The following is a 144,179-nucleotide window of genomic DNA, read 5'->3' on the forward strand; positions in this document are numbered from 1 at the left end:
ATCTAGATGTCATTATGCTAGTCAAGTGAATTTTACTTATGTGATCTCCGGAGACTCCTTGCCCCACGTGTGTAAAGGTGACAGTGTGTGCACCGTGTGGGTCTCTTAGGCTATATTTCACAGAATACTTATTCACTGTTATGAATGGCATAGTGAAGTGCTTATTTATATCTCTTTATGATTGCAATGTGTTTTGTATCACAATTTATCTGTGTGCTACTCTAGTGGTGTTATTAAAGTAGTTTATTCCTCCTGCACGGTGTAATGGTGACAGTGTGTGCATCGTGTAGTACTTGGCGTAGGCTATGATTGTGATCTCTTGTAGATTATGAAGTTAACTATTGCTATGATGGTATTGATGTGATCTATGCCTCCTTTCGTAGCGTGAAGGTGACAGTGTGCATGCTATGTTAGTACTTTGTTTGGTTATGTTGATCTATCTTGCACTCTAAGGTTATTTAAATATGAATATCGAATATTGTGGAGCTTGTTAACTCCGGCATTGAGGGTTCGTGTAATCCTACACAATTAGTGGTGTTCATCATCCAACAAGAGAGTGTAGAGTCTAGCATCTATCTATTTATTTTGTTATGTGATCAATGTTGAGAGTGTCCACTAGTGAAAGTATGATCCCTAGGCCTTGTTTCCAATACTGCTATCGCTGCTTGTTTACTGTTCTACTGCATCTGTACTGCCTGCAATATTACCACCATCATCCACACGCCAGTCCTGGGCAGCAAAGCACTTTTCTGGCGCCATTACTACTGCTCATATTTATTCATACCACCTGTATTTCACTATCTCTTCGCCGAACTAGTGCACCTATTAGGTGTGTTGGGGACACAAGAGACTTCTTGCTTTGTGGTTGCAGGGTTGCATGAGAGGGATATCTTTGACCTCTTCCTCCCTGAGTTCGATAAACCTTGGGTGATCCACTTAAGGGAAACTTGCTGCTGTTCTACAAACCTCTGCTCTTGGAGGCCCAACACTCTCTACAAGAATAGAAGCTCCCGTAGACATCAAGCACTTTTCTGGCGCCGTTGCCGGGGAACTGAAGAAAAGAAGATTTCTAACTCCCACGTCAACTACACGCCGGTAAGTACTTTTCTGGCGCCGTTGCCGGGGAGGAAAGGTAAAAGGCACTCATACTCCGGTTCCAGGTAACTAAGTACTTTTCTTGCGCCATTGTGTGTGTGCTCGAAGTTATTTCCTTTAGATCCTGCAATTGCATCTTTTTGTTTCTTGTTTACACTAGTAAGGCATAATGGACAACAATGAGCTTCTTATTCTATTTCCTGAGTTAAGACATGGATGGTTTGATCCGAAAATTAAAAAACCCATGGAACATATTAGTATGAACACTTTGAACACCATTGTTGCTAATGATATGGAAAATTCTAAGCTTGGGGAAGCTGGCTTTGATAAGCATGATATTTTTAGTCCCCCAAGCATTGAGGAGAAAATTTACTTTGATGATACTTTACCTCCTATTTATGATGATTATAATGATAGTAGTCTTTTGGTGCCACCTGTTATGGAGGATAAATTTGATTATGAATACAATATGCCTCCTATATTTGATGATGAGAATAATAATAGCTACTTTGTTGAATTTGCTCCCACTATTACTAATAAAATTGACTATGCTTATGTTGGGAGTAGTAATAATTTTATGCATGAGACTCATGATAAGAATGCTTTATGTGATAGTTATATTGTTGAGTTTGCTCATGATGCTACTGGACATTATTATGAGGGAGGAAAATATGGTTGTAGAAATTTTCATGTTACTAAAACACCTCTCTTTTTGCTGAAAATCTTGAAGCTGCACTTGTTTTATCTTTCTATGCTTGTTGCATTATGCTTCTTGAATTTGTTTATTTACAAGATTCCTTTTCATAGGAAGCATGTTAGACTTAAATGTGTTTTGGATTTGCTTCTTGATGCTCTCTTTTGCTTCAACTACTATTTCTTGCGAGTGCATCATTAAAACTGCTGAGCCCATCTTAATGGCTATAAAGAAAGCACTTCTTGGGAGATAACCCATGTGTTTATTTTACTACAGTACTTTGTTTTATATTTGTGTCTTGGAAGTTTTTACTGCTGTAGCAACCTCTCCTTATCTTAATTTTGTTGCATTGTTGTGCCAAGTAAAGTCTTTGATAGAAAGGTTGATACTAGATTTGGATTACTGCGCAGAAACAGATTTCTTGCTGTCACGAATCTGGGTCTAATTCTCTGTAGGTAACTCAGAAAATTATGCCAATTTACGTGAGTGATCCTCAGATATGTACGCAACTTTCATTCAATTTGAGCATTTCATTTGAGCAAGTCTGGTGCCTCTTAGAAATTCGTCTTTACGGACTGTTCTGTTTTGACAGATTCTGCCTTTTATTTCGCATTGCCTTTTTTTGCTATGTTGGATGGATTTCTTTGTTCCATTAACTTTCAGAAGCTTTGTGCAAAGTCCAGAAGTGTTAAGAATGATTGTGTCACCTCTGAACATGTGAGTTTTTGATTATGCACTAACCCTCTAATGAGTTTGTTTCGAGTTTGGTGTGGAGGAAGTTTTCAAGGGTCAAGAGAGGAGGATGATACAATATGATCAAGAAGAGTGAAAGCTCTAAGCTTGGGGATGCCCCGGTGGTTCACCCCTACATATTTCAAGAAGACTCAAGCGTCTAAGCTTGGGGATGCCTTGGGCATCCCCTTCTTCATCGACAAATTATCAGGTTCCTAACTTGAAACTATATTTTTATTCCGTCACATCTTATGTGCTTTACTTGGAGCGTCTGTTTATTTTTATTTTTGTTTTTGTTTGAATAAATGCATGCTTGTGTGGGAGAGAGACACGCTCCGCTGGTTCATATGAACACATGTGTTCTTAGCTTTTAGTTTTCATGGCGAAGGTTGAAATTGCTTCGTTAATTGTTATATGGTTGGAAACGGAAAATGCTACATGTGGTAATTGGTATGATGTCTTGAATAATTTGATACTTGGCAATTGTTGTGCTCATGTTTAAGCTCTTGCATCATATACTTTGCACCTATTAATGAAGAAATACATAGAGCTTGCTAAAATTTGGTTTGCATAATTGGTCTCTCTAAGGTCTAGATAATTTCTAGGGATTTCTATTTTCGTGCCCCTCGTTCCTTAGTTGTGCTCAGTTTTCCCCAGCCTCTTAACTTTTCCTCAGTTTTCTCCTTCCTCTAGTTTGAAACCCCTCGGACGGGAGGGTTGCAGTCAGGTCAGAGGCCTTACCGTTACCGTTCTGACGGGTGGGGCTGCACAGATCGAGGTGGGGCTGCACAGAGGGCAGTTCCTCTCTGACCGTCTCGTGCTGACGGGTAGCCATCCATTTGTCGCTGACGCGTGGGCCGTTTTATTTCCTGATTGTATACGCGGTGCTGCCAATAACAAATGGGGCCGCTCTATAGGGCTGCCGCAGCCAATGATCAGTGGGGTCGTCTATTTTTCAAGAAAATACATATATAACCGCTACGTGTGCTGCGCAGCCAATGACTTGATGGGGTCGTCTATTTTTCAGGAAAAGACATATATTACCGCTCTGTGGGGCTGCCGCAGCCAATGACCAGTGGGGTCTTCTATTTATTTAGAGAAAATTAAATATTCCCGATCTGTGGGGCCTCCGCAGCCAATAACCGCTGGGGTCGTCTATTTATTTAGAGAATATCATATAGAGCCGCTCTGTGGGGCCGCCTCAGCCAATGGCAGGTGACTATTTTCACAGCTTAATCTAAAGTGAATCTTAGGCTAAACATGGTGCTTCCCGACGGTGACCTAGCAGTGGCGGCTATCATAGCCGTTCTGACCATGCCGATATCGGCATCGTTTGGAGGCTGTGGTGCTCGAATCATGGTGGAAATTGTGATATAATTTTTTAAATGCATAATATATAGCTAGATCTCTAAATCGATGCATATGAAGCTACATATATATTCTTGGTCATAATTCCCTTATCTAAAGGGGATGGATGCATGGCTTCACGTCGTCGTCGCTTTCATCGTCAGTATCTTCGTCGTCCGAGTAGTAGTACATGTAATATTAATAGAGTCCATTTATTGCCTAATTCTTTCATGGAAAAATTTAGGTGGAATTTTCATGCAAGATGTCTAAGGCTATCATAGTGTACGGTATTATGCCTTTGGCAGATTAGATGCAAGTGCAACCTGCAGGGTGGTAATTTTTGTTTTATTTGCAAAATAGCAAATTTTCACCATATGTGTTGGCACCATGGTTATTAGTTATTAGCTCCACCACTGATATTATGCAATAGTAACATAGTCTGGAAACGAAACGGAGGGCGAAATACATGTAGCCCCCATAATTAATCACATGCATCATATATGTCGGAACGCGGATGTACCTTCTTGACCAAAGGATCTTCATAGACGACGATGAAGAACTCCTCTATGATCAATGGCAGTGTTGAGGGTGGTGGTGGCAATGATGATAATCCACGTGGAAGCCATGGCAATGGATCAAGTGTATGTGAACGAAGAAGAGAGAGGCAGAACCTACTGACACAAGGGATGGCCGTTGTGGGTGTTTATAAGGGAGAGATGACCGTTGTAGGGGTTTACACAATAAATTAAGGAGGAGGTGACCGTTGTGGCCTTGTGGGCGTTTACACAATAAATTAAGGCTAGTCATAGTGCATAGTATCATATTGTTGTATCATGCATATGGTATTTGCCTCCCATGATACTATCACTATAGTGGGTGGTATTATAGGGTAATATCATAATCTTCTAAATTTATTGTTTTGTAGAATCTCAATACAAAATGTGTGTACAAGATCTATTTAGATACTAGCACTATGGCCAGCCTAAGGAGGACATGATCGTTGTGGGGGTAGTCATCTAGGTTTTGTGTTTCGTCAAACTTCCCTTTAAACTTTGACCACATATATAGGAAAAAGTAGTAGCATTTATGACACTAATTTAGTATCCCGAGATCCCTTCAAATGGTAATTCATGATAGTTTATCATTTTGCCGTAATGGCTACAAGAAATGGGTGATTGTTCATCATTTTACCGTGAAAAGTAATGCCTAAAAGAAATGGTAATTCATGATAGTTTATCATTTTACCGTAATGGCTACAAGAAATGGGTGATTGTTCATCATTTTACCGTGGAAAGTAATGGCTACAATAAATTGGTGATGGTGTATCATTTTTTGCGTGAAAAGTAATGGCTACAACAAATGGGTGATGGTGTATCATTTTTTGCGTGAAAAGTACAAATCGGTGATGGTTTATCATTTTTTGCGTGAAAAATAATACCTAAAAGAGTTTATAATTTATCTTGTAAAAAATAATGCAGAAAACCAAACTTTAGCGTACTGGGTAACCGCCCTTTAGCATACATAGAGGGTGGAAGCTAACCGCCGACAGAGAGAGAGAGAGAGGATGGTGGCCCCGACTAGAGAGAGATAGGGGTTATCCTGCCCGTTAAATCATACGATCAACGGTCGGCGGGCACGATCCGCCTGACATGGGCTAGACCAATTAGGGCAATGTTGGGCGTCTGTGAGAATTTGTGAAGGGAGAGGGCAAAACTGAGTAGTATCAAGAAACCAAGGGCAAGTGAGTAGTAAACAGACTAAGGAATTCAAATATGAGATTTAAAAAATGAAAAATGCGTGTTTTGTACAATGAAACCCATCTTGGCCTACCTCAAACTATTTGCAATACAAATATACATGAGTGTGAAAATTATGGCCTCATTCAGACAAAGTATGTTTTGGGGAAAGCTGTTTTGGGTAGGGCTTATTGTGGAAAACCATGCACCTTCATAGCTACTAGGTGATTTGAGAAGTGGTAATTTGTGGTAAAACATGATTTATCTATGATTTATCTATGATTTGAGAAGTGGCAACTTGTGGTAAAGACTCCATGAGTAAGTGCCACTCTTTTTCGTAATTTTTTGCACATTAAATAACTCATTTAACTGGTTAATCTCATTTGTTGACTCTCTATTGACCAGCCACTTGAGGGTAAAACTGAGTATATTGCACTAGCCAGTATTAGCACCCAAGGGGAAAACTGAGCACACAAAAAATGCTAATATATGACTCGAGGGTATACCTGAGTATATCTAAATTTCCAAGGTTAGACTCGAGGACGTGTTGCGGTGCAGAAGTGGAAGACGTGCCATTGTTGACGCGTGTCGCGGTGCAAACGTGCACTAGTGGACGCGGGTCGCATTTAGGACGCGTAAGCCCCTCTCTCCCTCCCTCTGCACACAGTACGTCTCATTCTCGCTCACGCACGAAACCACGCCTCTCACGTCCCATCAACTTCTCCAAATCGAAGGAAAAACCCCAACCGCCGTACGAGCCCTGCCGGCGATGGAGAAGAAGAATGCGCTGCGGCCATCGCCCGAGCCCGTCGCCTCCGAGCCCGTCGCATCCGAGCCCGTCGCCGCCGAGCCCGTCGCATCTGAGCCCGTCGCATCCGAGCCCGTCGCCGCCGAGCCCGTCGCCGCCGAGCCCGTCGCCTCCGAGCCCGTCGCCGCCGAGCCCGTCGCCTCCAAAGCCCGTTGCCGCCGAGCCCGTCGCCACCGAGCCCGGCGCCTCAGAGCCCGTCGCCGCCGAGCCCGTCGCCTCCGAGGGCGGCGCATCCAAGCGCGGCGCCTCCGTGAGCTGGGCCTCTCTCGTGGGTGACGGACCACTTCACAAGATCGGCGAATGCTTACTGGCGAATGAGGAGTACGTGGACGCCTACTCTGCTATGAGGCAAGTCTGTAGAAATTGGCGCTCAGGTTTACCTGAGCCCGACGTGCACCTGCACGAATGGATCATGGTAGACCACGCCCTTCCACGCGCCGCTGAGTTCACCTTCCTCCAACTCGGCACATCCCGCTACGTCACCATAGATCTATCGGAAGTTCATGCAAGGTTCAAATTCCTCCAAATTCCTCCATATCTATAGGGTTAATATATTCTTATTTTCAATCTTAGTGTTGAATGTTATCTTCATCAATATATTTTAGATACTACTTCGTCGGCCTTTGCCGTGGTGTCATCGTGCTTGCCCAGAAGAACCCGCCGCACAAGATACGGCTTCTGAACCCACTCACAAAGGCATCGAACACTATGTTTGAAGCGCAGATGCCATCTGTTTTTGTGAATTCAGTCGCTGTGATCAAATCCCCGACTATGGTCTTAGTTTGCTCACATTACCTGAACGAAATTAGTTGGGTCGATGAGAGCACTCCAACTAAGGATATATATGAAGATTGAGGAGATGGTAGTTTTTCGATGGAGAACCATAGTTTGCGTTGCATTACCCCGTTCAATGGTGAACTGTATGCAATAGCTGTGGATAATTTTGAGTCCGGAAGAATAGTGTGCACCAATGTACAGTTGCAGCAGCGTACGAGCGAAACCTTGTCATCAAGATGGAGACACTAATTTCATTTCCACAACTTGGAAATGACAAGTTCTATCTTGTGAAGTCGGATGGTGATCTGCTGCTTGTGTTGTTGGACAACATGCTTTTGGAGGACCAACCATTGGTGTACCGTGTGGACACTCAGAGCCGCTCTCTCCATCCGGTCAGTAACATTGGCAGTCATGCCTTCTTCGTGTATTATATCCGGTGTATCTCCATCGACACCACAGTGCACCCGACACTTCTACCTGGCTGCATCTACTATGCCGATTTGGGTTATATCAGAGAGTACATTCATGATACAAAGGCCTGGGATGAGTGGCCACGATATGTGAATAGAATGGGAAACTACGGTCTGAGAAATGAACACAGGCCATACCATCTGGAGGATGTATTGGCCGCATACTGCAGACGGAAGGAGTTCAATGAATATTTCCTTGGGATAATGCACGGATGGGACGACGAAGAAATATATGAGCAATGAGGAATCTTCTAGCTGGCCATACATTGCGTGCGTCTTGTATTTTTTTTCATCTTAGTTTGTCGTGAACATTAACAATGTTATTGGCTGCTTTTGGCTGCTGTATGCAGTTTATGTATTATACGTTTTACGATTATGCTTGCTGTGAATTTATCATATACTAGCTTCTAGATTTGCTGCCATATTGGGCAAAAAACGAGGGTCAAAAGGCAGAAATAGAGAAGCTTCTCTAGATTTGATACTAATTTGGTGAAAAAGACAGAGAGAGAAAGAGGGGAAAATGTGCTCTTAAAAGGGAAAATGCCAATTTGGGCCGAGAGAGACAAAACTGAGCTCCTGCTCACGTGCAACCAAACGCTATCTCGTCCTGTCCCACGCGGTCCATTTCTACCAGCTCCACGCGACGAGGGCCCACACGACGCGGCCCCACACGTTAGCACATCACGGAACGGTCAACTTAACGGGAATCCTGCCGTCTGAGCTGCTTCTGCGGGTTTCAAACAAGGACTTGGGGAAAACTGAGGAAAAACTAAGGGGCTGGGGAAAACTGAGCACAACTAAGGAACCGAGGGCACGAAAATAGAAATCCCTAATTTCTAGTAAAGAGTTTGAACAACAGGGAAGACGGTGTAGAGTCTTATAATATTTACAATATGTCTTTTATGTGAGTTTTGCTGCACCGGTTCATCCTTGTGTTTGTTTCAAATAGCCTTGCTAGCCTAAACCTTGTATCGAGAGGGAATACTTCTCATGCATCCAAATACTTGAGCCAACCACTATGCCATTTGTGTCCACCATACCTACCTACTACATGGTATTTCTCCGCCATTCCAAAGTAAATTGCTTGAGTGCTACCTTTAAACAATTCAAAATTTATCACCTCTGATTTGTGTCAATGTTTTATAGCTCATGAGGAAGTATGTGGTGTTTATCTTTCAATCTTGTTGGGCAACTTTCACCAATGGACTAGTGGCTTCATCCGCTTATCCAATAATTTTGCAAAAAGAGCTGGCAATGGGATTCCCGGTCCCAAATTAATTAACAAAAATAGACACTCCTCCATGGTATGTGATTGATTGGACGGCACCCGAAGGATTCGGTTAGCCATGGCTTGAGAAAGCAAAGGTGGGGAGGAGTGTCATCATAATAAAACTAAAATAAAAAGGCACTCCTTCATGGTATGAGATTGTTGGCAGGCACCCGAGGATTCGGTTAGCCATGGTTTGTGAAAGAAAGGTTGGAAGGAGTGCCACCCAAAAATAAAATAAAATGGGAGCCGCTCTTTGAAGGTTTGTCTGGCAAGCGGGTTAGAGTTCCCACTACCATTCGTTGACAACAACAAACACCTCTCAAAACTTTACTTTTATACTCTCTTGATGTTTTCAAAATCAAAGCTCTAGCACAAATATAGCAATCGATGCTTCCCTCTGCGAAGGGCCATTCTTTTACTTTTATGTTGAGTCAGTTCACCTATTTCTCTCCATCTTAAGAAGCAAACACTTGTGTGAACTGTGAATTGATTCCTACATACTTGCATATTGCACTTGTTATATTACTTTACATTGACAATATCCATGAGATATACATGTTATAAGTTGAAAGCAACCGCTGAAACTTAATCTTCCTTTGTGTTGCTTCAATACCTTTACTTTGAATTATTGCTTTATGAGTTAACTCTTATGCAAGACTTATTGATGCTTGTCTTGAAAGTACTATTCATGAAAAGTCTTTGCTATATGATTCATTTGTTTACTCATGTCATTTACCATTGTTTGGATCGCTGCATTCATTACATATGCTTACAATAGTATGATCAAGGTTATGATGGCATGTCACTCCAGAAATTATCATTGTTATCGTTTACCTGCTCGGGACGAGCAGAAACTAAGCTTGGGGATGCTGATACGTCTCCGACGTATCGATAATTTCTTATGTTCCATGCCACATTATTGATGATATCTACATGTTTTATGCATACTTTATGTCGTTTTTATGCGTTTTCCGGAACTAACCTATTGACGAGATGCCGAAGGGCCAGTTCCTGTTTTCTGCTGTTTTTGGTTTCAGAAATCCTAGTAAGGAAATATTCTCGGAATCGGACGAAATCAACGCCCAGCATTTTAGGATCACGCGAAGCTTCCAGAACACCCGAGAGAGGCCAGAGGGGGGGCCACAGGCCCACCAGACACCACCCTGGCGCAGCCAAGGGGGGGCCGCGCCCCCCTGTTGTGTCGTCGCCTCGTTGACCTTCTGACGCCGCCTCTTCGCCTATATAAAGGTCCCTGACCTAAATCTTCGATACGAAAAAGCCACGGTACGAGAAACCATCCAGAGCCACCGCCATCGCGAAGCCAAGATCTGGGGGACAGGAGTCTCTGTTCCGGCACGCCGCCGGGACGGGGAAGTGCCCCCAGAAGGCTTCTCCATCGACACCACCGCCATCTTCATCAACGCTGCTGTCTCCCATGAGGAGGGAGTAGTTCTCCATCGAGGCTAAGGGCTGTACCGGTAGCTATGTGGTTCATCTCTCTCCTATGTACTTCAATACAATAATCTCATGAGCTGCCTTACATGATTGAGATTCATATGATGATGCTTGTAATCTAGATGTCATTATGCTAGTCAAGTGAATTTTACTTATGTGATCTCCGGAGACTCCTTGTCCCACGTGTGTAAAGGTGACAGTGTGTGCACCGTGTGGGTCTCTTAGGCTATATTTCACAGAATACTTATTCACTGTTATGAATGGCATAGTGAAGTGCTTATTTATATCTCTTTATGATTGCAATGTGTTTTGTATCACAATTTATCTGTGTGCTACTCTAGTGATGTTATTAAAGTAGTTTATTCCTCCTGCACGGTGTAATGGTGACAGTGTGTGCATCGTGTAGTACTTGGCGTAGGCTATGATTGTGATCTCTTGTAGATTATGAAGTTAACTATTGCTATGATGGTATTGATGTGATCTATGCCTCCTTTTGTAGCGTGAAGGTGACAGTGTGCATGCTATGTTAGTACTTGGTTTGGTTATGTTGATCTATCTTGCACTCTAAGGTTATTTAAATATGAATATCGAATATTGTGGAGCTTGTTAACTCCGGCATTGAGAGTTCGTGTAATCCTACACAATTAGTGGTGTTCATCATCCAACAAGAGAGTGTAGAGTCTAGCATCTATCTATTTATTCTGTTATGTGATCAATGTTGAGAGTGTCCACTAGTGAAAGTATGATCCCTAGGCCTTGTTTCCAATACTGCTATCGCTGCTTGTTTCTTTTTCTCTGTATCTGCATCATCTACTCTGCAATATTACCACCATCATACTCACGCCAGTCCTGGGCAGCAAAGCACTTTTCTGGCGCCGTTACTACTGCTCATACTTATTCATACCACCTGTATTTCACTATCTCTTCGCCGAACTAGTGCACCTATTAGGTGTGTTGGGGACACAAGAGACTTCTTGCTTTGTGGTTGCAGGGTTGCATGAGAGGGATATCTTTGACCTCTTCCTCCCTGAGTTCGATAAACCTTGGGTGATCCACTTAAGGGAAACTTGCTGCTGTTCTACAAACCTCTGCTCTCGGAGGCACAACACTGTCTACAAGAATAGAAGCTCCCGTAGACATCAAGCACTCACAGATATTTGAGACAATTCATCATGCAACAATAAATACTAAGCATATTATAAAAATAACGTCCAACATGACATGTCAAAGTCTATGCCACAGTCTAGACAATCTTCCTTTTGCATCACTATTAGTATGAAATATTTTACTCGTCTCCAACACCAATCAATTTATTTGAAACAACTCTCATATATAAAAATCAATATGGACCAAAGAGATAATCATACATGAATAAAGAAAACTATCAAGCTCTGACCAAAATTGAAAACTGGAGAACTAGAGCTAAACGAAGTATTAAAAAACTAGAACACTCGCAGAACAGTAAGAGTGAAAGCTAGAGTGTTCTATGCAATTAAAACGAAGCGTTTCATTCTCCAAAAAAATATGTTGGGATCCAACCTTATTGTACAACAAACAAAACAAAACAAAAACTGAAAACAAAAATAAAGATGCTCCAAGAATAACACATATCATATGAAGCAATAAAAATATAGCGCACAGAAAGATGACCTGTTGCTTTATTGATGAAGAAGGGGATGCCTTGGGCATCCGCAAGTTTTGACGCTTGTACCTCTTGCATATTTCTTGGGGTGGCAGGGGCATCCTCAAGCTTGAGATTTTGTCCATTCTTTATATCATATGAAGCAATAAAAATATAGCGCACAGAAAGATGACCTGTTGCTTTATTGATGAAGAAGGGGATGCCTTGGACATTGTAACATCCCAAGAGTAATACATAGACCCCTTTGTTCTTTTCTTGCATTGTTATCATGTCATCATGTTGCATTCATGCATATCACCACCTTTGGCTTTTATAAAATTGCATTTGGTTTTGGTTTTGTTTTTGTTTGCTTGCTTGGTCTTCTTCTACCTCTCTCTTGGTTCATCCTCTCCCTCTTGTGATGTTCCAAGAAAAGCTAACAAGCCAAACCTATCTCTCTACTTGATCTATATTTCAAATAGGTCATGCCAAAATTCTTATATGGTTACTATAAACCTATCTCCACTCTCTTTCTATTTTGCAATGCTAATAAGATGATCTTGAGTTGGGTTTCTTCCTTCTCCAATTATTTTGGTTTCTACTAAATCTCTTTATCTCCCTCTTATTCTTTTCTTCTTTTAATCTCAACCACCATAGTTGGTATACAAGGTTGAGTTTTCTCTGATTTCAACTTCCTTTCAAATATTCAAATATTCTCTCCTCCAATTTTCAGAAAAAGGTTTGGAAAGGAGAAAGAAATAAAAACTGAAAACTGAAAAGAAATAAAAGAAAAAGGATAACTAATCTAACCCAGCCCATCTAACCTAACCCACGTAACTAGCCTAGCTAATCCAAACCAGCAGCCCAGCCCAGCCCAGCTCACGTGAGAAGTTCCTGTAGGTCGTCTTCCTCCTGTACGAACCAGGCAAGGACCGCATGATCTTCTCTCCCTCTCCCGATGCTTGCCACCTGCCCCTCTTCCTCTTCTTAATGCACCAGGGCCGACCAACCCTAGCCGCACTTCCTCGCTCGCGCCGCTCCGCACCATCCCCTCCTTTTTCTTCCACCTCTCTGTATGTGTCCGAGAGGGTTTTTCCACGAGCCGCCATCGACCGCTGCCGTCGCCATGGACTGCCGCGCGCCTAGCTGAGTAGCAGAAAAGAACCGCCGCGTCTTCGTCGTCGTCCTCATCTACTTCACGGAGCGGGGGACGCCAAGTTCTGCTCGGAATCATCCGTGCCGTCGCCGTCTTCTTCCCGGTGTCCAACGACCGCCGTTTCGCTGCCTCCTCTTCGCCGCCGAATCCTTCGTCCGGCAGCAGCACAGTGAGCAGCCGCATCTCCTCGTCTTTATCCCCACACGTTTTCCGTCCCTAGAGGCGCAGCTAGAACGACGCAGCCGTCGAACCTTTCACCGTCGGCAGCTGTGTCTGTCGCGGACGTATGGCTGGAGTTTTTCTTCAGTCATTCTATAGAGGTTTCAGTTAAACTGACTACTGGTTATATTAACTGAAGTTTGCAAACCTTTCGAACACGAAATCGTAGCGCTGTGGTGTTTGTCACGATCTACATCTGGGCGACCGAAGTTCAAATCCTTGATCGGGCGAATAGAACGTCCTTTCTTTTCTTTTTGCATGTCTGTTTCATATCTGGGTTTCATATCTGGTGCAGGAACGTCCAGAGTCATCTTCAGTTATCAAGTGTCACGTTTTTCAGAGAACGCACAGTACACGCGTTCGTTCTCCTCACTTCTCCGGTGTCTCTCCGGGGAACGAGTCCACGGTAGTGTGACCCTTTAGTACCTACAGATGCAAACCACCACCAGCTCCATCTTTGCTTTTGGTTCGCGCAAAACCGTGCCCAATCTTTGACGTGACCGAAGCTTTAAAATTCGTGCAGAAATCCATCTACAGGAACCAGCGCTGTCCTTTGCTCCAGTCTCAGTTAAAACTGTTTCAGCCCAGTTTCAAAATTCCATTCAGTTTTGTTCCCTGGTTCATATCCAAATGTTTTAAAACTACACCTAAACAATTCCAATTTTGACAAACTTGATATCCACGTTGCTCAGTTTTTCATGTACTTTCCAAATATAAAGTTTGTATCAACATTTGAACAACTAAAATTTGGCAAGTTTCAAATCTGGGTTTAAATACTTAAGTCCTGCATAATTCATAACTTATTTTCTATAATTCCAAATCTGATAAATTTTATATCTGTTTTAATCAGAAAAACATGAGGAGTTCAAATATAGCATTGTCACGCATCATTGGCCGCATCCCTGGTTCGTCCAAATAAAAATTGCAATAACAACTAAATGTGATGTGAGGGTGTTCCATTATTTCTATGCTACTTTGAGCACCCCACTTAATTTTGCTATACATGAAATCTTGCACAAATCATCTTGCCATGTCATCATGCATCATATTGCGCATTGCACTTGTATTGATTTGTGCTATTATTTTCTTGTATGTGCTATTTGGTTCTTCTCGAGTAGACGCCGACGCAGAGCAGTACGAGCAGGAGTACGAGTTCCCCCTGGAGGATCGTGTCGGTGCTTCTACCTCTGATCTGACAGGCGAGCCCACCCCTTCACCTATTTTACTTTTACATGCTCTTTTGATCTATTGCTATCCTTATGTTGCGATTCTGTTGTGTCACGTGTCCTATCCACCTGTTACCTATATGTCCGAGATACACCTCCTCGCCCTACCTTTTGTTTGTTGGTTGCCAGCTTCGCGAGTCGTAGGCGAGTTTAGGGTTTTTGTTGATATCTCGAATTGTTCGGGATATCTTGTTGGGATGTTGACACATGTACTACCTTTTCGAAGATGAAGTGGATAACTTTTGCTACAACTAAAATTTGCTAAGGGATAATAATATTGCAGAGGCATCTGTGAGCCCCTTTGCGAAAGCATCGGAACTTTGACTTGCTAATGTCCCCTAGGACCCGAGTTCTTGTTATCTGTTTCTAAGACTGAGCGCGCTAACCACACGTGGGAGGTTTTATCGGGACCCCCCATCACCCATTACCATTTCTCAAGTCTGTTGAAAAGGGGGCCACAACCTTGGTCTTATTTGGTGCACGCATATTTATTACTGTTGCCTCCGGGTGTTTACTTCCTGTTGCCTTCGGGTGGTTTATTTCTGTACTGCATTGCATAATTGCTAGACGACTTATCTAGTGCTTGGCCGTTAGTGCCCGCCTAGACGCCTACGCAACCTCTGGGTCCGTCTCGGAGTACGGCCGAACTTCGTCACGGGTAGCTTAGTTGGGTGGCCCCCCTAGGCATTCTTGCAGATCTGGGAACGGTCTTGTTGTGAGACTCCGCCGTAATTAAGCGGGTTCGAGCATGCGTGTATGGTAACATTGGTGCACCCCTGCAGGGTAAATCTTATCGATAAGCCGTGTCCGCGGTTATGGACGACTTGGAGCTGTTTAACTCGATCATAGAACAACTTACACCTAATGTTGTCGCTAATAATTTGCTAATTACTTGTGTAGAAAGTTAGCCCTATTATAATGGAATGATATAAAATTGTCAACTGTGTGAGTGCCTTGTTAGTACCTCTTGGCTAAGGGGGATAGTACTGGCAGGGTTGTTGTTTGCAGAGTATAGAACTGCTAGAATATGCGCTCTCTTACCTCCTCTATTAGACGGATGTTGTAGCGTGTCTCTAATGGATAGTGCTTTGCTGCCGCTAAACTCCACATATAGCCGGGCGAAGTTTACACCGCCCACCGGCAAGCATAGCTGGTCTTGTCTCGCAAGTACGTGCCAACGGTACTTACCCTCGTTTTTCTCCCTCTTTTTCCGGAACCCGCTTTTCGACAAACAGGTACGACAGATGATGATCAGTACGCAGGTGGCTACTTTGTCGAGTTCACGGACGACGACTTCGTTGCGTAGCAGGATCGTTCCTAAGGCAGCAGCCTGTGGCATGTTGGTTATGGGAACACCGCTTGATTATCTTCAGGACTCTTAGTCCAATTTGGATCTTGTCTGTACCCAGACTATTTGGCTATCTTATGTATGATGTACTGATGGGATATGTTTCCCCGTTGAGTGTCATTTGGATCTTGCTCATTAGAGCGTTGATATATATATGAACCTTATTTCCATCTTTTGTGTCATACATAGTCATGTTGTGATATTCAAGCTGTATTCTACCCTCGTATCCTGTGCACAGTGTGTGTATGTGTGAAGTGCACAGGAAGGTGAAGCACTCAGGCCTGGAAAGCCTAACGTGAGCCTATGAGGTGGGTGTTGTGCGCATGGGCGTGTCGAGCTTTGCTTGGCCTACCCATAAGCTTGGGAATGCGAGGCGACCTCACGGTCCTTTGTAGTGACCTCATGCACATAAACCCCTCGTACCTGCGCGCTCTGGGTTTTCCTACTCCTGGGGCTTACAGACTTGGTATCAGAGCAGGACTGCCTTTAGGAGCCCCTTGCAGCGGACGAAGTTGAGTCTAGAAACTAATATTTTAGTAGCTACATAGGAAAAATTGTGCGTGAGAGTAGGAATTCTGCTTTTATTTCTTACCCTACCCACCCTCCCTCTGGTAAGGACGTGCAACGGTTTTACTCTATTCTTATCTTGTTTCATCTAGGCTTGGACGTGTTTGGGGGAAACCATAGTGCCATAGGGAAAAGTGTTTTGAAAATTTTCTGTACTATGGTTGCTTCATTATCATCTTTTGTCAATCTCCACATATAATCTCTTCCTTTGACATGTTGGTATGTTCATGCTAATGTGATTCCTTTCTGTTGATCGTTGATATCTTGACCACTTCCTTGTTCCGGCGCCTGACGTCTTCCCAATATCCTCATGCAGATGGCGTATTCACAGGTTGTCCGCATGACCCAGTGCGAGAACACCACTGGTTTCCCAGCACTGCTACGCGAGATGCTCAGCTACTTGGGTTTCGTCTGGTACCCTGAGTACCGGGTGACTGAGTTTCCTCGGGATGACCAGCAGCACCGCTACAGAGCTGAGGTCCACGTGCCTGCTGATGACCTCCGCTGCTACCCGGAGCACTTTGTTGAGGCTACAGCGAGCTCTGTGGAGATGGCTGTGCAGAGAGCTGCGTACTGCTTGGTCATTACGCTACGCTCCACTTACACTTGCTTCGAGAGGTCTCCGTACCGCTACGTTCCGTCTGGAGTCCGTGTTACGCAGGCCAGATTCCACACTGGAGGGTACTCTGACCCGGAGCAGGAGAACAGCCGCCTGTTCATGACAGCTCAGTTCGTGCAGTGTCAGGACCGTTTTACTCAGGCTCTCCTCCACGAGCTGGACTTCGTCACTGAGCAGCTTTGGAGTACACGTCAGCACCTGCGGGCCTACACTCTTCAGCCGTCACACTCCTGCTACCCGCAGCTACCTCCCACTTGTGCTCCTTCAGATGTTGGAGGGTACGTCCCTGACCGTGGGCAGCTTCTCTCCGACCCGCACACCCGAGGGCCACTTCTGTACGGAGAGCAGGGTCCTGAGGCTCACGCATTGTACGCTCCGAGGCTTCGCCTCCCCGTGGACCAGCAGAGTCGTGGTCGTCGCCGTACCAACAGGCACCGTGGCGACTACCAGCCCATGTTCTGAGTGGTTGCGTTGAGTTCTATCTTTGTATCCATGTGAGAGTTGTAGTTGTTCCATCCTTGTATCCGGTTGTATGGATCTCATGTGTACTTGAACCTTGTATGGTGTACCTTGATGAATTCTATGGAGTGATGTGTTATGTGATCTTAAATCCTTGTTCTAAGTTTTGTTCTTATCTGTTGTCTCAATCGTCTTATGTTTTCCTCAACAGGATGGTTAGACCTCCGCCACCTCCTCCGCTGGGACCAGCCCTGTTGCAAATGACTCAATTGTTGAGCCAGATGCAGCAAACCCAGCACAACTTCGATCAAGCTCGTCATGACAATGGTCGAGTCATGATCCGGGACTTCTTGCAGTTGAACCCGCGATCGTTCGACTCTACTCCTGAACCGCTGGATGCAGATGATTGGGTGCGCGATGTCAACCGCATGCTCAACACAGCGGGGGTCGCTCCAGAAGACAAAGTGCGGTTTGCGACTCACCTACTGAAAGGAGGGTCCGCCGCATGGTGGGAGAACTTTCTCGAGATGCGACCCGCCAATGCTCCTGATGTCACTTGGGAAGAATTCAGGGAAGCTTTCAGAAGCCACCACATTCCTGAAGGGCTAATGGACAGGATGAAGGAGAGATTCCTCAGTCTTGTTCAGGGCAACAAAGACGTGATGGCATACAGCATCGAGTTCTCAAGGCTAGCTCGCTATGGTGGTGAAGAAGTGTCTACTGATGCCAAGAAGCAGAAGAGGTTCCGTAATGGCCTCAAGCCGGCACTCAAGTACGCGCTCACTCATGTCTCGATGGACACCTTTGACAAGCTGGTCAACACTGCTATCAAGGAAGAGTCGGGTAGGCTTGCGTTCGATGAGTCACGCAAGCATACTCGAGAGGTTGGTGCTCCTTCTTCAGCGCCGCCTCAGAAGCGCAGGTTGTGGGTTCCTTATCCCGCACTGCCAGGACAAGCTACACAAGCTGGGTATGCTCCCCGCGCAGCACACGCTGGGTATGCTCCCCGCCCTCCCACCCCACAGCTTCAGCAGAGGACCTACCAAGCTCCGCCAAGGCCTGCTTATGGTGGACCAAGGCCGATGGGTCCACGTGCCGACCCCACATGCTACAAGTGTGGTCAGGTTGGTCACATCTCTACCTTCTGCCCTCAGAAGCTACCTCCACCACCACCTCGCTCTACTGCAACAAATGCGATGGTTCGTGCACCAGCTCAGGGCCGTGCCTTCAACAACAACAATAGGCAAGGTCCGAGGGCTGCTCGCGTCAACAACCTCAATATTGAGCAAGCTGAACAAGCTACCGACGTCGTGCTTGGTACTTTGCTTGTTAACTCTATCCCTGCAAAAGTTCTGTTTGATACGGGAGCTTCACTTTCCTTTGTGTCGCTTCCGTTCTCTCAAAAGCATGAGTTACCGGTTGAGTACTTGTCCAAATCTTTCACGGTTGTTTCTCCCGGAGGAATGTTGGAAGCGTTAAGAATAAGTCATGGCAACCAAATTCAGATTGGAAACCATGTGTTCCTTGCGTCCCTCATCGAGCTAAGATCTTCTGGTATCGATGTCATCCTTGGCATGGATTGGTTGAAGGCCAACAAAGTTGTCATTGATTGCGCCAAGCATTCAGTTTCTCTTCCTACTTCAACAGGAACCTTGACCTATACACCTTCCCAAACACCTTCCGTTCAGCTCTTTGCTTTGAATCCTAGTTCTCTTCCGGAGCTTGAGTCTATACCGGTGGTTTGCGACTTTCCTGATGTCTTTCCTGAAGAACTTCCAGGTATGCCACAGTGAGGGCTGTTGAGTTCGTCATTGAACTAGAGCCTGGAACAGCTCCTATCTCAAAGCGGCCGTACAAAATGGGTCCCAATGAGTTGGCTGAACTCAAGAAGCAGCTTGATGAGTTGCAAAAACTTGGTTTCATTCAGCCAAGCACTTCTCCATGGGGATGTCCTACCATCTTCGTGAAGAAAAAGGATAAAACTGATCGATTGGTGGTTGACTACCGTCCTCTCAATGAGAAAACGATCAAGAATACATATCCTCTTCCTCGCATCAATGAGCTCTTTGATCAGCTTGCGGGTGCAACTGTGTTCTCTAAGATGGATTTGAGAAGTGGTTATCACCAAATCAAAATCCGCAAGGAGGATGTACCCAAGACAGCCTTCAAAACTCGTTATGGTCTCTACGAATACACCGTCATGTCCTTTGGCCTCACTAATGCTCCTGCCACTTTCTCTCGGTTGATGAACTACATTTTCATGGAGTACCTCGACAAGTTTGTGGTAGTCTATCTTGATGATATCCTTGTCTACTCCAAGTCCAATGAGGAGCATGAAGAGCATCTTCGCCTCATCCTCATGAAGCTTCGTGAGCACCGTCTCTATGCCAAGTTCTCCAAATGTGAATTTTGGCTTCCTCAAGTCGTCTATCTTGGTCATGTCATTTCGGGAAAAGGCATTGCTGTCAATCCTGAAACCGTCAAGGCGATCGTTGAATGGCTTCCTCCGAAGAATGTCAAGCAAGTGAGAAGTTTCCTCGGTTTGGCAAGTTACTGCCGCCGCTTTGTTGAGAATTTCTCCAAGATCGCCAAGCCTCTTACCGATCTCCTGAAGAAAGACAAGAAGTTCCTTTGGTCTCCTCAATGCCAAGAAAGCTTTGACCTCCTCAAGCAGAAGCTCACTTCCACACCTGTCCTTGTCCTTCCAGATACTTCTAAGCCTTTCCAGATATTCTGTGATGCCTCTCTTCATGGACTAGGTGCTGTCCTCATGCAAGAACGTCAAGTTGTGGCGTATGCTTCTCGTCAGTTGAAAAAGCATGAACTCAACTATCCCACACATGATCTTGAGCTTGCAGCCGTGTTACATGCTTTAATAACATGGCGCCAATACTTGTTGGGCAACAAATGTGAGATCTTCACCGACCACAAGAGTCTCAAATACATCTTCACACAACCCAACTTGAACCTCCGTCAAACGAGATGGATGGAAACCATCAAGGACTTTGATCTCTCTATCAGCTACACTCCAGGCAAAGCTAATGTCATGGCTGACGCCCTTAGTCGCAAGTCATATTGCAACAACCTCATGATTCAAGAAAGTCAACCTACTCTTTATGAAGAATTCAGGAAATTGAATCTTGAGCTGGTTCCCCAAGGCTACCTTGCAAACTTGGTGATCATGCAAACTCTTGAAGATAAGATCCGAAAAGGACAGTTGCGAGATATTTGCAGCAAGAATATCAAAGAGAATATGCACAAGCCCAAGTACAAGTCTTTCTCTCTCGACGATCAAGGAACTCTCTTCTTCCAAGGTCGTTTTGTTGTTCCGAATGATCCAGACCTGAGAAACCTCATTCTCAAAGAAGCTCACGACACTCCTCTTTCTATCCATCCTGGCAGCACAAAGATGTATCTCGATATCAAGTCTACCTATTGGTGGACTAGGATGAAAAGGGATGTTGCTCGCTATGTCTCAGAATGTGATGTCTGTCGCCGTGTCAAAGCAGAACATCAGAGACCTGCCGGTGTCCTCCAACCCCTAAAGATTCCTGAGTGGAAATGGGATAAGATTGAGATGGACTTCATAACTGGTTTTCCAAAGTCTCGGAAAGGCAATGATGCTATCTTCGTGGTGATCGACCGTCTTTCTAAGGTTGCTCACTTCCTTCCTGTCAAAGAAACAATATCTGCTAGTCAGTTGGCTGAGCTCTACACTGCAAAGATTGTTTCTCTTCATGGTGTTCCCTTGGAAATAAGCTCTGATCGCGGAAGCATCTTCACTTCCAAGTTTTGGGCAAGCTTTCAGAAAGCTATGGGAACTAATCTGCTCTTCAGCACAGCTTACCATCCGCAAACGAGTGGGCAAGTCGAAAGAGTCAATCAGATTCTCGAGGACATGCTCCGTGCCTGTGTTATCTCCTTCGGCATGAAATGGGAAGAATGCCTTCCATTCGCTGAGTTCTCTTACAACAACAGCTATCAAGCCAGCTTGGGCATGGCACCCTTCGAAGCTCTCTATGGTCGCAAATGCAGAACACCTCTGAACTGGTCTGAAACTGGTGAAAGGCAAATCTTCGGCCCCGATGTCATCAACGAGGCTGAAGAAAAGGTGAGAATCATTCGTGACAATCTGAAGATAGCACAATCTCGGCAGAAAAGCTATTATGATAGCAAGCACCGTGATATGTTATATCATCCTGGTGATCAAGCCTACCTTCGTGTTACTCCTATGAGGGGCACTCATCGCTTCGGTATCAAAGGCAAACTGGCGCCAAGATACATTGGTCCTTTCAAAGTTCTAGCAAAGCGTGGTGAAGTCGCTTACCTCCTTGAACTCCCTGAGAAGCTCTCCAAAGTGCACGATGTCTTCCACGTGTCACAGCTCAAGAAGTGCTTCAAAGATCCGGGGCGTGCAGTTGATCACGAGTCCATCGACCTACAAGAAGACCTCTCCTACAAAGAGCATCCCGTTCGGATTCTTGATGAAGCTGAACGCCGAACTCGCAACAACTCTGTCAAGTTCCTCAAGGTGCAGTGGTCGCACCATTCTGATAAAGAAGCAACTTGGGAGCGGGAAGATCAACTCCGTTCCGAGTACCCGGCCTTTTTCTCTTCTTCCTGAGAATCTCGGGGCGCGATTCCTTCAAGGGGGGGCGTTTGTAACATCCCAAGAGTAATACATAGACCCCTTTGTTCTTTTCTTGCATTGTTATCATGTCATCATGTTGCATTCATGCATATCACCACCTTTGGCTTTTATAAAATTGCATTTGGTTTTGGTTTTGTTTTTGTTTGCTTGCTTGGTCTTCTTCTACCTCTCTCTTGGTTCATCCTCTCCCTCTTGTGATGTTCCAAGAAAAGCTAACAAGCCAAACCTATCTCTCTACTTGATCTATATTTCAAATAGGTCATGCCAAAATTCTTATATGGTTACTATAAACCTATCTCCACTCTCTTTCTATTTTGCAATGCTAATAAGATGATCTTGAGTTGGGTTTCTTCCTTCTCCAATTATTTTGGTTTCTACTAAATCTCTTTATCTCCCTCTTATTCTTTTCTTCTTTTAATCTCAACCACCATAGTTGGTATACAAGGTTGAGTTTTCTCTGATTTCAACTTCCTTTCAAATATTCAAATATTCTCTCCTCCAATTTTCAGAAAAAGGTTTGGAAAGGAGAAAGAAATAAAAACTGAAAACTGAAAAGAAATAAAAGAAAAAGGATAACTAATCTAACCCAGCCCATCTAACCTAACCCACGTAACTAGCCTAGCTAATCCAAACCAGCAGCCCAGCCCAGCCCAGCTCACGTGAGAAGTTCCTGTAGGTCGTCTTCCTCCTGTACGAACCAGGCAAGGACCGCATGATCTTCTCTCCCTCTCCCGATGCTTGCCACCTGCCCCTCTTCCTCTTCTTAATGCACCAGGGCCGACCAACCCTAGCCGCACTTCCTCGCTCGCGCCGCTCCGCACCATCCCCTCCTTTTTCTTCCACCTCTCTGTATGTGTCCGAGAGGGTTTTTCCACGAGCCGCCATCGACCGCTGCCGTCGCCATGGACTGCCGCGCGCCTAGCTGAGTAGCAGAAAAGAACCGCCGCGTCTTCGTCGTCGTCCTCATCTACTTCACGGAGCGGGGGACGCCAAGTTCTGCTCGGAATCATCCGTGCCGTCGCCGTCTTCTTCCCGGTGTCCAACGACCGCCGTTTCGCTGCCTCCTCTTCGCCGCCGAATCCTTCGTCCGGCAGCAGCACGATGAGCAGCCGCATCTCCTCGTCTTTATCCCCACACGTTTTCCGTCCCTAGAGGCGCAGCTAGAGCAGCGCAGCCGTCGAACCTTTCACCGTCGGCAGGTATGTGTCTATCGCGGACGATATGGCTGGAGTTTTTCTTCAGTCATTCTATAGAGGTTTCAGTTAAGCTGACTCTGGTTATATTAACTGAAGTTTGCAAACCTTTCGAACACGAAATCGTAGCGCTGTGGTGTTTGTCACGATCTACATCTGGGCGACCGAAGTTCAAATCCTTGATCGGGCGAATAGAACGTCCTTTCTTTTCTTTTTGCATGTCTGTTTCATATCTGGGTTTCATATCTGGTGCAGGAACGTCCAGAGTCATCTTCAGTTATCAAGTGTCACGTTTTTCAGAGAACGCACAGTACACGCGTTCGTTCTCCTCACTTCTCCGGTGTCTCTCCGGGGAACGAGTCCACGGTAGTGTGACCCTTTAGTACCTACAGATGCAAACCACCACCAGCTCCATCTTTGCTTTTGGTTCGCGCAAAACCGTGCCCAATCTTTGACGTGACCGAAGCTTTAAAATTCGTGCAGAAATCCATCTACAGGAACCAGCGCTGTCCTTTGCTCCAGTCTCGATTAAAACTGTTTCAGCCCGGTTTCAAAATTCCATTCAGTTTTGTTCCCTGGTTCATATCCAAATGTTTTAAAACTACACCTAAACAATTCCAATTTTGACAAACTTGATATCCACGTTGCTCAGTTTTTCATGTACTTTCCAAATATAAAGTTTGTATCAACATTTGAACAACTAAAATTTGGCAAGTTTCAAATCTGGGTTTAAATACTTAAGTCCTGCATAATTCATAACTTATTTTCTATAATTCCAAATCTGATAAATTTTATATCTGTTTTAATCAGAAAAACATGAGGAGTTCAAATATAGCATTGTCACGCATCATTGGCCGCATCCCTGGTTCGTCCAAATAAAAATTGCAATAACAACTAAATGTGATGTGAGGGTGTTCCATTATTTCTATGCTACTTTGAGCACCCCACTTAATTTTGCTATACATGAAATCTTGCACAAATCATCTTGCCATGTCATCATGCATCATATTGCGCATTGCACTTGTATTGATTTGTGCTATTATTTTCTTGTATGTGCTATTTGGTTCTTCTCGAGTAGACGCCGGCCTTGAGCGAGTACGAGCAGGAGTACGAGTTCCCCTGGAGGATCGTGTCGGTGCTTCTACCTGCGATCTGACAGGCGAGCCCACCCCTTCACCTATTTTACTTTTACATGCTCTTTTGATCTATTGCTATCCTTATGTTGCGATTCTGTTGTGTCACGTGTCCTATCCACCTGTTACCTATATGTCCGAGATACACCTCCTCGCCCTACCTTTTGTTTGTTGGTTGCCAGCTTCGCGAGTCGTAGGCGAGTTTAGGGTTTTTGTTGATATCTCGAATTGTTCGGGATATCTTGTTGGGATGTTGACACATGTACTACCTTTTCGAAGATGAAGTGGATAACTTTTGCTACAACTAAAATTTGCTAAGGGATAATAATATTGCAGAGGCATGGTGAGCCCCTTTGCGAAAGCATCGGAACTTTGACTTGCTAATGTCCCCTAGGACCCGAGTTCTTGTTATCTGTTTCTAAAGTGACGCGCTAACCACACGTGGGAGGTTTTATCGGGACCCCCCATCACCCATTACCATTTCTCAAGTCTGTTGAAAAGGGGGCCACAACCTTGGTTTTATTTGGTGCACGCATATTTATTACTGTTGCCTCCGGGTGTTTACTTCCTGTTGCCTTCGGGTGGTTTATTTCTGTACTGCATTGCATAATTGCTAGACGACTTATCTAGTGCTTGGCCGTTAGTGCCCGCCTAGACGCCTACGCAACCTCTGGGTCCGTCTCGGAGTACGGCCGAACTTCGTCACGGGTAGCTTAGTTGGGTGGCCCCCCTAGGCATTCTTGCAGATCTGGGAACGGTCTTGTTGTGAGACTCCGCCGTAATTAAGCGGGTTCGAGCATGCGTGTATGGTAACATTGGTGCACCCCTGCAGGGTAAATCTTATCGATAAGCCGTGTCCGCGGTTATGGACGACTTGGAGCTGTTTAACTCGATCATAGAACAACTTACACCTAATGTTGTCGCTAATAATTTGCTAATTACTTGTGTAGAAAGTTAGCCCTATTATAATGGAATGATATAAAATTGTCAACTGTGTGAGTGCCTTGTTAGTACCTCTTGGCTAAGGGGGATAGTACTGGCAGGGTTGTTGTTTGCAGAGTATAGAACTGCTAGAATATGCGCTCTCTTACCTCCTCTATTAGACGGATGTTGTAGCGTGTCTCTATTGGATAGTGCTTTGCTGCCGCTAAACTCCACATATAGCCGGGCGAAGTTTACACCGCCCACCAGCAAGCATAGCTGGTCTTGTCTCGCAAGTACGTGCCAACGGTACTTACCCTCGTTTTTCTCCCTCTTTTTCCGGAACCCGCTTTTCGACAAACAGGTACGACAGATGATGATCAGTACGCAGGTGGCTACTTTGTCGAGTTCACGGACGACGACTTCGTTGCGTAGCAGGATCGTTCCTAAGGCAGCAGCCTGTGGCATGTTGGTTATGGGAACACCGCTTGATTATCTTCAGGACTCTTAGTCCAATTTGGATCTTGTCTGTACCCAGACTATTTGGCTATCTTATGTATGATGTACTGATGGGATATGTTTCCCCGTTGAGTGTCATTTGGATCTTGCTCATTAGAGCGTTGATATATATATGAACCTTATTTCCATCTTTTGTGTCATACATAGTCATGTTGTGATATTCAAGCTGTATTCTACCCTCGTATCCTGTGCACAGTGTGTGTATGTGTGAAGTGCACAGGAAGGTGAAGCACTCAGGCCTGGAAAGCCTAACGTGAGCCTATGAGGTGGGTGTTGTGCGCATGGGCGTGTCGAGCTTTGCTTGGCCTACCCATAAGCTTGGGAATGCGAGGCGACCTCACGGTCCTTTGTAGTGACCTCATGCACATAAACCCCTCGTACCTGCGCGCTCTGGGTTTTCCTACTCCTGGGGCTTACAGACATCCGCAAGCTTTGACGCTTGTACCTCTTGGATATTTCTTGGGGTGGCAGGGGCATCCTCAAGCTTGAGATTTTGTCCATTCTTCATTTTATTACATCATTCTTCTCTCCCTACACTTGAAAAATTCCTTCATACAAAACTTCATACAATTCTTTATTAGCAATGTTAGTGCAATCAAAATAACAAATCCACTTGGGTCCAGTCCTAACATATATCAAACATCAATCAAAACATTAGCTACTGTATAAACTATTTCAAAAAGCTCTTTCTCTCAAAAGAACTCAAAAAGAAAGAGAATAAGAGGCAAATGCAAATAGTGAAGGAGATATGCCCTAGAGGCAATAATAAAGTGGTTATTATTTATATCTTTATGTTTATGATAAATGTTTATATATCATGCTATAATTGTATTAACCGAAACATTAGTACATGTGTGATATGTAGACAACAAGAAGTCCCTAGTATGCCTCTTAAACTAGCTTGTTGATTAATGGATGATTAGTTTCATAATCATGAACATTGGATGTTATTAATAACAAGGTTATATCATTATATGAATGATGTAATGGACACACCCAATTAAGCGTAGCATAAGATCTCGTCATTAAGTTATTTGCTATAAGCTTTCGATACATAGTTATCTAGTCCTTATGACCATGAGATCATGTAAATCACTTATACCGGAAAGGTACTTTGATTACACCAAACGCCACTGCGTAAATGGGTGGTTATAAAGGTGGGATTAAATATCCGGAAAGTATGAGTTGAGGCATATGGATCAACAGTGGGATTTGTCCATCCCGATGACGGATAGATATACTCTGGGCCCTCTCGGTGGAATGTCGTCTAATGTCTTGCAAGCATATGAATAAGTTCATAAGAGACCACATACCACGGTACGAGTAAAGAGTACTTGTCAGGAGACGAGGTTGAACAAGGTATAGAGTGATACCGAAGATCAAACCTCGGACAAGTAAAATATCGCGTGACAAAGGGAATTGGTATTGTATGTGAATGGTTCATTCGATCACTAAAGTCATCGTTGAATATGTGGGAGCCATTATGGATCTCCAAATCCCGCTATTGGTTATTGGTCGGAGTGAGTACTCAACCATGTCCGCATAGTTCGCGAACCGTAGGGTGACACACTTAAAGTTGGATGTTGAAATGGTAGAACTTGAATATGGAATGGAGTTCGAATATTTGTTCGGAGTCCCGGATGAGATCCCGGACATCACGAGGAGTTCCGGAATGGTCCAGAGAATAAGATTCATATATAGGATGTCATTTTATGTGAATTAAAATGATGCGGAAGGTTCTATGGAAGGTTCTAGAAGGTTCTAGAAAAGTCTGGAAGAAACCACCAAGGAAGGTGGAGTCCCGGAGGGACTCCACCTCCATGGCCGGCCAACCCTAGTGGGGGAGGAGTCCCAAGTGGACTCCCCCTATGGGGGCCGGCCACCCCCCCATATGGAAGGTGGAACTCCCACCTCTAGTGGGAGTCCTAGCTTGGGTAGGTTTCCCTATCATATGGAAGGTTTTGGGTTCGGGTCTTATTCGGAGATTTGTAGTCCAACCCTTGGGGCTTCCACCTATATAATGAGGGACAAGGGGAGGGGGCCGGCCACCTCAAGAACCACCAAGGTGGCCGCACCCCTTAGTGGCCGGCGCCCCCCTCTCCCCAAACCCTAGCCGCCCCGCTCCTCTACTTCCCGCACGCTTAGCGAAGCTCCGCCGGACTTCTCCATCACCACCGACACCACGCCGTCGTGCTGTTGGATTCAAGAGGAGCTACTACTTCCGCTGCCCGCTGGAACGGGGAGGTGGAGGTCATCTTCATCAACAACCGAACGTGTGACCGAGTACGGAGGTGCTGCCCGTTCGTGGCGCCGGAGGGATCGTGATCAAGATCTTCTACGCGCTTTTGCAAGCGGCAAGTGAACGTCTACCGCAGCAACAAGAGCCTCCTCTTGTAGGCTTTGGAATCTCTACAAGGGTGAGACTCGATAAACCCCTCGTTGCTACCGTCTTCTAGATTGCATCTTGGCTTGGATTGCGTGTTCGCGGTAGGAAATTTTTTGTTTTCTATGCAACGTTATCCTACAGTGGTATCAGAGCCGTGTCTATGCATAGATGGTTGCACGAGTAGAACACAATGGTTTTGTGGGCATTGATGCTCTTGTTATCTTTAGTTTGAGTACTTTGCATCTTTGTGGCGTAGTGGGATGAAGCGGCTCGGACTAACTTTACATGACCGCGTTCATGAGACTTGTTCCTCGTTCGACATGCAACTTGTATTGCATAAGAGGCTTTGCGGGTGTCTGTCTCTCCTACTATAGTGAAGATTCAATTTACTCTTCTATTGAAAACATTAGTATCAACGTTGTGGTTCATGTTCGTAGGTAGATTAGATCTCTCTCGAAAACCCTAAACCACGTAAAATATGCAAACCAAATTAGAGACGTCTAACTTGTTTTTGCAGGGTTTGGTGATGTGATATGGCCATAATGTGATGATGAATATGTATGAGATGATCATTATTGTATTGTGGCAACCGGCAGGAGCCTTATGGTTGTCTTTAATTTTCATGATGAGTAGTATTTCAAAGTAGTTGTGATAGTTGCTACATGGAGGACAATCATGAAGACGGCGCCATTGACCTTGACGCTACGCCGACGATGATGGAGATCATGCCCGAAGATGATGGAGATCATGTCCGTGCTTTGGAGATGAAGATCAAAGGCGCAAAGACAAAAGGGCCATATCATATCACATATGAACTGCATGTGATGTTAATCCTTTTATGCATCTTATTTTGCTTAGATCGCGACGGTAGCATTATAAGATGATCCCTCACTAAAATCTCAAGATAATAAAGTGTTCATCCTTAGTAGCACCGTTACCAAGTCTTGTCGGTTCGAAGAATCTCGTGATGATCGGGTGTGATAGAATCAACAAGTACATACAACGGGTGCAAGACAGTTTTGCACATGCGGATACTAAGGTGGCCTTGACGAGCCTAGCATGTACAGACATGGTCTCGGAACACGTGATACCGAAAGGTAGAGCATGAATCATATGGTTGATATGATGAACACTTTGAGTGTTCGCCATTGAAATCACACCTTGTCTCGTGATGATCGGACTTAGGTGCGGTGGATTTGGTTCGTGTAATCACTAAGACAATGCGAGGGATATTGTTTTGAGTGGGAGTTCACCTAGTTTTTTAATTATGTTGAATTAAAATTTGAACTCAATTTGTCATAAACTTAGTCTAAACTTTTGCAAATATATGTTGTAGAGATGGCGTCCCCAATCAATTTTAACAAGTTCCTAGAGAAAGAAAAACTTAAGAGCAACGGTAGCAACTTCACCGACTGGTTCCGTCATGTGAGGATCTTCCTCTCTGGCGGAAATCTGCAATATGTGCTTGATGCACCGCTAGGTGACCCTCTGCTATGGCTGAAACCGATGAAGTAAAAGCTGTTTACGAGACTCGGAAAATTCGGTACTCTCAAGTTCAGTGTGCCATCCTGTGCAGTCTGGAATGCGATCTTCAAAAACGTTTTGAGCACCACGATCCTCATGAGTTGATGAAAGAGCTGAAAGCTATTTTTGAGACTCATGCGGCCGTGGAGTGCTATGAAGCATCAAAACAATTCTTCATCTGTATGATGGAAGAAGGCAGCTCCGTTAGTGAGCACATGCTCGCCATGACCGGGCATGCGAAGAAACTCAGTGACTTGGGAATAGTGATTCCTAACAGACTGGGGATTAATCGTGTCCTTCAATCACTACCACCAAGTTACAAGAACTTTGTGATGAACTACAATATGCAGAACATGAACAAGGAGTTGCCTGAACTCTTTGGCATGCTAAAAGCTGCTGAGATTGAGATCAAGAAAGAGCACCAAGTGTTGATGGTCAACAAGACCACCAGTTTCAAGAAACAGGGCAAGTCTAAGGGAAAATTCAAGAAGGGTGGCAAGAAAGCTGCCACGCCTCATGTGAAACCTAAGAACGGCCCTAAGCCTGATGCTGAGTGCTATTACTGCAAGGAGAAGGGACACTGGAAGCGTAATTGCTCCAAGTATCTGGCTGATCTGAAGAGCGGCCTTGTCAAGAAGAAGAAAGAAGGTATATCTGATATACATGTTATAGATGTTTATCTCACTGGTTCTCGTTCTAGTACCTGGGTATTTGATACTGGTCCGGTTGCTCATATTTGTAACTCGAACAGGAACTAAAGATTAAACGACAACTGCTAAAAGATGAAGTGACGATGCGCGTTGGAAACAGATCCAAGGTCAATGTGATCGCAGTCGGCACACTTCCTCTACATCTACCTTCGGGATTAGTTTTAAGCCTAAATAATTGTTATTATGTACCTGCGTTGAGCATGAACATTATATCTGGATCTTGTTTAATGCAAGACGGTTATTCATTCAAGTCTGAGAATAATGGTTGTTCTATTTTTATGAATAATATCTTTTATGGTCGAGCACCACAAAAGAATGGCTTATTTCTGTTAGATCTCGATAGTAGTGATACGCATATACATAACGTTGATGCTAAGCGAATTAAATTGAATGATAATTCTAATTATATGTGGCACTGTCGTCTTGGTCATATTGGAGTGAAACGCATGAAGAAACTCCATACTGATGGATTACTTGAATCACTTGACTTTGAGTCACTTGATAGATGTGAAGCATGTCTAATGGGTAAAATGACTAAGACTCCATTTTCTGGTATGATGGAGCGAGCTACTGACTTATTGGAAATCATACATACCGATGTGTGCGGACCAATGAGCGTAGCATCGCGCGGTGGTTATCGTTATGTTCTAACCTTCACAGATGATCTGAGTAGATATGGGTATATCTATTTCATGAAACATAAATCCGAAACTTTCGAGAAGTTTAAGGAATTTCAAAGTGAAGTAGAAAATCAACGTAACAAGAAGATTAAATTTCTACAATCTGATCGTGGAGGTGAATATCTGAGTTATGAGTTTGGCATGCATTTAAAGAAATGCGGAATACTTTCACAATTGACACCGCCGGGAACACCTCAACGAAACGGTGTGTCCGAACGTAAATGTCGAACTCTCTTAGATATGGTTCGTTCTATGATGTCTCTTACTGATTTGCCGTTATCATTTTGGAGTTATGCATTAGAGACAGCCGCATTCACTTTAAATAGAGCACCATCAAAATCCGTAGAAACGACACCGTATGAATTATGGTTTAATAAGAAACCTAAGCTATCGTTCCTGAAAGTTTGGGGTTGCGAAGCCTATGTAAAGAAGTTACAACCGGACAAGCTAGAACCCAAAGCGGAGAAATGCGTCTTCATAGGATACCCTAAGGAAACTATAGGGTACACTTTCTATCACAGATCCGAAGGCAAAATCTTTGTTGCTAAGAACAGAACCTTTCTTGAGAAAGAATTTCTCACTAAAGAAGTGACTGGAAGAAAAGTAGAACTTCGATGAGATTGATGAATCTATACTCGTTGATCAGAGTAGCGCAGTAACGGAAGTTGTACCTGTACCGCCTACACCGGCAACAGAGGAAGCTAATGATAATGATCATGAAACTTCGAACGAGGAAACTACTGAACCTCGCAGATCGACAAGGGAACGTTCCACTCCTGATTGGTATGATCCTTGTCTAAATGTCATGATTGTGGATAACAATGATGAGGACCCTGTGACGTATGAAGAAGCGATGATGAGCCCAGATTCCAACAAATGGCAAGAAGCCATGAAATCCGAAATGGGATCCATGTATGATAACAAAGTATGGACTTTGGTAGACTTACGATAGCCGAAAGGCTGTCGAGAATAAATGGATCTTCAAGAGAAAAACATATGCTGATGGTAATATTACTGTCTATAAAGCTCGACTTCTCGCAAAGGGTTTTCGACAAATTCAAGGAGTTGACTACGATGAGACTTTCTCACCTGTAGCGAAGCTAAAATCTGTGAGGATTTTGTTAGCAATAGCTGCATTTTTCGATTATGAGATTTGGCAGATGGATGTCAAAACGGCGTTCCTTAATGGAGACATTGAGGAAGAGTTGTATATGGTACAACCCAAAGGTTTTGTCGATCCTAAAAATGCTGACAAAGTATGCAAACTTCAGCGTTCAATCTATGGACTGAAGCAAGCATCAAGAAGTTGGAACCGACGCTTTGATAAGGTTATCAAAGACTTCGGGTTTATACAGTGTCATGGAGAGGCCTGTATTTACAAGAAAGTGAGTGGGAGCTCTGTAGCATTCCTGATATTATATGTTGATGACATATTATTGATCGGGAATGATATAGAACTATTAAGCAGTGTTAAAGGTTATTTGAATAATAGTTTTTCAATGAAAGACCTTGGTGAAGCATCGTATATATTAGGCATCAAGATTTATAGAGATAGATCAAGACGCCTAATAGGGCTATCACAGAGTACATATCTGGACAAGATTCTAAAGAAGTTTAGAATGGACGAAAGTAAGAAAGGGTTCTTACCTATGTTACTAGGCAAGGTCTTGAGTAAGACTCAAGGACCGGCTACGGCAGAAGAAAGAGAAAGGATGAGTAATATCCCCTATGCCTCGGCAGTAGGATCTATCATGTATGCCATGCTATGTACTAGACCAGATATTGCACATGCTGTTAGTTTGACTAGCAGATATCAAAGTGATCCAGGAATGGAACACTGGACAGCGGTCAAGAATATCCTGAAGTACTTGAAAAGAACTAAGGATATGTTTCTTTGTTATGGAGGTGACCAAGAGCTCGTTGTAAGTGGTTACACCGATGCAAGTTGGAACACTAATCCTGATGACTCTAAGTCACAATGCGGGTACGTGTTTATATTGAATGGTCTTTGCGATGGTGGGCAAGCTCGAAGCAGTGCACGGTGGCGAAGTCTTCAACAAAATCAGAGTACATAGCGGCTTCAGAGGCTTCATCAGAAGCGGTATGGATGAAGAGGTTCATTGTAGAGCTCGGTGTGGTTCCTAGTGCATTGGACCCATTAATCATATACTGTGATAACATGGGTGCCATCGCCAATGCACAAGAGCCAAGGTCACACAAGAGGCTGAAGCATATCAAGCTGCGTTACCACTCGATTCGCGAGTACATCGAAGATGGAGAAGTAAAGATTTGCAAAGTACACACTGATCTGAATGTAGCAGATCCGTTGACTAAAGCTCTCCCTAGGGCAAAGCATGACCAACACCAGAATGCCATGGGTGTTAGGTATATTACAATGTAATCTAGATTATTGACTCTAGTGCAAGTGGGAGACTGAAGGAGATATGCCCTAGAGGCAATAATAAAGTGGTTATTATTTATATCTTTATGTTTATGATAAATGTTTATATATCATGCTATAATTGTATTAACCGAAACATTAGTACATGTGTGATATGTAGACAACAAGAAGTCCCTAGTATGCCTCTTAAACTAGCTTGTTGATTAATGGATGATTAGTTTCATAATCATGAACATTGGATGTTATTAATAACAAGGTTATATAATTATATGAATGATGTAATGGACACACCCAATTAAGCGTAGCATAAGATCTCGTCATTAAGTTATTTGCTATAAGCTTTCGATACATAGTTACCTAGTCCTTATGACCATGAGATCATGTAAATCACTTATACCGGAAAGGTACTTTGATTACACCAAACGCCACTGCATAAATGGGTGGTTATAAAGGTGGGATTAAGTATCCGGAAAGTATGAGTTGAGGCATATGGATCAACAGTGGGATTTGTCCATCCCGATGACGGATAGATATACTCTGGGCCCTCTCGGTGGAATGTCATCTAATGTCTTGCAAGCATATGAATAAGTTCATAAGAGACCACATACCACGGTACGAGTAAAGAGTACTTGTCAGGAGACGAGGTTGAACAAGGTATAGAGTGATACCGAAGATCAAACCTCGGACAAGTAAAATATCGCGTGACAAAGGGAATTGGTATTGTATGTGAATGGTTCATTCGATCACTAAAGTCATCGTTGAATATGTGGGAGCCATTATGGATCTCCAGATCCCGCTATTGGTTATTGGTCGGAGTGAGTACTCAACCATGTCCGCATAGTTCGCGAACCGTAGGGTGGCACACTTAAAGTTGGATGTTGAAATGGTAGAACTTGAATATGGAATGGAGTTTGAATATTTGTTCGGAGTCCCGGATGAGATCCTGGACATCACGAGGAGTTCCGGAATGGTCCGGAGAATAAGATTCATATATAGGATGTCATTTTATGTGAATTAAAATGATGCGGAAGGTTCTAGAAGGTTCTAGAAAAGTCCGGAAGAAACCACCAAGGAAGGTGGAGTCCCGGAGGGACTCCACCTCCATGGCCGGCCAACCCTAGTGGGGGGGGAGTCCCAAGTGGACTCCCCCTATGGGGGCCGGCCACCCCCCCATATGGAAGGTGGAACTCCCACCTCTAGTGGGAGTCCTAGCTTGGGTAGGTTTCCCTATCATATGGAAGGTTTTGGGTTTGGGTCTTATTCAGAGACTTGTAGTCCAACCCTTGGGGCTTCCACCTATATAATGAGGGACAAGGGGAGGGGGCCGGCCACCTCAAGAACCACCAAGGTGGCCGCACCCCTTAGTGGCCGGTGCCCCCCTCTCCCCAAACCCTAGCCGCCCCGCTCCTCTACTTCCCGCACGCTTAGCGAAGCTCCGCCGGACTTCTCCATCACCACCGACACCACGCCGTCGTGCTGTCGGATTCAAGAGGAGCTACTACTTCCGCTGCCCGCTGGAACGGGGAGGTGGACGTCGTCTTCATCAACAACCGAACGTGTGACCGAGTACGGAGGTGCTGCCCGTTCGTGGCGCCGGAGGGATCGTGATCAAGATCTTCTACGCGCTTTTGCAAGCGGCAAGTGAACGTCTGCCGCAGCAACAAGAGCCTCCTCTTGTAGGCTTTGGAATCTCTTCAAGGGTGAGACTCGATAAACCCCTCGTTGCTACCGTCTTCTAGATTGCATCTTGGCTTGGATTGCGTGTTCACGGTAGGAAAATTTTTGTTTTCTATGCAACGTTATCCTACAAATAGTGGCAGAAATCTATCAAAACAGAGCAGAAGATAAAGATCGATTTTGTCGAAAATCCTCTGTTGCTCAGATCGAAAAGTGCAAAATAATAAAAGTTAGATAATAACCCGGGGCATATGCTCAAAAATTGGCAGCTCAAAATTACGTACTGGCTGGGAGTACAAATTTTTATGGTAACAACACATAATCTGTTTCTAGACAACAACTTTTCCAAATCTCACTTTCTTCCTATTAGAGGCTTGCTGGCGCAAAGTTGACGTGGGAGTTAGAAATCTCTGTGGTGTAATTTTCCTTCACGTCCCCGGCAACGGCGCCAGAAAATCTGCTTGATACGCGTACAGCACGCGTCCGTTGGGAACCCCAAGAGGAAGGTGTGATGCGTACAGCGGCAAGTTTTCCCTCAGTAAGAAACCAAGGTTTATCGAACCAATAGGAGCCAAGAAGCATGTTGAAGGTTGATGGCGGCGAGATGTAGTGCGGCGCAACACCAGGCATTCCGGCGCCAACGTGGAACCTACACAACACAACCAAAGTACTTTGCCCCAACGAAACAGTGAGGTTGTCAATCTCACCGGCTTGCTGTAACAAAGGATTAGATGTATAGTGTGGATGATGATGTTTGCAGAAAATAGTAGAACAAGTATTGCAGTAGATTGTATTCGATTAAAAGAATGGACCGGGGTCCACAGTTCACTAGAGGTGTCTCTCCCATAAGATAAATAGCATGTTGGGTGAACAAATTACAGTTGGGCAATTGACAAATAGAGAGGGCATGACCATGCACATACATGATATGATGAGTATTGTGAGATTTAATTGGGCATTATGACAAAGTACATAGACCGCTATCCAGCATGCATCTATGCCTAAAAAGTCCACCTTCAGGTTATCATCCGAACCCCTTCCAGTATTAAGTTGCAAACAACAGACAATTGCATTAAGTATGGTGCGTAATGTAATCAATAACTACATCCTCGGACATAGCATCGATGTTTTATCCCTAGTGGCAACAGCACATCCACAACCTTAGAGGTTTCTGTCACTCCCCCAGATTTAATGGAGACATGAACCCACTATCGAGCATAAATACTCCCTCTTGGAGTTACAAGTATCAACTTGGCCAGAGCCTCTACTAGTAACGGAGAGCATGCAAGATCATAAACAACACATAGATATAAATTGATAATCAACATAACATAGTATTCTCTATCCATCGGATCCCAACAAACACAACATATAGCATTACAGATAGATGATCTTGATCATGTTAGGCAGCTCACAAGATCCATCAATGAAGCATAATTAGGAGAAGACGACCATCTAGCAACTGCTATGGACCCATAGTCCAGGGGTGAACTACTCACTCATCACTCCGGAGGCGACCATGGCGGTGAAGAGTCCTCCAGGAGATGATTCCCCTCTCCGGCAGGGTGCCGGAGGCGATCTCCTGAATCCCCCGAGATGGGATTGGCGGCGGCGGCGTCTCTGGAAGGTTTTCCGTATCGTGGCTCTTGGTACTGGGGGTTTTGCGACGAAGGCTATAAGTAGGCGGAGGAGATAGGTCAGGGGGCCACACGAGGGCCCCACACAGTAGGCCGGCGCGGCCAGGGCTTGGGCCGCGCCGCCCTATTGTTTGGCCACCTCGTGGCCCCACTTCGTATCATCTTCGGTCTTCTGGAAGATTCGTGTGAAAATAGGCCCCTGGGCGTTGATTTCGTCCAATTCCGAGAATATTTCCTTACTAGGATTTCTGAAACCAAAAACAACAGAAAACAACAACTGGCTCTTCGGCATCTCGTTAATAGGTTAGTGCCGGAAAATGCATAAATATGACATAAAGTATGCATAAAACATGTAGATATCATCAATAATGTGGCATGGAACATAAGAAATTATCGATACGTCGGAGACGTATCAGCATCCCCAAGCTTAGTTTCTGCTCGTCCCGAGCAGGTAAACGATAACAAAGATAATTTCTGGATTGACATGCCATCATAACCTTGATCATACTATTGTAAGCACATGTAATGAATGCAGCGATCCAAAACAATGGTAAATGACATGGGTAAACAAATGAATCATATAGCAAAGACTTTTCATGAATAGTACTTCAAGACAAGCATCAATAAGTCTTGCATAAGAGTTAACTCATAAAGCAATAATTCAAAGTAGAGGTATCAAAGCAACACAAAGGAAGATTAAGTTTCAGCGGTTGCTTTCAACTTGTAACATGTATATCTCATGGATATTGTCAACATAGAGTAATATAACAAGTGCAATATGCAAGTATGTAGGAATCAATGCACAGTTCACACAAGTGTTTGCTTCTTGAGATGGAGAGAAATAGGTGAACTGACTCAACATAAAAGTAAAAGAATGGCCCTTCGCAGAGGGAAGCATTGATTGCTATATTTGTGCTAGAGCTTTGGTTTTGAAAACAAGAAACAATTTTGTCAACGGTAGTAATAAAGCATATGTGTCATGTAAATTATATCCTACAAGTTGCAAGCCTCATGCATAGTATACTAATAGTGCCCGCACCTTGTCCTAATTAGCTCGGATTACCTGGATTATCATCGCAATACATATGTTTTAACCAAGTGTCACAAAGGGGTACCTCTATGCCGCCTGTACAAAAGTCTAAGGAGAAAGCTCGCATTGGATTTCTCGCTTTTGATTATTCTCAACTTAGACATCCATACCGGGACAACATAGACAACAGATAATGGACTCCTCTTTAATGCTTAAGCATTCAACAACAATTAATTTTCTCATATGAGATTGAGGATATTTATCCAAAACTGAAACTTCCACCATGGATCATGGCTTTAGTTAGCGGCCCAATGTTCTTCTCTAACATTATGCATGCTCTAACCATTCTAGCGGTAAATCTCCCTTACTTCAGACAAGACGGACATGCATAGCAACTCACATGATATTCAACAAAGAGTAGTTGATGGCGTCCCCAGGAACATGGTTATCGCACAACAAGCAACTTAATAAGAGATATAGTGCATAAGTACATATTCAATACCACAATAGTTTTTAGGCTATTTGTCCCATGAGCTATATATTGCAAAGGTAGAGGATAGAAATTTAAAGGTAGCACTCAAGCAATTTACTTTGGAATGGCGAAGAAATAGCATGTAGTAGGTAGGTATGGTGGACACAAATGGCATAGTGGTTGGCTCAAGGATTTTGGATGCATGAGAAGTATTCCCTCTCGATACAAGGCTTAGGCTAGCAAGGTTTATTTGAAACAAACACAAGGATGAACCGGTGCAGCAAAACTCACATAAAAGACATATTGTAAACATTATAAGACTCTACACTGTCTTCCTTGTTGTTCAAACTCTTTACTAGAAATTATCTAGACCTTAGAGAGACCAATTATGCAAACCAAATTTTAGCAAGCTCTATGTATTTCTTCATTAATAGGTGCAAAGTATATGATGCAAGAGCTTAAACATGAGCACAACAATTGCCAAGTATCACATTATCCAAGACATTTTAGTAATTACTACATGTAGCATTTTTCCGATTCCAACAATATAACAATTTAACGAAGAAGATTCAACCTTCGCCATGAATACTATGAGTAAAGCCTAAGGACATATTTGTCCATATGCAACAGCGGAGCATGTCTCTCTCCCACACAATGAATGCTAGGATCCATTTTATTCAAACAAAACAAAAAACAAAAACAAACCGACGCTCCAAGCAAAGTACATAAGATGTGATGGAATAAAAATATAGTTTCACTAGAGGAACCTGATAATGTTGTCGATGAAGAAGGGGATGCCTTGGGCATCCCCAAGCTTAGACGCTTGAGTCTTCTTGAAATATGCAGGGGTGAACCACCGGGGCATCCCGAAGCTTAGAGCTTTCACTCTCCTTGATCATATTGTATCATCCTCCTCTCTTGATCCTTGAAAACTTGCTCCATACCAAACTCAAAACAACTCATTAGAGGGTTAGTGCATAATCAAAATTCACATGTTCAGAGGTGACATAATCATTCTTAACACTTCTGGACATTGCACAAAGCTACTGAAAGTTAATGGAATCTAAAAATCCATCAAGCATAGCAAAACAGGCAATGCGAAATAAAAGGCAGAATCTGTCAAAACAGAACAGTCCGTAAAGAAGAATTTCTAAGAGGCACCAGACTTGCTCAAATGAAAATGCTCAAATTTAATGAAAGTTGCGTAAATATCTGGGGATCACTCACGTAAATTGGCATAATTTTCTGAGTTACCTACAGATAATTAGGCCCAGATTCGTGACAGCAAAGAAATCTGTTTCTGTGCAGTAATCCAAATCTAGTATGAACCTTACTATCAACGACTTTACTTGGCACAACAATGCACAAAACTAAGATAAGGAGAGGTTGCTACAGTAGTAACAACTTCCAAGACTCAAATATAAAATAAAAGTACTGTAGTAAAAACATGGGTTGTCTCCCATAAGCGCTTTTCTTTAACGCCTTTCAGCTAGGCGCAGAAAGTGTGTATCAAGTATTATCAAGAGATGATGCATCTACAGCAGGGTTTGGAGTTTTCTCGACCATGCATTGTATTTTGGATACATAAGTTTCAGAGGCTCCCTTTTCATTAGTCTTGGGCTTGCTACTCTCATCAAACAAATTTTGAGGGACAAGCCAAGCATAATTATCATCTAGAGCTTCATGCATAGCTAGGAGCTTACAAGGTATTGGTGCTTTAATCTCCCCACCATCATTAACATTATTAGTGTACTTAATTCTATCCATATCCATCTTTTCAAGTGTTCTTTTAAAATCGGTGGTCATACCAAGCCTTTCATGCTTACTAAAAACTTTTCTAGCTTCTTTGGCTATATCCTCAAATTCTCGCACTAGGACTTTTAGAACAAAATCTCTCTTCTCTCCCCTCTCCATATCAGAAAGTGTAAGGAACATGTGTTGTATCATGGGGTTGAGACTAATAAATCTAGCTTCCATCATGCGTACCAAACAAACAGAGGCATCTTCATAAGTAGGGACAGCTTTTGCAAGGGGTATATCTTTAAGATCTTCGTGCATACTAACATGGGTGAAAAATTCTTCTATATTATCTCTTCCAATTATAGACCCTTGCCCTACTGGTATATCTTTTACAGTAAAATTAAAAGGAAACATGATGAAATAAGTAAAGCAAATGCAAGTAACTAATTTTTTATGTTTTTGATATAGCAAACAAGACAACAAATAAAGTAAAACTAGCAACTAATTTTTTTGTGCTTTGATTTAGTGCAGCAAACAAAGTACTAAATAAAATAAAGCAAGACAAAAACAAAGTAAAGAGATTGGAGGTGGAGACTCCCCTTGCAGCGTGTCTTGATCTCCCCGGCAATGGCGCCAGAAAATCTGTTGCTAGCGCAAAGTTGACGTGGGAGTTAGAAATCTCTGTGGTGTAATTTTCCTTCACGTCCCCGGCAACGGCGCCAGAAAATCTGCTTGATACGCGTACAGCACGCGTCCGTTGGGAACCCCAAGAGGAAGGTGTGATGCGTACAGCGGCAAGTTTTCCCTCAGTAAGAAAACAAGGTTTATCGAACCAGTAGGAGCCAAGAAGCACATTGAAGGTTGATGGCGGCGAGATGTAGTGCGGCGCAACACCAGGGATTCCGGCGCCAACGTGGAACCTGCACAACATAACCAAAGTACTTTGCCCCAACGAAACAGTGAGGTTGTCAATCTCACCGGCTTGCTGTAACAAAGGATTAGATTTATAGTGTGGATGATGATGTTTGCAGAAAACAGTAGAACAAGTATTGCAGTAGATTGTATTCGATTAAAAGAATGGACCGGGGTCCACAGTTCACTAGAGGTGTCTCTCCCATAAGATAAATAGCATGTTGGGTGAACAAATTACAGTTGGGAAATTGACAAATAGAGAGGGCATGACCTTGCACATACATGATATGATGAATATTGTGAGATTTAATTGGGCATTACGACAAAGTACATAGACCGCTATCCAGCATGCATCTATGCCTAAAAAGTCCACCTTCAGGTTATCATCCGAACCCCTTCCAGTATTAAGTTGCAAACAACAGAAAATTGCATTAAGTATGGTGCGTAATGTAATGAATAACTACATCCTCGGACATAGCATCGATGTTTTATCCCTAGTGGCAACAACACATCCACAACCTTAGAGGTTTCTGTCACTCCCCCAGATTTAATGGAGACATGAACCCACTATCGAGCATAAATACTCCCTCTTGGAGTTACAAGTATCAACTTGGCCAGAGCCTCTACTAGTAACGGAGAGCATGCAAGATCATAAACAACACATAGATATAAATTGATAATCAACATAACATAGTATTCTCTATCCATCGGATCCCAACAAACACAACATATAGCATTACAGATAGATGATCTTGATCATGTTAGGCAGCTCACAAGATCCAACAATGAAGCATAATTAGGAGAAGACGACCATCTAGCTACTGCTTTGGACCCATAGTCCAGGGGTGAACTACTCACTCATCACTCCGGAGGCGACCATGGCGGTGAAGAGTCCTCCGGGAGATGATTCCCCTCTCCGGCAGGGTGCCGGAGGCGATCTCCTGAATCCCCCGAGATGGGATTGGCGGCGGCGGCGTCTCTGGAAGGTTTTCCGTATCGTGGCTCTTGGTACTGGGGGTTTCGCGACGAAGGCTATAAGTAGGCGGAGGAGATAGGTCAGGGGGCCACACGAGGGCCCCACACAGTAGGCCGGCGCGGCCAGGGCTTGGGCCGCGCCGCCCTATTGTTTGGCCACCTCGTGGCCCCACTTCGTATCATCTTCGGTCTTCTGGAAGCTTCGTGTGAAAATAGGCCCCTGGGCGTTGATTTCGTCCAATTCCGAGAATATTTCCTTACTAGGATTTCTGAAACCAAAAATAGCAGAAAACAGACAAGCGGCTCTTCGGCATCTCGTTAATAGGTTAGTGCCGGAAAATGCATAAATATGACATAAAGTATGCATAAAACATGTAGATATCATCAATAATGTGGCATGGAACATAAGAAATTATCGATACGTCGGAGACGTATCAAGGCTATTCTTGGCAAAAAAAAAGAAATAAAAATGATAAGCAGAGGTTGTTACAGAGGCGACAACTTCTAAGACTCAACAAAATGAAAAATTACAGAAAATAAATACGGGTTGTCTCCTATAAGCGCTTTTCTTTAACGTCTTTCAGCTAGGCGCAGAAAGTATTTGCATCAAGTATTATCAAGTGAAGAAGCATCAACATCATAACTTGTTCTAATAATAGAATCAAAAGGTGACTTCTTTCTCTTTCTAGGGAAGTGTTCCATACCTTTCTTAAGTGGGAATTGATATCTAATAATTCCATCTCTCATATCAATAATAGCACCAACAGTTCTAAGAAATGGTCTTCCCAAAACAATAGAACAAAAAGCATTGCATTCAACATCCAAAACAACAGAATCAACGGGGACAAATTTAATATGTGGTGTTTCTACCGCAATTGCAAATTTTAACCGTAATTGTAAATTTTCACCACCTACAATGAAATTTTTTTGCAACACAATATGTGGTGTTCAAGTATGGAAAAACAGGGCTGCATCACCGTTATAGTTTGTTGATAGATTTTGATTTTCATTACTAAAAGTGGCTAGTTGAACTTATACATAATCCCCAATGAACTAAATGATGATGCATGTATCTCTACTACCTAAAAAGAAAGCCAGTGTTCCATCGTCAACCAATCTGTGGTACGTCATTTCGTTTCCCTCGTCCCGCAGGTGACCAACTGGGCCAAGCCGAACGATCTCGTGTGACAGGAACGGGAGACTGATGACCCACAAGTATAGGGGATCGCAACAGTCTTCGCGGGAAGTAAAACCCAATTTATTGATTCGACACAAGGGGAGACAAAGAATACTTGAAAGCCTTAACAGCGGAGTTGTCAATTCAGCTGCACCTGGAAACAGACTTGCTCGCAAGAGTTTATCAGTAGTAACAGTTTTATAGAAGTAGCAGTAGTGAAATAACAGCAGCAGAGTAACAAAGACAGCAGTGGTGATTTTAGTAAACATCATGATTAAAATACTGTAGGCACAGGGATGGATAACGGGTGTTGCATGGATGAGAGAAACTCATGTAACAATCAAAGCAGGGCATTTGCAGATAATAATAAAACGGTGTCCAAGTACAAAGCAATCCATATGCATGTGTTCCGTATATAGTCGTACGTGCTCGCAATGAGAAACTTGCACAACATCTTTTGTCCTACCAGCCGGTGGCAGCCGGGCCTTAATGTCTACGCACACTCCTTTTCCTGTAGACAGTGTTGGGCCTCCAAGAGAAGAGGTTTGTAGAACAGCAGCAAGTTTTCCCTTAAGTGGATCACCCAAGGTTTATCGAACTCAGGGAGGAAGAGGTCAAAGATATCCCTCTCATGCAACCCTGCAACCACAAAGCAAGAAGTCTCTTGTGTCCCCAACACACCTAATACACTTGTCAGATGTATAGGTGCACTAGTTCGGCGAAGAGATAGTGAAATACAGGTGGTATGAATGTATATGAGCAGTAGTAACGGCACCAGAAAATAGCTTGATGCTACAACTGGTGTGTGGTTGATGGTGGTAATATTGCAGGCGGATACGGATGCGATAGAAACGATAAACAAGCGATGATTGCAGTATTTGGGAACAAGGCCTAGGGATTATACTTTCACTAGTGGACACTCTCAACATTGATCACATAACAGAATAGATAAATGCTATACTCTACACTCTCTTGTTGGATGATGAACACCACTAATTGTGTAGGATTACACGAACCGTCAATGCCGGAGTTAACAAGCTCCACAATATTCGATATTCATGTTTAAATAACCTTAGAGTGCATGATAGATCAACACAATTACACCAAGTACTAACATAGCATGCACACTGTCACCATCACACTATGAAGGAGGCATAGATCACATCAATACTATCATAGCAATAATTAACTTCATAATCTACAAGAGATTACAATCATAACCTATGCCAAGTACTACACGATGCACACACTGTCACCATTACACCGTGGAGGAGGAATAGACTACTTTAATAACATCACTAGAGTAACACATAGATGAATAGTGATACAAAACTCATATGAATCTCAATCATGTAAGGCAGCTCATGAGATCATTGTATTGAAGTACATAGGAGAGAGATTAACCACATAGCTACCGGTACAGCCCTTAGCCTCGATGGAGAACTACTCCCTCCTCATGGGAGACAGCAGCGGTGATGAAGATGGCGGTGATGTCGATGGAGAAGCCTTCCGGGGGCACTTCCCCGTCCCGGCGGTGTGCCGGAATAGAGACTCCTGTCCCCCAGATCTTGGCTTCGCGATGGCGGCGGCTCTGGATGGTTTCTCGTACCGTGGCTTTTCCGTATCGAAGATTTAGGTCAGGGACCTTTAAATAGGCGAAGAGGCGGAGTCGGAGGGTCGACGAGGCGGTGACACCACAGGGGGGCGCGGCCCACCCCCTGGTCGCGCCAGCCTGGTGTGTGGGGCCCCCAGGGCTCCCCTCTGGCGGCTCTCGGGTGTTCTGGAAGCTTCGTGGAATTATAAGATGCTGGGCGTTGATTTCGTCCAATTCCGAGAATATTTCCTTACTAGGATTTCTGAAACCAAAAACAGCAGAAAACAGGAACTGGCACTTCGGCATCTCGTCAATAGGTTAGTTCCGGAAAACGCATAAAATCATCATAAAGTGTGAACAAAACATGTAGGTATTGTCATAAAACAAGCATGGAACATAAGAAATTATCGATACATCGGAGACGTATCTGTAGGATAACGTTGCATAGAAAATAAAAATTTTCCTACGGCGAACACGCAATCCAAGCCAAGATGCAATCTAGAAGACGGTAGCAACGAGGGGGTATCGAGTCTCACCCTTGAAGAGATTCCAAAGCCTACAAGATGAGGCTCTTGTTGCTGCGGTAGACGATCACTTGCCGCTTGCAAAAGCGCGTAGAAGATCTTGATCACGATCGGTTCCGGCGCCACGAACGGGCAGCACCTCCGTACTCGGTCACACGTTCGGTTGTTGATGAAGACGACGTCCACCTCCCCGTTCCAGCGGGCAGCGGAAGTAGTAGCTCCTCTTGAATCCGACAGCACGACGGCGTGGTGTCGGTGGCGGTGTAGAAGTCCGGCGGAGCTTCGCTAAGCTATGCGGGCAATATGGAGGAGAGGAGCTTGGCTAGGGTTTGGGAGGGGTGGCCGGCCACTCTATGGGGGGCGGCCAGCTTGTGGTCTTAGGGTTTGGGAGGGGTGGCCGGCCACTCTATGGGGGGCGGCCAGCTTGTGGTCTTAGGGTTTCCAGCCCCCTCCCTTGGCCCCTCATTATATAGGTGGATCCCAAGTGTTGGTGTCCAAGTCTTCGAATAAGACCCGAAACCAAAACCTTCCATAGGAGGGGGAAACCTAGCCCAACTAGGACTCCCACCCAAAGGTGGGATTCCCACTTCCCATGTGGGGGGTGGCCGGCCCCCTATGGTGGAGTCCACTTGGGACTCCACCCCATCAAGGGCTGGCCGGCCATGGAGGTGGAGTCCCTTGTGGACTCCACCTTCCTTGGTGGTTTCTTCCGGACTTTTCTAGAACCTTCTAGAACCTTCCATAGAACCTTCCGCGACATTTTATTTCACATAAAATGACATCCTATATATGAATCTTATTCTCCGGACCATTCCGGAACTCCTCGTGATGTCCGGGATCTCATCCGGTACTCCGAACAAATATTCGAACTCCATTCCATAATTCAAGTGCTACCATTTCAACATCCAACTTTAAGTGTGTCACCCTACGGTTCGAGAACTATGCGGACATGGTTGAGTACTCACTCCGACCAATAACCAATAGCGGGATCTGGAGATCCATAATGGCTCCCACATATTCAACGATGACTTTAGTGATCGAATGAACCATACACATATATTACCAATTCCCTTTGTCTCGCGATATTTTACTTGTCCGAGGTTTGATCTTCGGTATCACTCTATACCTTGTTCAACCTCGTCTCCTGACAAGTACTCTTTACTAAATGCCGTGGTATGTGGTCTCTTATGAACTCATTCATATGCTTGCAAGACATTAGACGACATTCCACCGAGAGGGCCCAGAGTATATCTATCCGTCATCGGGATGGACAAATCCCACTGTTGATCCATATGCCTCAACTCATACTTTGGATACTTAATCCCACCTTTATAGCCACCCATTTACGCAGTGGTGTTTGGTGTAATCAAAGTACCTTTCCGGTATAAGTGATTTACATGATCTCATGGTCATAAGGACTAGGTAACTATGTATCGAAAGCTTATAGCAAATAACTTAATGACGAGATCTTATGCTACGCTTAATTGGGTGTGTCCATTATATCATTCACACAATGACATAACCTTGTTATTAATAACATCCAATGTTCATGATTATGAAACTAATCATCCATTAATCAACAAGCTAGTTTAAGAGGCATACTAGGGACTTCTTGTTTGTCTACATATCACACATGTACTAATGTTTAGTTTAATACAATTCTAGCATGATATATAAACATTTATCATAAACATAAAGATATAAATAATAACCACTTTATTATTGCCTCTAGGGCATATCTCCTTGAGTCTCCCACTTGCACTAGAGTCAATAATCTAGATTACATTGTAATATACCTAACACCCATGGCATTACGGTGTTGGTCATGCTTTGCCCTAGGGAGAGCTTTAGTCAACGGATCTGCTACATTCGGATCGGTGTGTACTTTGCAAATCTTTACTTCTCCATCTTCGATGTACTCGCGAATCGAGTGGTAACGCAGCTTGATATGCTTGAGCCTCTTGTGTGACCTTGGCTCTTGTGCATTGGCGATGGCACCCATGTTATCACGATAAATGATTAATGGGTCCAATGCACTAGGAACCACACCGAGCTCTACAATGAACCTCTTCATCCATACCGCTTCTGATGAAGCCTCTGAAGCCGCTATGTACTCTGATTCTGTTGAAGACTTTGCCACCGTGCACTGCTTCGAGCTTGCCCAGCTTACTGCAGCACCATTCAATATAAACACGTACCCAGATTGTGACTTAGAGTCATCAGGATCAGTGTTCCAACTTGCATCGGTGTAACCGTTTACAACGAGCTCTTGGTCACCTCCATATCAAAGAAACATATCCTTAGTTCTTTTCAAGTACTTCAGGATATTCTTGACCGCTGTCCAGTGTTCCATTCTGGATCACTTTGATATCTGCTAGTCAAACTAACGGCATGTGCTATATCCGGTCTAGTACATAGCATGGCATACATGATAGATCCTACTTGCCGAGGCATAGGGGATGTTACACATCCTTTCTCTTTCTTCTGCGTAGCCGGTCCTTGAGTTTTACTCAATACCTTGCACAGTAACATAGGTAAGAACCCTTTCTTACTTTCGTCCATTCTAAACTTCTTTAGAATCTTGTCCAGATATGTACTCTGTGATAGCCCTATTAGGCGTCTTGATCTACCTCTATAAATCTTGATGCCTAATATATACGATGCTTCACCAAGGTCTTTCATTGAAAAACTATTATTCAAATAACCCTTAACAACTTGCTTAATAGTTCTATATCATTCCCGATCAATAATATGTCATCTACATATAATATCAGGAATGCTACGTAGCTCCCACTCACTTTCTTGTAAATACAGGCCTCTCCATGACACTTTGTATAAACCCGAAGTCTTTGATCACCTTATCAAAGCGTCGGTTCCAACTTCTTGATGCTTGCTTCAGTCCATAGATTGAACGCTGAAGTTTGCATACTTTGTCGACATTTTTAGGATCGACAAAACCTTTGGGTTGTACCATATACAACTCTTCCTCAATATCTCCATTAAGGAACGCCGTTTTGACATCCATACGCCAAATCTCATAATCGAAAAATGCAGCTATTGCTAACAAAATCCTCACAGATTTTAGCTTCGCTACAGGTGAGAAAGTCTCATCGTAGTCAACTCCTTGAATTTGTCGGAAACCCTTTGCGACAAGTCGAGCTTTATAGACAGTAATATTACCATCAGCATCTGTTTTTCTCTTGAAGATCCATTTATTCTCGACAGCCTTTCGGCTATCAGGTAAATCTACCAAAGTCCATACTTTGTTATCATACATGGATCCCATTTCGGATTTCATGGCTTCTTGCCATTTGTTGGAATCTGGGCTCATCATCGCTTCTTCATACGTCGCAGGGTCCTCATCATTGTTATCTACAATCATGACATTTAGACAAGGATCATACCAATCAGGAGTGGCACGTTCCCTTGTCGATCTGCGAGGTTCAATAGTTTCCTCGTTCGAAGTTTCATGATCATTATCATTAGCTTCCTCTCGTTGCCGGTGTAGGCGGTACAGGTACAACTTCCGATCTTGCGCTACTCGATCAACGAGTATAGATTCATCAATCTCATCGAGTTCTACTTTTCTTCCAGTCACTTCTTTAGTGAGAAATTCTTTCTCAAGAAAGGTTCCGTTCTTAGCAACAAAGATTTTGCCTTCGGATTTGTGATAGAAAGTGTACCCTATAGTTTCCTTAGGGTATCCTATGAAGACGCATTTCTCCGCTTTGGGTTCTAGCTTGTCCGGTTGTAACTTCTTTACATAGGCTTCGCAACCCCAAACTTTCAGGAACGACAGCTTAGGTTTCTTATTAAACCATAATTCATACGGTGTCATTTCTACAGTTTGATGGTGCTCTATTTAAAGTGAATGCGGCTGTCTCTAATGCATAACTCCAAAATGATAACGGCAAATCAGTAAGAGACATCATACTACGAACCATATCTAAGAGAGTTCGATTACGACGTTCGGACACACCGTTTCGTTGAGGTGTTCCCGGCGGTGTCAATTGTGAAAGTATTCCGCATTTCTTTAAATGCATGCCAAACTCATAACTCAGATATTCACCTCCACGATCAGATCGTAGAAATTTGATCTTCTTGTTACGTTGATTTTCTACTTCACTTTGAAATTCCTTAAACTTCTCGAAAGTTTCGGATTTATGTTTCATGAAATAGATATACCCATATCTACTCAGATCATAAGTGAAGTTAAGAACATAACGATAACCACAGCGCGATGCAACTATCAATTGTCCACATACATCTGTATGTATTATTTCCAATAAGTCATTAGATCGATCCATCACTCTGAGAAAATGGAGTCTTTGTCATTTTACCCATTAGACATGCTTCGCATCTATCAAGTGACTCAAAGTCAAGTGATTCAAGTAATCCATCTGTATGGAGTTTCTTCATGCGTTTCACTCCAATATGACCAAGACGACAGTGCCACATATAAGTAGAATTATCATTAAGTTTAATTCGCTTAGCATCAATGTTATGTATATGCGTATCACTACTATCGAGATCTAATAGAAATAAGCCATTCTTTTGTGGTGCTCGACCATAAAAGATATTATTCATAAAAATAGAACAACCATTATTCTCAGACTTGAATGAATAACCGTCTTGCATTAAACAAGATCCAGATATAATGTTCATGCTCAACGCAGGTACATAATAGCAATTATTTAGGCTTAAAACTAATCCCGAAGGTAGATGTAGAGGAAGTGTGCCATTGCGATCACATTGACCTTGGATCCGTTTCCAACGCGCATCGTCACTTCATCTTTCAGCGGTTGTCGTTTATTCTTTAGTTCCTGTTTCGAGTTACAAATATGAGCAACCGAACCAGTATCAAATACCAGTGTACTAGAACGAGAACCGATGAAATGAACATCTATAACATGTATATCAAATATACCTTCTTTCTTCTTCTTGACAAGGCCGCTCTTGAGATCAGCGAGATACTTGGAGCAATTACGCTTCCAGTGTCCCTTCTCCTTGCGATAATAGCACTCAAAGATCGTGCTTAGGGCCGTTCTTAGGTTTCATAGGAGGCGTGGCAGCTTTCTTGCCACCCTTCTTGAATTTTCCCTTAGACTTGCCCTGTTTCTTGAAACTGGTGGTCTTGTTGACCATCAACACTTGGTGCTCTTTCTTGATCTCAATCTCAGCAGCTTTTAGCATGCCAAAAGTTCAGGTAACTCCTTGTTCATGTTACGCATATTGTAGTTCATCACAAAGTTCTTGTAACTTGGTGGCAGTGATTGAAGGACACGATTAATCCCCAGTCTGTTAGGAATCACTATTCCCAAGTCACTGAGTTTCTTCGCATGCCCGGTCATGGCGAGCATGTGCTCACTAACGGAGCTGCCTTCTTCCATCATACAGGTGAAGAAATGTTTCGATGCTTCATAGCATTCCACTGCCGCATGAGTCTCGAATATAGCTTTCAACTCATTCATCAACTCATGAGGATCATGGTGCTCAAAACGTTTTTGAAGATCGGATTCAGATCGCACGGGATGGCACATCGAACTTGAGAGTACCGAGTTTTCCGAGTCGCGTAAACAGCTTTTACTTCATCGGATTCATCTTCTGCGGGAGGGTCACCTAGCGGTGCATCAAGCACAAATTGCAGATTTCCGCGAGAGAGGAAGATCCTCACATGACGGAACCAGTCGGTGAAGTTGCTACCGTTGCTCTTAAGTTTCTCTTTCTCTAGGAACGGTTTAAATTTGATTGGGGACGCCATCTCTACAACATATATTTGCAATAGTTTAGACTAAGTTTATGACAAATTGAGTTCAAATTTTAATTCAACATAATTAAAAACCTAAGTGAACTCCCACTCAAAACAATATCCCTCGCATTGTCTTAGTGATCACACGAACCAAATCCACCGCACCTAAACCCGATCATCACGAGAAAAGGTGTGATTTCAATGGCGAACACTCAAAGTGTTCATCATATCAACCATATGATTCATGCTCTACCTTTCGGTATCACGTGTTCCGAGACCATGTCTGTACATGCTAGGCTCATCAAGGCCACCTTAGTATCCGCATGTGCAAAACTGTCTTGCACCCGTTATATGTACTTATTGAATCTATCACACCCGATCATCACGAGGTGCTTCGAAACGACAAGACTTGGCAACGGTGCTACTAAGGATGAACACTTTATTATCTTGAGATTTTAGTGAGGGATCATCTTATAATGCTACCGTCGCGATCTAAGCAAAATAAGATGCATAAAAAGGATTAACATCACATGCAGTTCATATGTGATATGATATGGCCCTTTTGTTCTTGCGCCTTTGATCTTCATCTCCAAAGCACGGATATGATCTCCATCATCTTCGGGCATGATCTCCATCATCGTCGGCGTAGCGTCAAGGTCAATGGCGCCGTCTTCATGATTGTCCTCCATGTAGCAACTATTACAACTACTTTGAAATACTACTCAACATGAAATTTAAAGACAACCATAAGGCTCCTGCCGGTTGCCACAATACAATAATGATCATCTCATACATATTCATCATCACATTATGGCCATATCACATCACCAAACCCTGCAAAAACAAGTTAGACGTCTCTAATTTGGTTTGCATATTTTACGTGGTTTAGGGTTTTCGAGAGAGATCTTTACAATAGAAGAGTAAATTGAATCTTTACTATAGTAGGAGAGACAGACACCCGCAAAGCCTCTTATGCAATACAAGTTGCATGTCGAACGAGGAACAAGTCTCATGAACGCGGTCATGTAAAGTTAGTCCGAGCCGCTTCATCCCACTATGCCATAAAGATGCAAAGTACTCAAACTAAAGATAACAAGAGCATCAACGCCCACAAACCATTGTGTTCTACTCGTGCAACCATCTATGCATAGACCTGGCTCTGATACCACTGTAGGATAACGTTGCATAGAAAATAAAAATTTTCCTACGGCGAACACGCAATCCAAGCCAAGATGCAATCTAGAAGACGGTAGCAACGAGGGGGTATCGAGTCTCACCCTTGAAGAGATTCCAAAGCCTACAAGATGAGGCTCTTGTTGCTGCGGTAGACGATCACTTGCCGCTTGCAAAAGCGCGTAGAAGATCTTGATCACGATCGGTTCCGGCGCCACGAACGGGCAGCACCTCCGTACTCGGTCACACGTTCGGTTGTTGATGAAGACGACGTCCACCTCCCCGTTCCAGCGGGCAGCGGAAGTAGTAGCTCCTCTTGAATCCGACAGCACGACGGCGTGATGTCGGTGGCGGTGTAGAAGTCCGGCGGAGCTTCGCTAAGCTATGCGGGCAATATGGAGGAGAGGAGCTTGGCTAGGGTTTGGGAGGGGTGGCCGGCCACTCTATGGGGGGCGGCCAGCTTGTGGTCTTAGGGTTTGGGAGGGGTGGCCGGCCACTCTATGGGGGGCGGCCAGCTTGTGGTCTTAGGGTTTCCGGCCCCCTCCCTTGGCCCCTCATTATATAGGTGGATCCCAAGTGTTGGTGTCCAAGTCTTCGAATAAGACCCGAAACCAAAACCTTCCATAGGAGGGGGAAACCTAGCCCAACTAGGACTCCCACCCAAAGGTGGGATTCCCACTTCCCATGTGGGGGGTGGCCGGCCCCCTATGGTGGAGTCCACTTGGGACTCCACCCCATCAAGGGCTGGCCGGCCATGGAGGTGGAGTCCCTTGTGGACTCCACCTTCCTTGGTGGTTTCTTCCGGACTTTTCTAGAACCTTCTAGAACCTTCCATAGAACCTTCCGCGACATTTTATTTCACATAAAATGACATCATATATATGAATCTTATTCTCCGGACCATTCCGGAACTCCTCGTGATGTCCGGGATCTCATCCGGTACTCCGAACAAATATTCGAACTCCATTCCATAATTCAAGTGCTACCATTTCAACATCCAACTTTAAGTGTGTCACCCTACGGTTCGAGAACTATGCGGACATGGTTGAGTACTCACTCCGACCAATAACCAATAGCGGGATCTGGAGATCCATAATGGCTCCCACATATTCAACGATGACTTTAGTGATCGAATGAACCATACACATATATTACCAATTCCCTTTGTCTCGCGATATTTTACTTGTCCGAGGTTTGATCTTCGGTATCACTCTATACCTTGTTCAACCTCGTCTCCTGACAAGTACTCTTTACTAAATGCCGTGGTATGTGGTCTCTTATGAACTCATTCATATGCTTGCAAGACATTAGACGACATTCCACCGAGAGGGCCCAGAGTATATCTATCCGTCATCGGGATGGACAAATCCCACTGTTGATCCATATGCCTCAACTCATACTTTCCGGATACTTAATCCCACCTTTATAGCCACCCATTTACGCAGTGGTGTTTGGTGTAATCAAAGTACCTTTCCGGTATAAGTGATTTACATGATCTCATGGTCATAAGGACTAGGTAACTATGTATCGAAAGCTTATAGCAAATAACTTAATGACGAGATCTTATGCTACGCTTAATTGGGTGTGTCCATTATATCATTCACACAATGACATAACCTTGTTATTAATAACATCCAATGTTCATGATTATGAAACTAATCATCCATTAATCAACAAGCTAGTTTAAGAGGCATACTAGGGACTTCTTGTTTGTCTACATATCACACATGTACTAATGTTTCGGTTAATACAATTCTAGCATGATATATAAACATTTATCATAAACATAAAGATATAAATAATAACCACTTTATTATTGCCTCTAGGGCATATCTCCTTCAGTATCAGCATCCCCAAGCTTAGTTCCTACTCGTCCTCGAGTAGGTAAACGATAACAAAGATAATTTCTGAAGTGACATGCTACCAACATGATCTTAATCATACTATTGTAAAGGATATGAGATAAATGCAGCGATTCAAAGCAATGTAAATGCAATGAGTAAACAATTGAATCATATAGCAAAGACTTTTCATGAATAGTACTTTCAAGACAAGCATCAATAAGTCTTGCATAAGAGTTAACTCATAAAGCAATAAATTCATAGTAGAGGCATTGAAGCAACACAAAGGAAGATTAAGTTTCAGCGGTTGCTTTCAACTTGTAACATGTATATCTCATGGATATTGTCAACATAAAGTAATATAATAAGTGCAATATGCAAGTATGTAGGAATCAATGCACAGTTAACACAAGTGTTTCCTTCTAAGATAGAGAGAAATGGGTAAACTGACTCAACATAAAAGTAGGAGAAAGGCCCTTCGCAGAGGGAAACATTGATTGCTATATTTGTGCTAGAGCTTTGATTTTGAAAACAAGAAACAATTTTGTCAACGGTAGTAATAGAGCATATGTATCATGTAAATTATATCCTACAAGTTGCAAGCCTCATGCATAGTATACTAATAGTGCCCGCACCTTGTCCTAATTAGCTCGGATTACCTGGATTATCACCGCAATACATATGTTTTAACCAAGTATCACAAAGGGGTACCTCTATGCCGCCTGTACAAAGGTCTAAGGAGAAAGCTCGCATTGGATTTCTCGCTTTTGATTATTCTCAACTTAGACATCCATACCGGGACAACATAGACAACAGATAATGGACTCCTCTTTAATGCATAAGCATTCAACAACAATTAATATTCTCATATGAGATTGAGGATATTTGTCCAAAACTGAAACTTCCACCATGGATCATGGCTTTAGTTAGCGGCCCAATGTTCTTCTCTAACAATATGCATGCTCAAACCATTCAACTCATGGTAAATCGCCCTTACTTCAGACAAGACGAACATGCATAGCAACTCACATGATATTCAACAAAGAGTAGTTGATGGCGTCCCCAGGAACATGGTTATCGCACAACAAGCAACTTATAAGAGATAAAATGCATAAGTACATATTCAATACCACAATAGTTTTTAGGCTATTTGTCCCATGAGCTATATATTGCAAAGGCGAAGAATGGAAATTTAAAGGTAGCACTCAAGCAATTTACTTTGGAATGGCGGAGAAATACCATGTAGTAGGTAGGTATGGTGGACACAAATGGCATAGTGTTTGGCTCAAGGATTTGGGATGCATGAGAAGTATTCCCTCTCGATACAAGGCTTAGGCTAGCAAGGTTGTTTAAAGCAAACACAAGTATGAACCGGTACAGCAAAACTCACATAAAAGACATATTGCAAGCATTATAAGACTCTACACCGTCTTCCTTGTTGTTCGACCCTTACTAGAAAATATCTAGACCTTAGATAGACCAATCATGCAAACCAAATTTAAGCAAGCTCTATGTATTTCTTCACTAATAGGTGCAAAGTATATGATGCAAGAGCTTAAACATGATCCATATGAGCACAACAATTGCCAAGTATCAAGTTATTCAAGACATCATACCAATTACTACATGTAGCATTTCCCGTTTCTAACCATATAACAATTAACGAAGCAGTTTCAACCTTCGCCATGAAAATTAAAAGCTAAGAACACATGTGTTCATATGAACCAGCGGAGCGTGTCTCTCTCCCACACAAGTATTTATTCAAACAAAAACAAAAACAAAAACAAACAGACGCTCTAAGTAAAGTACATAAGATGTGACCGAATAAAAATATAGTTTCAAGAGAAGGAACCTGATAATTTGTCGATGAAGAAGGGGATGCCTTGGGCATCCCCAAGCTTAGATGCTTGAGTCTTCTTGAAATATGCAGGGATGAACCATGGGGGCATCCCCAAGCTTAGACTTTTCACTCTCCTTGATCATATTGTATCATCCTCCTCTTTTGACCCTTGAAAACTTCCTCCACACCAAACTCGAAACAAACTCATTAGAGGGTTAGTGCATAATCAAAAATTCACATGTTCAGAGGTGACACAATCATTCTTAACACTTATGGACATTGCCCAAAGCTTCTGAAAGTTAATGGAACAAAGAAATCCATTCAACATAGCAAAAGAGGCAATGCGAAATAAAAGGCAGAATCTGTCAAAACAGAACAGTCCGTAAAGACGAATTTCTACGAGGCACCAGACTTGCTCAAATGAAAATGCTCAAATTGAATGAAAGTTGCGTACATATCTGAGGATCACTCACAAAAATTGGCAGATTTTGCTGAGTTACCTACAGAGAACTCTGCCCAAATTCGTGACAGACAGAAATCTGTTTCTGCGTAGTAATCCAAATCTAGTATCAACCTTGCTATCAAAGACTTTACTTGGCACAACAATGCAATAAAAATAAGATAAGGAGAGGTTGCTACAGTAGTAACAACTTCCAAGACACAAATATAAAACAAAGTTGCTGTAGTAAAATAAACACATGGGTTATCTCCCAAGAAGTTCTTTCTTTATAGCCATTAAGATGGGCTCAACAGTTTTAATGATGCACTCGCAAGAAATAGTATTTGAAGCAAAAGAGAGCATCAAGAGGCAAATTCAAAACACATTTAAGTCTAACATGCTTCCTATGCATAGGAATCTTGTAAATAAACAAGTTCATGAAGAGCAAAGTGACAAGCATAGGAAGATAGAACAAGTGTAGCTTCAAAAATTTCAGCACATAGAGAGGTGTTTTAGTAACATGAAAATTTCTACAACCATATTTTCCTCTCTCATAAAGATTTTCAGTAGCATCATGAACAAATTCAACAATATAACTATCACATAAAACATTCTTGTCATGAGTTATATGCATAAAATTATTACTCTCCACATAAGCATAATCAATTTTATTAGTAATTGTGGGAGCAAATTCAACAAAGTAGCTATCATTATTATTCTCATCATCAAATATAGGAGGCATATTGTAATCATAATCAAATTTATCCTCCATAACAGGCGGCACCAAAAGTCTACTATCATTATAATCATCATAAACAGGAGGCAAAGTATCATCAAAGTAAATTTTCTCCTCGATGCTTGGGGGACTAAAAAGATCATGCTCATCAAAACCAGCTTCCCCAAGCTTAGAATTTTCCATATCATTAGCAACAATAGTGTTCAAAGTATTCATACTAATATGTTCCATGGGTTTTTTAATTTTCGCATCAAACCATCCATGTCTTAACTCAGGAAATAGTTTTAAAAGCTCACTGTTGCTTTCCATTATGCCAAACTAGTGTAAAACAAGAAACAAAAAGATGCAATTGCAGGATCTAAAGGAAATAGCTTCGAGTACTTACAACGGTGCCGTAAAATAGCTTAGTAGCCGAGATCCGGAGTGTGAGTGCCTTTTACCTTTCCTCCCCGGCAACGGCGCCAGAAAATAGCTTGATGTCTACGCACACTCCTTTTCCTGTAGACAGTGTTGGGCCTCCAAGAGCAGAGGTTTGTAGAACAGCAGCAAGTTTTCCCTTAAGTGGATCACCCAAGGTTTATCAAACTCAGGGAGGAAGAGGTCAAAGATATCCCTCTCATGCAACCCTGCAACCACAAAGCAAGAAGTCTCTTGTGTCCCCAACACACCTAATACACTTGTCAGATGTATAGGTGCACTAGTTCGGCGAAGAGATAGTGAAATACAGGTGGTATGAATGTATATGAGAAGTAGTAACGGCACCAGAAAATAGCTTGATGCTACAACTGGCGTGTGGTTGATGGTGGTAATATTGCAGGCAGTACAGATGCAGTAGAACACAAGCGATGATTGCAGTATTTGGGAACAAGGCCTAGGGATTATACTTTCACTAGTGGACACTCTCAACATTGATCACATAACAGAATAGATAAATGCTATACTCTACACTCTCTTGTTGGATGATGAACACCACTAATTGTGTAGGATTACACGAACCCTCAATGCCAGAGTTAACAAGCTCCACAATATCCGATATTCATGTTTAAATAACCTTAGAGTGCATGATAGATCAACACAATTACACCAAGTACTAACATAGCATGCACACTGTCACCATCACACTATGAAGGAGGCATAGATCACATCAATACTATCATAGCAATAATTAACTTCATAATCTACAAGAGATTACAATCATAACCTACGCCAAGTACTACACGATGCACACACTGTCACCATTACACCGTGGAGGAGGAATAGACTACTTTAATAACATCACTAGAGTAACACATAGATGAATAGTGATACAAAACTCATATGAATCTCAATCATGTAAGGCAGCTCATGAGATCATTGTATTGAAGTACATAGGAGAGAGATTAACCACATAGCTACCGGTACAGCCCTTAGCCTCGATGGAGAACTACTCCCTCCTCATGGGAGACAGCAGCGGTAATGAAGATGGCGGTGATGTCGATGGAGAAGCCTTCCGGGGGCACTTCCCCATCCCGGCGGCGTGCCGGAACAGAGACTCCTGTCCCCCAGATCTTGGCTTCGCGATGGCGGCGGCTCTGGATGGTTTCTCGTACCGTGGCTTTTCCGTATCAAAGATTTAGGTCAGGGACCTTTAAATAGGCGAAGAGGCGGAGTCGGAGGGTCGACGAGGCGGTGACACCATAGGGGGGCGCGGCCCACCCCCTGGCCGCGCCAGCCTGGTGTGTGGGGCCCCCAGGGCTCCCCTCTGGCGGCTCTCGGGTGTTCTGGAAGCTTCGTGGAATTATAAAATGCTGGGCGTTGATTTCGTCCAATTCCGAGAATATTTCCTTACTAGGATTTCTGAAACCAAAATCAGCAGAAAACAGGAACTGGCACTTCGGCATCTCGTCAATAGGTTAGTTCCGGAAAACGCATAAAATCATCATAAAGTGTGAACAAAACATGTAGGTATTGTCATAAAACAAGCATGGAACATAAGAAATTATCGATACGTTGGAGATGTATCAGGCCTCTAGGGAATCTACTGGATATTAAGGTACTCCTTTTAATAGAGTACCGGAGCAAAGCATTAACACTCCATGAACACATGTGATCCTCACATCACCGCCATCCCCTCCGGTTGTCCCAATTTCTGTCACTTCGGGGCCTTTGGTTCCGGACAACGACATGTGTATACAAATTGCAGGTAAGATCATAAAACAATGCATATCATGATGAAATAATAACATGTTCAGATCTGAGATCATGGCACTCGGGCCCTAGTGACAAGCATTAAGCATAGCAAGTTGCAACAATATCATCAAAGTACCAATTATGGACACTAGGCACTATGCCCTAACAATCTTATGCTATTACATGACCAATCTCATCCAATCCCTACCATCCCCTTCAGCCTACAGCGGGGGAATTACTCACACATGGATGGGCGAAGCATTGCTGGTCGATGGAGAGGCATCGGTGGTGATGATGGCGATGATCTCCTCCAATTTCCCGTCCCGACGGAGTGCCAGAACGGAGTTTCTGGTCCCCGAGACGGAGTTTCGCGATGTGGTGGCGTTCTGGAGGGTTTCTGGCGACTTCGACTTCGTGCTCGCGTTTTTTAGATCGAAAGTTGTCCAGAGGAGGGCGTCGGAGGCCAGCCGAGGGGGCCACACACTATGGCGGCGCCCCCCTGGGCCGCGCCGGCCTGGTGTGTGGGGGCCTCGGGCCTCCACCTGGCTTGCCCTTCTGGCTCCCTGAGTCTTCTGGTAAAATAGGCCCTTTGGTATAAATTCTGAGGATTTTCCCGAAAGTTGAATTTCTGCACAAAAACAAGACACTAGAGCAATCCTGCTGAAAACAGCGTTAGTCTGTGTTAGTTGTATCCAAAATACACAAATTAGAGGCAAAACAATAGCAAAAGTGTTCGGGAAAGTAGATACGTTTTGGACGTATCAACTCCCCCCAAGCTTAGCTTATTGCTTGTCCTCAAGCAATTTAGTTAACAACTGAGTGCGATACAAGAACTTTCGCGAACACATTTGCTCATATGATGTAAATATTCTCATGATATGGCTAACACTTAGGCAGTTCATAATAAGATACATGCAAATAAGATCATCTAATAGCTATGTCAATCATGAAAAGGTACCAACAATTAATAATAAGCATCATGAATCATGTCTATAAGCAGGATTGCAATGTTCATAAAAGAGTATGATAAAGTGGTATCTCGCTTGCCCGAATTTGAACAGCAAAACATAAATGCCCAGGCACCTCTGAGGTTCATAGAAAGACTAGAAATAGAGATTGTCAAAGATAAAAGCATCAAAGTTATACCACAGTCAATCATATTTTGGGACAAGCATATTACACTAAGAATGACAGTTGTGCTCTCAAGAAAGTGCTCAAAGAAAGGATGGAGACACAACGTAAAAGTAAAAGATTGACCCTTCGCAGAGGGAAGCAGGGATTAACATGCGCTAGAGCTTTTCATTTTTAAAACAGGAGTAAAATCATTTTGAGAGGTGTTTGTTGTTGTCAACGAATGGTAATGGGTACATCAACTACCTTGCCAACCAGACTTTCAAGAGCGGCTCCCATGAAGGACGTTATTTCTACCAGCAAGGTAGATCATCCCTCTTCTCTTTTGTTTACACATGTACTTTAGTTTTTATTATGAGTGACACTCCCCCCAACCTTTGCTTACACAAGCCATGGCTAACCGAATCCTCGGGTGCCTTCCATCAATCTCATACCATGGAGGAGTGTCTATTTCCAAAATTAAGTTGCTTACTGATGAATCAGAGCAAAACATGTGAAGAGAATTATTAATGAAGTTATTAGTTGGGGCTGGGCACCCCGTTGCCAGCTCTTATTATGAAGGTCTGTCAAAAGTAAATGACAAGGTTGAAACATAAACACCACATACTTCCTCATGAGCTATAAAACATTAACACAAATTGAGAAGCATTTTGAAGGTTTAAAGGTAGCGCATGAGAATTTACTTGGAATGGTTTGAAATGCCATGCATAGGTATTTATAGTGGACACTTTGGAACAACTTGGTTTTCAGGTGTTTGGAAGCACGAGCAGCGTTCCCGCTCAGTACAAGTGAAGGCTAGCAATAGACTCGGGAGCGACAAATCAAGAGAGCAGTCACTGTCATAATCATGCTTGCGGCAAAATAAATTAACGGAGGCATAAAAAGTGATACAAGAACTCTGAAGCAATGTAAATCATAGAGGCTTAATTGACTTTTGTTCAGTCATATGCATGCGTGAGCATGTGCCAAGTCGATTCAAATGAATTATTCAGAGGAGGATACCACAATGTCATACCTATTTATGAATAAAGCAATGCAAGCAAACATCCATGACATGCTACTCATATTAATATATTGGAGCTAAACATGAGAGATCATGAACTACTAGACTTTCTTAAATGACATATACCTCACATGAACCAACTAAGCATGCTCACATTGATGAGTATATGTACAAAAATGAAAACAAATAGAGTTCATACCAGCCTCTCACCACAGTCGAATTGTCGTAGATCGTCATTATTGCCTTTCACTTGTGTAACTTGAATAATATGAAATGAAAACCACGCTCCAGCCACCGAAGACCATTGAACTCAAAATGAACTTTACAAAACCAAAGAAGAACAGCAAATATTTTTTGTGTTTTCGAATTTGGGAACAAGAACAAAAGGAAACAAGCAAACAAAGCAAAATCTTTTTGGATTTTCTTATAGCAAACCAACGATAGCAAATAAGCAAAATAAATGCAAGAAACCAAAATAAACAAATGGTGAAGAGAAACAACATAAATATTTTTGGTCTTTTTGTGTTTTAGGAAAGAAACAAAACAAAAACTAGAAAATGAAAACTAGAAAAGTCACATAAACACAAAGCAGCAGGAATTCGTCAAACTTGACAGCAGTATAGTAATCGATTTTTAAGAAATTCTTCCGCAGCTCAAATTGAAAAGTGTTCAACTAATGAAAGTTAGATAACAACCTGTGGAACATGCACAAGGCTTCGCAAAATATCGTTCTGGCTATTTTTGAGAATTTTTTTGGTAACAGTCCAGAATCTGTTTTCAGGCAGCACTTCCCCAAATATCATCTCCCTCTCATTAGAAAACCACTTAAGGAAACTAAACAAGTATATACAAGTATCCATCAACCATAATATGCAAAGAATGAGTGATGCCGGTATACCTCCCCCCAAGCTTAGGCTTTTGGCCTAAGTGGAGTTCAATCCCATGGTGCCCATGAAGTAGCACCTCCGTAGTACGACGAAGATGGATCATATTCCGGGTATGTGCTGGAAGAAGCACCCGGATACGTGACGGTGTAGTCGTAGGAGGGATCGGCGTCCTCGGAGTCATGCTACTGGTGGAAGCCTTGTATCTTCATTTTCTCATCCACCTCCTCCTTAGAGCACGACCATGGTTTCCTGTCAACACTAAACAAATCTGGCTGTGGAAAAGGGATTTCCCTCTCATCCCCGTCAGCAAACAACATTCTATAGACCAAATTATCTGAACTAGAATTAGCTGTAACAAATTGATGGCTCTTCATAGCAGCAATATCAAGCCTTATAGGAGTTAATGGCACATCAGTAGGGTCAAGAGGAAATTCTAGATGTGCTAAAATGCGTGATGCAATTATTCCTCCAAAAATAGGCCCCTTGTTAGACAAACGGCGAGCAATAAGAGAACCAAGATGATAAGGTGTCTCTCCAGCTAGTGCAGCAATTAAGAAAGCAAGATGGTAGCTAGAAATATTGGTAGTGTTCTCCCTACCGAGAATGCTAGTAGCAATGTAATAGGCAAAATACTTAATGGCGGGGAGTTGGATGTTTCTTATCTTGCCACACTGAATGGTGCGGCAGTCATCATTGGTTATCCCTCGATAGAGCTCCAACAAGGCCCTGGGGTTGTCCTCAATCCTCCTTGCTGTACCTACAGGGGCAATACCCAATGCAACACAAAATTCTTCCAATTTCATAGTAATAGGATCACCATAAATCTTGAATGCAACTGTCAGGTGATAGTGCTTGTTGTTGAACTTGAAGCTCTCAACAAAGATTTTGGTGAGCATGAGGTATTGCTCCCTTTCATCTCCCATATAGGCGGTTAAGCCCGCCTTATCAACGAGGGTCAAGAAATCAACCAACAACCCTGCATTACTCAAAAAGTCATAACATGGGAAAGATGAAGCGTTAGGGACTCCATTGTCTTCTTCGGGCTCGAAGCTTGGCGCGATGACATCCTCATTGTAGGATCGCCTGAATCGGGTGGCGGTCCTAGAGGGCCTTCCGGTGCTTGTCGTCTCTCTCTCAAACACTTCTCCAAAGTTAAAATTATCCATCTTCCTTTTCTGAAATTTTTCAACAAACATTATAAAATTTGATTTGGTGACATATAATTGAGGGGAACTACTATAGGAACTTGCTAGAGTACTAATCATGCATCAAAACTAGTTTCTACAACTTAGAACAAGCATGCAAGCTCACTAAACATGTTACCTACAGCAGCAAAATATTCAAGATATACTCAACCAAACAAAATTCTACTTGGATAATCGGAGGAGTCACATACCGGAGAGCAAATGTGCCAAATTTCAGACAGAAATCTGGGCTGAGCAAAGAGATCGAGAAATCTTGAGCTCTTGAGCAGAAACGCGAGTGAGAGAAAGCTGGTGCGAGTTTTTTCGGGAGAGAGAAGAGAGTGGGAGGAAGAGATGAAAAAGTGGGGCAAAGGGGAGCCCACACACCAGGGTGGCGCGCCCCCCTTCCAGGCCGCGCCGACCTGTGGGGTGCCACCCTGGGGTGCCCCACTGGTCATCCCCAGGTGCTCCCAGTGCGTCTTCGAACAATAGGAACAACGGTATAATTTTTGTGAATTTTTGAAAGCTTTGAAAAATGCACATTTCTGGGTATTAAATTTATTATTATTGGGCATAAAAAGATTTTGAAATCTCTAATCAACTAAGGAACTTTGCCAATCAAAAGTGCTATAGCAAGTAAAACAAGTGTAGGAAGAAAGAAATGTTGTTTACCTCCTCTATGCATATAAAAAGTATTTGTTAACAAGGTTGATCAAGTCTTGCCACCAAATAAATTTTACATAGCATAAGAAGAAATAAACCTCAAATCAATCATGTTACCTTGAATTGTATTGATATGGATCCAATCATAAGATTTTGATATCCTTCTTTAGGCTCATATATAGGACAATCAATAGTTCCAACTTTGATAGTTCTCACATTAGAAATAGTATTAACTCCACATACTTTATCAATCCTCTTGGGAAAATAAACGGTATGCTCCTTATCATCAACATTGAAAGTAACTTTTCCTTTATTGCAATCAATAACAGCCCCTGCGGTGTTAAGAAAAGGTCTCCCAAGAATAATAGACATATTATCATCTTCAGGCATTTCCAACACAACAAAATCAGTTAATATCAAGCTGTTATTAGTAACTTGAACAGGAACATCCTCACATATACCAACAGGAATAGCAGTAGATTTATCAGCCATTTGCAAAGATATATCAGTAGTTATCAACTTATCTAAATAAAGTCTCTTATAAAGAGAAAAAGGCATAACACTAACACCGGCTCCCAAGTCACATAGAGCAGTTCTAACATAATTATTTTTAATAGAACAAGGAATAGTAGGTATACCTGGGTCGCCCAACTTCTTTGGAACCTTGCCATTGAAAGAGTAGTTAGCAAGCATAGTGGAAATCTCCTCATTAGGAATTTTCCTTTTGTTAGTGACAATATCTTTCATATACTTTGAATAAGGAGACAATTTAATAGCATCAGTCAAAGGGATTTGCAAGAATAAAGGTTTCATCCAATCGCAAAATTTATTGTAGTGTTCTTCTTCCTTTGATTTTAGTTTCTTAGCAGAAAAAGGCATTTGCTTTTGCACCCAAGGTTCCCTTTCATTACCATGTTTCTTAGCAATAAAATCTTCTTTAGTATACTTTTTATTTTTAGCATGCTTTTCAGGTTCATCTTCAACTTCTTCTTTATCAGAAGCATCAGTCTTATCATTATCATTATCATTATCATGTTCATTACCACTTTCAGTTTCAGTCTCAGAAATAGAAATACTATTAGGATCATTAACAGGTTCAGAGGATTCTACAACATTTTTATGTTTCTTCTTCTTTTTCTTAGAAGGAGCACTAGGTTCAATTCGTTGAGAATCTTGTTCAACTCTTTTGGGATGCCCTTCAGGATATAGAGGATCCTGGGTAGAGACACCGCCTCTAGTTGTTACTTCATAAGTATGTTTCTCTTTAGACTTATTTTTTAGCAAGTCATTTTGCACTTTAGTGAGTTGATCAATTTGAGTTTGAACCATTTGAAAATGTTTAACAAGCATCTTAACATCATTGGAGGTTCTCTCTACAATATCATGCAAATTGCTAATAGCTTGAGAATTTTCCATTAGATGATTCTCTACTCTCATATTAAAATTTTCTTGCTTAACAATATAATTATCAAACTCATCTAAGCATTGAGCAGGAGGTTTTGAATACGGAATATCTTCCCTAGTAAAGCGTTGAAGGGAGTTTACCTCAATCATGGATGAAGGGGGAATTATCTCACATATATCTTCTATGGGAGGTAGATTCTTCACATCTTCGGATTTAATACCTTTCTCCTTGAGAGATTTCTTGGCTTCCCTCATATCTTCATCATTTAATTTAATTAAACCCCTCTTCTTCAATATCGGCGTTGGCGTTGGTTCAGGTGTATTCCAATCATCATGATTCCGGCCTATTTTAGCCAATAATTCTTCAGCTTCGTCTGGAGTTCTTTTCCTGAAAACACAACCAGCACAACTATCCAAATATGCTCTAGACTCAACGTTTAGTCCACTATAAAATATATCAAGTAAATCATGCTTTTCAAAATCATGTCCAGGTCGAGCCCTGATAAGAGAGCAAAATCTTGCCCAAGCTTCTGGCAATTTCTCTCCATCTTCCTGGTCAAAGCTATAAATTTTCTATAAAGCAGCATGTTGAGCACTAGCAGGAAAGTATTTTCGAAAGAAAACATCAAGCAAATCACCTGGACTTTTAATAGAACCAGGAGGCAAATTATTATACCAAGTTTTAGCATCATCCTTTAATGAGAAAGGAAAAAATTTAGCAACGAAATAAGTACGCATCTTGACATCATCAGAAAACAAGCTACTCATAGAAGAAAGTTCATTCATGTGTTCTACAGCACTTTCTTTTTCAGTACCACAAAAGGGTGTTTTCTCAACAATAGCTATATGAGATAGATCAAGAGAAAAATCATAATCTTTATCCTTAATGCATATAGGAGATGTGGCAAATTTAGGATCAGGAGATAGCTTATGTCTAACAGTATATTGTGCGAGAAACTTTTTAATTTTTCTTGCATCAGCAGTAGCATTGCATCTATTAATAAAATCATCATTAAGTCCACATAATCCTCATCAGGATCATCGCTAGAATAATCAAGTTCAGGTGAATTAACAGGTGTAGCAGCATTAGGAGTTTCAGTATTTTCAATTTGTCTAGACCTAGCAATTGTAGCATCTAGAAAAGATCCCAATGAACCACTATCATCAAGCACAGCAGAAACATTATCAATATTATGAGAATTTTTAGATTCAGCAGAAGTACCAGCAAGTGAAGCTTGCGGCGGTGAAACAAGTTGACTTATCACAGATGGTGAATCAAGAGTAGCAGAGGTACTCAGAGTTGGACCTTTTCTTGTAGTGGATGGTAATATGGCGACTTTAGGATCGCGAGATTTACCCATGATGGAGAATTTGCAGCGAACAATATCAATCCAAGTGAACTTCCAAATAAAGCTATGCTCCCCGGCAACGGCGCCAGAAAATAGTCTTGATGACTGATACGTCTCCGACGTATCGATAATTTCTTATGTTCCATGCCACATTATTGATGATATCTACATGTTTTATGCATACTTTATGTCATATTTATGCATTTTCCGGCACTAACCTATTAACGAGATGCCGAAGAGCCAGCTGCTGTTTTCTGTTGTTTTTGGTTTCAGAAATCCTAGTAAGGAAATATTCTCGGAATTAGACGAAATCAACGCCCAGGGGCCTATTTTCACACGAAGCTTCCAGAAGACCGAAGATGATACGAAGTGGGGCCACGAGGTGGCGACACACTAGGGCGGCGCGGCCTGGGCCTTGGCCGCGCCGGCCTGTTGTGTGGGGCCCTCGTGTGGCCCCCTGACCTGCCCTTCCGCCTACATATAGCCTTCGTCGCGAAACCCCCAGTACCGAGAGCCACGATACGGAAAACCTTCCAGAGACGCCGCCGCCGCCAATCCCATCTCGGGGGATTCAGGAGATCGCCTCCGGCACCCTGCCGGAGAGGGGATTCATCTCCCGGAGGACTCTTCACCGCCATGGTCGCCTCCGGAGTGATGAGTGAGTAGTTCACCCCTGGACTATGGGTCCATAGCAGTAGCTAGATGGTCTTCTTCTCCTCATTATGCTTCATTGTCTGGTCTTGTGAGCTGCCTAACATGATCAAGATCATCTATCTGTAATGCTATATGTTGTGTTTGTTGGGATCCGATGGATAGAGAATACTATGTTATGTTGATTATCAATCTATCTATGTGTTGTTTATGATCTTGCATGCTCTCCGTTATTAGTAGAGGCTCTGGCCAAGTTTTTACTCTTAACTCCAAGAGGGAGTATTTATGCTCGATAGTGGGTTCATGCCTCCATTAAATGCGGGACGGTGAGAAAGTTCTAAGGTTGTGGATGTGCTGTTGCCACTAGGGATAAAACATTGATGCTATGTCCGAGGATGTAGTTATTGATTACATTACGCACCATACTTAATGCAATTGTCTGTTGTTTGCAACTTAATACTGGAAGGGGTTCCGATGATAACCTGAAGGTGGACTTTTTAGGCATAGATGCATGCTGGATATCGGTCTATGTACTTTGTCGTAATGCCCAATTAAATCTCACAATACTCATCATATCATGTATGTGCATTGTCATGCCCTCTCTATTTGTCAATTGCCCAACTGTAATTTGTTCACCCAACATGCTATTTATCTTATAGGAGAGACACCACTAGTGAACTGTGGACCCCGGTCCATTCTTTTAATCGAATACAATCTACTGCAATACTTGTTCTACTGTTTTCTGCAAACAATCATCATCCACACTATACATCTAATCCTTTGTTACAGCAAGCCGGTGAGATTGACAACCTCACTGTTTCGTTGGGGAAAAGTACTTTGGTTGTGTTGTGCAGGTTCCACGTTGGCGCCGGAATCCCTGGTGTTGCGCCGCACTACATCTCGCCGCCATCAACCTTCAACGTGCTTCTTGGCTCCTACTGGTTCGATAAACCTTGGTTTCTTACTGAGGGAAAACTTGCCGCTGTACGCATCACACCTTCCTCTTGGGGTTCCCAACGGACGCGTGCTGTACGCGTATCAATGACCCACAAGTATAGGGGATCGCAACAGTCTTCGCGGGAAGTAAAACCCAATTTATTGATTCGACACAAGGGGAGACAAAGAATACTTGAAAGCCTTAACAGCGGAGTTGTCAATTCAGCTGCACCTGGAAACAGACTTGCTCGCAAGAGTTTATCAGTAGTAACAGTTTTATAGCAGTAGCAGTAGTGAAATAACAGCAGCAGAGTAACAAAGACAGCAGTGGTGATTTTAGTAAACAGCAGGATTAAAATACTGTAGGCACAGGGATGGATGACGGGCGTTGCATGGATGAGAGAAACTCATGTAACAATCAAAGCAGGGCATTTGCAGATAATAATAAAACGGTGTCCAAGTACAAAGCAATCCATAGGCATGTGTTCCGTATATAGTCGTACGTGCTCGCAATGAGAAACTTGCACAACATCTTTTGTCCTACTAGCCGGTGGTAGCCGGGCCTCTAGGGAATCTACTGTATATTAAGGTACTCCTTTTAATAGAGTACCGGAGCAAAGCATTAACACTCCGTGAACACATGTGATCCTCACATCACCGCCATCCCCTCCGGTTGTCCTAATTTCTGTCACTTCGGGGCCTTTGGTTCCGGATAGCGACATGTGTATACAACTTGCAGGTAAGATCATAAAACAATGCATATCATGATGAAATAATAACATGTTCAGATCTGAGATCATGGCACTCGGGCCCTAGTGACAAGCATTAAGCATAGCAAGTTGCAACAATATCATCAAAGTACCAATTACGGACACTAGGCACTATGCCCTAACAATCTTATGCTATTACATGACCAATCTCATCCAATCCCTACCATCCCCTTCAGCCTACAGCGGGGGAATTACTCACACATGGATGGGGAAAGCATTGCTGGTCGATGGAGAGGCGTCGGTGGTGATGATGGCGATGATCTCCTCCAATTCCCCGTCCCGGCAGAGTGCCAGAACGGAGTTTCTGGTCCCCGAGATGGAGTTTCGCGATGTGGCGGCGTTCTGGAGGGTTTCTGGCGACTTCGACTTCGTGCTCACGTTTTTTAGATCGAACCCTTTAAGTAGTCCAGAGGAGGGCGTCGGAGGCCAGCCGAGGGGGCCACACACTAGGGCGGCGCCCCCCTGGGCCGCGCCGGCCTGGTGTGTGGGGCCCTCGGGCCTCCACCTGGCTTGCCCATCTGGCTCCCTGAGTCTTCTGGTAAAATAGGCCCTTTGGTATAAATTCCGAGGATTTTCCCGAAAGTTGAATTTCTGCACAAAAACAAGACACCAGAGCAATCCTGCTGAAAACAACGTTAGTCTGTGTTAGTTGTATCCAAAATACACAAATTAGAGGGAAAACAATAGTAAAAGTGTTCGGGAAAGTAGATAAGTTTTGGACGTATCAGAGACCAGCACCTAAAACCTCGCCACCAAACTCGACATCATGCTCCCTCGTGGATTCCATGACCCGCTTGTGACCGCTGCCGCCGCCAACCCTCCCGACGATCTCATCGCATGTCGACCGCTGGCCGCCCGTAGTCCACCACCGCCCTTCACATATACCCCCTTCGTTCAGAAGCGAGGAGCGGAGGAGGCAACCTTGAGCTCCCGCTGATGCCTCCTTTACCCCCGTTCTCTCCGCTGCGCCCACACATCCCCTTCCTCCTCTAAGATCGATTTTATCGTCACCGAGGTCTTCATCCGCTCTGAGGACCGAGGGCGCCCACCTCGACCTCTTCCATGAGGGCCACTCCGGGGTTCCGCAAACCCTTTTATCGGCGACCTCCGCCACGACGGCGCGGGGAGTAATGTCCCCGATAAGGTGCGAGGGGACAGTGCTTCTTGCGGCGTACCGAGAGGCCGATGTTGTGGCCGGCCAAGTCGATTCGACCCTGGCCCTGGCGGAGCTGCTTCCCGACCGCGCACCTCCAGATCTAGCCGTCCACACGATGCCATCGCACCCCAGCCGCGACCGATGCACCTGTAGTGGTGGTGTAAGATTCGTATTCGAAGCTGCTTCAAGGGCGCGGAAGGCAGGACAACCACTCCCCGTGCTGCGTATGCACATGTGTGGAGTGTAGACTCCATGGGGAGCTCGGTACGAGTTGTTCTTCATTTTTGAACACATGGTGGGGAATACATTTATTCTTGGTACTGGTGCGAAACCTTCCCGCTACTCTATGTTGTTGTAGATTTTTATACCAACTGTTATCACAACATCTACACTACATATCTCAGGGATAATCACTGTTATAGTTACATCTGCATCTGCTGCTTGTATAGTCTGTAGTGTGTATGTTCGTAGGGATTTTTCAATATTCATGACCATCACATTAGTTAAGAATGTTTTTCACTGTTTGGGTTATTAACATCACTGCATTTGCTTAGGTTGGCATTGCGTAGTTTATTAGTAAGAAATACATCTTCATTTGTGGGCTGGAGTTTTTTGGGTTTTTGTAAACTTTCTCTTCTCAACTGGACTTGTGTTCTATGTAAGTGTAATTGATTTTTTTTCCTTTCCAGGACCGTAATTATATTATGTTATAGTGGAAAGGATATTCCTTCCTCTAAAGAGGAGATGGAGAAGTTTATGTTCCAAATACTGCAAGGGCTTGTGTATATGCGTAATAATGATATTTTCCATGGTGACCTCAAACCTGGTAATTTGGTGATGTCTTCTGTTTGAATTGTGCTGCCTCTATACCAGCAAAATGACTAAAATCTAAGGAGACTTTGTGCGAGTTTAGGGTTAAGCGATGCACTTTGTCTCGTGCCGCGTTCCGTGTTATATAGGCTGAACAATGGCTGAAGATTACAACAGAATTTAGTTACAGGGGAGGAAGAGATAGATACGTTCCTATCTTTATAAACTAGATAGGAACAGATACAACGCATGAGATATATCTCTAACAACTAATCTTAACACCCCTCCTCAATCACAACCTTTCCTAAGATTGAGATTGTGTTTAAATTCTTCAAGCTGCCGTGTTGGCAATGCTTTGGTGAAACCATCCGCCACCTGATCCTGAGAAGGAATAAACCTGATTTCAAGCAACTTGTTTGCCACTCTTTCTCTTACAAAATGGAAGTCAATTTCTATATGTTTTGTTCTTGCATGAAAGACAGGATTAGCTGATAGATAAGTTGCTCCCATGTTGTCACACCATAAACAGGAGACCTGTCTTCTTTCTATACCAAGTTCTTTTAGAAGGGATTCAATCCATATCACTTCAGCTGTGGCATTTGCCAGTGACTTGTACTCAGCTTCTGTACTTGACCTTGAGACTGTTGCTTGCTTCCTAGCACTCCATGAAATCAGATTAGGTCCAAAGTAAACTGCAAAACCTCCTGTTGATCTTCTATCATCAACACATCCTCGATCCAAGCATCTGAAAAAGCACTCACAAGTGTAGAAGAAGATCTTCTAAATGTTAAACCAAGATTGGCTGTTCCTTTGATGTACCTCAATATTCTCTTCACAGCTGTCCAATGGACAGTAGTAGGTGCATGCAAAAACTGACACACTTTGTTAACTGAGAAAGCAATATCTGGTCGAGTTAATGTTAGATACTGGAGTGCTCCAACAATGCTTCTATACCTTGTACCATCTTCCGGTCCAAGGGGTTCACCTTCTGTAATTGACAATTTTTCTGAGACTGATAAAGGAGTGGGACAAGGTTTTGCATCCTTCATATTTACTTTTTGCAACAAGTCTAAGGCATAATTCTCTTGAGTTAGAACAACACCACTATCAAACCGTCTAACTTCAATTCCCAAGAAATAGTGCAAATCACCTAGATCCTTTAATGCAAAGGCAGTACTTAAATCATGCAGAAGTGCAGTTATGGCCTTATTGGAAGAACTAGTGACAATGATGTCATCCACATAGACCAGCACATAAATGGTGATACCTGACTTGTTGTAAATGAATAGTGAGGTGTCTGCCTTGGATGCCATAAAACCAAGTTGCTGAAGCTTAGAACTTAACTTTGCAAACCATGCTCTTGGTGCTTGCTTGAGGCCATAAAGAGATTTGTCAAGTTTGCACACATGATATGGTGCATGAGGATTTTCATATCCAGGTGGCTGCTTCATATAAACTTCTTCTTCCAGAACACCATGCAGAAACGCGTTCTTCACATCTAATTGCCTTAAGCTCCATCCTCTAGATACTAAAACAGCTAGAACAAGTCTGATAGTAGCAGCTTTAACAACAGGACTAAAAGTATCTTCATAATCTATGCCATATTTTTGTTTGAAGCCTTTTGCTACCAATCTAGCTTTGTATCTATCAATTGTACCATCTGCTTTCTTTTTAATTCTATATACCCATTTACAATCTATCAAATTTATGCCCTGCTTATGAGGTACTAGATGCCAAGTTTTATTGTCAACTAGAGCTTTATATTCATCATCCATAGCATTTTTCCAATTTGAATCTGAGAGAGCTACTTGCAGATTTTGAGGCTCACTAGATATAGACAGGCCATACCTGACTGTACCATCTGTGTACAGTTTTGGAGTGCTGTTACCAGTTTTTGATCTGGTGCGGTATACCGAAGGAATTGGTGCAGCAGCAGGATTGGTTGCAGAAGTTGTGGCCGCAGAAGATCCGCCTGGAGCAGACTGATCCTGGCGCTGCCTGGTGCCGGTCAGCCTGGTCGGCTGTGCCCTGGATCCGCTGGTCCCCGCAGCAGCAGGAGCGCGCACGTGTGGTCGAGCGCGTGGTTCGCGAGCGCGTGGCTCGCTTGTCTCTTGAGACGCGGAGGAGCCGGATGAGGTGGCGCCTTCTGAGTGGACGCGCCGAGAACGAGGGGAATCCTCGTACGCCTGAGATCCCCCGCCTGACGCTGCTCTGCCTGACACTGACGGATCACCCGATCCCGATGGAGATTCTTCTGAACTGGCGGGAAAATCATCCTCGCTATCCGTGCTGCTGTTGTCACTTTGTGTAGAGGCAGTTTGTTCTCTGTTTGGATCCAAATCTTCATCAAATTGCACCGAATTTTCTCCTGCAGCTCGTGACTGATCCTGAGTAACATTATGAGACAAAGAACTGGTAGAGGTATTAGGTGTTAGATCAATGCATTGTTCTCCCCCTTGAGCTAAGACCGAAGAGGACCGAAGGAACTCAGGAAGGAGTAGAATTTCTTGGCGCAGCCTAGCGCCAGCATTTGGGTGGAGATTTGCAAAAGGGAACACCGTTTCATCGAAGACAACATCTCGTGATACATAGACACGTCCAGAAGAGACATCTAGACACTTGACACCCTTGTGCATGTTACTGTATCCTAGGAAGACACACTGTTTTGAGCGGAAAGCAAGTTTGCGCTGATTGTAAGGTCTAAGATTTGGCCAGCATGCACACCCAAAGACTCGAAGAGATGAATAGTCAGGTTTGTCTTTGAATAGGCGTTCTAGGGGAGTTTCATTGTTGATGATTGGTGAAGGAAGCATATTTATGAGGTGTGTGGCTGTCAAGAAGGCTTCATCCCAGAATTTAAGTGGCATGGAAGAGTTGGCGAGTAAGGCTAGACCAACTTCAACAATATGTCGGTGTTTGCGTTCGGCAGAACCATTTTGTTGGTGAGCATAAGGGCAGGACACATGATGGGATATGCCAACTCGATTAAAGAAGGGGTTTAATTTTTCATATTCACCACCCCAATCCGTTTGCATGGCAAGGATTTTACGATCAAATTTGCGTTCAACAAGATTTTGGAAATTTTGGAAGACTTGGAAAACTTCAGATTTTCGTTTGAGAAGATAGATCCAAGAGAATTTGCTAAAATCATCAATGAAACTCACATAATAAGAAAATCGTCCAACAGAAGTTGGTGCTGGTCCCCACACATCGGAAAACACAAGTTCGAGAGGTGCAGTAGAAACACTAGTAGACCTTATATAGGGTAATTGGTGACTCTTTGCTCTCTGGCAGGAATCACAAACAGACTCAATGCTAGACTCTTTGGAACAAATGAGCTTATTTCGACTAAGAATTTGCTTAACAACTTTGAATGAAGGATGACCCAAACGATCATGCCACCTTGTAGCTGAAGGCTTTGTGGCGCTAAAGACTTGTTTATTCGAGCTTGATGATGAGGACACCAATGGGTAGAGACCTCTTGTGCACCGGCCTTTAAGAAGAATTTTCTTCGTGTCCCGATCCTTAACATAAAAATACCACGGGTGAAATTCAACAAAGACATTATTATCTCTTGTGAGACGATGAATAGAGACAAGATTTTTGGTAGCATGTGGAACATGAAGGATGTTGCGAAGTTGCAAGATTTTTGATGGGGAATTCACAAATGCATGACCAACATGACTAATACTCATACCTGTTCCATTTGCAATATGGATCTTGTCACGGCCGGTGTACTTCTCTTTCATGGTGAGCTTGTCGAGCTCGCTGGTGATATGGTCGGTGGCACCGGTATCACTGTACCAGTTGGTGTCCACGCCGTAGGATGCAGAGTTGGCACCCCTTTCTTCTTCATCATCTTCCTCGTACCGATCCCAGCACTTCCACGCAGGATGGCCAGGCTTCTGACAGATTTGGCAGATGAGGCGTTCGCGGTCACGGTCACCACCGTTCCCACGACCTCTGCCGCGGCGCCCATTGTTGTTGTAGGAGCTGCCGCCGCCGCCCTGATTCGAGCGACCATAGCCGCGGTCACCGCCGCGATCATAGCCACAGTCGTAGCCGCGGTCACCACCACAGTCATAGCCGCGGTCACCGTCGTTCCCTCGTCCTCCTCCGCGGCGAAAGTTGCCACGGTTGCCACGGCCTCGTGGTCCGCCACGTCCTCGTGCAGCAGCGTTGGCGGAGGACGGGTTGTTGTTGTTGGTGATGCCGGCCGATCCGTGGAGTAGCTCCATGCGGTTGTCATAAGCATTGACTTGCGCATAGAGGTCGCTGACGGTGAGCTCTTCGTTGGCGTTGGCGCCGATTGCAGCGAAGAGGGCGTTGTAGTTGTCGTCGAGGCCAGCCAGAAGATAGCCGACGAGATCTTCCTCGTCGAGTGGCCTGCCTGCAGCTGCAAGCTCGTCAGCGAGACTCTTCATCCTGGCGAAGTACAGATGAGAGTTGGGGAGGTTCTCCCGCTTGGTGTTGATGAGTGCCACGCGCAGATTTGCAACGCGCGTGCGTGACTGGGACGAAAACATCGCCTTGATTGCTGCATACACCTCAGATACTGTCTCGAGGCCGGTCACGGACAAGAGGATGTCCATGGACAGCGTGTTAAGCAGATAAGAAAGGACCTGCTGGTCCGTGGTGATCCACTTTTCATAGGCTGGGTTGGATACTTTTACCTTGCCGCCCTTTTCATCATCGACTTCGATGGTTTCTGCAGGCTCCTTGGTCGTACCATCCAGGTAGCCCATCAGCCGCGCTCCACGCACGGCAGGGAGGACTTGGGACTGCCACACGAGATAGTTCGTGCGGGTGAGCTTCTCTGAGACACTCTGGCCGGCGAGGGGATTGGTCATGGTGGCGGCGGTGGAAGAGGAAGCTAGGCTCATAGATGTGTTTGGAAGATTGGCTCTGATACCATGTGCGAGTTTAGGGTTAAGCGATGCACTTTGTCTCGTGCCGCGTTCCGTGTTATATAGGCCGAACAATGGCTGAAGATTACAACAGAATTTAGTTACAGGGGAGGAAGAGATAGATACGTTCCTATCTTTATAAACTAGATAGGAACAGATACAACGCATGAGATATATCTCTAACAACTAATCTTAACAGACTTCTGTTTCAGAAAATCTGTTGCTGACAAATGGTGTTGTTAAAATTACCGACTTTGGGTTCGCAAGAGAACTATGCTCCTGGTCCTCCTTACACGGATTGTGTTTCTACCAGATGGTGAATTTCTGTATGATGATGTCCTGTTACTCTATTAATTATTTACCTAAAACTATCCTGTTATTTTTACGTTACTGGGCTTTAGAGGTGCTGCTGCAAACTTCAACTTACACACCATCTATATGTGAACTATTCTGCATGTATTATAAATAAACACTTAGTTTACAATTACTCCTTTTATTTATGCATTCTATCTATTTGCTTACCGCATAGTACAATCTATCTAATACAAGAAATAAATGACATCTTGTCATGTTCCGTCATATAAATCATTTGTTAGTGATTTTGTGTTTTTTAGTTTCCCCTTATGAATCTTTATGACTGAATGATATCAACTGAGTTTCATAGTCTTTCACGCTACTCGGGACCCAGATCACTCTGTCCGTCTGACAGGAAATGAACATGCCTCCTTCAAGTAGCTTCCAGTTTTTTCAGGTGAAGTGAGTTCTGTCTACATCCATTGGATTGAATGCTTTTGTGGTGCTAATATTTTTCTTTTGTTCCAAAGATTTCACTAAGAAATCTGTGGGGGCTTATTCCTAATGCTTTCTTGGAAGGTATTGACTTGATTAAGGTACAATGATGAACTTGGCTGTATTAGAGATAAATGGTGCTACAACAGTCTATCTCTCCATACATCTGGTAGTGAACTCTTTTCCTGCAAGTGATGAAATATCATCCATTCGGTTGTACCATTAAGAGTTAAATTTACAGCACTATATATACATATGTAGTACACAATCCAATTTATAGTTATCTTACTGCAAAGAAACCATGCATTTTAAACTCACGGATCTTGAACTACAGCTGCACTTAGTATTGCTCAATGAGACTTTAAAAAATATACGTACAAGATCTGGTGTTGCAAAAAATATTTAATATTTTAGCATGCGATCTGATGGGTTTCTTGTGTTCTCAAATCAAATGAACTACCGAATTTTATTTATAGGAACCAATCTTTCATGTCTTGTGTACTTGCTTTATTTCAGATGTATCAGTAACATCTGTGATATGGATGGTGATATGAGTACTATAGCGTGAGTGCCACATGTCTCCCCCTGGAGCACCGGGTTCTGTACTTCCGCCATCGATAAGGGGAACAAAGGAAGCTAGGACGACTCAGCGCCCTGCCATCCGGTTTGCCACCGCGCCAGGAGAGGTGGTGACTGCCAAAGTCGTGTGTCACAAAGCTTGGGTTGTCTCAGTTGATGCTGGTGAGCATGACAAATGTTGTTTGGCTCTTAGTCACTAATATACATGTTTGTATGATGCAAAGGCATTATATTAGCGTCATGTTGCAAATAAAATTGAGTCATTGTAACAACAATACTACTGCACCTATGTCTGCTGCGGATGACTAGGTTTAGTAATACATGAACATGCTTTTAAACAATTGTACTTGATGTCATCAATGGTAACCACTCCTCTACAAGCAGAAGTTTCGGCACTCCTTGCAACAAAAACTGCACATCTTCAGTTGTTAAAGATAACTCAATTTCTTCAGCTTTGGAACGCCACAAGCCCACAACTTATCTCTTGCCAAAGCTGCAGCTGCTAGGAGACTATCTGAGTATCTGACCCGTAGTATGATGCAGGCATGTATCCAAGTGTGTTTCACATTGGTAGAGATTCCCATGTCGTAGCTCACTACTGTCAGTCGTGACAATCCTTGTTTGAACCTATCTTTTCTTGTCTTAACTCAGCTCATATAAACAGGCCTTGCCCTGTCTCTTAGCTTTTCAGAATTCAGATCTCCAGGGTCTTGTACTGAACGCTATAATATGCTCTTGAGCTGAATGAAACCTCTCCCTTGTTCAGAAAGGAAAAATGAACTATACTATCTTTGATCTCTACGATGATAAATAATTCTATTTGCACATGCCCCGGACCCCTATCTTTTCATTGTTGATTAAGGTGAACCTCTCAATTTGCTGCAAGCCGACATGAACTACCAAATATATTTATCGTAGATTGAGAATATTGAGATGCATAAATAAATATGAAATCGTTAGCATAGTGAAGATGCACATAAAAATATGAAAGAGGGAAGAAAATGAGATATGCAACAAATACTAAACCAAGGTGAAGCTCTCAATCTGCTGCAAGCCCACACGAACTTCCAAATATATTTATTGTAGATTGAGAATATTGAGACACAAACAAATATGAAATCGTTAGCATAGTGAAGATGCATACAAAAATAGGAAACATGGAAGAAAATATATGCAACCGCATAAGAATATCGACATTGCGAGAAGCCATTCAGAAAGGGACCATGATGGCACATCGCGAGAAGCCATTCATAAAGGAACCATGATGACATTTATCATCATAGATTACCGGAAAAAAACAAACATTCACCATGATATTGTTCGAAATTGAACTCATTCACAAAATATAACAATAATTTCATCATTTTTGCTAACCCGTTGCAACGCACGGGCATTTAACTAGCTACTGCCACAATAAGCATCTATTTCAACATCAGAGCCAGAAGCTGGTCTTGGTCATCAATCACATTACCCGCATCATCCTTCAGTTGTTTAATGAAAGTTCTTTTTACGTTGGGCAGTGGAAAACCGATGCAAAAACGATGTATTCTGATCTCCATGCTGAAGCCAGTTTACCCTGCCATGTTGTATCCAGTAAATCTCCTCTTGCTCTAGCAGGTTTTCAATTTACAGCTGAGTTTCTCGCTACTATTTAGCAACTGTTCCATCAGTTAGGGGCCCAGTCAGACTAAATTCAATTCTTGCTGTAGCACAGTCGCTTCCTTGGCCCTTCAACACACATACTTGTCCCATGCGTGGAGAGCCTCAAGGATTTCCTTAGTGTGATCGCTCAACGAGGCATGAGCATGTAATTATTTCGCCCATTCCAAGGTGTATGGATTATATTCTTCACACATTGTTCGCAAAGCCAACGAACTTCAAATTTCAGCGGCCCTTTCTCCCGAATCACCTGCATTCCAAAGTTGTACTATGTGTTGATTAGAATCGGCCTATGGTCCGATTTTCCGAACTCCTCATTCAACGCACCAGCTAGAGGGAACAACGAAGCCCATCTAGTATCGCATACCGCACGGTCAAGCCTCTCCCGGATTCTACCCCGTCGCCATGTAAACACATCTCCCGCATATCCCATATTCCCGAGTTTACACTAGACAAGCGTGTCACGAAATGCCTGCATGCACCTATGGGGTCTAGCTACCCCACCTTCATTCTCTTTCGAGTAAAGTATCTTATTAAATTCCCCAAACATGATCCATTGGAGATCAACCACCGCATGCAAAGATCTGATGTACTTCCAAGTTAAGTGTTTTCTTTTCCCACTTGGTTCCTCTTTTTTCTCGAAATAGGCTTTTACCCCGGTTTATAAGTAAAGCCACAACGGCCGCACTGATACAAGGTGATGAATAAACTCTCTTACAAATCAGATCAAGATAAACAAAAAAGAACAAGGAAAACCTAAACTTGCCACTGAAAGCGAACGATATCAAGAGTAACTGGAGCTCCACAACAACACCCTCAAGAGGGTAACGATGCAATGCGCCGCCATCGTCGAAACCAAGACAGTGAAGGATTTTCAGAGCTCTACGGGGTGAAGAAGGTACCCACAATGACGCCCCCAAAAGGGTTACGACACCCATCGTCGCCATTGACTGGAGACACTGAGCTTTCATCCGGAAAAACCTTTTGCCACGCACATTCCTTGGCTGTTCCACCCAACGATAATTCACTAATCTTAAGAAATCTAGATTCCTTATGTGAAAAAAGATATGGCTACAACAAATGGAGAATGACTTTTCACAGTTAAATCTTGCATAGACGAACTTAATTTACAGGAGTACTTGATAACAATGATAATTTACATAAGATGCATCAATTCCCGCTCCAGCACGGTCCTACAGAGATGCCATGTTCCCGAACCCATCCCATGTCGTCGGCATCATCCTGTCGCCGCCGTCGTCACCGTAGCACGAGACGACGCCCCCTTGAAACCCGGCCGCGGCACCGGCTCGGGCGCCGCTGCTGGGTGACGAAAAGAGCCCACACACGTCCGTAGGAACCCCGTGGAAGAAGTCGCGGTACTCGTACCCATCCTCCGGCAGCGCTAGCACCTCCGCGCCGGCGCGGTCCCCGCCGCCTCCCCCTGTCCCTTGGGGCGAGTCCGGGTCGTTGCTCTCCACCAGCCGCCGGAACATGGACGACTTGAGAAGCAGGCTGAGCGCAGTAGGCGACGACGACGACGAGGCCCGCCTCCTTAGCCCTCCGCTGCCGCCTCCAGGGGAGAGCACCACCGAGGCCGCCTCGCGGCCGCTGATCCCGCTGCCGCAGCTGAGGCTGCGGTCGAGGTGGGCGAACGGGTTTCCCTGAGGAGGAGGGAGCATGAGCTGGGACGACGCCTCGGCCGGGACGAACCGGTCCAGCTCGACGGGGTGCGGCTGCATGGCGAGGAGGTTGTGGTCCGTGCTGGCGGCGAGGCCGGCGACGGGCGGCTTGAGCCACGTGATGTAGGACCGCAGGTCGAAGTTGGTGACGGCGTTCACGCCCTTGTACTCGATCGCCGCGATGTCGTATGCGCGCGCCGCCTCCTCCTGCGTGCCTGTCAAAGTCAGGTGCCAATGCTAGTTAGGCCTGAAGCTATGTGCTACAAGATCGTTGCCAACCATAGTATGAAAAGCAAACATGTAGGTATGTGTAGAGCAGAGCAGGAGCTCACCGTAGGTTCCGAGATAGAGGTACTTGTTGCCAAAGACGCGCCCGATTCTCGCCTCCCATCTCCCGTTCTGGTGATGCCTGAAAGTGTTGAAATGTACCGTCAGAACAACTGACAGAACAAAAAAAGATCAAGGCGTGTTTTGGAGCCTGAAGTGTATGAATGTACCTAGCAACGCCTCTGTACTTGGAGACACCTCTCGAGAAGCCACTGCTCTTCCTGAGAGAACACGAGATTGAAAATGTCAAGTGTCTGAATAATGGTGAGACTGGTAAGATCAAGACGGATGTGATCAGTTACCTCCTTAGTGAGGCGAGGTACTCTTCCTTTGTAAGGGTGTCCATTATCTTGAGCTCCTTTTCATAGTCAATAACCTGAAAAAGAACAAACACCAGAATAACTAATTAAGCCACTTGCATTGGCATTTGGACGACACACTCGCACTAGTCCACAGCTTTGGTTGCGAGATCGTACATACCGGGAAGTTTGTGTAGGTGGTGGCGCCCCAGTACTTGAGAGCGGCCAGGTCGTATGCCCTCGCTGCCGCCTCCTCCTCGTCGTACGCTCCTAGATACACTGTTTTACATGTTTTCCAGCATCAGTTGTCTGATGTTTATACATTTCTGTCGTGCGAAGCATGTCAAGAGAGAGAAAGATAAATTCAGAGCACGTTACCTTGCTTGCCCTTCTTCCTCTGCGTGGGATTCCACGAGTTCTTGTCCCACAGGTGCGCCTCGTAACGTCCGGTCCACCGATGCCTGCATCCATGGGTCGAGCAGAATTGGTTAGAGAACCGTTATATGTGAGCCAAATTCAGAGGAACACAACAACGAGCTGATCGATCTTACCTGCTGACTCCACGAAACCGGGAGCTCCTCTTGACCGCCACGCCCGGAATCGACGCCCCCTTGCCGATGCCGCCGCCGACCGGGCCGAGCGACGCCGCCGTGGGCTCCCTCCTCCGCCTCCTGACGATGACCTGCCCCGTCTCGACGTCGCCACCGCCGCGGTCCATCGCCGACGGCCCCGCTACGTAGCTCTCGATCTCGCTCTTCACCATCACCACGCTGTCCATCTCGCTTCGCGCGCCGCTCCACTAACTCCGGATCGACCGATCAAATCCAAGCAATGGTAGGTGAGACGCTACTCCTGCCAGTGTGCGCGCGCATCACAGGTATATATGCCATTTCCCGTCGGCTCCGACTGGCGACAGACGAGTGGAGAGAAGACAAGGAGTTTGATGATTTCGTTGCGCCGGCGTCTGTCTTTACTAGGTGCCCATTTGGCGGCACCCCTGGTCGGGAACATCGGTTCCTTAACTCGGCTGTCCGGTGGCGGAAATCGACCGAGTGTTGGTGTCACATTTAGGGTTGTTTTATAAGACTTGAGAAGAGTTCAGGAGCATCTGTGCGCGATATCTGCGTTCCGAACTAAGAGTGCAACAAGAAGCCATGTGTCGTTTCTGAGACGAGTCCAAGCACAGGTTTTGGGCGGTAGCTGGAGGGTCTGGACGAAATAGCGGCAGCCATCTGAGAAACCCGTGCTTGGAATTTTGGCTGTTCGGTGCTTGTGCGCGCGCTCGTGTGGAGTCGTGGTGGCGTGTCTGCGTCTTTGCTCCTGGAGTAGGTGACATCTCTCTCTCCCTTGTGCGCTTCACCTGAGGAAACACTTGTTTTCCTTTCCGGTAGAAAATCTCCATCGGCTTGATAACAACTCGACGATGACGTCGGCCGTTACAACGCTTAATTCGGCTGCGGCTGCCCGACGCCGGTTGACAGGGAGTAGCTCAATTGTGTTATCAGCGGCCGACGCATGTTTCGGCAAAGATGCATGATCGAGCTGAGCCCGTAGGTCTCTTGAGGTCGAGAGGTCGATCCTGTCTCACCCTAAATACGCACAAAGTCGTGATGAAATGCACTCGTGACAACTTGGGTCGTCACGCATCGTCTGATCTTCAGATGCTACGAGCTAATCTGAGCTTTGTTTTTTTTCGTTTGTATTCTTTTGCTCCTTTTCGAATAAGAAATTGCGCAGAGAGGTAAATAAAAACGAAGGAAAAAATAAAATTGTGGCTTCGCCCGGGTTCGAACCGGAGACCTTCAGTGTGTTAGACTGACGTGATAACCAACTACACCACGAAACCTTTGTGATATAATTTCACCCAGATACGCTTTGTACCGTTATAGTCACCGTTGGATTGCGATAGGAACATATTTTGCTGTCCGTGCAAACATGCTGTTATTCAGGCAACTTGCCATACGCTTCTCTCGAATGAAGCAACATTAGTAAATATATTTTATAAAAGTATATTTAGAAGAGGAAATATATATATGCCGCAACTTAACTGTTCTGTGGAAAATGCAAACCAGAATAAAGTACGTATATGTCAATTGAAGAGGTCAATCTATGGTCTTAAGTAGGCTTCTAGGCAGGGGTATATCTTATTTGACACTAAACCACGGTACTTATTTTAAGAAAGTGGGAGGAAAGTTTACCCTGTTGTCATCTTCGGAACGGATGTGGTCTTCTTGACTCGTTCAGCGACTTCCTGTCCGCAACCAATGACGTCAAGCCGATTCAGGGAGGAGCAGCGGCGGCGACGCGCCGTCGACACGTTCTGGAGGTCGACGATGAAGGGCTTCTCAAGGATCTCGTTGTAATTTTCATTTTTCTTGAAGTGTTTTATATTGTTCGCTGTTTCTTTTAATGCCAGTGTCCTATTCGCAAAAAAAAAACTGCATCTGATCACATGGGAACTTTATTGCAAGTGAAATCTTGGTTGTCTTCTACTTTTGATACGAAGGATACGGGGGAAACCTCTTATGTTATAGGGGTGGGAATACTTAGAGATCGGAAAAAACAAGGTTTTAGGGCTTTCACACAAAGCATACCTTAAAAGTGTATTAAAACAATTCTCTGTGAAAGATTGCAATCATGCAGATGTGCCAATGATTAAAGGAACAATGACCTAAAAATCCTAAGAAAAAAAAGGAAATGAAAAACATACCTTATGCATCAGTTGTTGGTTCTCTTATGTATGACATGTTGTTCACTAGACCCGATCTTTGTCATACTGTGGGAATATTAAGTAGGTTTTAGAATAATCCTGGAGAATAACATTGAAAGTAAATTCGTTATGGTTTGCCATATGCGAAAGGAACTACAGACTTTTGACGGTGTTGTAATGGTGATAATCTTCAGATGCAAGGTTATACTATTCATATTGGCAAGGGGACCTTGATGATAGGAAATCAACGGCATCATGTTATCTATTTATGTTAGTTGGAGGTGCAATTTCATGGAAGAGCAAGAAGCAACGTTCCGTGGCATTATCTTCCATGGTTGCTACTTCAGAGGCGATGGAGGACGACGTTTGGTTAAGAGAATTTCGAGCTTCTCTTGAGATAGCTGACACTGCTGCAGATCTAGTAACTGTATATATTGTGATAATCACGCCGCGATGAAAGTTTCCAAGGAACCTCACCATCGGCGCACGAACATATAGAGGCCATATACCATTATATTTGCAAAGTAATTAACAGGTGGAAGATAGTAAAGCTTTAGTTTACCAAGTACTAAAATGTTAGCAGATCCACTAACTAAGTCCTTAAGTCAAGTATTGTTCTGCAAACACCTATCAGTAACATTGGTCTTAGGAATTTTAAATAAATATTTCCAGACAAGTGGGAGATCTAGAAAATTTTGGTCTCTTCCAAAAAAAAAACTTTATTATATGAATATTTATGTATATATGTTCAGTTTGCAATGTGAAAAGTACCTAATCTTGGCATATTGATCTCCTATGCTTTAGGAATTTTATGCAAGGTTGTTGGAAACAATTGCACTGGAAATAACAGTAATTTTATTTGTTGGAATTGTTTTGCCCGTGCATGGTTTGCAGTGGGCAATATCATGGACTGTCTACATTGTAGATTAATAAAGTACACATGTTTAACAAAGAGATAAGTTTGTTTAAACAGTGCACATAAGCTCGCGTATGTGTGTAAGGATGGAAGCAGAATTTCACTCGTAAGCTAGTTTCTTATGATCGTGGTTGGTTAGTCTAACTAGGAGTGTAACCAAATTCAAATTTGGATACAAATCTGAACTTTCAGGAAACGAGTATATATATGTCCTTACCTCCTAGCCTCCGAACGCATTGTGAGATGCATCACAAGTTGACCATAGAAATTAGGAGCTAGACAATATACTCTAATCAATCTTTGATTACACTGCTGAATCCAACAGTACAGATATAGTGTAACACACATGCTAATGTCATAGATGAACGTGATGGTGTTGTGTTAATATATCAATGCAGTGGTGGTGCTACCCTAGAGCCAAGGAGGGCCGTGGCCCCCCTCCAACATTCACGAATTCCATTTACTAGTAGTGAGTAATGATGCACAATTAAATGATTAAGATGAGAATATCACATGTGTATGAGTCATCACCACCATACTATCAGACATACAAGTCGACTCGCGAAACCATGACCACAACATGGCAATCCCTTTGGTGTTCTTCTAGGGACAAGAAGTTTCACCTTTGTGCTCTTACAGGGACAACGGGAGGAAGTAGAAAAGAGACTAGATTTCACATGTTCCCATATACGGATTCTTTCTCGAGCTTGTTGCTTCCGCTAGAATTACCTTTTTGATTCCTCATCTTCCTCCATCGACAACCTATGTTGTTCTTGAAGCATCTTATATCCTCTCTTTTCACTTTTTTTTTTCCTTTTTTGTTTTTGGTTCTTGGGATTTGGGCGTTGTGATGTCTTGCCTAGCATGAAGGTGATCATTTTCTCCGTAGATCAAGGGAATTCCATTTTTTAGCTGGTTGGTTTGTTTCTGGAAGGCGGAAATAAATTAAAGGAAAAAACAAGGAGAGAAAAGGGGCAGGTGGATCCGAATATGGATCCGGGTGAATGGTGCGGACAGAACGTGGTGTCAGACATGTGTCACACGTGTGGTGAACAGATAGTATGACTGCTCCCCAATTAAAAATCAGTCGGTTGTTATATAGACATTTAATAAAGCATGACAAGGCACCTCAAAATGCACATCAGCGAGCTTACTAAGACTAGTCATAGTGGGGAGTAACATATAGTAGTGTCATGCATATGACACTACTCTATATTACTACCTTCATAATCTTTAATATTATATAGGAGTTGGTCGTAGGTCATACAGCGCGTTTGGTGAAGGAGATTGAGACCATCCTATCCGTCCAATCAATGTTATTATCTCTGCTTCGTCCGATCCAATTTGATATTATGGTCACCGCTTCGTCCGATCTAATTTCATCTCAAATCGCCTCTTCATCTCTTTGTGAGTTGGTTGTAGGTCATACAACGCGTTTGGTGAAGGAGATTGAGACCATCCTATCCATCCAATCAATGTTACTATCTCTGCTTCGTCCGATCCAATTTAATCTTATGGTCACCGCTTCGTCCGATCTAATTTCATCTCAAATCGCCTCTTCGTCTCTTTGTGACATATATTAAATACTCCCTCCGTTCCTTTCTATAATGCCTATTGTTTTTTCACTTTTGTTTCAGAATATAAGAGTAAAGCTATGTTTTTTTGCAAAGAACCCCTTCCACCGATCTGTTCCCGTTCAGAAAATCTGGAAATGAATCTATTCCCGTCCAGAAAATTTGGAAACCAATCTATTCCTGTCCAGAAAATGTGGAAACCAATCTATTCCCGTCCAGAAAATGTGGAAACCAATCTGATTATGGAAAGAATAGCGGGAGAGAGGGAGTACATGACGCGATCGGTTATGGAAACATGATTATTTTCTGAGATCTGATTTCAGTTTCCTATTATGTCTCTAAGATCGCTAGGGGGTTTTGTGTCAAAAAATGGCTTGCGCTAATTTCTGTGCCAAAATACAATAGGCACTATACAAAGGAACGGAGGGAGTAAGAAATATCACGGTATCAATCAATCATGCTAGGACATGGTAGAAATTAAAATCTCCGACGTCCAGCCTATTTCCTCATCAATCAATCAAGGTAGTATATAGGAATCAAGGGATTATGATTCTGGCTCCTTCCTTCTATTCTTATTAAATCAGATTACTTACCAAAAAATCTCTAATTATCATCAATTTTTGCCTAAATCTCTATTTTAGGCTTAGCACTCTTATCATATCAAATCTCACCTGCCTAAACCATTCGGATACGGTGACAGAACGTATCTCAAATTCTCAATTGCACACCGATCGATGTCCTCGACCACCGTTGTGGCGCCCGTCATTCTTGCCTCGCCCGCTGAGTTTTCATGCACGACCATGCCGAGGTGTAACCCACATGCCACATCAACGAGGATCACAGCCAAATCAGAAAGCACCATTGGAGGCAGCCCTGCTCGGAGCCATCCCTCTGTGTACGACCCGCTCAGCATATGGCTCACCGCTCACACCTTCATCCTCCACGGAGCCACGAGCACCTCCTTCCCAAAGTTGGCCATAGAATTGTGTCTCTTGCTCTTTCTACCACGGGTGTTGTTCTACGCGCGCTATTCCTATCCCACTCATCTTCCTCTTTCTTAGGATGTTTTGTGCTTCCTAAGTGCTTTGATGAAAATCCAGCATGTGACATGCATCCATGGAGAAGATCAGGATGAAAAAAGTGAAGATTTACAAGTGCTTGATTACTGCATTTTCCGTTTCTTTTCTCCTAAGGATTTTGCCTCTCTCTTTTCTCTCATATTACAAGAGTAAGATTTTTTGTGCACCACATTTTTTTTAAGTTGGCACGGGTGCCAACCTAGATGATAAACTACATACTGTATACTTTGCTAAAAATTTCACTGTTACTTTTACGAGTGATAAGCTCAGTCGTTGACCAGATGTTGTATTTTCTAATCTCTTGGTTTGCTGTCAAGAGTGGACCCACGGACACTATTATATGAAAGCTAATGATATGACTCTCTGGTTTCTAGCATTTGAACTTCCAGGAAACATGTTGGAGCCCCTTTAACATGCTCCAACATACCTCTCAGAAGGTAAGAAGAATTTAATCATTGCCGTTGATTGATCAAGAGTATATTATTAGGCCACATAAGTATTTCTTTCATGGTAAGTTATTGGATCTTTGGCAGGAAAACATGTGCCAGTGTTCTTTTTCATGCCCGCGAATGGGTACATGAATAACTACTACATATTTTCTTTTCAAAATAACCTTTTTTAGGATAATATGTTCAATGTTCTGATGTATACTGCACACACTGTGTTAGAATTATGTATTTTGATACAGGAAAGCTAGGTGTCATATTAACACCGTTAATGCACCTAACTAAGCTGATGAAGTTTGGGTCGTGTACTCATGTCTAACACATGTCACTTCTATTAATTACTGCAGACGAGGCAGGGCCATGGTGTGAGATCCATGATTCAACCCAACCTCATCTGGATCCTACAGCGGCGACAAGGATTGACACCAGCAGCACGACGGAGAAGAGACGCCAACACAACACCAACTTAGGACGACACAGCAGCAGCTTAATGGTTGATCTACTACTAAATTTGTAAGATGATTAGTATGTCACTTTCCTTAAAATAGTATTTTAAATATTTTTAACTTGAATTATTTGCAAGTGAAATACTGATTGGATAAATCTCTCGATCTTAACGTGAAATTGATTGTGTGAGAACTGGTAGTTAATCCTTTTGCTTGTTTTTCTTTATAAAATTTGTTGTATCATCCATAAGATGATTGTTGAATTGGCAACCGAGTATGGTTAATATGACGTCATACTACAAATAAACATATTGGGTTCATCAATTATGTACAATCCTACAAAAAAAAAAGGTAATGTCAACATACAAAAAGAAATTTCTTGATCTTATTTTTCTGGTTCTTAGACGTTATTGCGCTCTATGTTAGGCTAAGCACAAGTGGCCCTGAAGCTGAAGACCGTCAGTTTACCTTTAGAGGTCGTTTGGTATCCATCATTTGAGCCTGGAATTCTGGAATTCATTTTAAAATTCCATAGGTGGGCTGTTTGGTTGCCACAGAATTTGGCCATCATTTCATTTAAGAAATCCAGCAAAATAATGCCATGTGTAATCACAATTCCGAGCTGAAACCTGTCATTCACAATTCCTGTGGCAACCAAATAAATTCAATATTGAATTCTGCTGTCATTTACAATTCCTGTGGCAACCAAACAAGTGTCCATTTCTGAAATTACAATGTAAATGAAATGATTCATTTCAAAATGCTACAAATAAAATGAAAACCTGGCTTCCAAACGACTTCTAAGAGATCTCTGAATTTTTGAGGGGTGATATGGTTTGTTACAAATTATTGCTGGATTTGACGAGAATAATGGGAAAGGATCTGCATTTCTCCTTCGTAAATTTTAGCGATGAAGCCTTTTTTTGCTTGTCCTAAACCCTCTAGATCATCTAGCAACTATGAATTGTTTCTGTTTCTTGCATACTATGTGCTAGATTTCATAAGTTCTTAGCATCGTGAAGGAGCTATATTGGTTTGCCATTTTCTAATTCAGTTGTAGGCGGAACCAAACTGAGATGAACTTTTTTTGTGGTATTTTGTATGCCTCTTGTAAGCAGCATTTGTTTACGACAGGGCCATATTGGTAGAACGAAGGCCAAGAACAAAGAAAAGGGAGCGAGGTAAACAAATAATCTCCCTAATTAAAGCCCAAAAGTTCCACTATGTATGTGAATATTGTTCTTAAACTTTAATTAAAGTCGTATTGGAACTAGATAAAAGATATCATCAAAGTTTCCACAATTTTTTTTGTATTGGTGCTCAATCCCTTGAAATCTTATTTCTGAAAAAGTACGATAGTCGTGTTTGTTACATAGAAGTTAGTTTTGTGTATAGTTTTCCATACCATGTTAAACTTCTGAATAGGGATTGTAATTATGGGAAGTGTTTACATTTTATACAATGTTTTGGGATAATATTTTTTTTTTTTGGAATTGCTCTTTACAGAGAGCATACACAGGACTTATTATCAATAAGTCATTATTTCGTAACATTTTCCACACACAGAGCAATATAACTTAACATTTTCCTCACAAGAAGAAATGGGTGTGAAGCTTCAAGCCTTATCCACTAGACTTGAGTCTTAAGAAAATCGTGAACATACTCAAGATGGACCGACCTATGAACAATGACTGCTTCAACTTCATCAGCATAGTGGCATGCGATGAGATCCTCTAGATGGTAGAGACTAATGTGCACTACATAACCAGTTGGTGACAATGTTGTCCGATAGTTGGCCTCAGATAGATTATAAAATCTCTTTAGGAAAATTGTAAAGATATTGACTTATCCAACCGTTGTTACATTATATGTTTCCCTTTAAAGGTATCTAAGGAGCAATAGGAATATATTTTTTTTACTATATTTACTTATCCAACATTGTACGATAGAATCTAAGGAGCATCGAGGAGTAGAATTTTTAATATAAAATAATTAATCAAATGTTTATTTTATATTAAAAAATGTCAGTTATAACGGTAGCCAAATTATACTTCAAATGGGTAGAATTTTATGATTTTTTAGAATATCTAATGAATGTGTTTTTGATACAAGGATTTTTTATATTTACTAGATTAACAATTGTGAAAAATAGTAGAAGCCGTAGCAACGCACGAGCATTCAACTATTGCATACTAACTTAGATGTAGTACTCCCTCCATCACAGTTTACACGGCGCGCTTGAGGATTCTCTGGGACCTAGGCATACCGTGATTGGCTGTAATTTCGTTTCAGCTGGACGCAGAAGTCGCATCGTTTGTTTGGCCCATTGATTCCATAACGTCTAATTGCATGTAATCAACCGCTTTGGGAGCCGTTTCCGGTCATGCATTGGAGGAGCAATTGTGTTCACACTTGCATGCATATTTTTTCCAACATTTACACAGCCCAAAGGAAAAGGAAGGAGATGAGATTGCGGGCCAAGATATCCCTATTAAATGGCTAATCAATGCTACTGAAAATGCATGAAAACTAAAGGACGCCGTGTAAACTGTGATGGAGGGAGTATCATACATGAGTGTATTAATTAGCTTGTAGACTCAATCTTGAAAAGTGGAATGTTATGGTAACATAGCTAGTTACCACAACCATCTCTTTCTTCGTTTAATGAAAGCATGCCTTATTCCTTAGGAGTTTTGGAACAAATAGTTTTTCACAAGGAACCCAGAATAACGGAACGGAGGGAGTACTACCATGAGTAGTCTAACGCCCTTCCTGTCACAAGATCATAATGACTTTGAAGTGTGTAATCATCATTGGTGGGGTTGACCAAAGAAGAGCGTGTGCACACACAACAAAATCTACATGGAAAAATTGATGATGAAAAAGCCAAAAATCCTCCTATATACAGTTACAAGCACTGCTAAGTGCCAACGATCATCAAGATTATGAACACAATCATCAGTATGAGTAAAGTCTAGAATTGTGCACCGCTAAGAAAGGGTCCATTGAGACTTTTGAGAGTACTACATATCACAAGTCAATAATGCAAAACTGATGCAACGTATAAACAGCCAGGAGTTAAGTCAACCTTACAAAAGAAAACCATCGACCGTACAACGGAGAGCAACGACCTCATCGCGACGCGACCAAAGTCCCCAGGCTACGACTCACATACACATCGCCGGCCATGTCGGTCAGTCACCGCCACGAGTCCCCCGAGTCAGCAGGGTGCGAATCCTCCCTGAACATGTCCCCGGAGTGGTAGCCGCCCGTGTAGGTGCCGCCGGAGAAGGAGTAGCCCGCCACGGACGCGTCCGCCTCGTACGCCTCCGTGTCGAACAGCTCCCCCTCAAACGACTCCCCGACGAACGGCTCCCCGCCGACGAACGACTCCGGATCGTGCTGCCGCGCCTTGGCCTCCTGGAACCGCCGGAGCACGCCGGTGAGGTCGGTGGCCACCTCCGCCGCCGCGGGCAGCGGTGCCTTGCTCAGGTACAGCCGGAGCAGCTCCTCCTTGGTCTCCTCGATGCGCTTCTCCACGGGGCACGCCCGTTGCCCGTCGTCGGCCCCGGCGGTGGACCCGGCCGTGGACCTGGACCTGGCTGTGGTGTGGCTGAAGAGGCGGCGGGAGGCCACTATGGCCACGGCGGCGATGGGGGCCACGGCCGATGCCGACGTTCGCAGGAGGAGCGCGCCGGCGGCTGATCGGAGGAGCATCGCCATTGTTGGTTACTGATCGCGATTCGATGTTCTGAAACTCTCTGATCCTCTCCCCGGTCGCGTGGTGCCTTTTGTAAACCGGCTTGGGCTCCAAGCAGAGGAGACCGCTTTCCGTCTTGGGTTTTGACTCGGAGTTCCTTGGAGAACAATCCTTAGGCCTTGTTTGGCAAGAGCGTTTTGAAGCGTTTTTCTGAGTGTAATCTCGAAGGGATTTGGTGAAAACATTTCATAGAACGGGTTTCGACGCGAGTATTTGCGTCTGATTTGTGGCAACCTGAGAAGAGCAGAGTCAATTTCTATATGAGACGCGTGCAACCATCCGCGCGAGGCCTAAGGCCTTTTTAGTTTCCATCGGGGTCAAATCCCTCGGCCCAGATCCATGCTAGACTGGGTGGACAGAAAAGCAGCATATAATCAGCTGATTAGCGCTTAGCAGCCTCCTCGAGCACCGATAAAAAACGCGAGGGAAGAGACGCGTTTTGATTCCACTTCTACCCGACGTATCCAGACGTGTTTTCTGGGGGAATTGCCGGGCTGAGCACATCTGATACTCGCGTGCCAAACATACTAAATCTGTTTTCTAGTGCTTTCAATTAGGCTAGGCCGGTATAATACTCAGTAAACCACCTCAATACACCTCCACCAAACAAGGCCTTAACGGATTCGTCGTCTATCTTTGATAAGTACCGTTTGTTTAGCCAGGGACGCATTAGGTGTTGTACTCAGTAGTCGCTTTAGTTGCTTGGGCAATGACACTCGGACTCGAAGACATATACCAACAAAAAGAAAACATATATAAAGAAAACTAGACATGATTTTGATTTGTGAATTCTTTTCTTCACGGGGTGTAGTATACGTCTAGACCACAGATCTGGCATCAACTCAGTGTTCTTGCATACATACAGAAAGAATTGAGTGTACTGTCGTATTTCCAAAGCACATTACAACCATTGCAGCATTCCAATCAATCCTAACATTGCCCTTTTATTATTGTGTTCTTCTGGGGGTCGAGAGAACGCCCAATTGCCTGGATGAGGCTTCTTCAATTATTCAAACACGACTCGCTATCAGTTCACAACTAAATCCGATTCATATCGCTTTCTCTCCCCCAATTTATTCCTGATGGAAGGTCGTCTTCTTCTAGCTAGCTAACCTAGGCATATCAGGTAGCGGAAGGAAGCGCCCACTTCTTAGGTAAGGGCCCAATGTCATATATGATCTCCCTGTGGCAGGACCAGACGAGCTTAATGGCTTCTGGAGTTCCGATCCCTGCGCCTCTTGGGTCACCAGCAGGACCAAACCTGAATTGCAACATAGGAGAAGTGTTAGATTATTCAGTAACATATACCGATGATCACTGGCAACGGGTCTTGGCTCACCAGTGGTTCTGCGGAGCGCCAGTGGTCCTTGCTCGAATTCCAGCGTAAGTTGTCCCGTTAACTGATCTGCCAAGCACCTCCTGAAAACAGAGATGAGGACAGCGAATCATTCACCAAGCTGAGGCCATCTAGATGTTTTATTACCGATGGAAACAACTAGCTAATAACACACACAAAAAATGCTAGAAGCTGACTTAAGAAATGACAACTTCATCAGACTGGTCTGGTACTGGGAATGGGGCCTTTCCTAACAACCAAGCAAGTAAATGAATATAAATGTCAACACGCTCAACACAGATGAACGAACTTGCCTGTAGGAACAACGGGTCATTTGAAACGACTGCAGCTGTTAGATGCGCATTCATCCTTTCCAAGGCTTCTAATACCAACTCAAGTTGATCGTCCGAGTATTCTGTGACCACCTGAAATTATGAAACTCAGAGTATGCAATTAATGTGCTAATTAACAAAAATGACAAAGAAATATAACATAAAACAAAGTAATGGCAGTAGTATGGTAGAATAGCATTGAAAAACCTAGCTACCTTCTATGTACGCAGATGTCGCTATGTCATGTCAATAAGGGTAAGATTAGTTTTAGTTTGCAATGGCCTGAAGTATAGGATGGAGCTAAGAAGAGTTACAAATAATGTTATTACATTCCATAACCAAGGAAAAAAAACCTTCAGCCATGCCATAAATAAGCACTTCAACATGGGCACATCCGATACAGACTTATGGACGAGATCAGTAGGTTAAAACACTAGCAGTGTAAGAAAACCAGTTGCAGTAAAAATCATATTTTACCATGACATAAATAAGAGTCAGCATCTGAAAATGTATTACCTGGAACGGCCCAAATATCTCCTTTGTCACAAGCTCAAAGTTATCACTTTTAAGGATTTCTACCAGAGGAACAAACACAGCAGTCGGCTTGAAGGCGCCATATACTTCTGGGATGGAGTGATTCTCCAAAGGTTCGCCACCAAACAGAACCTTCGATCCTGGTATTTTGAGAAGGTTGCTCGTGTGTTCTTTCATACTTGCTGTTGTAACCTGAATGAGCAGAAAAGGGTTACAATTCAATCTATACTGAAACTTGAAACCAAACGATAAACTAGGAAGCAAGTGGCATGGGTCAAGGCATCAGGCTGATCCATCGGCCCATTCTAGTTCATATGCTTCGACTTGTATACAAAGGGAACATCCAATTAAGTTAGAATACATCGTTAAATGTACTGATCGACCTGCATTCCCGCCTGAAACTTCATATACTGTCATCCAGTTGGGCAACGACACCAATAGTTTAAAACAAATAATTTGGTGTTAAATGAGTACATGTTCTTTTCTCCATACGTATTATACGACAAGTTCATTTCTGTTCTCATCTTATTTTATGTAAATTCAGTTTTCTTCTTGACACACTACCTGATGTTTGGGTTATCACAGCTACCAAAGTATGAGGAGACAATTACTGTTAGCTGGCTCTTTATAGCTCAGCTCAGGTTTTGAACAATGTTACCAAAAACAGCAGCATGACAAAAAATCTGCTAACAAATATTACGTGATAACTGATTAAGCATTAAAGATGATCACTCACGGTAAGGACTGGGCCAATTGTCAAATCTTCAAGTTTCCTTCTTTCAGAAAGTCCCTTCATTTTCTCAAGTAGCCCACTAGCTGACCAATTCTGCAATTAGAAGAAAACTATCAAACAAACTAGAAGAAAAGATGAACACAGTTATTGCAGCACAAGCTTCTAATGAACTCAAAAAATTCATACATAACCATTCGTATTTTTTTTTCTTTGTCTTCAGCATCTTGCATAATGTATCCAAATAGTGATCCATGTGCCAGAATCTTAGTTTTTTTATATTTTTTCTCTCTCCTTTTTTGTTTTGCTTTCCTTTTGTTTCCTTTGGGTTTCATATCTAGGCATCTAGCCTACCCCAACTTGCTTGGGCAAAAGGCTTTGATGTTGTTGTTGTTGTTGTTGTTGTTGTTGTTCAGCTTCTTGAATAATGTATCCAAACAACAGAAATGATTATGATAAGAGATAACTGGACTTCAACCTAGCATTCATCAACCTACATGTACTAAAGATATCAGCACATGGGTTTATAAGTGATGGATAACCCACCAAAAAAATTGGCAATTGTGGTTTCATTATTTAGTCTTTACCTTGTGTATCAATAAAGAACAATTCATATTTTTGCACACCGTTATTATTGCAATCTATTGACAAGGAAGCACAAGTAAAAGTTCATAAAGAAAAATTCATATTTTTTTTCTTTGTCTTAAGCATCTTGCCTAACGTATTCAAACAGCAAAGATGAATATGATAACATGTAGTTGGACTTAAACCTAGTATTCATCAACTTACAGGTACTAAAGATATCAGCACATGGGCCCGTAAGTAATGGATAAACACACCAAAAGAAACTTTCACAATTGTGATTTCATTATTTAGTATTTACCTTGTGCATGAATAGCATAGACTGAGCAGAGCACTTCTGACCACTACAAGCATACGCATCCTGATCGCAAACCCATGAAATATAATCAACCTGTTTGGGCATCATGTCACAAAAGCAATTTAATTCAACAACGGCTTGGTAAATTCACGATACAGAATTATGAATATACAGCGTCAAAGATGGAACAGAAGCGACTTCAGACCTCTTGAACATCTGGACCAAGAATCTTCCAATCAAAACCAGCATCTTCCAACTTGATTCGGCCTTGCAAATCAGCAGCCAATTTCTCTGCTACACGTGAGCTCCCAGTGAAAAGGGTCATTTTTGGATTTGCCTACAAGAGATTGTGTGAAAAAGAAAATACAACCATAAAAGATGTGCCGCATGTAAAACAATAGTGCTAGGCTGCTAGCCCACATGATTAATAGCCAGTTATGTCTCAGAATACAGAACTAACCGATGCATTTTGTTACTATGTATTGAACTCCATAAAAACTCTACTGCTGAAAATGATGCACCAATTACTGCAGACTAAAAGAATGTGGCCATAATGTTGTTCGTCACTAAAATGATGAACATGATGTTACATGTATATAGATAAAAGGGGAATTTGCTTGTCACAGATCGATTAACTAGTTATTATATCATCTTGCTACATCACTCATTCTTCCAATAAGTGATCAGATAGAATTCAAACCTCCAACAGCAGCTTGTTCATTGTGATACCATCAGAATTTATGAAGTCCACATCTTCTGCAGGCAACCCACAGTCATGAAGCAACCTGATCATTTGTTCCATCACAATGCTAACTTTGCTGTCAACTTTGAGGACTGGTTTATTCCCCATATAGAGTGCACCCATTAGTTGCAGCAAAGGAATCTCTAATGGGAAGTTGAATGGAGTGATTATGGCAACCTGTTCAAAGTTTGAGATATATTAGAGCTAACATGACATAGGTGAGTAAAAAAATTGATAGTGCTGAACTTGGAACAGCTCGACACCAAGTTAAATATTTAGAGCTAATATGTGGCAGTTTGCATGTGAATGATCAAATGGATATACAAAACCAGGCATCACTCAGGAATGAGTTATGGCAACACTGCAACAGTCAAATCGAAAAACATATTTGCCAGGATTAGATCAACTTGATCCTCCACAAAACGATTGCACTTGTTATGCTTGTTTCAAAAAGTTATTCATGTTACCTATACTGTCATACATCAAAATTTCTACAGCATGAAGTAACTCCAAATTAATTAAACCATTAAAGCTTATTTGTGTTCAATCTCAAAACTCAAAATAATCGAAGGGAAGCTAAACAGTTTGACTGAAAGTATGAAGCCAACCAGACATGAAAGTGGGATTGAGTCTACTATTGACAAATAATTATGTTCAGGATTTGAACTTGATGTCTCTCATCTACCAGCTTCACAATTTCGGTCTATTCATCAAATAACATGTCTATAAAGAGAAAACGCACTAGGAGGTTATGCTAAGCAATTATTTTGCCTGTTGTAGCAGATGCAACTGACATTTTGCACACCATTAATTCCATGTGTCTAGTAGCATGTAAATGACATTACCAGCCCTTCAGTTACAATGTAGCGTAAGATAGGCTAGCATGTAGTGTAAAGACCCAAAAAATCAACAAATATAAATTACAACTGATCTACCAAAGAAATTCTGAGTACTTACCGGACCATACGGCCAACGATAGCCATTACTCATTTGTCCAAGATGGTTGCCAGGCACAGCAAACGACCGAGCCAGAAAACGTACCTGTTATACGAGAGATGGGAAAAAAATTATAACCAGGGGTTCTTTCAAACTGCAGACTGAAGCATGTGTAAGCTCCTTGGCAACAATGTATGAATTCATATAAAAGTGTAGCATGATACTAGTGAACAACTGTTAATGAAGAAAATGCTATGCAGATTAACGTACCTGATCTCCACAGAAATTCTCTAAGAACTTTTGCGTAACTTGAACTTCTGCAAGAGCTTGTTGATAGCTCTTTGGAGCAACCCTCTGTACGAGCTTAGCAAAAAAATCTAAGACCTGTCAATGAACAATGACAATGATGAGAGGTGTAAGGGAGTAAATTGCAAGAAACCACCACAATTGAGGGAAGGTTAACATTCATGTAGAAAAAAACCTGCCACAAATCACATGAAATGGTAGGTGTTTGACACGTTTGCCCCAAATGTGGTGCTTTTTTGCAATTCTCTCAGTGTAAGGAAATAGATGAAAAACGAGTGTAATCTTTCTTTTCTCTTCCTTTGGAATTTGATATGCTTTTGCATTTGTAGTAAATCTCAGGGAAAATTGTCCATATACATGTACTCCCTCCGATCCATATTACTTGATGCTAAAATGGGTGTATCTACAACTAAAATGTGTCTAGATACATATACATTAGCGTCAAGTAATATGAATCAGAGGAAGTAGAATTATTTACAAACATGTTGCGAATAAAAGGTAGTTGAAACATTTTGATTTCAAATGGCATACCTCAGGTTGACCAAGCACGCGTGCAGCTTTTGCAGATATATCTCCATACATGAGATACCTGCATATTGGAGGTTTCCAAAATTCATCAAGGTACAGTTACTAATATTAGCAGTCATTGACACTTTTAGAAGTTCTTGAACAAGTTGATATAGGGCATGTGAGTTTTGTTCATATACCATGTTTGCTGCCTACTCTTTCGAGTCACAAAAACATGTTACTGTAGGAAGCATGGTTGAACCTTTGGATATCTGACCAACAGTATTTTCAAAAGATACTTAGATGTGAAATGAAAATAAGATGTAAATTGTCGCATTTTATATTTTCATGTAGTTGCTAAGTGTATTTGTGGTAAAAATAATAATAATGCACACAGAGACTAAGAAGTGTAGACATCAATAATCTGTGGTCGTAGGGAGAATAGAATAGCTATGAATCACTTGTCTTTTAAGGAGATGCTGTGTTAGGGATAAATGTACAGAAAATTAGTATATACCATAATAATTTATGCACTATAGCCGTGTGGGGTAAAAATTGCAGCGACCAAGTAAAGGGTGAGAAAGATCATTGGAAGTTGTAGTTTGTGATAGATTGGAAGGTAGATAATTAGATAACTGGACTAGTCAAATAAAATATGTTAAAGCAACCCATTATGTTGGCCTTGAATCATCAAGTAAAAATTACCAGAGAGCCAAAAAACAGCTTTGGTTGGTTTGAAATGTTTTATACACATTACACATGCAGTACAAGAAAACGTCAAATACCTCTCTGGAGCTCTAAGTGGGTTGTGAAGTCCATGCTTTGGGCATTTAGATAAACTCTCCACGAATGGCTGCATCACAAAAATTATTGCATATTTGCACAGCACATTTCAGAACTAACATATACACATAGAGCAGTTAGAGATATAACTAAATTACACTCATAGCACTGTAACATGGAAATCAGAAGTGAACAATCAGAAGCGAACAATCCAAAGCATCCATACCTTCAATTCAGCTCCCTGAATCTCAGCAACTTTGATAAATTTATCACCATTCAGAGGATCAACTATCCAGTTCCAGTTAGCAGCCTTTATCCATTTACCTTGCACTGAAGTTAACTTATCAACGACCATGTTGAAATAACATGTTCCACTCTGATTCAGGTACAATCTTTTAAGAAGAACTAGCTCGACAATACTGAATATTCGTGCTAGCTAAAAGTCAAATACATGGCACAGCTCTGAAAAACCGCTACACGAATTTGTGGCATCACGGAATCGTAACAGGAGCCTCTAAAATAAAGCAGGACAATGACCAAACACACCTTCGCATTTTTCCTATTAGAAACTACATAGGACTGGCATCTGATAGTACAGATCACACATAGTGGAAAGTGGAAACTATATTCTCAAGTAAAAAATGATTTCCATCCACCTTCGTCGTAGATTCCTATCTATGCTTTTAAATCATTATCATACTTACCACAATCAGTAATTAATAACCCCCTGTAAATAGACGATTTTCAAAACATACATACTCCAACAAAGGCGGACCCAAGCTAAACGAAAACACAAGCAGATCCACACAAATGACTGGCTGTCTTACCAAAATTCTGTACTTCCGCTGGGCTTGAACCCGAGATCTCCTCGGGAGACACCGTCGCAAATGCTGGCGTGTGCAACCACCTGCGCATCGTACAGATTATCAGTGACCACCCAAATAAAACCAAATGATCCGCAACCAGAGCAGAATCGAGCAGTAGAAAATCAATCGCAGGTCCCCAAAAAAAAAAACCTGACAGCTACAAACCCAGATCGCCCCTGGAATCGAAACCACGGGGTAAGCGAATTCGAGCGTCCGCATAACAGATTCGAATCATCAAATCACCCAGAGACGCCACGGAGTAAGACCCGCGAACGCCACTGATGAGGATAAGCTTTCCACGGAACCGGATCACCACATGAAAAAGGAGCGGGGTGAGAGGTAAGTCACCTGGATGCGAACGCAGCGGCAGCAGGGGATCTTCGGAGGGCCGCGGCGGCGGCGAGGTGCCGCCGGGAAATGAGGCGGCTCATCGGCTCGATCGGGAGGATGGGACGCGGCGGACCGGCGATACTGTGGTTCGACTTGTGTGGAGTGACGTCGTCGACTCGCTCACTGCAGTCTGCAGTGTCGACTTTTCCTGGGCACGTTTTTATACTGTAAGAGAAAAGAAAATACACGGAATGAATTTAATAAAAACGGTGACCAGCGAAAATAATTCCTTGCTTGGCTATAGGAGGTTAGATTACATAGATGACACTCTCCTACGATTTTTCTCGGGATAATCCAATTTAATTCGCCCTCATTTAGATGGGATAAGAACTCTGACAAAGCATAAGTTATTTTAAAAACGTATTGATCACACATATGTATTACTCCCTCCGTATAAAAAATGACACTTGTTTTTTAACGTAGGAAGTACATTAACAAGCGCTAGAACCTTCTGTTTTTCTTACACCTTAGATACACAAGCCTATATTATTGCTTTTTTACTCATACAAATAGACAGGCATAGACACTATGGACTTGTTTTGAGATATTTTTATATAAAATGTGTTATAGCTTAGGGACAAGGTACATTTAAATGCGTTAGAGTGACACAAGTTAATCAATGATAGTGTGTGGTTTTGTTTTTATTTTCATGCACGAAACTATGTTTGACCGAAGAAAGTATTTCAAAGAGACAAGGCATCAATAAATATGCACCGACATAAGATTTTAAAATCAATAGAAATATATTGTGAATGGAAAATGTTATAGTTGTATACTAAATAATATTACATCTTAAGTATTTGGCGGTAATATTACAAAGTCTACTTTATTAAGTGTAATAGTAAACTATATCGCCCTACTATTAATAAGCAATGGGTCAGTTCCACCAAAACATATGTAGACGGAGGAGTGCACATTGCCAAAGGATTGCAAAGAAGCATTTAAGGTCAAACTTAGGTTACAATAACTAGTTGGACACACCTGAACACTCGAAAGGTTATCACACCGTACACCGCAGAATTAAATGGTTTAAAATTACATTTTATATGAGAAAAACCCATCGCGAGTATGAATAGATATTATCAATCTGATGCTACATCACTCTACCACGGGGGAAATTACTGAAAGCACGAGTAGATTAGCCATTAGAATCATTGTCGAGATAGAGTCATATGTATAGAATGTGCGGCATAGTATATTTTAGAAAAATGATGGCATTGCGAAAGATAGAATTTTTTTCCGTATAATACCAAAATTGCACGTCGAAGTTTCGATCTGTGAAGACATAACGTCTAATGAAAATCGGATAGATGGATTATTAATTGATTATGGCTTATTGGCATGGCATTCACGTGTGGTTCAACATTACCCGTAATGGAGCCTGTAATGGTGAACCTCACGTGTCAAAAAGACATACACCTATGGGGATTTCCAAAATTCATGATATGCAACAACAAATTACCTATCTTTTTTGCATGAGGAAATTAAGCAAATTACACTATTTGGCCATGTGGAGATGAAATATAAGTTATTTTCAGCTAGAATGGCGAAAAATGTGCTTGCAGCAACAAAGATTTGGCCGCTCGTCGTTCGTTCACAGAATTTAAAAGTCACATGGGTGTTGGGACACGTACACATACGGGAGGGACAAAACCGTCAGAAGCACTACACTACGATCTGCGAGCCACCGACCACATAGTGACACGTTTGCAAGCGGATCCCGAAAGTTTCGGCTTTCCACGCACTACCGACAAGCCAGCTGCTCAGCTCGTCTACGCTGGTGTGAGTCAGATCCTCGTGGGAGGATAACATTATTTTTCCGCGTACTGTAGCTCGTTCGAGGATAACCTTTGTTAAAAAAAGCTGCTGCAACTTGCAATCGTTGTGGACGATTTCTCCTGGGCCAGGATGGCCCGCTAAAATCTCGCGGAACCAGCCCGCGAGCTTCAGTAACGGGCCCATGGCCCGCGGGCCTGGCCCATTTACCCATTCGTTCGTTTTCCCGGGCCACCGCCCTCCCCAACTGCCCCAACTCCTTTTCGTCTTTCCCTCGCTCGCCGGGCACCGCCTCGTGACGCAACTGCAAGATAGATAGGGGCGGCGCGGGCAGAGCAGAGCGAGTGATCGCCCACCCGCCGCGTCCATCTCTGGGTAGCTTGCTCGGCCATGGCGTCAACGCCGCCGAGGCGGACGCTGCTCAAGGTCATCGTCCTCGGCGACAGTGGGTCAGCCTTTTCTTCTTGCCTCTGCTTGGGTGTGTTTTGCTTTCGGTTTACCGCCGGCTTGACTTGGGCTTGTTTGGGTCGCGCGCGCGTGCAGGGTTGGCAAGACGTCGCTGATGAACCAGTATCCTTTTCGTACCATCCGTCGGTGCTAGCTTGGCCCGCCTGTTCTTTGACTTCTGTCGATCGGGCACGCGGCGCAGGCAGGCTAGCTACTGATGGTTTAGTCCGGTTTGGCATAGATCCTGTTCATCTGGTTTCTTGGCGATACAAACATACGACTACTTTACTTCAGCAGTAGCTTCAGTTTCAGAGTTCCATACCTGTAGTCTGTAGGTATCGTGGTGACATGTTCAGTAGATGCCTACATTTAGGTGCGTCGCCCCATGATTTACAGGGTTTCGTTCAGCATCAGTCATCAGATGCCGTCTGTCGCAGCCGTGATACATATTTGAGTTTTTGTGAGTGGAACTTTAGGTGCTGCCTGCAAGATGTTCGATCAGGTGAGACGTGCGGTGCTTGGCATTTTCCTTGACACGGATAAGATACGTGCACAAGAAGTTCAGCCAGCAGTACAAGGCGACCATCGGCGCCGATTTCCTCACCAAGGAGGTCCTCATCGAAGACAGGCTCGTCACCTTGCAGGTCGATCCTCTTCTACTGATTACTTTTGACTTCTACACTGCTAAGACTAACGACGACGTGATGGTTAACATCATTCCCGGCCATTTGTTGCTCTGGCGTAGATATGGGATACGGCAGGCCAGGAGAGGTTCCAGAGTCTCGGCGTGGCCTTCTACAGGGGAGCAGATTGCTGCGTGCTTGTCTACGACGTCAACGCTAAAAGATCCTTCAACACGCTCGGTACCTGGCACGACGAGTTCATCAACCAAGTATGCAACCTTTGCCACGACGAATACGGTGTTATTTGTCTGTTGCACTGAAGACACTGAAGGCCGTTTTTCACTTTCAGGCTGGGCCATCCGATCCCAAGCAATTCCCCTTCATTTTAGTCGGGAACAAGGTCGATCTAGACTCTGGAAGCAGACGAGTGGTTAGTTTCTTCAACACTCGACTCTTGTTATAGAACCTATGTTGTGAAATTTATTCACTGTCGCCCTGCAGGTCCCTGAGAAGAAGGCAAAAGACTGGTGTGCCTCCAAGGGCAACATCCCCTACTTTGAAACCTCCGCCAAGGATGACTACAACGTCGACACTGCTTTCCTCTGCATCGCCAAACTAGCCTTGGAGAATGAGCACGATGAAGACATGTAAGTAAAAAAAAAAAAAACGGCGTGCTCTTCTTGGCTAATTGGGCAGGTGTAGAGAGTTCAGTTTATCTTCAGGCCAGGCATGCAGAGCCTGGCAGCACTGCTGTTAATTTTCATAATCTTAACTATTTACACATGTCTCTTTTCTGTCCCCAGCTACTTCCATTCGGTTGCAGAACAAGCCTCTAAAACCGAAGAACAGACAAGCGGATGCGCCTGCTAGCACCTTGCAATCTCAGCTCGGTGGATACAGTTATTTTCAACCAACTCCTTGCAGACCGTAGTTTATTCGTCCCGATGTACTACAATAAAGTTCACAAAGAACCTGTTTAACTTAGATTTGTATAGCCATACTGACTGTACCATTGTTAGTTCCCAACGAAACGGTTGCAAGTTCTACCCGCATCTGTAAACAGTTCCGACGAAGGTATGTGTAGTTGTCGAGCTAATTCTTCTCCAAGGCTTAATATGATTGTAACAGAGCATAGTGTCTACCATGTTAGTCGATGAAATTTTACTCTCATCAAGGGAGACGATGACACTAGGAATGGGACAATTTTCTGGTTTATTTCTCACACAATGTCATAACCAACCTGAGGGTTGGGGATACAGATATATATCTGCTAGCCAGTCACAAATATGCTAGATGCTAGTCTAAGATGATGCTAACTACCAGTTCTTGATGCCTCTAAAAGCAACCAAGGATGATATCCTAATAGCCAGTCCTTCACAAGGACCATGTATGTGCTGCAGGGAGTCCTTCACAGGACTATGTGCAGCAGCATCTCCACAAAGACCATAGTACAAAGACTTATCCAACATCCCCCCCCCCCCCCCCCTAAATCTTGTACGTCGTCTTGTGGGAGTGCTCAGCCATCCCGATCCTGGAGCAGAGTTCCAGGAACTTGATCCTCCCAAGAGGCTTGGTGAGCAGGTCTGCAAGCTAATCTGTGGTCTGCAAGCTAATTTGTGGCTTCGGTTGAGAATGTAGATGGCCATCACCACCGCCTCTTCCTAGAAGATAGACGACATCCCTCTCTTCTTGAGAAGGGCCCGAGCCATCCCCACAACCGTCTAGTTGTGCCGCTCGACAACATCGTTCTGCTGCGGATTGTACGACAGAGAGTAGTGGTGCTGGATTCCTTCATCAGCGCAGTAAGACGCGAATTCAGTTGCCATGAACTCGCCTCCGTGGCAGTATGCAACATGCAGCTTGCGGCCGCACTCCGCCTCCGCAGCAAACTGCACGCGTCTGATGGCGTCCGCCGCCTCTCCATTGCTGCCGAGGACCATCACCCACATGTAGCGGGAGAGGTCGTCGATGAGCAGCAGGAAGTAGCGTCATCCTCCCAGTGTAGCCGGTGTCACCGGGCATCACAAGTCCCCGTGCATGTGCTCGATCGAGCCTCTCCTTAGCTCGGAAGCTCGCCCAGACGTCGCAAAACTGCTCCACATGGTCAAGGCACGGCAGGCGTCGCACCATTTCCGTGTCACTGAGCCGCTTGAGGGCCTCGAAGTGAAGATGCTCAAGCGCTTGTGCCGTCGCCACGCCTCATCGTCCCGACGAGAAGCGAGACAAAGGGGTTGTGCCACTTGCACGTCAAGTATATAGAGGCGATTTGCACTATGGTTACCTTGGCGAGAAGGCGACGATGGCGATCCTAGATGTGTAGGATCCCATGCTAGATCGGCACGCTCGAGACGTTCTCATCCAGCTGTCCCAGGCAGATAATGGAGTTCCTCAGCGCGGGGATGTAGTAGACACCTATGAGCAGCCAATGCCCTCGAGTCTTGGCGGTGAAGGTGATGGAGCCGACACCCTTAATCTCCATGGCGGAGGCATCCCCAAACGTGACGGAGCCTCGCACGTCGGAGTCAATCTCGGCGAAGAACTCCCGTCGACCGGTCATTCGGTGGGTGGCGCCGGTTTCGAGGCACCACTCGCCAGTCTTGTCGTTGCCGGAGCCGTTGCCGAGAAGGGCGTGTGCCTTTGGCTTGTCGAGGTAGAGGAGAGCTGTTGCGGCCGGTGTCGCTGGAAGTAGCTCGATGCTTGCATGCACCATGAACAGAGCTGACTCCTCCTCCGCCCGTGCAACGTGGGCCTGGCCGCGTCGTGGCTGTCGGCAGTCCCTGGTCCAATGGCCGGACCAGCCACAGTTGTGGCAGGTGTCATCCGGTGCCTCCCTGAGCGCCTCCGCGGGCATCACCGTCAGCAGGTCCTTGCGCGCCTTGCCACGCTTGGGGCCACCTGTCGTGGAAGATGACTGCCCCTTCTTCCTGTCACCGTGGCCGGCATCCCACCGCTCCCGAGTGAGGAGTAGCTTCCCACCAGTGGTGATGGGCCCCGAGAGAGGCTGTGGCTCGTCGATGTCGATGACCTTGAGGCGGCCTATCGCCTCCTCGTTCGGCATCGTGGAGAGGTCCATCAGTGATTCGATCGAGCGAGCCATCTGCTTGTACTTCTCGGGGATGCAATGAAAGAGTTTCTCGACAGCTCTCTCTCTCTCCTTGTTGTAGGTATCATCGCCGAACTGCACCATCTTCTGCAGCAGAGTGTTGAGACGGAGAGCAAAATCATCAACGTCCTCACCTGGCTTGAAGGCCATGTTCTCCCACTCCTTGCGAAGTGCCTGCAGTGTCGACTTGCGGGCACGGTCGCTGCTGATACGTGTCGCAACGATGGCGTCCCAAACCTCCTTGGCAGTCCGCTTGTTGGAAAGCGAGAACTGTATCTCGAGTGGGATTGCGGCGATGAGGGCATACAACGCTCGTTGATCCTCATGGTGGTCGACGTCGCCGTACTGGACCGCCTCCCACATGTGCTGCACCTGGAGCCTAATCCTCATGACCGCGGCCCACTCGACGTAGTTGGTTTTTGTGAGGGTAGGCCACCCAGCACCATGACCAATGTCCCTAACCACAGTCCGGACCCCGTAGAGGCCGCGGTCTTGGTCGTCTCAGCGGCCACCGCCGTGCGCGCCTCCTCTGGGAGCGCCATCGCCGTGCGTGCCTCCCCCGGGAGCGCCACCGCCGTGCGCTCCGCCTCCGGGAGTGGCACCGCCGTGCGCGGGGACATGCTCGGCTGCCCACTGCGTCGTCCTCTCTCGTGTTGCCTCCGCGCGGCCTGCGTCGGCGCTACCATCAGCAGAAACGGAGTTGTTGGCGCTGTCGCGCAATACCTCGACCTCCGCTACCGCCTCATGTGCTGCATCCGCTGCCGCTGCTGCTTCTACCTCCGGTCTTGCTACTGCCAGCTCCGCCGTGCCATCCTCGACGCCCTTGCTACTACCACCAGCTCACGCTCCTGTGCAGCGGCGAGCTCAGCCTCCTGCCGACGCCGCGTGCTCGAGGTAACCCAATGTGAGCTCCCCAATGTTGAGAGTGGCCTGCGAACATGGCTAGCCGCTGGGGGGCTGTTACTGACGAGCTGCGGAGGGAGAGAAGTGACCAGGGGCAGCCGGACCTGCTGCTACTACCGCGCTCGGGGAAGCAGATGAGCAGGAAATGCTCAGACTTCATGATATCTTGGCTCTGATACCACTTGTTAGTCGTTGAATTTTTACTCTCATCGAGGGAGAGGATGACACTAGGAGTTGGGGCAATTTTCTGGTTTATTTCTCACATCATACCATAACCAACCTTAGGTTGGGGATACAGATATATACCCCTTGATGTCCCTAAAAGCAGTCAAGACTGCTATCCTATGCTAACAGCGAGTCCTTCACAAGGACCATATATGTGCTGCAAGGACCATGCGTAGCAGCATCTCCACAAAGATCATAGCACAGAGACTTATCCAACATACCACACTGGAAGAATGGATTTCTTACCTCATTTCTCAACATATTCTCGGTAAATATTAGTATATGTAAAGTTTTAGAATCTCAGAGCTATTCTAAGGTCCCGTTTCTGAAACGTGTGCACCATCGTCGTCAATTGGGTTACAGTAAGCTTAACTCCAATCCAAAGTCCAAACCCGAGGACGGCTGCCTTGTCGAGGTGGGACATGGGAACTAATCCACGACTCCAACCCCACGACAATCTTATTCGCGAGAATAGACACAATTCCAGGATTTAGTTTGTGAATCTGATTTAGCCAGAGGGTTGGATTGGGTTCACAGGCAAGCTTGTGAATGTGGCCGATGCATGTTTGTCTTGTTTTTGAGAGCCTGACAAGACATGCCCTCTAACATTACAGAGTTCAACCATCAGAATTAACATAGCATAAAGAAAATACAAACACTCAGTTAATTCTAGAAAACCCCCACCGGTAATCAGGCTCTTGATAACCCTTTGGAAGGAGAGTATATCTATGGAAGAAATCAGTACGCTCCGGCATATCAGGAACAGCAGTCCAATTGACCTTCACTTTCAATTTGCAGGAACCATTCTCCCAGATAGTCTCTCGTAGAGGGTATCTAAGAGTGACGACATTCTTAGGATCCTCCTCTTCATCGTCCTCTTGTGCTTCATCTTGCTCTTGCTCTTCGTCTTGCTCCTCTTCGTCTTCCACTTGCGCTACATCTTGCTCCTGCTCTTCGTCTTGCTCCCCTTCCTCTTCATCATCATCATCCACTTGCTCAGACCTCTGATAGTCCTCATCCTCAATCTCACAGCCGGCATCAAGAAAACAAACATACAACACCAGTTTTTCATCTTCCTCCAATGCTGGGTCTTCTACATACCCCTTGACAGCAACCAGATTACAATTTAACACAAGAGAGCCATTTCCACTCACCAAGCCCCCGCTAGACGGCACACTACTATCATATACAACCATATGCTGTCTATAGTTTCTAGTAGTCCCAGCTGTTATTTTACCATCGTAGTGGACAACTGTGGCATCATGCCCTTCCTTCACAACATTGACTTCGATGCTAGCTGCCACTGGAAGTGACACACGTTCTAATACCAATTTCACTGTACTCTGGAAACTAGGTAGCTGATAGATGATGCGCTTGTGATACGGGTTGTAATAGTGCGATATTACACCTTTGCTAAACTGCACTCCTGTATCATGCTCACCCTCGCCCTTGATCTTTAGATCGAACTCAAAATACATCCAAGCTAATGTAACCAGTGCTCGGTATGGACCTGTCAGAGCTAACATATCCTTCTGCACAAGGGTTTAGAAAAACAGTTAGAATCAAAACATGACTCTGGGTAGCTGAACAATCTTATAAAGTTCGACATGAAAACCATGAGTAGCCAGATGAATTTGAATGATTCCAAAATTATACTACTAAACATCACTCCTGCTACTACTGCACTACTGTTCCTAGAACACCTAGACATTTGTGACATATGGTGAAATGAGGTAGACATAACACATTTTACGACTAAAACATATCAACATTAAAGACACTTCCTGATTGAAAAAATAAATCCAACTTTACATGGGAACAGATTAAATGAGTAACAGGACCTCAGTGGAGAAATCTCACAGAAAATAGAAGTGTTGTTCGACAATGAAAAAGCAGATTATTAGGAAGCTATATGGAGAAAACAACAGCTTGGATATGATGACAACCTGGTAACAATATAAAATTCCGATTAAAATGCATTTAAAGGCTCAAATTGAAATGGAAATCCATCAAACTGTTTTGTTGACAAAGTGTATCCAATAAGTATCTGAATCGTGGTATTTGCACCAAAAATTATTTCAGTGAACATATTGCACTAGACAACTAATTGCATTCGTGTAAGCATAAACATGGCTACATAACATTATGGGTAATATTCAAGGTGCAGAGCCGAGTTACATGTGAAGTGGATAAATACATCATCTGAAATTGATTACTATATACATTGAATCAAGTGAGCAAATACAATCAAGGAAGAAATACCTCCGAGTTGATGAGCTGGGCATCCATCCTTTCACGATCGAACAGAAAGACGCATTTGTGGTCAACCTCGTCCCTCGCAATAACTTTACCATAAACCTCAATTGGATAAGTGTAATCAGGACCAGCTCGGACCACCCTCAGGGAAATGACGTTGATGGATGAATCTGCCATCTCAAAATGTTCATTTGTTGTAACATATGTAGACAACAACTTCCGTGGCCGTGACGGGTCAGGTTGATACGGTGGCCCAAGTGGAACATTTGCTGTAAATCAATCAATAGCAGAGAACACGAATCAGGAAAACAAGAGGATGAATGCTACAAAATCAATAGCTAAACCTAGAACGGCTGTGATTTCTGAATGTAGATACTCACACTTCTCATCAAGGTCAAATCCGGCTAGGTGGAAGCTGCAGAATCGGCTGGGGACGAGAAGCTCCTTCTTCGGATCGTAGACTATCAGCGCCTCGACTCTTTCCTTGTGCATAGCATCCAGTTTGCACTTATCCGTGCCCTCCACCAGTTCACTGAACGTGGGCGGGCGGATCGGGTACCCCATCTCACCAACCGAACAGCAAGGTTCTGGCCGCAAGCAATCACATACACTCAGCGAAAAAACACGAATCCATTTTTTTCTTGGTGCCTTGTTTCTTTTCTTATTGTTTCCTCTTTACTATCAATCCTTGCTAACAATAGTAATATCAGTACAAGAACTGTAAAATAAGAAAAATTACAAAACAAAGTCTTTGGACCATCTAGAGAAGACTACACGCACTCGAACGAGCCAAAGGCAGAAATAGAGATTTGGTGCACATAGGCACGCTCTCGGTTTTAAAGAAAAATCAAAAAAAAAAAATTTAAGTTTCAAAAATTCTGGAAAAAATATGTATGTAATTAATGATGTATCCCATAAAAGTGAAAAAAATTAATTTCAAATACTTTATAATTTGAACTACACAAAAATAACAAAAAGTGTAGATCTTAGTAGTACAATTTCAAATCTCTAAACCATATCAGATTTTGTCTTTTTTATCCAGCACAAAATAAAAATAATTTTAGGTTGAGATTTGCATGATTGTGAGATGTATCACTCACAATCTCCAGAATTATTTTTAGATTTTTCTATAACTTGTAAAAGTATTTTTTAAATGACGAGAGCACTGGAGATCAAGAGCCAAAAACACTTTCGCCCCTTCCTTATTGGAGTCAAACAAATCTTGTCGTAATAGAGTTTGTTGTACTAGATAGATGAAAAGTTGTCGTGTTAAGGCCCTAAAAAACCAACATAAGAGAGCAGCAACCATCGTCGATGAAGAGAAACGTAGATTAGAAGAAATACGGACCAAATCCAACGAGATCCGTCGGAGACAAACCTCACACACCCTCCGACGAATCTAGATACATAACATGAACAGAGGCTAGGCGGAAGGATTTTATTCCATTTTCAGCAAATCGCTAACGCCACTTCTTTCTAGATAAAACACAAATCCTAATTAGATTTAGAAAAACAACAAAAAACAGAGCCCTCCCTCTGCCAAGGTCCGGGATCCATCAATCGATGAATGATGGAATGGGTGACCTATGCAGGCAAAACGTAGATACTACCACCTATGGGCTATGGCAACACTTGCCGCAACAACAAAGGGGGTGGTTACGAAACTTCAAACAAGACTTGTGATCTGCTAATGGGAACTTCCATAATCTTTGGTTTCTCGTCCGCACCCCAGATCGTGCGGGGGAGGAAGGACTGAAATTTCGTTGTTCATGTCCATAGATAAAACAAATAAGAAGAGGGAACCAGTCGCGAAAAGTACCCGTGGTGAGGATCCGACTGCCGCCGGCGCCGACGCACAAAGACGAGGTTAGCGAGGACGGTGGGGTTGGGAGAGGTCCGGCCGCTGGCCCAGCTCCTATGGCCCACTAGTCCGACGCATCGGCGAAAGGCTAAAGAAAAAAAAATGGCGAGTCCTATTTGATGGGAGCTCCTATGCGCCGAGACTCCTATTTAGTAGACGTTTAGGATCTCTATCTGTGTTTACCGACGACTTTTATACCATTGTAGATCACCGGCATAGCTCCATCTCTATTTTCTTCCACCTCTACATCAACCTTCATGCGTCCTTCAACCTCGCTTTGGTAGTATTTGTTATAGTCAGCGCACAATCAATCTACCAAGCATCAAGCAATCACAACAAGAAGACAACATCAAGATTTGTTAACGCAGTTCGGTGACCTCGTCTTCTCCACGGGACATGACTATTACAACACCTTGCTTCCTTGAGCGCCTACACAACCCTCCAGCTCCCCTTGCGAGTTACATTGTGTGACACCCCTCACATTATATATAAGCCATATGCTACAAGAGTCTGACTCTAGTACTACTCGTATCCTATCCACAATACAACGCAAATCCAAATATAACCTAAATTGTACACTAATATTGGACACAACCTAAACAACTCCTATTATTCTTCGTATGCTTGACCTTTATATCTATATACACATCAGTTTGCTTCCATAGATCCCAAATCTTTCTATTCTTAATAGGTGATTCCATTTCTCTTTACATGCAGTCTATCCACCTCATCAAGCATCTCTGACCAATCATAACTTGCCATGTCATTTAAGCCTCCCACATCATCTCCACCACGTCATCCACCGCAGCACAACAAAATAATTATTGTATAACTCTCTCCTGTTAGTACTAATACCAAATAACGTCACACCACCAACGACCTTATCTTTCAGTCTAGCCCAGGACTATTCGTCTTCTCCATCGAAGGCATCTGAATCCATCTCTTACTCTTCCTATTCTCCATTAATCTCCACGACCTTGCAATCTCTTCCTCTCCTCAACGATCTGCGGGATAAATAATGGTACAGGAAACCAATGGAGATATACGAGGAGATCATGCATATTTCCCATTTAAAGTCTGATCTGCACCTCGGTCCGCTTTGCTCGCATCGTCCTCCATTACGGGTGGGCGTCTTCAATCTTCTCCTCTTCCTATGCTCAATCCATAATATTTCAAGCTCCCCTACATTTTAGTTGTGTACTGGTACATACCCGATCTGATTTCATCTCTTATTTCATCGTTTGATTTTGTTCTTTTTTTGGCTCTGCAGTCCAATGAGATTCACGATTGAAGACGACACCCATTCATGGCTAACCTCTGTGAGCGAGAGCTATGCTCCTTCGTCTTCATAAAATCCTCTCTACCACCACATGTGTTAATCTCCTCCTTAATCTAGGGCCTCTTCGTATCCGTCACTACTTGCAGGAACAAGGACGACGACTTGAAGCCCACCTTGGGCTAGATGTGAGAAACATTGACTCTTAGCATCGAGGACTCCTGATATGGGGTGGCCCGATCTTCTCAGTAAGCAACGGTGGTGATGATGATCACGGGGTGAACACAACGGGGATAACTTGATAAAGTGGATGGTAACTTGTATGACGCAACGAGATCTCTTGATTGGTCCCTTTCGCCAATTCAACAGCTCTCAACCCTGCATGGCGCGGTAACCCATATTCCAAGAATTCACCTCGGATGGATCGGCCACGCGACATGGAGCTGCGCTTCACCCTAACCACGTTCCTAGAATTCACCTCGGATGGATCGCGGTTCGCGGTCTTGAATGTGTATGCCCCCTGCGACTCCGCCCTGTGTGGAGAGTTCCTCGATGAGTTGCGCTCTCTCGCGTCTCTCTGCTCCCTTCCTTGGCTCCTCGTGGGTCACTTCAACGTGACCCGCTCTGCATCGGAGAAGAACAACCACCACTTCGACACCGCGACCACTGAGGCATTGAATGATTTAATCGAGAAGTTGGTGCTCCAAGAACTGCCCCTCCTCGATCGCCTGTTCACTTGGACGAACAACAGAGAGGTTCCCACTCTCGTGCGCCTCGACCACATTCACCTATCCCCACTGGAGCGAGTCGTTGTTCAACTCGACGCTGTGTTCGCTCGTCCACAACACCTCCGATCACGTGCCGCTGTTGGTGGAGGCCACTTCTCGTGCTCCGGCCTCCTAGTTTTTTCGGTTAGAAAATTCTGGGCTACCTCCCTGGACTATCGAGCCTTGGTGGAATATGTTTGGGCCAGGCCGTCAAATCAGATTGCCGCACGTGGCCGTCGCCCTTCGCGTAAGCTGAAATGGTCCGCGGAGTCGAAGAAATGGTCCAGGTCCAGGCTCAAGCCCGGTGCGGTTATTTCGTACTGCAGGGATGTTATTTCCCTCCTGGACCTGGTGGAGGAATCTCGTGCACTCTCTCGTGCTGAATCCCTCCTTCGTTCCCTCGTCAAGACGCGAATGCATCTGCGCGGTTGCGGCGGAGCCAAATAAAGGTCCTTCACTCCGATGGTCACACCATGACAAACCATGGTGATAAGGAGCGGGTACTACATGCCTTCTGGTCAGCGCTTCTCGGGACAACGTCGACTGTTTTTTTGGATCCTAACCTTGCTGCGCTACTGCCGCATATCGCTGGGTTGTCCGCTCTCGAGCTTCCTTTTTCTGAGGAGGAATTGAAGAAAGTCCTATGGTCGATGCCCTCCGACACCCAGGTCCCAACGGCTTTGGTCCCACGTTCTTCAAGGCCTTCTGGCCCATGGTGAAGGACGATCTTCTGAGCTTTGTTACGGAATTCCACAGCGGAGGTGCCCACCTCTCCTCGTCAACCAGGCTTTTATTGCGCTCCTCCCCAAGACCGCGGAGGTGGTCACTGCGGATGGTTTTCACCCCATCTCGCTTCAGAACTGTGTCATGAAGATCATCACCCGCATCCTTACGACGCGACTCTAGCAGTTCATCGATCAGCTTGTTGCCTTTGAGCAGTCTGGCTTCATTGTTGGACACTACATTACCTACAACCTTGTACGCCGCAGAGCTTGCGCAGTGCTATCGCCTACGTGATGCCCCTACCATCGCCCTCAAGCATGACTTTAAGAAGGTGTTCGACTCCATGAACTAGTGCTCCCTCGATGCTATCCTTGAGGCTCGCATGGCTTTGGCTCGTTGTTCCACACCTGGATTCGCGAGCTCTTGACCTCGGGGAAGGCTCCGTTCTTCTCAACGGTGTCCCGGGGAGGTGGATGGAGTGCAAGAATAGGCGCCACATGTGTTGTTGTTTAATGATGTTAAATATTCCCAATTCATGTTAATTTTCACATGGTAGATGCTGATAAATCAAAAGTCTATGGTTAATTTTCAGAGGCCATTTGAATATTTCTTCATCACATAGCATGTACCTGATGGTAGGTATCATTTTATTCTATGTTGTGTGCACAAATTAAGCTTTTACAAAAAAAATTAGGGAACTGAAATTAAGCTTTTACAAAGAAAATTGTTGCTCTGATTTATCTAAATTGCCAGCATTGCTATGTGACACCGTTGATTCATTCTTTCCTTGAAACTCATGCCCCATTGCCGACAGATCAGATCATTCTTCTCCCCAACGAGTTGGACGTCATAAAGTATGCATATATATGTTCAAATGGAGCAGCGTTTCATCAATATGCAGGTATCCACTTAAGAATTATATATCATCGGTCTGGCATTATATAAAATGTTGAGGTTTACCAGTATGATTCTGCTATTTATCCTTTTAGACTGAATTTATTAGTTTTTCCATTTCCAATTGAAAATGAATAGTACAAGTAGAAGTCATAGTTGGATTATCATATATTTAATAATTTTACACCTTATTTTTTTGTTGACGTTTGATGCACTATACCGATTATTACCCCCTGAATTACGTTTCTTGCCATGCAGTTTTATAAAGGAAATGACAATATAATTTCTTGCCATGCACTATACCTATTCGCCGCTCATTGCAGGAGCGATTCGCTCCCGCTCAAGCGACGGATAGGGTGGGCCGGCCCATTAACGCCTAGCACGTACAGTTTTTTCCTTTTGTTTTCTTTTTTCAATTTTTTTAAGTTTTTCCGGTTTTTGATGGTTTCTTTTTTGTTTTTGCTGCGTTGGTTTTACTGATTTCGAAATTTGTTCAGATTTTTTTTGTTCTTATTAAAAAAATTCATATTATATTTGTTCAAAATCAAAATTGTTCAAATTTGTAATTTGTTTGATTTTGAATTTTGTTAAAATTTAAAATTTGTTCAAATATAAAGTTTGTTCGATATAATTTTTTTATTGTTCTGTTCTTATTTTTTCGATTTTGAATTTTGTTCCGTTTTGAATTTTGTTCAGATTTTGAAAAAAAACTGATAAGTGAAATAGTTGAACGAGATCCAGACGGCTATGTTAAATGGGCCGAGCCCATATTTTTCCTGGGAGCAATCCCCTGCGTGGACCCGAATCGTAATCATCACGTAAAACGATGAATAGGAGTTGCCGGTGTATAGGATTTACGTGAATTCAGTGGATAGTTCAGATTATTAAGTGAAGAACATTAGGCACGGGCAGGTCGAGCAAGATGTAATTATTGCTAAAAATATGAAATTAATAGTACCAGGCCAAGTCCCATGAATTGCCGAGAAGCAATGCAGGCCCCAGGAAATCCCCACGCCGCCTCGAGCGGGGGCTGCTGTATTCTGACCTGATCGGCACGGACCAGGCGTCGCACAGCCGCCAAGCGGGTTGTTGGCCGGCCCAACATTTCCTTTTTTTTTATTATTTAATTTATTGCTTTTTCGTTATTTCTGTTCTATTTTTTTACTTTTTCCAAAAGCTGATTCTTTTTAGATCCGTTTTTAAATCTAGAATTTAAATTTATTTTTTTCTAAAATTTAAATATTTTTAGAATTTGAACTTTTTTTTAAGATTGAACATTTTCAGATTTTTTATTTTTTTATCGAAATTTGAACATTTTTCAAACTAACATTATTTTAAATTATAACATTTTTCACGTCTGAACGGTTTTCAAGTTTGAACGGTTTTCAGATTTGAACATTTCTTAATTCAAACGAATTTTCAAATTTGAACATTTTTTAATTTGATTAGTTTTTAAATTTAAAATTTAAAATATCTGAAAAAGAAAAACCGGAAAGAGAAATGAAAAATAGAAAACAGAAAGAAAAATAGAAAAGAAAAGAGAAAAGGAAAAAAGGAAACAGAAAGTAGAGAAAAAAAACCCAAAAAAATCCTACCTGGCCAGGACCACACCCGCGCGGGGGGTTTGCGGTGGCCGGTAGCCACCGACCTGGTCGATATATAGGTTTTCCCGCCTCCAGCGAGCACGCCACCGCCTCCACATCCACCAGCAACCATGGCCGCTGCCACCGCCGCCTCCAGCGAGCACGCCGCCGCCTCCACATCAGCCAGCCACCACGCCGCCGCCTCCATCGGGTACGCCGCCACCTCCATCTACCCCACGGCCGCTTCCCACACGGACGATCATGACACCGCCTGTATGCCGCACGTGGCCACCCGCCCACACGCCAGAGCACTCTGCCACCAGCTCAACAACATTCGTTGCCTCCTCCACACCGAAAGCCCGTCTGTGGACCACGAACGACGCTGCCGAACCCCTCTCCTTCACAGGTCTGCCTTCGATGACACGACACTTGACGCCCTGTTCGATTTGTGGTTTACTTCCAGGTGCGTTACTGAATGTAGTCATACTAATTCTAATTTCCTAGCAGATATGAGCACCCAATTAGATGAGCCCTTATTCTGTTATTCAGCAAGTGACCCAGGAAAGCATTCATGTATGGAGATTGCTCGTGCAACATGACGCTCTGGCTCTGCTTTGAATTCTCTGCATACTTACCGTACTGACAAGCATCACTAAAATGGAAATAAATTAGAATTATCACATTATGTTGCTTAATGCTTACGAATCAGTTTTTTATACAGATGAAGCAGTTTGATTTTTTTAAATCAATTTATCAATGTCGATGACACAACCAGTACACGTGAAAACCCCAAAAGCCATTGATGTATGGAGATGATATGACCGTCATCTCTTTTAGTTTTAGTTGAATTTACTGAAGTGAAGTGTTCTGTCACTTAAATCTGCAAATCAATAATCAACCCAACCTAGATATCCATTCTAATTACTCGTTTTATTGTCATCCTACGAGGCCCTAGTATACTAATTCTCACTGGATATGATTCTGAAGTAAAAACTAAGTGGACGAAAGAAAGAAGTGGTAGCTGGTAAGGAATTTAAAGTAAACATTCACAACTGTTTGATGCTCAAGTTTACATTAGTATTCTTAATGCTCAAATTTGTGTGTTTGATTTGCTGGAAATAGCTGGATGCAACAACTGATCAGGTTAAAGATGAAGCAACGAATGTTGGTTCCCAGGCTCGAAATCTGAAGCTTCCTTTTCGTGAGGTAGATGTGGAGGAGAATCTGGAGCTGCTCAGGAGGCAGTTGGGTCTTGAGCTACCCCGCACCCCCGCACCCCAACCCTCCCGCCGCCGCCGCAGGCAGCGCCGTGATACGTCTCAAACGTATCTATAATTTCTTATGTTCCATGCTACTTTTATGATGATACTCACATGTTTTATATACGCTTTATGTCATTATTATGCATTTTTCGGCACTAACCTATTGACGAGATGCCGAAGAGCCAGTTGCCGTTTTCTGCTGTTTTTGGTTTCAGAAATCCTACAAAGGAAATATTCTCGGAATTGGACGAAATCAACGCCCAGGGTCTTATTTTTCCACGTAGCTTCCAGAAGACCGAAGGGGATACGAAGTGGGGCGACGAGGCGCCCAGACCATAGGGCCGCGCGGCCAAGGGTGGGCCCGCGCCGCCCTATGGTGTGGGGCCCTCGTGCCTCCACCGAGTCTGCCCTTCCGCCTATTTATTCCCTCCGTCGCGAAAACCCTATTACCGAGAGCCACGATACGGAAATACTTCCAGAGACGCAGCCGCCGCCAATCCCATCTCAGGGGATTCAGGAGATCGCCTCCGGCACCCTGCCGGAGAGGGGAATCATCTCCCGGAGGACTCTTCATCACCATGATTGCCTCCGGATTGATGTGTGAGTAGTTCATCCTTGGACTATGGGTCCATAGCAGTAGCTAGATGGTTGTCTTCTCCTCATTGTGCTATCATGTTAGATCTTGTGAGCTGCCTATCATGATCAAGATCATCTATTTGTAATGCTACATGCTGTGTTTGTTGGGATCCGATGAATATGGAATACTATGTCAAGTTGATTATCAATCTATCATATATGTGTTGTTTATGTTCTTGCATGCTCTCCGTTGCTAGTAGAGGCTCTGGCCAAGTTGATACTTGTAACTCCAAGAGGGAGTATTTATGCTCGATAGTGGGTTTATGCCTCCATTAAATCTGGGACAGTGACAGAAAGTTCTAAGGTTGTGGATGTGTTGTTGCCACTAGGGATAAAACATCAATGCTTTATCTAAAGATATTTGTGTTGATTACACTACGCACCATACTTAATGCAATTGTCTGTTGTTTGCAACTTAATACTGGAAGGGTGCGGATGCTAACCCGAAGGTGGACTTTTTAGGCATAGATGCATGCTGGATAGCGGTCTATGTACTTTGTCGTAATGCCCTGATTAAATCTCATAGTAGTCATCATGATATGTATGTGCATTATTATGCCCTCTCTATTTGTCAATTGCCCAACTGTAATTTGTTCACCCAACATGCTATTTCTTGTTGGAGAGACACCACTAGTGAACTGTGGACCCCGGTCCATTCTTTTACATCTGAAATACAATCTACTGCAATACTTGTTCTCTACCGTTCTTCGCAAACAAACATCATCTTCCACACTATACATTTAATCCTTTGTTTACAGCAAGCCGGTGAGATTGACAACCTCACTGTTACGTTGGACAAAGTATTTTGATTGTGTTGTGCAGGTTCCACGTTGGCGCCGGAATCTCTGGTGTTGCGCCGCACTACACTCCGCCACCAACAACCTTCACGTGATCCTTGACTCCTACTGGTTCGATAACCTTGGTTTCTTACTGAGGGAAAACTTGCTGCTGTATGCATCACACCTTCCTCTTGGGGTTCCCAACGGATGTGTACTTCACGCGTATCAAGCTCTTTTTCTGGCGCCGTTGCCGGGGAAATCAAGACACGCTGCAAGGGGAGTCTCTCACTTCCAATCTCTTTACTTTGTTTTTGTCTTGCTTTACTTTATTTTATTTACTGCTTTGTTTGTTCTCTATATCAAAAATACAAAAAAATTAGTTACTTGCTTTTACTTTATTTACTGTCTTGTTTGCGTTCTCTATATTAGAAACACAAAAAATTTAGTTACTTGCATTTACTTTATTTAGTTTGCTTCATTTACTACTGCTAAAATGGGTACCCCTGAGAATACTAAGTTGTGTGACTTCACTAGCACAAATAATAATGATTTCCTATGCACACCTATTGCTCCACCTGCTACTACAGCAGAATTTTATGAAATTAAACCTGCTTTACTGAATCTTGTTATGAGAGAGCAATTTTCTGGTGTTAGTTCTGATGATGCTGCTGCCCATCTTAATAATTCTGTTGAACTTTGTGAAATGCAAAAGTATAATGATGTAGATGGTGACATTATAAAATTAAAATTGTTTTCTTTCTCTTTAAGAGAGAGCTAAAGATTGGTTGCTATCTTTGCCTAAGAATAGTATTGATTCATGGACTAAATGTACAGATGCTTTCATTGGTAGATATTATCCTTCTGCTAAAATTATATTTTTGAGAAGAAGCATAATAAATTTTAAGCAATTGGATAATGAGCATGTTGCCCAAGCATGGGAAAGAATGAAATCTTTGGTCAAGAATTGCCCTACCCATGGACTGACTACTTGGATGATCATCCAAACCTTTTATGCAGGATTGAATTTTTCCTCGCGGAACCTATTGGATTCAGCTGCTGGAGGTACTTTTATGTCCATCACCTTGCGCCCCGCAACAAAGTTTCTTGATGATATGATGAGGTTGTGGCATAGCCCCCAATATCTATCACGCGTAGTCCGTCGTATATGCCACTTGATTCGAGAACCATGCGACGATGCAACTATGTCTGTTGGTTGACCTCCCGGATGTGGTATGTTAATACACCAAGGGAAAGTATTGCCCGAGGATCGCAAGCAAAGATCTCTGAGGTTACGAAATAGGGCCTCGACATCCAGCACGCGTGGACCCTCGAATAGGCCACCAGATCTGAGAACCAGGCGACGATGCCGACCGTGCCCGCTAGTTGAACTCATTTTAGCATACCGACACCACTGTTGTTCACCTTCTCCTCCAGGATCCGCTCCCAGAACCGGTAAGATGACAAGGAGAAGCCGATGTCGGTCCAGAGCTCCTCGAGCTCCACTTGCACCGTGACACTGCCCCGTGACTCTGATTCTTCCTCCTCCTCAGCATCCTCAGGGCGAACCCCTAGAACTGGACGAGAACTCCGGTGAGGCAACCACGGTCACGGCGAGACTTGCGGCACCAACGTCAGCTGACGCATGCGGGTTGCTGTCACTCCAAGTTGAAATTTCTAGTGGTGTGATGCCACCCAATCAACATACGCATTACACAAAATTATTTGCCATACGTATGTCACGAATTTCATTTATCATGTAAATGTAACTACATGATCCTACATAATAGAACTTGAACTACTCAGTTATTATCCAAAACCTTGTCTACCTTTCGGTGGTACCTGATCGACTGTTTTTTCCGTCGAAAAATGAGAAAAAAGCTCTTTTTATCAGCACCTTGGCGTTTTTATGAAAATGGATGTATTGAGCAGCCAAATAATATGGTAGGATTGAGTTGATAATTCACCGCAAGACGCAAACTAAAAGAAGGCTAATCTTGCAATAATAGTCTTCCCCAAATTTGCACAGATAGTTCAATGGTTCGGGATGTAGCATCATAGCCAAACAGGAAGGAAGGCACATCACATCAGCATCGTGGAAGACTTCATTGGTAAGCTGAAAGGGGCTGAAGAAAGGGAATCAGGAATCCAAAGGAAAGGGAATCAACCGAATCCAAAATTTTGCTGGCTTCGTCGACAAGTGGTGTCGGGACTGAAGAAAGGGAATCAGGAATCCAAGGAAACAAGAGGATTGAGAAAAAGTGCCTTATTATGCGCGTTGCGTCAAAAAGAATTGTTGTGATTTAAAGGGGTTGATAGAGATTTAATTAAGCTTGTTTGTTTGCCAATGCGGGCTCCCTCCACCAATTATATATTCAAGAAAGAACCGCGGTCTGGTGCAAATATGCAATGCAAGTCGTGATGGAGATTGTGCGTATACGTTTACTACGAGGCAATCGCGCACCGAACGTCCAACTATTTCCAGCTGCCACAGCCTCACACGTCTTTGCAACTTCTTATGTCTTTGCAAAAACGATCATATTTTGTCGTACTACCATGTATATGCATGGGCGGATCCAGCTTGTTGGCAAGGGGGGCAGCTGCCCCCCCCCCCCCCCCTCAATTGGTAATTCTCCTTGCAATAGTACTCCTAAAAAGTGATTTGCCCCCACTTAAAAAGAAAATTTACACCTATAAGCATATTTTTGCCCCCTCTCAATTTTGATCCTGGGTCCGCCACTGTGTATATGAGGGATGTAACTGGCGAACCACACAAATTGACGAAGCACCGTTCGGAAGATGCGCATCCTCACGCGGCCGCTGCCTGGGCCAAGATCGGAGTCACTAGCGCACACAAATAGCCTCAAAGTTGATGGCTATTTGTCGCTGAACCATTGATTAATTTACAGTCTTGTATTGCTATACATAATCTTTATCTATATTCCTGTAAATACCCGGAGAGTCAAATCGGTTTCTGAAAAGGTTGTCGCGCATTTATTTCTATAGATCTAGATTTTTCTGGCAATCTGATTAAAATAAGAAAATATGGGCTGACAAAATGGAATATTGTTTGTCAGCCTAAAGACCAAGGTGGATTAGGTATTGAGGTTCTCGAACTTAAAAACAAATGCTTATTGAGTAAATGGTTGTTTAAGTTGTTTAATGAGAACGGAGTGTGGCAGGAGTTGTTACACAACAAATACTTAAGACACAAGACCCTATCGGCAGTTCAACCTAAGCTCACAGATTCTTCCTTCTGGAAGGGATTAATGAGAGTGAAGGAGGAGTTTTTTTTACTAGAGGTTTTTTTTTAAATTGGAAATGGAATGAATACTCGGTTCTGGGAAGATATTTGGTTAGGGAAAACCCCTCTAACAAATCAATATCCAGCGTTATATAATATTGTGCGTCATAAAAATGTAATGGTAGCTCATGTGTTGGCTCAAACCCCGCTGAATATTAGTTCCAGACGGGCGTTGTTGGGAAACAGATGGACTTTGTGGTTACAATTATGTCAAAAACTAATGAGGTTCAATCTAAATGATGAGCAGGATCACTTTGTTTGGGGTTTGACATCAAATGGTAAATTTACAGTGAAATCTATGTATGAGGACCTTATGAGTGATCACACTCCATACCTGAGAAAATATCTGTGGAAAGTTAAAGTCCCTCTAAAAATAAGAATATTCATGTGGTTTCTAAGTAATAAGGTCTTGTTAACTAAAGATAACTTAGCTAAGCGGAATTGGAACGGATATATTGTGGTGACCTGGCATACCACTGTATGGTGTAGTATGCAAGTCTGATATAACACCAATGAAACACCGTTCCACTAGTATTATATCGCTCAGAGTGGTACAACAGAAACATATGCGGGTCCAAGGCATGTCTATAGAATTACATACAGACTCTGTTACATAAGATCAGCATGGCCTCCTACTTTACAATGAGGTAAATTTGCAATAAACTCCAGAAGAACGACTCGTAGTCTAATCCTATCACGAACTCTATTTGTAGAGTATTTGACTAGCTATAGGGCTATGAATAGATTCTAGCTAAATAGGAGCTAGGTTTAGGAAGCTAGTTCCCTTCTATGGCTAAACTAGGTTTTCTCCTTGATGGATGTGGTATCTGACTCATCTGACAGGGTCCTGTTTCTTGATGTAGTTGTTGACTCCTCGGCCTTCGAGTTGCACTGTAGATCCTCCTTTGATGCCTCCATATCTAAGCAGGGGATTTAAGAGTGGCATGAGTACGAGCGTACTCAACAAGTTCATTATAGGAAAGAGGTGTTTAATGCACTAGCTACAGCATTAGACCAGAAAGTCTAATACCAATGCAGGTTTTCATAATCATTTCTTCAAAAGGTTGTTTTTATTCAGAAGAACTATGTCCGTCAGCCTTCACCGGTTTACTAGAACTTCATGGAGCTCCTTTCTGGCCGCGTTCGCAGTTCCATATCCCGGAACAGGGAGTGACAGGTCACGGTTCTTTACACTCTGCAGAGGTGTGTTGCTTTACCCATAAGAGATCTTATCCTTGGTGCCAACCAGGTGTACATTCCTGTCCACACTTCCTATGGTGTGAGGCCCGGTATAAGGTCTAGCCAATCATGTTCCTCCGCTACCTCGAACACCCACCCGTTGCTGCAATCTCCGACCCTGGGTCCACGCCGGTCCCATTATTCCCATATATTTCAGGGTGGACCCCGACCACGACGTCAATGCAGGGCTCTACCATACATTCCTACGCCAGCAGTTGCAACCCATCATAGACCTCATTACCGTTGGGACTTCTACGGGTTCCCATGTAGGATAACGTTGCATAGAAAACAAAAATTTTCCTACGGCGAACACGCAATCCAAGCCAAGATGCAATCTAGAAGACGGTAGCAACGAGGGGGTATCGAGTCTCACCCTTGAAGAGATTCCAAAGCCTACAAGATGAGGCTCTTGTTGCTGCGGTAGACGATCACTTGCCGCTTGCAAAAGCGTGTAGAAGATCTTGATCACGATCGGTTCCGGCGCCACGAACGGGCAGCACCTCCGTACTCGGTCACACGTTCGGTTGTTGATGAAGACGACGTCCACCTCCCCGTTCCAGCGGGCAGCGGAAGTAGTAGCTCCTCTTGAATCCGACAGCACGACGGCGTGGTGTCGGTGGCGGTGAAGAAGTCCGGCGGAGCTTCGCTAAGCTACGCGGGAGATATGGAGGAAAAGGGGGCGGCTAGGGTTTGGGAGGGGGTGGCCGGCCACTCAAGGGGGGCGGCCAGCTTGTGGTCTTGGGGTGGTCAGCCCCCTCCCTTGGCCCCTCATTATATAGGTGGATCCCCAAGTGTTGGTGTCCAAGTCTTCGAATAAGACCCGAACCAAAACCTTCCATAAGAGGGGAAACCTAGCCCAACTAGGACTCCCACCAAAAGGTGGGATTTCCACCTCCCATGTGGGGGTTGGCCGGCCCCCTATGGAGGAGTCCACTTGGGACTCCTCCCCATCTAGGGTTGGCCGGCCATGGAGGTGGAGTCCCATGTGGACTCCACCTTCCTTGGTGGTTTCTTCCGGACTTTTCTAGAACCTTCTAGAACCTTCCATAGAACCTTCCGCGACATTTTATTTCACATAAAATGACATCCTATATATGAATCTTATTCTCCGGACCATTCCGGAACTCCTCGTGATGTCCGGGATCTCATCCGGGACTCCGAACAAATATTCGAACTCCATTCCATATTCAAGTACTACCATTTCAACATCCAACTTTAAGTGTGTCACCCTACGGTTCGTGAACTATGCGGACATGGTTGAGTACTCACTCCGACCAATAACCAATAGCGGGATCTGGAGATCCATAATGGCTCCCACATATTCAACGATGACTTTAGTGATCGAATGAACCATTCACATACATTACCAATTCCCTTTGTCTCGCGATATTTTACTTGTCCGAGGTTTGATCTTCGGTATCACTCTATACCTTGTTCAACCTCGTCTCGACAAGTACTCTTTACTCGTACCGTGGTATGTGGTCTCTTATGAACTCATTCATATGCTTGCAAGACATTAGACGACATTCCACCGAGAGGGCCCCAGTATATCTATCCGTCATCGGGATGGACAAATCCCACTTTGTTGATCCATATGCCTCAACTCATACTTTCCGGATACTTAATCCCACCTTTATAACCACCCATTTACGCAGTGGCGTTTGATGTAATCAAAGTACCTTTCCGGTATAAGTGATTTATATGATCTCATGGTCATAAGGACTAGGTAACTATGTATCGAAAGCTTATAGCAAATAACTTAATGACGAGATCTTATGCTACGCTTAATCGGGTGTGTCCATTACATCATTCATATAATGATATAACCTTGTTATTAATAACATCCAATGTTCATGATTATGAAACTAATCATCCATTAATCAACAAGCTAGTTTAAGAGGCATACTAGGGACTTTTTGTTCGTCTACATATCACACATGTACTAATGTTTCGGTTAATACAATTATAGCATGATATATAAACATTTATCATAAACATAAAGATATAAATAATAACCACTTTATTATTGCCTCTAGGGCATATCTCCTTCAGTCTCCCACTTGCACTAGAGTCAATAATCTAGTTTACATTTGTAAAGATATAACACCTTGGCCCTCTGGTGCTTTATCATGTATTGCTCACGGGAGAGGTTTTTAGTCATCGGATCTGACACGCTCGAGAAGCATTATGTATTTTGTAATTTCATTTGCGTCTCAACGCATCACTCATTTCCAAATGAGTTGGCATTATATATGTTTGATCTTGGTGGAACCTTAATTCCGCTGTCTGAAATATGTCACTTATATTGTCACACACAATATAGCTTCAAAGTTCTGACTCTGTCGGAACTACACCAAGTTCTCAAAGAACCTCTTGACTTAACATCCTTTGTCATTGTCAAAACAATGACATACTCTGCCTTCTTTTGTAGAATCCGTCACAATATTTAGAACTCTTCTAAATCTAGCATAGACAACTTCTAGCTCATTGTGCTACCTTTTAAACAACACTTAGTCTAATTTGAGATTGAAATTATATTTTATATGTGACAAAACCAATATCGGTGTAACACCTTACAGCGATTTGTTTGTTATTTCTTCATACAAAAATATATATATATATCCTTAGTTCTTCTAAAGTACTCAAGGATATTCTTACTGTCGTCCAATGATCATCATATGAATCATTCTGGTATATGCTCATAACACTTTATAGCACATGATATCTGATTGTGTACATATTATTCATGATCTATAATCACTCATGTGTTTTTACTCATTGAGTGTCAGATACACTCAAGTCTTGTTAAACCTTCACATGACAAGAACATTTTCTTAATATTTCTATATTGAACTACTTCAATATCCATCATATGTACTTTGACTTAAACTTATTTATGTGTTTCAATCTATCTTCATAGATCTTGACACTAAATTTGTTTCAGTCCATATCCTTTCATTGAAGTTAATTCTCAATGAAACCTTTTAATCAAGTATATAATTACATTATTTATAACCAACTATATGTCATCTACATAAAGTATTATAAATATGTCTCAGTACTCCCACTTAATTTCTTTCAAATGCAAGCCTCTTCATCATTTCTGATGAAATCAAAAACTCTTTGACTATTTCATCTGGTGAAGATTCCAACTCCGTGATACTTACTTCATCCAATTGAAGCTTGTATACCTATCTAGTATTCCACGGACCAGCAAAACTCTTGGTTGTATCTTGTGTACATACTTCTGTTAAGTAGTGTATTTTGCCATCCTACTAGCATATCTCATAAAAGAAATATGTAGTGATTACTAGAATAATCCACATAGACTATAAGCATTGCTACGGAAGATCTAATCTTATCGTAGTCAACTCTTTGAACTTTGTCATAAACAATTTTTCGATAAGTCAAGCTTTCTTCAAGGATATTTCATCCAAGTCTATCAATTTCATAGATCCATTTACTTTCATAAAGTATTCATCTATCTTGGATTTCATGGTGCATGGCCATTTTAACGGAGTCAGGGCCCATCATAACTTCTTTGTTTTGTAGTTGGTTTATCATTGTTCAAAATCAATCCTTTGTCCACAAATCATTTATTTGATCACAAAGTAAACCATACCTACAAGGTTCAATATGTACTTCGATCTTCATGACTAAAACACTTTGTAGTCATGAGAGCCATGATCGTCGTGGCCGCTTCCGAAACCAATTCCGATGCTGCACTACTCTGATCATTATGCTCAGGTTCATAAACCTTATCAAATTATATTGTCCTCCCACTCAAATACTTCACTCGAAACAATTTCTCGGAAATAAGAAACATTGACAAACACTTTTGTCTTTGTCTCGTGGGAAGAATTCCCAATTAAATCTCTGGGATAACCAACAAAGACATTCATCCGATTTTGGTTGACTATTAGGGTTTATACCCATGCCATAACTTGTATGGTGTCATTTCAACGGATCATGATGATGCTCTATTCAGTGTAAAAGCGGTAGTCACTAAAGCATAATCCACAAAAATATAATGGCATCAATATTTTATCTCATCATTGATCCAACAAAGTTTGGATATATCTCTTGGATACTTCATCATCACTATGATACTCCAAGAAACGTAAGTTGTAGAACAATTTCATAACTCTCTTAGATGTTCGCTAAAACTCATAATTCAAATATTTCCACCATGATCCAATCATAGATATTTGATTTCTATTACGATGATTTCCACTTCATACTGAAATTTATTTGAATCCATTCAAATGTTTCAAACTTCTTCCTTATTGAATATATCCACATATATATACTCAATTCATTGTTGAAAGTTTTCATGAAGTAGAAGAATCTCCCGCACACAACTATGCCCAGTGAACCACATACATCATCATGTATTTTTCCACTAAGTTAGTTGCCCGTTCAACTTTTGGCCTATGAACGGTATTTTAATCATTCTCTTTAGAAAAGATTTGCAAGCGTCAAATGATTCAAAAATCAAAAGACTCCAAAAATCCATTTGCACGGAGTTCCTTCATGCGTTCCTTTCTAACATGATCTAAATGGCGGTTCCACAAATAAGTGGAATTCAAATCATTTGCCTTATGGCATTTTAGCGTCAGTGTTATGTATGTGTGTTTTACCATTAAGATTTATAATAACTTATCCATTGTATATGGAGTAATGTCATAATTTGAACAACTCATTGTTTTTATTTGACCAGAGCAAAATAACAATTATTAAGTTCTTTATTATAAATTCTAAGGGCTAGATAGAATGCCAACGACGAACATAATAACACTTTATTTTGTTCCAGACGTGAATTTCTATCATATTCCTTGTCAGTCACTTAGGCCATTGTATTCTTGTATTGCGTTGTTTTGTATGACACTTCATACCAACCAATATAGTACTAATACCCAAGAATTTCATAGTGTGACCTAACTAGGAATACAACCATAACATGTATATCATTTATATACACCTGAGCTAGACTTTCTAGTCTTTTCTTTCTTTCTGCCAAAAAATCTTTTGCAGTTTCTCTTTTAGCTTTCCTCATTATTCAGAAAAACACTTCAACATTAAAAACTTCTAGGTTTGTTGGTCTAATACCAATAACCTTGAGGTTCTTATTTTGAAGTTGATCATCATATGACAAGTGTTCTAGATTTCACTATTAGTAACTTTGTAATATGATGAACAATTTCACTCATAATTTTATCCATTATATCATGACGACTTTCCGAGACCATGTCTGTACATGTTAGGCTCGTAAAGTTTTAACCTTGGTATTCGCATGTGCAAATCTGGCTTGCACCCGTTGTATGCACACGTAGAATCTATCACACCCGATCATCACGTGATGCTTCGAAACGACGAGTCTTAGCAACGGTGCATACTAAGGACGATAACTTCATGGATATGCGAATATTATTAGTGCCCCAATAGTTGGAGGATTGTAACGCCTGGCGTCTTCAACCTTCATACATTCCCATAAAACTTATGAGTTTATGTAGTCTCACCAAATTTATATTCTATCATCTTGCAATAAGGTCTTAGATATCACATATATCTCATACCTTGATTATTTACGAAAACTAAATTTTCAGCTCCTTACTTTTCAAACAGATTTGAACTTCAAGTTTCACGGAGACAAGATAACTTTAGGTACTAATTGAAACCATAGCTCTTTGAATCAACAATGTGAGGTTTACTAAAAGTTTGCAATAGGACTTAATCAATTCTTGATTCTTTAACAATACGGTACCAATCCGTAAAGTTTCTTGTCAGATTTTTAACAAGATTTCTATCTCAATAACAAGACTAGCGCATAGTAGTAAACGGATGCCAATACTACAAAATTAATTCAAAATACTACTCAGACTAAGTTTATGATAATTAGTTCATGTTTTAATCTAATTACTAATGAACTCCCACTTAATACAACATCCCTCATAGTTGTTAAGTGGTACACGATCCACATCCATTACAACAAAACCGATCATCACGTGAGATGATGTAGCTTCAATGGTGAACATCAACATGTTGATCATATCATCCATATGACTCGTGTTCAACCTTTCGATTTCCGTTGTCCCGAGGCCATGTCTGTACATACTAGGCTCGTCAAGCAAACCCAAGTATTCCGCGTGTGCAACATTGCTTACACCCGTTGTATGTGAACGTTGAGTCTATCACATCCGATCATCACGAGATGCTTCGAAACGACGAACTGTACAACGGTGCATACGAGGGGAGAACACTTTATTATCTTGATATTAATGTGAGGGATCATCTTATAATGCTACCGTCGCGATCTAAGCAAAATAAGATGCATAAAGGATTAACATCACATGCAATTCATATGTGATATGATATGGCCCTTTAGTCTTTGTGCCTTCGATCTTCATCTTCAAAGCACGGACATGATCTCCATCATCAACGGGCATGATCTCCATCATCGTCGGCGTAGCGTCAAGGTTCATGGCGCCGTCTTCATGGTTGTTCACCTCATGTAGCAACTATTACAACTACTTTGAAATACTACTCAACATGAAATTTAAAGACAACCATAAGGCTCCTGCTGGTTGCCACAATACAATAATGATCATCTCATACATATTCATCATCACATCATGGCCATATCACATCACCAAACCCTGCAAAAACAAGTTAGACGTCTCTAATTTGGTTTGCATATTTTACGTGGTTTAGGGTTTTCGAGAGAGATCTAATCTACCTACGAACATGAACCACAACGGTGATACTAATGTTGTCAATAGAAGAGTAAATTGAATCTTCACTATAGTAGGAGAGACAGACACCCGCAAAGCCTCTTATGCAATACAAGTTGCATGTCGAACGAGGAACAAGTCTCATGAACGCGGTCATGTAAAGTTAGTCCGAGCCGCTTCATCCCACTATGCCACAAAGATGCAAAGTACTCAAACTAAAGATAACAAGAGCATCAACGCCCACAAAACCATTGTGTTCTACTCGTGCAACCATCTATGCATAAACCTGGCTCTGATACCACTGTAGGATAACGTTGCATAGAAAACAAAAATTTTCCTACGGCGAACACGCAATCCAAGCCAAGATGCAATCTAGAAGACGGTAGCAACGAGGGGGTATCGAGTCTCACCCTTGAAGAGATTCCAAAGCCTACAAGATGAGGCTCTTGTTGCTGCGGTAGACGATCACTTGCCGCTTGCAAAAGCATGTAGAAGATCTTGATCACGATCGGTTCCGGCGCCACGAACGGGCAGCACCTCCGTACTCGGTCACACGTTCGGTTGTTGATGAAGACGACGTCCACCTCCCCGTTCCAGCGGGCAGCGGAAGTAGTAGCTCCTCTTGAATCCGACAGCACGACGGCGTGGTGTCGGTGGCGGTGAAGAAGTCCGGCGGAGCTTCGCTAAGCTACGCGGGAGATATGGAGGAAAAGGGGGCGGCTAGGGTTTGGGAGGGGGTGGCCGGCCACTCAAGGGGGGCGGCCAGCTTGTGGTCTTGGGGTGGTCAGCCCCCTCCCTTGGCCCCTCATTATATAGGTGGATCCCCAAGTGTTGGTGTCCAAGTCTTCGAATAAGACCCGAACCAAAACCTTCCATAAGAGGGGAAACCTAGCCCAACTAGGACTCCCACCAAAAGGTGGGATTTCCACCTCCCATGTGGGGGTTGGCCGGCCCCCTATGGAGGAGTCCACTTGGGACTCCTCCCCATCTAGGGTTGGCCGGCCATGGAGGTGGAGTCCCATGTGGACTCCACCTTCCTTGGTGGTTTCTTCCGGACTTTTCTAGAACCTTCTAGAACCTTCCATAGAACCTTCCGCGACATTTTATTTCACATAAAATGACATCCTATATATGAATCTTATTCTCCGGACCATTTCGGAACTCCTCGTGATGTCCGGGATCTCATCCGGGACTCCGAACAAATATTCGAACTCCATTCCATATTCAAGTACTACCATTTCAACATCCAACTTTAAGTGTGTCACCCTACGGTTCGTGAACTATGCGGACATGGTTGAGTACTCACTCCGACCAATAACCAATAGCGGGATCTAGAGATCCATAATGGCTCCCACATATTCAACGATGACTTTAGTGATCGAATGAACCATTCACATACATTACCAATTCCCTTTGTCTCGCGATATTTTACTTGTCCGAGGTTTGATCTTCGGTATCACTCTATACCTTGTTCAACCTCGTCTCCTGACAAGTACTCTTTACTCGTACCGTGGTATGTGGTCTCTTATGAACTCATTCATATGCTTGCAAGACATTAGACGACATTCCACCGAGAGGGCCCAGAGTATATCTATCCGTCATCGGGATGGACAAATCCCACTGTTGATCCATATGCCTCAACTCATACTTTCCGGATACTTAATCCCACCTTTATAACCACCCATTTACGCAGTGGCGTTTGATGTAATCAAAGTACCTTTCCGGTATAAGTGATTTATATGATCTCATGGTCATAAGGACTAGGTAACTATGTATCGAAAGCTTATAGCAAATAACTTAATGACGAGATCTTATGCTACGCTTAACTGGGTGTGTCCATTACATCATTCATATAATGATATAACCTTGTTATTAATAACATCCAATGTTCATGATTATGAAACTAATCATCCATTAATCAACAAGCTAGTTTAAGAGGCATACTAGGGACTTTTTGTTCGTCTACATATCACACATGTACTAATGTTTCGGTTAATACAATTATAGCATGATATATAAACATTTATCATAAACATAAAGATATAAATAATAACCACTTTATTATTGCCTCTAGGGCATATCTCCTTCATCCCACCCCTGCATCATGTCTCGCAAGATCATGTGCACCCAGTAATGAGCATCCGTTGATGAACGAGAGGTGGAAACACTTTTGACTACTCCGTCCCACTCCAGATCTTATGGTTAACACGGGTATTACGGCACAAGAATCACTGGACGACATTTGTTGTTTAATCCTAGATGGATATAAACCCTTGCAATGGAACCTCCACCATATCAACACAATCCATGGTTCCATTGCCCACAACATAGCCATATTCGTAGTTATGAAAATAGTGATTTTGGTTTTTATGCAATAGTGATAAACATAGTACTTTGCAAGTAATTTGATAAAAATACTCAAATGGTATGAGCAAGCGATGAACTTGCCTTTCTTGACTGCAAGATTATGCAGGCAAGGTCTTCGATACGCAATAACTCCAAATTCTGAAATAGCATCATCGTCCGGTAAGGACGATGTTTAAAAGATTGGCAAGGATGCAATAATGCATAAGTATGAGATGCAATCGCTCTAAGCATGACCTAACCCCGATGATTTAGGATTAGTGAGTGGTAATGATTAGTTCAGGGTGTGTTGTACTTTTAGAGTGATTCACATACAAGGTTCTTATTCAGGTGTGATTACTTGGTATCATGAACAGGTAGATAACAAAGCACAGTAATCAATTGAGAACACGAAGAATGATAATTGGCATAATGTTAACATGTAAAGAACAGTTGTCAGTTTTAGTACTATATGGCATGGTTAATGATTGATTATCATATACTTTAAAAGAATAACTTTTGAAGATCATGTTCTTTGATAAAGAACAAGTATGATATTTAGGTTGAGTTTCTATGGTTGACTATGGTTTCATGTAGTTGCTGGAGTAAGTATTAGATGGATCCCAACAAAGTTGGATTCATCAACACCTAGGGCTTGTAAGGTTAAGATAAGCCTAGGCATCCTAAGCAATTCATTATACATGGTTGTTGTCAAGGTTGGTTTATCTTGCTAGTGATAGCTGGCTAGGGTTTATAGGTCCTTATAAGCAGGGTTGATGATGATTCCTTATTTTCTTCAAAAGAATAACTTTCGAAGAACATACTTCTTAAGTAATAAGAAGTATATCAATTAGAGTTGGGGTTGACTAGGGTTTGTTATTGGATCCACTAAGTAAAGAATCATTGGCTCCTGAATAGGATGGTTCATAATTATGAAGTACTTGTAGGGTTTAGTGGACTATGATCATGTATTGATAAATATTGGGCATGGATGTTATTGGAGTTCATCACAGTGGTGTGATGCTAATTAAAGATGGGTAACTAAGTTTGGTGTCTCCGAAGATAGGAACTAGGGGTGGTCCTATTTAATCCTCTAGGCATGAACACATGTAATATTAATGTATTAGAGATGGGTTTCTATTATCTTATGAAGACATGGCAATTATTTAGTTGCTACTATGGAGTTATGAATGAAATTAAAGTATCATGATCACATACTCTAACCTAGGGTTGAGGTTTAGAAGTAAGTTATGGTTCATATGAACTATTGGGCTAGGGTTTCTAATGGAATTAGGGTTTTAGGTTTCTCATGAAATGATGGAACTACTACTTTATGTATAAAGGAACTAGGGTTTCCTAATTATTATATAGTATTTAGGTTAATAACTTCAATACAAGATTGAAGTTTATTAATAGTTTTGAAATACAAATAATATTGAATTTTGTCATATTATTATTTTTATTGAATTAATACTTAAGGTAATTATTAATAAAGTTTTAAATTCCAATATTAAGGATTAAATAAGTTACAACTAAAGAATATTAGTTTCAATGTTTTCTTTATTTACTTTACTGGTTTTTATTTATTTATAATCTTTTCCTAATTATTGAATTTTAATTGAATTTAGAATTAATAAATAAGGCTTAAATCACAAGTATTAAATAATTAATTTTTTATTAAAAATAAAAATTCCATATTATATTTTTATTGGATCGAGTTTACTTTTCTAAGAATTTTGATGTCTTATTTATATTTTTCTGAGTTACAATGATTTTTCTATATTTTTGCAAAGTTTCAGACAATTTCTGGAATTTTGAATTTAAACTAAATAGCTAAAGTTGCCCGGTTAGTTCTACCCGTATAGTCACTGACCCGTGGGCCTTAGGCCATGTCAGCTGCCACGGTGGCGTTGATGGTGGTCAAAATTGATTACGAGGCCAGGGGAGCTTCTGGCCGACGGCCAACTGCTGTCGTCGACGGCGATTCGGGCTCCCGCGCCAGAGCTGAGGTGCGGGTTGGATTCGCCACGCTATGCTGAACCTACGGGTGGCGGCGCCTCCCCGAAAAGGTCGTTGGAGCGAGCTCGCCGGCGAGGTACCGTGGCGGCGGATTTCAGCATACGTTGCTAGGAGGCTACGGTCGTCGATTGGATGTAATAAGAAGCTCAGGAGGATCCCCAGCTTACCAGGAGCGCGTTGGTGTGCTCCGTTGGTGCAGAGGTGGCTGGACGGAGAGGCGATGGTCACGGCGGTGCTCGACCGTCTGCGGGGAAGACGAGCTCGTATCGTTGATTTTGACCGCCTCGGCTCGATTCCTTGCGCCAGATGACGGAGTAGAGGATGGCGGTGAGGATAGCACCCTCGTCGAGGTATGGGGATGCCTTAATCGGCGGCGGTGGCGGTGGCCGGGGTGAGCTAGGGTTTCGAGTTTGGACGGAGAGAAAAGGAAAAACGATGCTAGATTTTGGCCAGGTATTTATACGGCTCCTCCCGGTCTTCGGCGTTCGTGGAAGTCAGTATTGGCGGCCAGGATGTGGAGCTCGCCGTCGTGTTGGCGTCCTCGCGCGCGTCGACGGTGGCCAAGACGAAGACGAGGACTTCGTCTTCGGTATTATCCAACGAAGAGGTATCGTGGCTGTGTTGGGCTGCGAAGTGGCGCTGGGCCATGGGCTGCTGCTGGGCTCGATGCTGATGGCTGCTGGTGGGCCCGAATTGGGCTCCTCCTGGACTGCTCTGATCTGCTAGGTAAGCCCCTCTTTTCTCTCTTTTTCTTTTCTATTTTTATTTTCTGTTTTCAATTTTCTATTTTGAATTCTATTTTAATTCGAATCTGTTGTTGCAGGATTTTGAATGTGTGGTTCCTTTTGAAGTTTATAGAGATACTAACATAGCTAACACAAGATCTTAGAAATATTTTATATATGTAATGACACCCTTGTTTATTAAATGTTATTAGGGTTTGGTAATGGGCATCTATATAGTCAAAACTTCCCATATCAATTTAAAGTGGTACAAACTATTTGTCAAGAGGCTCTTCAAAGTACCTATTGTTAGTTAAGTTTTTGGTTGCTTTGCATGAAACAATTTATGAGGCATGGCTTATTATTTAGTTTCTTGTTTGAGAATATGATCTCATGGCATTATTTCATGTGCTCTTGGTTGTTAGGGATTTGGAGAATTGTTTAGGCTATTTTCAAGTATTAATCTCATCTTCTAAACCTTTTCTTTTAAAATGGTTAAGATAGATCTTATTCCTTTCATTAGACTTCTATTTATTTGGAAACAGTAGTTAGTTGCACCTATATAGCATGGCTTGAAAAACAGTTTAAGTTGATATCTTGATTCATTTCAGGGTTGGCTAAACAATCCCCTTACTCATATTCAAGCTAAGGCATGGTTCTAGGATTATACTTGTGATCCCCATGTGGTACATAAGTTAAAGTTGGGATAGGGCATTGGTTCTAAATGTAGGTGGACCCCTTGTTGAATTATCTAGGGTTGCTCTTCCTCACCAATAATAGGATGATTCAATCCAAGATCATTTGGATTGTTATTGGGGCTGAACCATACAAGGTTTGTTGCTATTCAGTTGTTTCTCTACTTAATATATTGGAAATGGTTTTAGGTTTGCTAGTGGTTCCCTTATTATTTTATGGAAGGGTTGATATCTTCTTATAATATTAGGGTTTAACTTATCCTCACATTTCTCTAAAGTATGATCATGTATTAGACATGATCATCTTGTTCTTTAATATTTCCTACCTCAAGTTCTTAGGGTTTATGATCATCACTCAATTTATAATGATCAAGGTTTGGCTTCCTAAAGTATCTCTCATTAATTAGGTTTCTCACTTCTATGATCAAGCATTGTCTTGATCAACTAGGGTATATCACTTCTATTTTACTTTCTAGGATGGGCTATTATGGTGGCCTCTATAGTTTATATCCCAGGAGAATGCCTGAGATATTATGTTAGGGTTCTACTTAATCAATGATGATATGATCATCTGGTTATATGGATAGTTCTCTTCCCCAAGTCCAAGTGTTGCCTCATTAACTTGAGTGTAACACCATAACTTGAGCTCTCTCTCATAGGAATAGTTATTCTAGGGTTTATGGTGTATTCACAATATCTCAATAGGTATTTAGTCTAAAACTCCACTTGGCTATCTTGGTTGAATTAACCTCCTCCTTTCCTTATCAATTCATGGATATAATCTTATTCCATGTGATATTAGGTTGTCTCACCACTCCAAGATGAAATGGTTAATCTCCTAATACTTTAGTTCAATGATTGTCCTTTATTCTTAAATAGGTAAAACTAAGATTGGTATGAGTGGTCTCTCTCTTATTTGGGGAAGGACTTTAATACTAACCTAAGTTTAGGCTCCATAGAAATTGATATGATCACCATTATCTATGTTCCACATAAATTTTGTCTCTCTCTAAGGAATGTCTTGAATAATACTCTAGGGTTCCTCTTAAAGATGATGATTGGAATATTTGGATGTATATCCAAGGTTTAGCTCCATGTTTGTTATTGCTTCTCTAATAAATAATATAGAACTCTCACCTCTCTGGGTTTGATGTATAATAATTTGAAATAGAGAAGAATTATATTCCTTAGTTGGATTTCCTTGTCTTGTTTTCAAGATTAAAGTAGAATGGGTATCATAGGGTTTATGGTAAGAGCATGGATTAGTTTAAGACATGGAGAAAATAAGTGAAGAATAGTTTCTCCAATTATTGTTACTTGATTTCCAATTAATTGTAGGTTCATATGTTATGGCAAGGAATTCCATGTTATGATCTTTTATAAGATCAAGCAATTGATCATTGAGTAAAGTGTTGTTGTGTTGATTATTAGTTCCATTTGATCTAACCCCTTAGATCAAATCATCTCTACCCAAAACAAGGTTTTATCGAAGTCACATTGAGGTTTATAGCGCTTGACTTGATGAGCTACTTCAATTCCACCAAGGTCAAGTGAAACTTCAGTTACTGTGACTGTTTTACTTTAAAGCGCGAAAATTCCCCAGATTTTCTATGCATGAAGGCAATGCACACATCTATTTCCTCTATTTTTGTAACCCCAATACCTGGGATATTACAGTCTCTACCCCTTAAACTAAACTTCGTCCTCGAAGTTTGGACTCTCTCACGTTTCGGAGTGTGGATCTGACTTATGCAGACTTAAAATTTTCTCGAACTCCATAGTGATCTTACTGGATATAATTGAATATATCCATTATCCAGATTCTTCCTGGAATCCATTATGGTTTGTCTCTGAACCATGGTTCTTACTTTGATTCATTAATCTCTTCCAACTCTATAAGCTTGTTTCCTTTCCCATTGAAGATTCAATGATTGAGACTTCTTCTGATGCTGCTAGTCTTAACTGAAGACTAGTTTGATAACATACTCCTAATTGGTAAATAGGTCTTTGTTTTCCCTTACTACCAAAAGTGCAATAATGGTACTTGGTAAGGTACTTAACATGGGATGGTCGTGATGGTTTACTTTCCTAAGAATGGATTAGACTCATTTAGTCCATCCAATCATGGTTTATAGTTGATACCTATAACTATTTTGGGTTATTTAGGTTTCATGAAAGGAATCATTCTATTAGTCTGTGGTTCTGGTATGGTCAATCTCCTTCGGTATTTGGCCTTCTTGGGCTGTATTTGGTCTATGGTATTTTCTTCGTCTAACTTCATTAACATCAGTTGACTTGAGCTATCGTACTTCTGAGTAATTATTTCTCACTTTCTCAAGTTATAGTCCACTTCTTACTTCCTCGAGGTATAAACCTCGGCTTCTGGTCTGACATCCATCTGAAAGTAATGTTCAACAATCTTATGAAAATAAGATCGAACTTCCTCTCAGTTCAGACATTCTGCTTCTATCAAGCTTAAAGTATTGAGTTATTGTATACCCAACTCAATCTTTACTCTACCCCTTAGAGTTTTCTTATGGTATTCAACTCCTTTTTCTTCCAATCATAGAACTTATGGTTAGAATATTGGTCTAGGTGTAGCTTATGGTTTATATTCTTCTAAGGTCTCGCGAAGAATATCTGTGGTGTATCCACTCAATTGTGGACATCCAATGCGAATCCTTCGATTAAATGGTTATAGGTCATTGTTATTTGGTTAACAAAATTATTTGTTCACAACTTCTTGGTAAAAATAATCCAATGGTGGACTACTTGATACCAGTTGTGGCTATTTGTTATCTAAAAATGGATTCTATTATAGGTTCTGATCAACTGAACGAGACATCTTCTACTTTATCTCGCAGTATTGATTCTATACCAATTGGGGTCTTCTGATATCAACTGTGGTCTTCTTATATCTGCTATGATTTCATATATCATCTTCCTTCATTCAGGGTTTATTTTGCAAGAGAACCACTAACTGACACTATGAATATAGTATCCGAAGTGATTTCCCATGCATCCCCGCTTCCATGTTGACTATGGATCTGCTTCAGCTTCACCATAATCACCAGATTTCTCACCTTCATGCTTCTTCCGTACTAAAGTACTCCTCTGTTGGGGTAAGGCAGGAATTTGGATTGGTACTTCCTTCTGAATATTGTGGTTGCTTCCCACAATTTTGCTTCCTTCTTCTGATGAACCTTCATCTTGTCTTCAGAATCTTCAGAATTCGTCACTTCCTCACATGAATACTATTACCCTCTAGATCTATAGCACCAAGTAAGGACTTGATATTGCAACATGCCTTTGCATATCAAAGTCAAACTTCATGTATGGATCTAGTCAAACAATGAAAATCCAAGAAGATTCAGCTTTGTGTTTATAATACACACCATCATAGGCCTGAATATGATAGTTGAGTAAGACGTCTCTAAACATCAGGCTCTGATGTGTAGTATATAACACCACATAGATAGGTTTATATCGTGATACTTAGCACGAATATGTGGGATTCTACTATTTGTCTCAACCTTTACCTTAATTGCACATTTGCAATGAGATAATCTTGAAACAAAGTGGCCTAGGATAGTTAAAGTTAACCTAGTTTTGTTTGGAAGTACTAACAAAATATTATTCCATATATAAATGCTATTGAGGGCTATTTGGTATGATACCATTAGTTCTAATATGGTTGCTCTGAGTACATATTTATTAGGATATAGTTCCTATACTTCCAAGTGTTTCTATCATAAGACTATGGTCATGATGTGCTTGGCACACTTCCCATTGTTTTGGAACACAATTCTTGCACTATCGTTTAGCACTTAACTTCTTATTGTACTTCTCCTAAATATTTATGATGTTCTAGTCCATCACATAATGATTCTCAGGTGAATCATATATGATTTCTATCTCTACCATGTAAGTAGGCATATTTTATTCCTATCTCTCTTCCTTACCTCCCATGATTGTGTTATCACCAGAATTTGACCGAGTCAGAGGTGGGCCACGATCAAGATGGATTTAAAGAATATACATGGGAGAAATACATGAATCGGCCTGTTATGCAAAGTTTGGGCTAGTTTGCCCTTGTATCTGTAACATAGTAGATTACGTGTCAGTTAGTTAGAGTTTGCCTCATGCACGGTTGGGATTATTCCCACGTTAGAAAGTCCCCTGGACTATAAATATGTATCTAGGGTTTATGAAATAAACAACAACCAACGTTCAACCACAAATCAATCTCGGCGCATCGCCAACTCCTTCGTCTCGAGGGTTTCTACCGGTAAGCATCATGCTGCCTAGATCGCATCTTGCGATCTAGGCAGCACAAGCTTATGCTCGTTGTTCATGCGTTGCTCGTACTGAAGCCTTTTTGATGGCGAGCAACGTAGTTATCTTAGATATGTTAGGGTTAGCATTGTTCTTCGTATCATATGCTATCGTAGTGCAACCCTTGCATATCTAGCCGCCCTTACACCTATCTTAGGTGTAGGGGCGGCACCCCGCTTGATCATTATTTAGTAGATCCGATCCGTTACGGTTGCTCCTTGTTATTCAAGGATTAGTTTAATATCTGCAATAGTTAGGCCTTACAAAGGGTTGGAGGATCCAGCGGCACGTAGGGTGTCGTTTGCTAGTCCTAGACAGGATGTTCCGGGGATCAACCTCGTGTTGGTTTTTAGGCCTTGTCTAGGATCGGCTTACGATCACCGTGCGTGGCCGCGAGGCCCAATCGTGAGTAGGATGATCCGATTATGCGGTGAAAACCCTAAATCGTCGTAGATCGCTTTAGCTTTATCTTGATCAAGCAGGACCACCATATATTCGTGCACCCCGTACGAATCATGGGTGGATCGGCTCCTTGAGCCGATTCACAGGATAACCTGAGAGCCGACCGAGGCTCGTATTTAATGTTTACGTGTATGCCATGCAGGAAACTAAGCGAGGCATCTCCATCACCTTCCTGACCAGGTATAGGTCAGGTGGCACGCCCCTGCATCAGCATCGGACGTGTGTACCAGAGGCTTTGCGGGCCGTCGCTCGGAGGGACCAGGGCTAGCCGCAGCCCTAAGTTGTTCCCGGCTCTACTGTGTTGCCCGTCGCTGCCCGCCGGTGGGTTTTGACCGCAACACATTCTGGCACGCCTGGTGGGACAAGCTTCGACATCAACCACATCGCCATCTACATCTGAGATGGCGGACGGCACTCCAGTCACGTACGAGGATCTGACCGACGAGCTCAAGAAGAAGTATGACGAGGTCAAAGCAATCCTCAAAGCCGACCTCATCGGCTCTTTTCACAGAACCCGTTCACATGGCATCAGGTGGAAGGGGTTCTCGCCTGATGGTGCACTCGATGGGATAGACCTCTCTGCCCCGTCAGAAGAACGCACCAGGTCCCTACGTCAGGAGATCAACTACTTGGTGGCTCACTCGCTGCACCGCCACTCTGAGAACCTGGTGAACACTCTGGAGCGTGTCGCTCTCCGGGTGATCCAGGAGATCATGAGGCACCAGTACTCTCCGTCAGGACCAGCTCTCGGGACACACCAAGGAGAGATGCCACTCCAGTCCCGTCCACCGCTGCCATTTGCGTTGGCAGCACCAGAAGTGCCGAATTCACCGGCATTCGTCGTCTACAAGATCGGTGGTGACCCTAGTGACTGCCAGTTCTTGCATGAGGCGCCTAAGGAGATCCCTCACGGGTACATGTGCACATACGTGCCAGACTGCGGTAACTGGGCGCTCACAAACCAGGCCGCGACAGCAGGGACTTCTGGGAAAGCAGGAGGAACGTCAGCAACAGATCTTGAGAAGCAGACGTGGCTAACTAAATATGCCACCCCGACGAACCTCCAGAGCTCAGCTCCTGCAGTTGGCTCAGAGCTGGAAAAGCAAGCATGGCTGGCTAAGTACGCCACCCCGGCGAATCTTCAGAGTTCGACTCCTCCAGCCAGCACCGCGGATCAGATCAGTACAATCCTGAGGGACCAGTTCGGCATGGTGCCGAAAAGGAGGACAATCGGCTATTCCAAGCCGTACCCCGATGAATACGAATTGGTCCCACTACCACCCAAGTATCGGCTCCCTGACTTCTCCAAGTTCAGTGGATCAGACGGCTCTAGCTCCATCGAGCATGTGAGCCGATATTTGGCTCAGCTAGGAACGGCCTCAGCGTCGGATCCACTACGCGTGAGGTTCTTCGCACAGTCCCTCACGGGATCGGCTTTCGGGTGGTACACTTCGTTGCCACCGGACTCGATCCGGACTTGGAAGCAGTTGGAAGAACAGTTCCACATGCAGTTTCACTCAGAAGCTTCCGAGTCTGGCCTTGCCGATCTAGCACAGATACATCAGAAGCGTGGAGAAACTGTGGCAGAATACATCCAGCGCTTCAGAAATCTAAGGAACCGATGCTATTCGGCTCGTGTGACTGAAAAAGAAGCAGTCGAGTTGGCAGTGGTGGGCCTTGCCTCACAAATCAAGGATATGGCCTCCCAAGCAGACTACCCTTCACTGGCGCACATGGTTCAGAAATTGTCAGCATATGAACAGCGCCATCCAGACTTGTACCAGGACAAATTCAAGCGTCCGGTAGTCCTGGTTGAGGCGGATGAAGACGAAGTTTCTGCGGGAGATCAAGAGGTAGCAGTGGCTGAATGGACTCGGGGGGCAACCCCCGTGTCCTGCAAATGGGTTAAGCCACCAGGCCCGCCCAGAGGGTTTGATTTTGACGTGACCAAAACTGAGCAAATCTTCGACCTCCTGCTCAAGGAGAAGCAGTTGAAGATACCTGAAGGTCTCAAATTCCCCACGGTACAGGAGCTGAACGGAAAGCCATACTGCAAATGGCATAACTCGCTCTCCCATGCCACCAACGACTGCAGGGTGTGGCGTCAGCAGATCCAAATGGCGATAGAACAAGGACGTCTGATTTTCAACCAGTACGCCATGAAGGTCGACACCCACCCCTTCCCCGCCGTTAACATGGTGGAATGCACTTACCCTGAAGGTTGCCAGCCAGGATCCTCGTTCAGCATCAACATGGTAGGACCTGGGCACCACTCTGGCAAGGATGGAGACGAGGGCAGCTGCTCTCGTAGCAAGGATACAGAGGAGGCCGCTCCACGCGATCGGCTCCGTCATGATGGC

The 144,179-nt window shown here is 43.1% G+C and overlaps 6 protein-coding genes, 1 non-coding gene and 1 pseudogene across 8 annotated transcripts; 2 read left to right on the forward strand and 6 right to left on the reverse strand.

Annotated features, from left to right (window-relative positions):
- The first annotated feature begins 17,880 nt into the window (after positions 1-17,880).
- On the forward strand, positions 17,881-24,599 carry LOC139834935 (uncharacterized). The gene is made up of 6 exons (XM_071824861.1): positions 17,881-19,378; positions 19,420-19,716; positions 20,308-20,392; positions 21,578-22,138; positions 23,699-23,753; positions 24,522-24,599. Exons 1-6 carry the CDS (start codon positions 17,881-17,883, stop codon positions 24,597-24,599), a joined length of 2,574 nt encoding a protein of 857 aa, XP_071680962.1.
- Positions 24,600-71,634: 47,035 nt separating this feature from the next.
- Positions 71,635-76,196, reverse strand: LOC139834938 (uncharacterized). The gene is made up of 3 exons (XM_071824865.1): positions 75,044-76,196; positions 72,460-73,993; positions 71,635-72,091 (listed from the first exon to the last, which is right to left on the reverse strand). The coding sequence occupies exons 1-3, from the start codon at positions 76,194-76,196 to the stop codon at positions 71,635-71,637; spliced, it is 3,144 nt and encodes a 1,047-aa protein (XP_071680966.1).
- A 4,176-nt stretch (positions 76,197-80,372) lies between these two features.
- LOC127319184 (uncharacterized) lies at positions 80,373-82,363 on the reverse strand (annotated as a pseudogene).
- Positions 82,364-83,357: 994 nt separating this feature from the next.
- Positions 83,358-83,431, reverse strand: TRNAV-AAC (transfer RNA valine (anticodon AAC)). Its single transcript has one exon. It is a non-coding gene; the product is annotated as a tRNA-Val (tRNA).
- An 8,366-nt stretch (positions 83,432-91,797) lies between these two features.
- On the reverse strand, positions 91,798-93,211 carry LOC139835015 (uncharacterized). Its single transcript, XM_071824954.1, has 2 exons — positions 93,130-93,211; positions 91,798-92,627 (listed from the first exon to the last, which is right to left on the reverse strand). The coding sequence occupies exon 2, from the start codon at positions 92,477-92,479 to the stop codon at positions 91,955-91,957; it is 525 nt and encodes a 174-aa protein (XP_071681055.1). The 5' UTR covers positions 92,480-92,627; positions 93,130-93,211; the 3' UTR covers positions 91,798-91,954.
- Positions 93,212-93,434: 223 nt separating this feature from the next.
- LOC127325217 (delta-1-pyrroline-5-carboxylate dehydrogenase 12A1, mitochondrial) lies at positions 93,435-101,002 on the reverse strand. Its single transcript, XM_051352284.2, has 15 exons — positions 100,817-101,002; positions 100,430-100,509; positions 99,829-99,932; positions 99,605-99,672; positions 98,844-98,901; positions 98,277-98,390; positions 98,028-98,111; positions 97,029-97,247; positions 96,534-96,665; positions 96,332-96,421; positions 95,455-95,544; positions 94,701-94,910; positions 94,167-94,277; positions 93,856-93,935; positions 93,435-93,777 (listed from the first exon to the last, which is right to left on the reverse strand). The coding sequence occupies exons 1-15, from the start codon at positions 100,897-100,899 to the stop codon at positions 93,639-93,641; spliced, it is 1,662 nt and encodes a 553-aa protein (XP_051208244.1). The 5' UTR covers positions 100,900-101,002; the 3' UTR covers positions 93,435-93,638.
- A 1,929-nt stretch (positions 101,003-102,931) lies between these two features.
- On the forward strand, positions 102,932-104,863 carry LOC127325200 (ras-related protein Rab7). The gene is made up of 7 exons (XM_051352283.2): positions 102,932-103,083; positions 103,178-103,204; positions 103,626-103,725; positions 103,827-103,973; positions 104,054-104,134; positions 104,206-104,351; positions 104,508-104,863. The coding sequence occupies exons 1-7, from the start codon at positions 103,025-103,027 to the stop codon at positions 104,572-104,574; spliced, it is 627 nt and encodes a 208-aa protein (XP_051208243.1). The 5' UTR covers positions 102,932-103,024; the 3' UTR covers positions 104,575-104,863.
- A 3,615-nt stretch (positions 104,864-108,478) lies between these two features.
- LOC127319027 (uncharacterized) lies at positions 108,479-112,635 on the reverse strand. 2 transcript variants are annotated; one of them, XM_051349290.2, is made up of 4 exons: positions 112,011-112,635; positions 110,572-110,778; positions 110,198-110,460; positions 108,479-109,467 (listed from the first exon to the last, which is right to left on the reverse strand). In XM_051349290.2, the coding sequence occupies exons 2-4, from the start codon at positions 110,753-110,755 to the stop codon at positions 108,595-108,597; spliced, it is 1,320 nt and encodes a 439-aa protein (XP_051205250.1). In that variant the 5' UTR covers positions 110,756-110,778; positions 112,011-112,635; the 3' UTR covers positions 108,479-108,594. The 2 variants fall into 2 exon arrangements, with proteins under 2 accessions (XP_051205250.1, XP_051205310.1); XM_051349350.2 differs by having other exon boundaries at positions 110,572-112,635.
- Between the last annotated feature and the right edge of the window lie 31,544 nt (positions 112,636-144,179).

The sequence above is a fragment of the Lolium perenne genome, chromosome 1 (genome assembly GCF_019359855.2).
Source record: "Lolium perenne isolate Kyuss_39 chromosome 1, Kyuss_2.0, whole genome shotgun sequence".
NCBI lineage: Eukaryota > Viridiplantae > Streptophyta > Magnoliopsida > Poales > Poaceae > Lolium > Lolium perenne.

Bases quoted from the DNA above. Each gene is read 5' to 3' on its own strand.
- LOC139835015 (XM_071824954.1), bottom strand. From the start codon at position 92,479: ATGGCGATGCTCCTCCGATCAGCCGCCGGCGCGCTCCTCCTGCGAACG.
- LOC127325217 (XM_051352284.2), bottom strand. From the start codon at position 100,899: ATGAGCCGCCTCATTTCCCGGCGGCACCTCGCCGCCGCCGCGGCCCTC. The intron at 98,391-98,843 runs GTATGCCATTTG...GTTCATTGACAG, and splicing joins GCGTGCTTGGTCAACCTGAG to GTCTTAGATTTTTTTGCTAA. The intron at 97,248-98,027 runs GTAAGTACTCAG...AACTTTGAACAG, and splicing joins ATCGTTGGCCGTATGGTCCG to GTTGCCATAATCACTCCATT.
- LOC139834935 (XM_071824861.1), top strand. From the start codon at position 17,881: ATGCAGCAAACCCAGCACAACTTCGATCAAGCTCGTCATGACAATGGT. The intron at 19,379-19,419 runs GTATGCCACAGT...TCATTGAACTAG, and splicing joins CTTTCCTGAAGAACTTCCAG to AGCCTGGAACAGCTCCTATC. The intron at 20,393-21,577 runs GTATGCTTCTCG...TTACAACAACAG, and splicing joins CAAGAACGTCAAGTTGTGGC to CTATCAAGCCAGCTTGGGCA.
- LOC139834938 (XM_071824865.1), bottom strand. From the start codon at position 76,196: ATGACCAATCCCCTCGCCGGCCAGAGTGTCTCAGAGAAGCTCACCCGC. The intron at 73,994-75,043 runs GTATGAGTATTA...GTGTCTTCCTAG, and splicing joins CCATATTGCAAATGGAACAG to GATACAGTAACATGCACAAG. The intron at 72,092-72,459 runs GTTTGATAGTGG...GTGCTTTTTCAG, and splicing joins TTGGGAATTGAAGTTAGACG to ATGCTTGGATCGAGGATGTG.
- LOC127325200 (XM_051352283.2), top strand. From the start codon at position 103,025: ATGGCGTCAACGCCGCCGAGGCGGACGCTGCTCAAGGTCATCGTCCTC. The intron at 103,205-103,625 runs GTATCCTTTTCG...GACACGGATAAG, and splicing joins AAGACGTCGCTGATGAACCA to ATACGTGCACAAGAAGTTCA. The intron at 104,352-104,507 runs GTAAGTAAAAAA...TTCTGTCCCCAG, and splicing joins AATGAGCACGATGAAGACAT to CTACTTCCATTCGGTTGCAG.
- LOC127319027 (XM_051349290.2), bottom strand. From the start codon at position 110,755: ATGGGGTACCCGATCCGCCCGCCCACGTTCAGTGAACTGGTGGAGGGC. The intron at 110,461-110,571 runs GTGAGTATCTAC...ATTGATTTACAG, and splicing joins ATTTGACCTTGATGAGAAGT to CAAATGTTCCACTTGGGCCA. The intron at 109,468-110,197 runs GTATTTCTTCCT...ACCCTTGTGCAG, and splicing joins CCCAGCTCATCAACTCGGAG to AAGGATATGTTAGCTCTGAC.